Source organism: Gallinula chloropus (genome assembly GCF_964237585.1).
Source record: "Gallinula chloropus genome assembly, chromosome: 3".
Classification (NCBI taxonomy): domain Eukaryota; kingdom Metazoa; phylum Chordata; class Aves; order Gruiformes; family Rallidae; genus Gallinula; species Gallinula chloropus.
The window spans coordinates 59,210,767-59,354,945 of record NC_140087.1 but is presented as its reverse complement, the minus strand read 5'-3'; the positions used below and the strand labels follow the sequence as shown (position 1 = coordinate 59,354,945).

At 40.4% G+C, this 144,179-nt stretch overlaps 1 protein-coding gene and 1 long non-coding RNA gene across 2 annotated transcripts; both read left to right on the top strand.

The window, feature by feature from the left end:
• Nucleotides 1-33,064: 33,064 nt before the first annotated feature.
• Nucleotides 33,065-122,877, top strand: EML4 (EMAP like 4; the record flags this gene model as incomplete). The annotated part of the gene is made up of 24 exons (XM_084262526.1): nt 33,065-33,131; nt 53,584-53,766; nt 64,497-64,626; nt 69,901-70,074; nt 72,119-72,247; nt 75,043-75,068; nt 75,513-75,545; nt 87,897-88,020; nt 93,088-93,237; nt 94,643-94,712; nt 96,053-96,163; nt 97,859-97,954; nt 100,084-100,218; nt 100,454-100,589; nt 102,374-102,525; nt 103,987-104,112; nt 104,230-104,361; nt 104,937-105,004; nt 108,767-108,855; nt 111,909-112,006; nt 115,970-116,057; nt 117,318-117,416; nt 121,777-121,907; nt 122,410-122,877. The coding sequence occupies 24 exons, from the start codon at nt 33,065-33,067 to the stop codon at nt 122,875-122,877; spliced, it is 3,015 nt and encodes a 1,004-aa protein (XP_084118652.1).
• A 4,553-nt stretch (nt 122,878-127,430) lies between these two features.
• LOC311189315 lies at nt 127,431-129,524 on the top strand. The gene is made up of 3 exons (XR_014617163.1): nt 127,431-127,474; nt 128,212-128,334; nt 129,470-129,524. It is a non-coding gene; the product is annotated as an uncharacterized lncRNA (long non-coding RNA).
• Nucleotides 129,525-144,179: the final 14,655 nt, after the last annotated feature.

Sequence of the window (144,179 nt, the reverse complement as noted above, 5' to 3'; positions counted from 1 at the left end):
AAACTTTGACATGCCAGCTGCAATTAAAAAAAAAATCAATTTACATTTTAGAAAGATCTTACTCTTCCATCTTCCACCTCCTCTTATTTAAAGTGAAAGTAAATTAGCTCTGAGTCAAAAATGTTTTGAAAATCTTTGTGATTCACAAAAGAAACTATGTCATGATATTTGCCTTTTTTACATACGAGAGGCTTTTTTTTGTTATTTTTTCCTTAATATAATAGGCAAGAGTACTACTAAGGTTGTAAAGTGGTAATCCTGAACTAGTAACTAATGCCATGCCCATAACAAACGGTTGCATTTGTGGATGAAGGATTTAATTCCTGCCCTCCTACCCCTTCAGACAGAAGTGTGCCATCAATAATTCATAAGCAATGAAACTTGAATGTTTAAATTTAGATCATAAAAGTAATGTCCAGCCTCAGAAAGGACACGTATGCTGGGGTGGGGGTGGGGAAGGAGACAGAAGGGAAGCACCAAGTTTGAGTCAACAGAGGCCCTTTAGAAAAGAGGAATTAAACCCTACTGAAACCAGTACAGAAAGCCATAAAATACGTCAGACAGTGTATGGGAAGGAAATCAGAAGGGTTGTAAGTCTATGAAGCAGATGGTCTACGTTGTAATGCGTCACCTTACAGAAATAGGAAGTTAAATAGTTCCTTCTCTGATAGTTAAAAGAAAAAAACTAGGTGAGACTGGTGGTAAGTACTGTAGTTCTGTGGGGGTTTGGGGGTTTATCTGCTGTGTTAATAAGAATGAATTACTGTTATGCTTTACAATGTTAAATAAAAAGATGCTCAAGCTGGTGCACTGATGCACTGCAAACTCCTGTGATGGGCTGGATGTGCCAAAGTAATCTGGTTGAATTTAAGGACGATGGAGTTGCTCTGTTCCAAACATTTTGCTGTCAGGGTGAGTGAGCATTGCAGTGAAATGACAAAAATTCCCTCAGAATAGCCAGTTACTTAATTTGGTTAAGAGTAGTCAGGTTTATGAGAAAATACAGAGTAAGCTGATGAAGTAGCATGAGTGAGCAGCAAGGAGGCAAGGGCACCATGGTGGACTAAGAGGATTTTCAGAAGCTTAATTACAGTCATAATTTGTGAAGGAAGGGGGCAGGACAAACATGGGTTACAGATAAATGAGGACCTTGGTGTAAATTCTAAATTCAGCATTAGGCAAACAAATTCTAAGTATATGGAAGCAAATAAATAGCTTTATCTTAGTTCTCGTCTCCAAGGGATCAAGAAATAAAAAGGGGTGGGGGAAGCCTATGAGACAATGGAAAGGTAGAGTATCTCCTGCAAACAATGAATGCTCGCTGAAACTAAATCCAAGGAAAAGGAAATACTCCCACCCACCCTTTTTCCCTTATCCTTGTTCTCACAGAATTAGTGTTTACATTGAAAAACTCATCTCCGTTGGAGGCTGCTGAAGCTGAGATCTCTCCCAGGAATTGAAATGATTTAGACATTTGAGTAGCAAGTAGGAGGTGTTATAGTAAATAATACATTTTTAGAAAACTGTAGAATTACACATTTTTTTGGGCATAAGCACATTTCGAAGGTGTGGATTTTTTTCCTCTCCAGAAGAAAGCACCTGTGACTGTGTTATTAACATAAATGGACAAGCAAATGCTGTCCAGGTTTTAGAAGCAGGTGTGGATTAGATTCACCAGTAGTCTCACCAGACTGAAAATACTTGTTTTCTGAAATACAGCCCTACCACACAGGCAACTTGTGACTTCAGTGTGCATCAGGTCCTCCTAAGATGGGAAGAACATTTGTTTACTTCTTTTTTAAAGATAAAAACAAAATTCCAAAAATTATTTGTAGGTTGCTTGACTTTTGCTTGGGAACATCGTCAGGAACAATTTGTTTTAAGAACATGAGATTATCATCTTCTCTCCCACTTTTGAGTTGCTATGACCCTGTAGCATCAATGTAGAAGTCATGGACTTAGCTGTGGGCAAGGACACCCTCCACTAGTCCAGGTTGCTCAAAGACCTATACAATCTGACCTTGAATACTGCCAGGCAGTCCTCCGTCCCTGGGACGAGTGCCAGTGCCTTGCCACCCTCACAGGGAAGAGTGATTCGACTTTTTTCTTCTCTCACTGAAGAGAAATGTAAGATAGTTGAAGTCAGGTTGGGCATGCTGGGTCTTTTTGAGACCTGTTGTGCAATTTTAAAATACAATGTAGAAATTGCAAGCTGACTTTGTAGGACCATGGGTGTTGGCAAATCGCGCTGGAGGCCCATCTAATCCAGTACAGACAGCAGCTGGTGGTCATGCCCCCCTCTTCTGGCTCAAGGAGCTCCACAGTTTGTGATGATGAAATAATCTTTTCTTTTGATGATCAGGTTAAATCCTAATCAATTTCTATCAGTAAGCATCAAATTGAATGAAATACTTTTTCAGAGGGACTTTAAAATGCGCTTAAGTGTTCCCTCGTTCACAGTGTATTACAGAACACATGTGCAAACCCATTTACATGCCTACTGCATTTCTGCTGGATTTTTTGCCCAGGCATGCGTATGTGAGTGCTTCATGCATGAATTGCTTGTGCAGATGTGTTCAAGTAGAAACCTCACACTTCAAAGTCTGTATGGTGTGGATGTGAAGTACTTTCTTGGGCATGAGGAGGCCTCATGTCCGTGTGTTATCTCAACGTGTGTTTCTGAAGGCTTGCGAAAGGAAGGAAGGTACTTAACTTTAACTTTTCTGCTTGGGGGAGAAAAACCAACACCTTTTATTACTGTTTGCATTGAATTATGAGAGTTAATCATTGCTCATGTGTGTATGTACACTGAAGGAGAATGTGTTCGCCGAAGGCAGTAAATCTAACTGTTCAGGTTGTTTTCTTCAGCTCTGTGCGCTCTCTGAGATCTTCAAGTATGCCTTTCCTGAGTCAGGTGCTTTACAAAGCATTTTAAAATCCAATAACCATCAGTGAGCAGTGTCTTACCAAAGCTTCTCCTGTAGCATTGTATATTCTGAAGGACGGTGAAGCTGAAGTGTAGCTGTGCATCCCAGAGTAAAGTTAAATGTACTGAAGCAGTAGATGTGACGACTCATGCGTTTGGCAAAGGCAAAAAAAATACAGCGGTTTCTTCATTATTGCTCACTATTTGGCAACGTTCAGTTCACAGGAACTGAAGGATGAACCAGCAGGTGAATTAAAAGAAACTGCTGTTTTTAACAGTTGTGTAGGAAAGCCCATAGCAATAGTCCCCACATGCTTGATGACCTTCAGTATGAGAACATCCTGTGGTCCGTTGAGTCAGGCAACTTGTATTCAGTGTCAGGCATCATCGGCCAGGTTCAAGAAGGGTGTTAAAACCTCTCTGCCAGACAAATGTGGGATGAGTTTTCCTCCTCATTCTTAAAAGAAGTTGGTTTAAATCCTTAAGAAGGATGCTTTGTATCTCTTCTAAAGCACTTGTGTGTGTTTGGGGGTGGTTTTTATATTCTTTCCTGACATGTCTGTCCTTAAAACTGGATTTTATTTCTGATGGTATTTTTTTTAATGTCTGTTTTTGTCAGTAGTAGTATTTATTGCACTCCTGAAAAGAATAAGTCACTTCTCTGGGAATGGTTGCAGCTTTTGACTTTGCATATGCTAAATGTGAATGTTTTTATTAATATAAATTCAACAATACTTGTAATTAGAGTGGTTTTCTATAATTATATAGGTCCTATTGAGTAACAGTAACAAATATGACAATGCCTCTTTTCCACATACACATTTGCATTAGAGTCCCTAATACATAAAGGAGAACAAAGTCCCTGGTTAACTTTTTTCCCCTTCTCTTCTTAAAATTGTTCAGAGCAGAAAATGCTGCCTTCAGAAAATCATCAAAACGAGACGTTTAACTTTGTTTCACTATGCCAGTTTGTAAAGAATGTTAAGAATGAAGCGGAATGGAGAAGATTATGAACCTCTGAAATATTTATTGCCTTTTTTATGGATCCTTTTGTTCATGATTATTTGTGGTCAGTTGGAAGGAAGTGAGTACTTCGCATCCTGCTAAGCGTGGAAGGCTTTAAATATGTATTGCTTGGTGTTAAGTTTTTTTAAAACGTTACTTATGACTGACACATCCTGGTGTAGTTTACTCTTCCCCGCTAGTGACCTTGAAAGCAGGTCTGTGCAATAATTGCTTATTGCTGGAACAAAAGATAGTTCTGTCTAAGACTTGTTTGAATTCAGGAAGCCGTGTTTGCCGAAGTAAAATCTTGGTGACGCAACTCTGTCAGGTTTCAGCAGCCACACCTCTGCTAAGCAGTTTCAAGTTTTCAGTTTTAACCTTTGTCCATAGCTATATTCCTTTTCCAGCAGAACGTCTGGGGCCGTTCTCTTTCTTCCTTTTATTTTGCAATGGAGGTGTGCTAAAGAAACACAGGGTTTCGGAAATAAAAACACCAGCGAGTCCTGTTGAGGTTGGCAGCAGCTCTGTGCCTGCGGAGGTTGGAGGTGGCTTGGTGTTAAGGTATCTGGGCAGCAGAAGGATAAATGGATTCGCTTCCCAATCATTGTGGTAAGGAGAACGCTCAGTATTCACAAAGTGTTGAATGGGATATAGATGGTGTGGGTTTTGTAGAGTAGGATTTCCCACTGAGCTGCGCTTGGTATCTGAAAAACAGTGCGGAATGTTGTTGCTGGACCCCGATTGTGTTCCGTTGCACGGGGACGCTGGATCAGATTAAGTAGGTACGTCTTCGCCACCGCCGTATGGCTTTCAGCGTGGCTCTGGGGTTTTGTGTTAACATTTGTCTCCAGTACTGGTGCTTAATGCAAGAATACCTTTCTAATGAGCCATGCTGCTGAAAGTGCTCCCTCTAGGACTGCGAGTATATGGTTTTCACTGCTTTATGGCAAGGATTTGCTTTTCTGTAATTACAGACTTGTAAGAATTCCTTCAAAATTAATAGTTTTTGAACAGCAATTAAAGTTCTGAGGCACATTTCACTAATAATGTTCTGAGTTGGTCCCTTTGCCTCTGCTGTGCCTCTGTTCCCATACTGTTACGTGCTCCAGCGAGTGCAGGACTGGGTCTCTGATCAGTGTAACTTCTCACCATTATCGAACTGAAAGCAAGCATGTAATTACCGATTAGCTGCTCTAATTGCTTTGGGGGATAACCAGTTATTTCCTGAGTCCTGAAATTTAGTCCCGAAGGATCGGCATTTCAAAAGCAGATCCATCCATTTCTGCCTGGAGCCATCTATATGTGCGTGTGGCTATTATGCACAGGCGGCTTTTAATGATCAAATACTGAAGCCTTGTACTGTGATTTCTGAAATTTGCCCCTCGTATGCAAATGCTAACTTTTGTCAAACCCCTAAGTGCTTTAAGCATCCTTTTTGAATGTTTGCTGAATGTAGAGGGCTGAAATCAAGAGCCATGGTCTTAGAGAGCATTCAGTGCATTGTTAATACTTCTCTCCCAGCCAGATGCGATGCCAGGGGTCAAATCCTTGTTTATAGCAGAAGTAAATAAAGCAAACAGTCTCCTTACAATTGACTTATGAAGGACTGATAGTAGTAGTGCGTGGAGCCTCTAGTTTGTTTGTCACTGTGTTCAGCTATTCCTCGTCTTCATACTGCCCTGATTTACTGCCAGATATTGGGGCAGCTGTGAAAGACATAAATATGTCACCATGCTGAGTACAGTGTGACATTCGTTAGCTCGGTCCACCATTGATGAGTTAAATTGGGCATGCTGAATTTGCCATTTGCAAAAGTTAGTGCTTTTTTCTCTAATTTGCCAAGAATGTCATGTTTCTTTCTTTTATGTTCCTGCTTTCTGATTTGATTTCTTCTAGACTTCCTCAACGCTCCTCCTTTCCAAGGTCATTTAGATGGTCAAGGATACAAGTATCTTCTGTTCCATGAGAGACTAAACTGTAGTTTCCACTAGGCATGAACTAGGAAAATGAACTTATAAATCTGGGGTTTTCACATATGCAGCACTGTCTGAGCAACCAAATGATCTGAGAAACTTGGTTTTTTTGGGGAGTGATTTTTTGGTTGTGTTTGTTTTTTTGGGTTTTGTAAAGAGTGTAATGTGGTTGACAAAGGATTTAGTGTTGTACCATGAGGAAAAAAACCCCTCAAACCTTCCCTCATTGAAGGCATTCCCAGTTATTGATAAACATTGACTTGTCTGCTGCAATGGAAATTGGGATCTGTTGTGCTCAGAGCTTGCATCTGTCTTGAAGACGGTGAGTCTCCAAAACAAAATAACTTCAGCTTTTCTTGAAGTAAATCTGTTATGCAATAGATACAAGACACCTGCAATGAGATCCAGATGCTCGATGATGGTGCCTCCTAAATGGTAAAGCAAAGAAAATTCTGCATGCCTCAAGTTGTTTGGGGAAAGTACTTCCACCAGGAATCAGGCTAATTGCTCAAGTGTTTGGTATTTATTGAAAGCTTCCTTGTCTATGTAATAGTCAGAAATTGCAGGTGAAATTAAAATTAAATAAAAAATGCTTTCTGGAAAAGGCTCTGAGAAAGAGGAGGTATACAACAGCTGTTAGAGATGAAAAACCTCTTTGAGCTTCCAAGAGATTGAATGTTACCTTCCCCTTGGGCCACAAAGTAGTGCTGAATGCTAAGGTGATGTGAAAAGGGGATAGGAAAAGACTTGGAAAAAAGCACAAAATAATCTAATAAGGAATGTTTTAATTGAGCATTGGTTTTCTGTCTGTGTTTAGCTATAACTGATACCCACTTACCTGGTGTGAGACAGCCTCTGGGAAGGGCTGGGATATGCCATGGGGTTTTTTTTGTTTAGTTAGGAAATATGTAAAATTAAAAGCATTGGTAATTGGGTACTTAAATTTATTCTATGCAGAGATGATCCTTTTACTTGAAGACAGATTTACGTGATATTCACAGCCCGTAAATCATTCTTGCATTGCCTCCCTGCAAGACTATTGGCAGTAGTGTACGTTATTCAAAACATGCCTGTTTTCAATTAGCTCAAGGAAAATTCTCTACTCATGGAAAGAACATCCATCTCTATTATCTGCCCTGAGAATTAAACACCCAAATGTATTTGCATTACCAAAGTTTACTCTGCATAAGTAGTGGTAAGTGCTAATTTTTAAATAGGAAAGGATAGGAAGATTTAACAGAACTGCTTTTGAAATGTGTCTAGCCCCAAGACTTGGAGTTGTGATTGGTTGTGGACTATGGCTCATGAGAAACAAGAGGAGTGCAGCAAAAAGATTTTTCTGCTTGGCAAGGAGGAAAGATTTTAGAGTCGTCTGTGGCAAGTACGGTGTGTGCTGGAGCTGATCGGTCGCTGCTGTGGGATGCCAGGACGTGTCAGGCATAATGGCAAGGCAAAATCCTGCCTCACTCGCCCTCACTCACTCTTCTGTTCTGGACAGAAGAATAATACTGGTATTTGTTGCCTTTCCCCTTTGGCAGCAGCTTTCCTGTACACCTGTATACAGCCTTCCCCCTTAATGTCTTTGGGGTGGGGGAATTGAGAGCTTTTTAATTCTGGGTTTTTTCTTGTCTTCTCTAAAAGCCTTAGACACTCTCGCTTTTTGTTTGTGGCTTTGCCTGTTTCATTGTGCTTTGGTTAGGAAAGAAAAAAAAGCAAACCCAAAAAACTTGTTTGGTGCCTGCAATTACAGGTCACAGCACAGCTCGTCCTGTGCTCTCATGGTGTTCCCTGTCTAGCTAGTTCCCCTCTCCTGCATTGACTTTGTTCTCTTAATTGAAGAAAAGGCGAGGGACACTGCCAACTTTCACAAAAAGCTGCTTTTCTTCCAAGGGGAATTGAAATAGTTTCGTCTGTGACTTTTTCTATTGAAAACCAAGTTTGTATGAATTGGCATACTTAGAAATGAACCCATTACTGTGGTCAATCCTAAATCCCTTTTTGAAAGCAGAATGGGTGATCTTGATTTGGGTGAGATTGCCAAAGTAAATGTCAGTTGAAGTCTGGTGGCTTGCACTTAGCTGGAACAATATACCTGGCCTTTAAATAAAGCTTTTTTTTTTTTTTCTTCACTGCCTCAGCCAGGATGAAAAGTTAGTGTTATTCTGGTTTGCTTTTAGTGAACAGATTTCTAAGAGTACTGAATAAATAAGCACAACTGTTTTCTGATTTTTTTCCAATGAAAGAGGCATTTACTTTAGCACGTACTTTTTAATGTGTCAAACAGGACTTTTTTAGGAGCATCTGTCAGCCTGTTGCAGTGGGGGTGCAGGCTTCTTGAGAGCATATGTAAATTAGAGGCAGCCTGTTTTGTGAATGTACGTCCAGTGCTTGCAGAAAGTGAGAATTTCCATAAATATCATTACATGAATTTAATAATGTAAGTAGTCACCTTTTTATTGTGAACAAAAGAAATGGGTGGTTGTGCAACACGTGTAAAACAGAGAGAAATGTGTTTTATGGCAGGAGACACTGAGGCTTGTTCCTCAGGTGTGCAAAAGCCTTAATGCCAGAGAAATACTTCAGATATGCTCTATAACCGGGAATCATAGACATTGTTGTTCATAGTATATAAGCCTGAATTTATGAGACTTTAAAAATAGGGGTCTTCACATAGTTTATGGCTGTGGAAGAAGCTCTGTGCGTAGCAGCGTCAGTAGAAAACTGGTCTTTTATTAAAAGGCGTAGGAGTTTCTGAAGTGGCTGTAGTTTATCATGGCCTATAGACCCTGACAGATCTCTTGTGGGAGATGACCACTGAGGGACCATTGTCTGCTTGCATTACACTTCTCAAGATGCAAATTATTCTTTACTAATCTTTAAAACCAGGTTGTGGGTGGGATGTAATGTTTGAGGGAACAGAACCTTTTAATCATGTTTTTAGCTGGAAGGTGAGGCTGGGAGAAGAGGAGGAAGGGCCTGAGCATGATAAGATGACCTGTGTCATGAGTCAAAGGGTAGCAAGTGCCATTTTATGTGTCAATTATATATATAATGTGTGTGTGTGTGTGTTTGTGTATGTGTGTGTATATATATATAAAATGAAAAATTGTGTCATGCTTTTGAAGGATCAAGCAGACTATTGCTTGGTTCTTACGATTTCTCATACTAGATTAATAGCTCTCTGTACTGTAGGTCTTCTGGAAGATGTCATTTGTCCTTTACTTACACAATAAAGGGAAAAAAAAGAAAGATCTGGGAACAGAGTATTTATTACTTAACTATAGGTTCAGAGCTTTAACCACAACTGTATGCTTCCCTTTTACAAACACTTATACCCTCTTGACTATTGCATGCTGTGTAAACACGTTCTGCTTGAGGCAGACCTTGAACATCCAAAAAACTGCAAGTTTGTGGCAGGAGTAGGAAGAGAGTATTATAAAGTGAGACCTTGTATTTATATATGCATATATATAAAAAATTAGAAATAAAACATACAAATACAAACCCATATGTATTTATAGATACACATAAAATACGCTTATATTTATCTTTATATCAATTATATATTTATATGTGGTGGGCGCTTTTTTTTTGCCAGCTGGCTTCATTTAGCAGCAGGATGGCTAGTTGCTGGAGTTAACCCGTTTTTGTAGAAAGTGAGGAGAAGGATCATTAGGGTGTCCCTCTGTGCCTTTGAGGAAGCGGCTGTCAGAAGCAGAGGTGCTCTGGGTGAGCCGTGCACAGGGAAGAGGGAAGTTCCACCATCAAACACAAACACACGATGCCGCTTGGCAAGCCAAGCGTTTGCAGTGCCAGTGGTCAGGTCTGCTTCAGTTTGCTGAGAGTGGTGTTAGACAGAGTTAAAGCTAATAACAGAGATGGGCCTTGCTCCTTTTGGAGTTGGTGGGAGCTTTGCCTTTGACTTTGGTGGGGGAGAACAAAGAGAAATGCCTGTAAAGCTAAAATTATGTGCTGGGATGTCTTAATGTTTTGTTGCTGTCAGAATTGTTTACTGGGAGAACTTTTCTGGGGGATTACTGGGTTGTCACTGCAGCCCTCGTAAAACTGCTTGGGATGGGTGCTGTACTTAAGTGTTCCACCGGGCCATGAAAGTTGGGCAAAGCTCCCACAGCGCTTTGGGCTGCTTTTCAGGAACAAACAATGCTCTTTAAAAAGCTCCTTTTTTTTAATGCCTTCCAGAGAGTGATTCTTGAATTTAAACATCCTGTCTCTTCATGTTGCATGGATAGAGCTCGTAGGAGCAAGAGGAGGAGAGAACAGACGCTTTGTGTGTGGAAGCATTCTGTTTGGCATAGTCAAGGGCTGGTATGTGCCGAATACATAAAAGCTAGAAAACTTTTCTTCCTTACTGATATTACTGTATTTGAAAAGGGGGAGTGGGGGACAAAAGGAAAGAAAAAGTATGATGGGTTTCTTCCAGCCCTGAGTGATAGGATCTCTGTTGCTTACATAATTTGTGAAAAGGAAATAGTCCTAATGGTTTTTCATGAATCATTGGTTTATGGGCCTGGCTCCAGAAAACCTTGCAGAAAATAATTTCATTAAAATGGTGACGCTGATCAGGTGAAACTGAGAGGGTAGATGCTCAGCAAGTTCAATAACAGGATGTTGATTCTTTTGTTGATGCTGCCTCCCAAGTCCAGTAACAGTGGGCTTTCTGGTGTTACCCGACTTTACTGGGTGACATGTGAGACCTCCATCTGACTCAGTGTTTGGGGTTTTGTTCTTATTATTTTATTACATAGATTTTTTGGGGTTTTTTTTTTTGTTTGTTTGTTTGTGTGTGTGTATGTGTGCGTGTGTTGATAAGGAGCCTGTATGTGCATCCACCTGGGTCGAGGCTGAAAGGCAGAGGAACCTCAGTGAGGGTTCAGGTGATGCTTTTTGAAACTCATTTTCCTTGACTCCGTGTGTCTGAGCCGCCTTTAGCTCTAGCAGAGACAATGTTTTGTGGAGGACTGAATGTGCTGGTATTGGGTCCTGCTGGCTTCCCCAGAGCTGGGAGAGGCAGCAGTGCCCAGCTTGCTGCTAATCACAGTGTTATGTGGAAAACCCACTGGTGATAACTAGGTGTTTCATATGAGTTTTAAAAGTGTGCTGTGCAAGAGCTTAATGCGAGTGGTTAAATACCAGTGCTAGTGAAACCTCTGAACTGTGTGTTGGCCACTGATTTCTTCCAGCAATGCAAAGGTCACAGCTGCAAGGAAGTTCCTGTGGGATGATGGACACGAGGTGCACCAGCCTGTTACTGATGCATACAGTGCCCACGATTTGCTTCTCTCTACGACCCGTAGGTTGTCCTTCAGCCCCTTTCCAAAAATGAAACCCACATCCGCAGTAGGTGTGGCAGTGAAATTCAAACCTGTGGCCTCTCTGAACAGTAGTTTCCTGTATTATTAAAAGGTGGAGGATATCAGTGGTTCCTTAGGCGTGAGATGTGTCTGCCATTTGTATGGGTGGGTGCCTGATGAGCATCAACTTGGAGGACGCTCCATTATGTCGGTGGAAGAAACAGTGGGAACGCTTGCTTAGAGTGTTTCAGATTATACCAGTATTTAGCTGCTGGTGTTAATAAACCCTATATTTAGCCCCTTGCATTGGAACAAAGTAATTTATATCTCAGTTTTCGGTGAATGTTTTCAGGGTATCAGGTGAGTTTTCCTTCTCTTCCTACTGCTGTGTGATGCCAACAGCTTTGTTTGGGAGGAGGTTTTTGCTTTTTGAGGTGTGTGTGGTTGTCATGCCTTTGCCTGTGTATAATCCTCAAATACAATTACCTCGCTGTAGTATATTTTCAAAATGGATTTATAGTAAAGTGTTAATGTGCTGTCAAAAATACCCGCATATTCCTATGGAGGAGGGAAGGAAAGGACAGTGTTCATATAAGTGAGGCTAACTGGTCTTATAAGGTGGAGGAAGATGGTGAGCCAGAAGGATTAAATATCCTAAACAGTTTTGAATAGATTGTGTACTGTATTGATGCTTTTCTTTAATCAAAACCAGCAAAATAACCACTGCTGCTCTGTGAAAAAAGTTTCAGGTTCTTACATGCATGTTATATCTTTTCTTACATACCAGCCTTGCCAGGGCTTTCAATGAGGTTTGTGCTTCATTGTTTATGCATAGAAAAGAATAGGAAAATTTAAAAATGCTGAAGTAGACTTAATATGTAACTTTGCCCTTTATTCTTCCTTTCAGGGTTTGTTTTTTTTTTTTCTTTTATTGACTGTAAAGTCATCATTGAGCATGGATAAAACCAGAATCAAGTATGCTTTCCTCATTTCACAACTCTTAGTTGCTGCTTTGGACTTGTGAGTAGTCGCCTGCTGCTGCCTCAGACCCTTTGCCACAGCTTACAGTTACATAATTTATTAAGAAACAAAACAAGTACCATTCTCTCACCCCAAACAAACAAATACCCATAACCTAAACCAGCTAAGGATGGAGAGCTGAAGTTCATTTTTAAATAGGGTACAGGCATGCTCGCAAGTTGGAGAAGGAAAATTCTTTCAACGCCAACTCCTCCAAAGTGTTCCAGGGTTTGGTAACATTAACTTGTCTTCAAAAAACAAAACAAACAAAGAAAAAGAGGCAAAACAAAAGGTCAGACTTAGAAGCATAACACATGCAGAGTAATATGTAAATCTGCTGCAAAGCAGTCATTTCTGGGCATGCATATGAGTTCTGTTGAAGTATCGTACAGATACCCTTTTTAGGCCTTATGCCTTACCAAAAATATGAAAACAAGTTGCATGTATGTATATATCTTTACAATTTAATGAGAAAAAATAATTTAAGGTGCTACTGTATTTTGTATGTTATAGGTAACATACAGTGCAGGTAGTCCTGTTTGTGGGGTGCCATGCAAACTCAGGAAGAGAACACTAGTTATTGTGAGTCATTTCTAACCAAATGAATCAGCAAGAAGTACCGGTTGTGTTGGTAAGTCCAGGACAGTCAAACCAAGTGTGTTCCTAGTAAAACGGGATTCAAATTCATTTTGCGACATACAGCGTTTATGTCTATGAGCTGCTAGACTGTGAGTCTGCTTTGCTGTGCAGTAAATAAGGGGAATTCCAATTTAATTTTGAAAACTTATTTTTGTTTGAAAGCAAAACCTAAATAAATACTTCATTTTGCTTTTAGCACTGAGATTTTTAGCAGTGGGGAACTTCTTGTCAAAGTGCTTAGTGCATATCTTGTAATGGAAATTGTGGGAGAATGTGAATAGAACAGAAATAGACCCAGCGTTTATCTGATAGTTCAACAGAAAGTAAATATTGAGATTTGTTTCTCTGCTTGTAATGGACTATTAAAGTACAGCTGACTTTGGAGTGGGGGGGACGACTTCCCCAAACAGTCATGTAAAAAAGAAAAGTTCAAATCTAGATGGGCCTCTTGCTCACTCTCCCCACATGTTCTACCAAATTTAAAGCCTTAATAAAAAGACTGAAGTAGTATTGCCCCAGGGAGGCAGCACAAAAGCTTGGAGACTGAGGTTTTTATACATCCCTGTTATATCAGGGAATGTACTAAAGGTAAATGTCAGCAGAGTGGACCATACCCAAACTACAGAAGTCTGACACAGGAAAGATTCACTCAAACTGAAGTAAAAATATGAATGAGGTGCCGTGCAGACCCTGCTGAAGTTTGGTTTTGTGTTGAAGTACAGCTTGTCCTTCATCTTTCCAGCTGGGCTAATGCCTCTTGCTTCGGGGCAGTAGGAGCCCTTCTGTTCCTGAGCTGGGCTGTGATTTCATAGGGAAATTTTGGGACTTTTTCTTCCTTTCTGATAATCAGCAGAAGCTATCAGTACAGAATTTAAATTAATATAATATACTCTGTGGTGCAGTAAGGAACCTTCTTTGAACTTCGTCCTAGGAGATTGGTCAGATTGAATACCTAAAGCCTCTAACCAGGTGCAATTGGGTCCCCTTTCTTCCTCACATATTTGAGATTTCATCTGGAAGCGTTTTTTGTTCCCACTCTGCCCCATCCAGTTTGACAAGTACTTCCACCCTCTGCTTGTCTACCTTAAAAAACCCCTTGCTTTTCCTGTGAGGTACACCCTGCTCTACACAAGTCAAACCTGCAGAGTTGTGTTGTGTTCAGCATTTAATCACTAGGCTAGAATATCCCAGTTACATTGGTTTTGGGGGAGGGCATGGTTTTTTTGTGTTTTGCTTTGGGCTAAGTAGCAACAAATATATGTACATTCATATATATATGTATATATACACACACACATATATATATTATTATATTTATTATATATATATTTTATTACATTTATATATATATATAATTACCATAGTGGTTTACCAATACTTATTATAGTTGATCAGCCCTTGTTTTCTACTAAAAATCCTTTTCTGGGGTCTGTTGTTGTTGGGGGTGTGTGTGTATAGAACTACTGCAAAGCATCAGTATGAAGCAGAGGGGTTAATAGGGTCCTGTGGTCTTTTGATACTGACAGCTCTTCCTTCTTCCCCTGCTAATGGGTCTCAGATCACACCAGAAGTCCTTATTCATAATTGTCTTTCATTTTGCTTAAATTTTTTTGTGTTTGTGTTGCTCCAGCTAGCCTTAAAGACTGTCTTAATATCTTTGTGATGCTTTCAGGAGCAGTGAATTCTCCAAATGTTGGTGTCCCAGAAGTTGTTAGTGCCTATCTGCTTTTTTGTATGGTCATTACATAACTTATTTAATAGCCCTGATTTCACAAAGCTGAAGGAACATGGTACCCTCTCTTTGTCTGGATATCTTACCTTTCTGTTGTCCGTCTTTCAGCCAGTGCTTTGTTAATCTTTAAAATCTTACAGGTCTGTACCTTAAATATTATTCCATAAGATATGACATCAGTTCTTGCTTTAACTCTGGATTAAGTTCATGATATTATTCTTCTTTGAGCAATAAATTACCCAGGTAAAATCAAATTTGCCTTGTCTTCATTTCACTGTTCAATTACATTTCCTTGATTTCCTTTTTTTGGATCCTGTATAATTAAGGTCATGCTTATGTGCTTGTAGTACCAAGATTGCTTTTCCTTCTCTCCCAAACTACTTCCGTTCCCCCTCCCTCTTGCAATGATTTTTAGCCTATCTGTCATTGTTGGGTGTGCCAATTATTTCAGCATTGTGGGATGGAGATTGTCCAGATCCCCTTATTTCTTTATTGTAAATTGTCTAATTTTGTTTCCACACTGTATGTGGTAATAATCATTGTCCTAGCCTATTTTTCAGTGTATCATTTTATTATCTTTCTTGAAACAGAAGGCAAAGTATTTGCTATTTGCTTCAGTGTTTGTTCCTAGGATTTTTTTCCTAAACATCTTCTTAAACCTTCATGTGTATGTAGCTGCTTTTCTCTCCCTTTTTTGAAGCCATGATGTGTAGCAGCAGTGATGGCCCCATTACTTCCATTGCATGGTTCAGCTCAAGTAAGCTCACAGTTGGTATTACTCTTCTGTTTGTACCCTGTAACCTCTGAAACATGCTTTTCTTTCCTTAGTTTTTTTCCACTTTGTAGAGAAAAACGTTTCTTGATTATTTTTAGCATTACAGGTCAGGTTTTTATTCATCCAGGTAGTCTGGAGATCTTCCTCGACACGTTTTCTTTTTATCTTGGGAAAGAAACCCAATGAGTGGAAACAGTTTTCAGTTGGAGTGGAAATACCCTCTGAAATCTGTCCACCTCAGCAGCCCCATTAACAAATTCCAGTCATTTCTTTAGCTTTGCCCTTCCCAAATTCCAGACTGTTGGAGGTGTTCCTGGGAAGTGATCGGAAATGGTCAGGGCTGGTTCGTGATTGCTTGAGCTACTGGCCATCTCTCCTGTCTGACAGCATGAACTGACTTTGAAACAAACATTCTTGTTGACCAGTGACTGATGATGACTGTTGACCAGAGGAATCCTTCAGCTATCATGTTCAAGCCATTGCTAACGTTTATGGTTTGGTGTTTTCTGCTGGTGGTGGCTTGCTTTTTTTGGGCATTTGTTTTGTTTGTTTGTTTTGAATAAAATGTGTTTGTCTCCCAGGAGTTCCTGGTTTTCATCAACAGTGTATGAAGGATAATGTGTGATCCACTGTCTATGTTCAGGTCTAAATTTCTGTAGAATCCCAGTTGCTTTTCACAGTGATAACTGCTAAGAACTTCTTGGGTTTCACCATTTATTTCTTAAGCATTTAATTGGTATGCAGTGATTCCTTATTCTTTTCTTTTTATCCATCTTGAATATCTTGCAGGCCTCTCCTGTGCTGAGATTGCCATTCGTGTGTAGAGGATATGTGTTGCCCATGGGCTGCACGGCAGCTGGCTCTGCTCTCTGCAGTGAGCCTGTGATCCCCTTTGGTTTTAAAACATAGCAAGTCGAGCTCTTAAGCTCTCTGATACAGTCAATTGCTCAGCCTCTCTACATTTAGTTGATTTTGATGGATGGATGAATCCGGTGATGAAGATTTGTGTGTGTTAGTACTTCTTGTCCTTTATTTTTTTTCTCTTCTCCTATTGACTATCCTACCTGCCAATTTTAGCCTTTGTGTAAATATTGGCTATCTCTCAAAGGTTATGTTTCTCTTAATCTACTACTTGTATTTCATAATGTAGCAAGGGGTCATCTTTTGCAAGAGTAATGCTTTTTCTTCTGAATATCTTAATTGCCTACTGTGGCAGGACACTCCAGTGCTAGCCTCGTCCTCTTAATGTGGAGAACAAGCGATCGTGAGAGAGAAGAGTGTGGCTGAATAATTTTTTTATGCATGTTTAAAAAAAAAAATTCCAAACCAACATACCAAAACCAAACCCCACAACTTTTCTGCAGGAGACTATTACTTTAGGAGTAGAGACTGCGTGGGAGAGCTGAAATTGCTGGAAACATGTTTATAGGGGAAATTCTGGCAGATTCTTAACTGCCATACAAGAAATGGGACTGTCTAAAAGCAAGTTGTATGATTCTTTTTCCAGACGTGATCCCTTTACCATTAATTGCAATTTTAGGATATGAGGTTTAGGAACGGAAAGACTCATAAAATGTCTAATTGCCCCAATGATTGACTCATTTTTTTTCTAATTCCATGTGCACTGTAATGCATCTGCTTGAAGCTGCGCAAACTGTACGTGCAGTTCTTAGTGGCTCCTCTCTCTAAACGCAGAGTAAAAGATGTTAGTTGTGCGGTGAAATTGTGTAAGCTTTGGATTGTTAAAACTTACTCGTGCATCTGGATCTGCTACATGTGCTGGTTTACCATTTCTGAGTGCTCCCTCATTGAGCTGCCCAGACCCTCTTCTGTGCTTGCTGTGTTTTTATGGCTTTGTTTTGTACGGTCCTTTTCTTTCCCCTTTTCTCTTGCTTTTTCCCCCTCTTTTTTGTTTTGGTTTATTTTTTTCTTTGTATATCTTTACTTAAGCTCCAGAAGGTGAAGGCTGTTCGCCTGTACATCTGGGTGTGCAGAATGTGGGATTTTTCTGTTTGTTTTAATTTTCTGAGTTAATGGCAAGGAGAATTGGGCAGAGAGAAAGCGTTAGCAAGTTGTGATGTCTGTTGTGGTTTGATTACATTTGAAGTAATCACTCGTTGTGATTTATGTTGTTTAATTTTTGATGAGAAGGAAGAGGAAATGGGGTACATCCTGCCAACAACTTCTTGTAATGGTTTATGTTTTATCTTTGCATTGCGTGCAGTAATATTGTTGAGATTATTTTCTGTGTGAAAAACGTTCAGTATTGTCAACTGTTGAGACTTCTCCCTAATGTTTTCTGTGCTGGTGGACAATTCCAGACTTCAGTCTTCTCTGTAGACCTTTGTAGCCAAGTAGCCCCAGGCATATTGTTGCTGCTGCTCTCTTAAGAGGTGTGCATGTTTTTAATATTAATGCCATCAGATACAGGGAAGTGCACCAAGCAGTTTGGAAGGGGCAAGGTGAGAGGATCTCTGTTACTCATTGTAGACATCAGTAGAGATGTTAGTGTCATCTTGCCTTGACTCATACCATAAAAAGGGCTGTCAAAACTCTGAACCCAGAAACAACTTGTTTTTAAATGTAATTTGTCTTCTCGCTTGGCACAGTACTGTCTTCCTCTCTTTTGTGGTCATTGAACAGATATGGCACCTGTTAAAACTCAGTTGCATTTTACAGTAAGCACCCGCTACCTTGGTGCGAGGCTTCTCCTTTATGCGCCCAAGTGAGCTGCTCTGAGGGACCACGGAGGTACCTGATTTTGTAGGTCACTGATGCATGTATGTACGCACACATCTATATGCAAATTGGACTTGCAAACTGTTTTAAACTAAGATTGGGGTTAAGTTGCTTCAGAGCTGGCATGGCATGTTGCTCAGTGTCGGAGTCAGTCATTGTGCAGGTGGTGTGCCTGGGTGAGAGCTGACCTCGCCTGCCACAGCGCGAGGCTTGCCACGCAGCTGAGTCCTGCCCAGGGACCATGCACATAGCTGCCCTGGCAGCGACCAGAGGTTCCTCCATAGGCAGCTGCTGCATGTGAGGGTGTCTGTGGCTACAACCCGGGAACATTGGGGTGATAACATCGTAAAGAAGTCTGCTAAATCTTGATGGACACTCTTGTTTTGGTTTTTTTTTTTTGTGTGTGTGTCTTCTATACAGGTGGGATCTTGTTTGCTCTTATTACTAAGAGACCTGTAAGCAGGTTATTTTTAAGGTAACTTCATGTTGGAGGCTAGGAAGTATCCTTGCCAAGTTCTGCTTTGTCAAGAAGAGGGAGGTTTCAGTCTGTATTTGGGAAGTGCAAATTTTACGGCGTGTTGAGTCTGTAATTTGCCACTTGACAAAAGAAAAGGTTATAGCCAGGTCTTTCAACTCACTGCTTTCAGGCTAGGGAGAAGCCGAAGAAATAAGCATTTGAAATAAATCTTTTTAATATTTAATAATCCAGGTGTTGTTTTCATTTTTATCAGGGCCCTTTTGGGGAGTGGAATGAAATGTAAATTTTCAATGTCTTTTCTCTGTCTGCCCTTTCAGTGCTCCAGAGGGGGCTGGAATTGTGTATGTTGGGAGAAATCGTGGATGAAGGGCACATTTTCTGAGCAGAAATACCAAGAGAAATGTATTAGATTGTGAAGTAAAAAACATCCTTTCATCATACATCCAAGCACATCTTTTAGCAAGGCAAGAGTCTCCCATCATCAATTCATGCTTTAAATAGGCAAGAAAAGCAAAAACAGGATATAAGGAAATATTTCAAGGAAATAAAGAGTATTTTGATGGTCCTCTGTTCTCCCCTGTGTTGCCAGTGTCCCCAGTGTATTACTCCCTGCTTGGTGCTTAGTGTAGACCATGCCCGTTTTACATCATCTCTGTTCTCAAAGCTGTGGAGTTACCACCTTTGTGTTTCTTGCCGAAGAGGAGCAGATGGTTTTAGTGTCATTATTTAAAGGTGATTCCAGGAGGAATTTGGGAGGAAACCCTTTGTGCTGGGGCTGCTGGGAGTTAGTGGTGTCTCCTTCCATGTCGGGGGGGCTCCCAGGAGACGGTCCTTGCTTTGGAGAGGTTGGTGCTGCTGTGTGTCACATCTGTCACTGAGCTGGCAGTGGCTCTCTCCTCTTGTATTTGCTAGAAAAGTGTTGCAGGCCAGGGTTCACCTTAGGAAGGGCCTTGTGGGATGCAAGTTTTTTCCAGGGGATTGGAAATTTGACTGCTTTCTAAATGTGAAAGAATGATGAGTTTGTTTTCCCTGGTATGCTTTGTCCGCTGTGTTTTTGTGATCCACAGAGATATTCTAAAATTGTAAAGGGCATAATTTTTTTTTACATTGACAAGAATGACTAGAGGCAAAAAATACACAGTCTTATCTGTGCTAAATGGAAACTGTAGGAATTTTGCACTCGTAATTCAGATGTGGGGCTTTGCTGCTCAGATGCAGCCCCTCCTGACTGCTCTGGGAATAATCCAGCAATGTCAGCAGTGCCCAGAGCAGGGCATGTGGTTATTTTTTAGGAACCTGGACTTGTGTTAATCTGTGGGAAGATTAGAAAGGCAAACTCATAATTCTTCTTTATCGGTTAGTTTGGAAATGTACCTGCCCATATATACAACTGCTGGTTATTTTGCAGAATGGCACACACTTTCGGCCTTACTGATACAGCCACTTGCAGTTCAGACAAATTAAACAGAGAAGAGCTTTTTAAAGGCTTTCTGCCTAATGCTCTAGGGCAATTAAATCTTGACTTTGTTTGTAGAAGATAGAGTCAGTGTGCATTGGTGCAGTTGAACCCCCAAAATAGGACGCTTTGTTGATTTTTGTTGTGAATGTTCAAGTCAGCAAAAGTGAATTGAGCTGTTACCAAGAGCTGTGTGTTCAGGGGCTGAACTCCAACAGTCCTCTTGGTGGAGGATGTCTCACATAGCTCCCGATGAGGGTTTGGGTGGGGGGGGGTTGGAGTGGGGGTGGTTTATAATATCATCAGTTCTATTGGTAACGGGCATGACTTTGTTGTGGATGTTTCAGAAGACTGTTTTTCTTTAAATTTACTTTTAATGAAGCCATGAAGTATGAGGAAGAAGATTTCTGTGTTTAGTAAAACTGGGAAGTTAGCACCTCTCAGAGTTGCAAAAGGAAGAAGCGTGAAAATCAGACATCTTGAGGATGTGATGTTAAAGAAGAAAAAAAAATATCCTGAATTAACAAACACAAGATAACAAAAAAAAACCCCACCATTGTCTCCTTCCCTGTAGGGCTGCCCTTGTATTTAAGACCTTCTTCATAAATTACAAAACCTCTGATGGGACAGATACCTGTCATGTAACACATGGTTTAATCAAACACATTTCATTTAAACTGGAGCTGTCTATAGCTGTTCTGTTCAAGCTGCTCTCTCAGTGAACATATCCTGCTGTCTAGTGGCTATGCCCAGCTGACAACCTCACTCACCTGTGAGGAGCTTTGCTTGCTCCAGATACCCTATTTATCAAAAAATATTTTTGTAATTGCAGAAGAAACTTCCCCCCTTCACCTCCCATGAGAGGAGGCTGATGTTCATCTGCTCTCCATGCTCTGGAAACATTGGATTATTTCAAAAGCAAATCCAGAGTACTCAATACATCAGTGTTTTATGTCAGCTAATACTCAGTTTCTCCTGTACCTGTGAAGCCAGCAGAACACTCTGACTAAGTTAACACTTTGTGTAGGATGGTGAGGTCTTGCCTGCGCTGCTTAGGTTAGATTGTAAAGACACTGAAAGTGATGGAACATTTGAGGGAGAAGCAGTGTTGAAAAATTGAATGCCTTGCTTGGGGACTTGGTTTACATTATTCCATAACATGAGGGGTAGTATCTACAACAGTACTAGGGCAGCAACCTATGGAGGGAAAAGACTGCTTTCTGTTATTAACTACAAAGATACTTATTTTTCGGACTTCAATTATACCATCTTACTTTTTCTGTTCAAGGTAGAGCTGAAACATAAATGACAAATCAGTAACGTTTTCTCTATAAGGGAAGTGTCTCTGGTAGTAACTAGTGTTTCAGATTTTAGTAATAAATTAACTGATACAGAGTAGTTTTCGTGTTTACAGTCTTTTAGGAAGCAAAACTGTCCCTAACATAGTAGTATATAATACAAAATCATTTTAGTATGGAGACTCACCTGTCATTTTAATACACTTTAGTGGAATTAATCTGGTGAAGAAGTAGGTCAGTAGAACCTGGTCCCACTTCAGTTTTTCTGGTGAATTTTATTATGTCAGCATATTTTCGGGTTTGTCATCTTCATGAATTTGTTAAACTTTTTTCTTTTCTAGCAAAAGAAGTATCAGAAATCAAAGTAGTTGAGTAATTTGCAAAAGCACTTATTTTTAACTGATGGAGTAATAATATTAATAGCTATTCTTGTTACAAAAGTAGCTCTGATAATCATGGGGAAGGTGATGCTATAAAAGAAGGAATGGCAGTATAATATAATATTTACTATTTTTCAAATTGTTCAAATGTGATTTATGTGTAGTTTTCTTAAAATGTTGTTTTTCAAGAGAGCTTCAGATCTGCGAGGATGCCTTGTTTAACAACTTGTTGGAATTGCCACATGATGTTAAATTGTATTAAAGGGTATAATAGAGTTGAGGTGAGTCCCTGTTCCCTTTTCAGTCAGATGGGCTTTATAATTGATTTTCAGCCTGTCCAGCACCTCACTTAAGAGATGGTCTGTGTTCAGAGCAGCGTCTGCCTTCTGCCCAGTGCTGCAGCTGCCAGGCAAACTCCTGCAAATTTATGCTGTTGGATCTAAGAATTCCTTACCAAATCAAATCTTCCAACAGTGAATCTAGTTTAAACCCTTAATTTGCTAATGATCTAAACCAAAGTCCTGACTCAAGAGGTTGGTGCCAAGTACAGTTTATTTCCACTCTAATCCTTTTACGGAAGAGTGGTACCTCGAAAGCAGTTACCTGCAAGCGTTTTCTGGCATGTTTTCAGGGATGGCTGGATTCATTCCTGCAGCTGGTACCTGGCTCCATCCTGGCTGTAGGAGAGCATGTCTGTACTGAAAAGCCACCGCATGCTACCCACCCGCATGAAGGCGTTCCGCACTGTGTGTGCGAGTGAGATACGGACAGCCCAAGGGGCTGCTTTGGGCTTAAGAATCAGTAATGTGTTCTTGAAGAGTGGAGGAATTTCATAATTAACATTTTAAAGTTATTACTGCTACAGATTCAAACAGCTTTTGCTTCTAAAGCAAACAAATGTCCAAGCTTCCTGTAGACCAAATGCTCATCACACGTGGACACTGACACATGATGCCCAGGCTCAGTGGTCTTGATGCGCTTTACCTCCCCAGGGTTTTGTATGGCTCTTGAGGTGGGTGATGAAGATCCAATTGCAAATTCAGTTTCCTGTTTTGCTAGCTTGTTCTTTCCAACGTATAACCTGCCTAAGGATACCAATTGATTTTTAAATGAGAAAAGGAAGGAGACAATGCAAATAAGCTGTGTTCTCTCACATCGTTTTTAATGCCGTAGACCTGATTTCATCAGTGGAGACAGAAAACAGCAAGATGCTTCCTCCAAATTGTTGTTTAATATAATTCTTTTCTCTCCACTTGTGCCCACATCCCTCCAGTGCACGTATCCTCTGCGGATTTTGAGGGTGCTGCGGGAACAAACAGCTTGCCTGGTATTGCAGGTTTTAGAGCACACCTGCAATTCACTGTAATGGAAGGTAGCACTGACCACTTGGTAGCAATGAAGCAGACAAAATTGGTTGCCTGATTACCCATCCAGTGAGTTAACCATAAAACCAAATACTCCTCCTTTGAAAGGAAATGAGGATTTGAGTTCTGTCAAGAGACTAGCAAAGCAAAACACTGAAGTATGAACCCTCTGTTAAGAAAGTCTTGCAAGGTATGAGGTGCAGATACCTGCAATCTGTGTCTGCTCTCTCGTGACCTTGTAAAGGGGCTGGGGGAGCTGCCTCCTAGTGAGCCACCTTGCAGGGGGACAGGCATTTTTCAGCAAGGAAGTGTCTAGTGACAGGGAAGAAAATGCCAAACAGCTAATTCGATTATTTCTTTTGAGATGCAAATGTGGATATGTTAAAATGTAAATATCCTAGCTGTATAAGTGTAGGAAAGCTGTACAAGTGACTTGGACCAATTCATTAATTCCTGATTGCTGTATTATAATTTTACATTTTTTTTCCTATGGGGTGTCAGAATATTGAGCAATTTGACAGAAGAATGAAAACCTGTATTTTTGATTGCATCGTGCCTCTAAGGTTGCTTCGAATCTGTTTCCTTGCAAACTGAATGCATCCTCGAACAATGCCTGAAGAAACGCCTAACGCTTAGTGAAAACTTCAGGGAAAGGGACTGGAATTTGCTTTTCCTTAGTACTCTAGCCTGTCTTCTCATTGCTTTCCTAACAGGGCTCCTTTAGTTCTGGCGTCCCACAATATAATTTGTTAGTGTATGTTTTCCTTAGAGGGGTTTTAATTTATGCTGTAAAGAGGGAAAAAACCCCCCATATTCATGCTGTGAACAAGGCCAGTGGAGGAATACAATGACACATCTGGTGTTACAGGTTTGCTCCTTTCAAGCAGATGTTACTGCAGGGTCTGTTAGGTTAGTAAGTCTCTAGCACTTGGTTGAAGGAAATAGCTGAGTCTTCCTGTTTATATACATAGCAGGCAAAACATTTCAACTATATAAAACTTGGGCTGAAAGCGCAATTTTGTCAGTTGTTCAGTGTAAGCTCCTGTGATTAGACATTTTGATAAATAAATCACTTATGGTTTGTCTTCTGAGGCTTTGTTTTGACAAAAGCTGTTTAAAAACAACTGGAATTCTTTTGGGGATAGAAAAAGGAGTAATATGGGAGTGTTGAGGCTTGTATACTGGGCTGACTGTTTCAGTGGTCAGATGTTACCTGTGGTATACATGATTTTTTTAAAAAAAATTCTAGTTTTGTTAACTAATTCAGAGAACTTCACTAAAGTTTGGGCATTTTGTATGTTTCAAGACTGTCTTCAGATCGAGTCTCATTTATTTTAAAATTTTGGAATACAAAAGAAAAACACCGACTGTACAATTAGGCTTTATTATGTTCATAATTTAAAAGCTATGCAGCCATGTGCGGTTTCAATTCTGTGATGCTCTGTTTGGCTTTGTGGAGTGGTTTTAACATCATACAAGCTGATACCAAAAAAAGTGTTTACAGTCCATTTATAGGGAAAATGTAATTCAAATTAAGGTTACATGTTCAGGTGTTCTGTAGGTTAGAACTTCATATTAAAAAGAAACATGGACCAAAAAAAATCCCCATAATTTACATTAGAAAAAGCTGTGTTTAAAGGTCAAATTTCTGTCTAGAAGCCCTGTGGTAGAGTTGTGCACATAACAGTCTTGGTAGCATAACCTTGCACATAAGCAGCTAGTTACATGGAGCCTGCTGACACTGTGGATTGGGGATACCCTCCTTTATTAAAAAAATTACAAATGCTGACATAGTCTGTATTTAAAAAAAAAAAAAGTGATGGTAGTTCAAGTTTTTATTCTCTTTAGTTTGGTTTCTATGCAAGATTATTACTTATCCTGAGCACTCAGGAGTTTAGAGCAGTCAGTACTGTTGTCTCTTCTGCTAATGCAGAAGTTGCTTTTAACTGTAGTCTCATCACCCTTGGTATTTTGTTTCCTTAGATCATGGACTTTTTTCCTTCTCAAAGAACAGATGGGTATGCTCTTCATTTGAGACTTGATGAAATTCCTGTTCAAGTCGTGACTTCAGTATGTTTTGGGTTGCTCTCTGACTTGGTAGGTCTGGAGTGCAGAGGATTCTTGTGGCAAAGGAAGGACCTAGTGAGCTGCCGTAACCATGTCACCTCACAGGGCTGGTGGTTTTGCAGGGTATGAAAATGTCTCTTACGTAATACGATAGCATCGAATTCCTGCCGCTTCTGACCTTTAGTAGGTCTCCCAAGCTTTGGTAAGCAGGATTCTTGGAAAATACAACTGCATTTCTTAAAGCCACCAAGGACCTTCTCTGTTTTTCTTGTGTGGTGTTTTCCTCCCCATACCATGGGGGGGGGGTCCTTGTCTACACTGCACCTGTTTAATCTGTCAGTTCAGGTAGACCTTTACCACTGCACATCAGTTTCTCCTCTGTCTTCCTCCCCTGCTCCAATTAGCCTTTTTGTTCTTTGCTTTGACCTTTTGCTGTGGTAGCAGGATTGATGATCCAGAGGAACAAATTATTTTTTCTGACCTACGGAATGTTGGGGTTTTTTTCTTGGCAATATCGAGTCACAGTTCTGTTGTCAAAAGTCGACCTCTGTCTTGACCTGTGAAAGTGTTAACCAAATGAAATGGTGGATTGCTTGTCACCTCTTTCTGTCCTTCGTTTTTTCTCCAGAGAGTCTGACAAAGGTGTTAGTTGAGTCGTTTTTTTTCTAACACTACTGTTCATAGAGGAATAATTAATTTGAAATCAATAGCTAATTTTGTGTCAATAACGTTATTCAGACTTTCAAGTAAGCATGACTTCTAGTCTGGCAGATTTGTTGACTTAGTAGAAAGGTCTCTTTTGACCTCTGTGTGTGAACCAAGCTGGTTCCTTCTAATGACAATTTTTTTTTATCAAACAATTCATGGAAATAGCATGGCTTTTTCTTCCCACTTTATATTCACAGAGTATTAAAGTGAAGCTGAAATATAATACTGACAACACTACTGAAAAACAAGGCTATTGGACAGAAGTTTCCATATTTGTCCTTTTAAAAAAAACCCAAAACCTTGTATCCTTTGTGTTCTTCCAACAGCATAAGTCATAAGCTCTGCCTGAGGATTTAACAACAGTTCAGTCCTGTATTTGTAAACTAACCATGATGTTTATTATTGTGACCCATTTTACTGAGAGTACAAAATCTGCTGTCAGCTGAATGTGAAGAAATGACATGGATATAAAACTGTCTCTACAGATTCCCTTTAAACCACTTTAGTGGGCAGTGCCATCAGAAGGGTGATTTACTTATGTCCTGTACAGCTGTTATATGTACTATGTCAAAACTGTGTGGCCATAAATGATCTTTTGATAAGGCCAAACTCTGAAGTGTTGTAATAGTTTAAGGTCTGACACCTGCATCACATTAACGTGTGCTAGATAAGAACTAGATAAACCAGAGATGATAGTGATGCCGCAAGTGGAGATGGTCCCCCCACCCCTCGGGTGGAAGATTTGGGTTCTGCTGGCCTATGCAGAACTCTGGAAGCCAAAAGATGTTCCCAGCTGTCTGGATTAAGCCAGACTAGCATCTGTGGTTTTTCTTCCTTATCTACGTGCAGTACCGTGATGCGTGATTATGTCTGAGCCACACCCAGGGATGCATTTCCCATCCTTATCTGCTGCCCATAGAGTATCTTTCTGTTCACACAAGGATTGCACCATCCCAGTATGCTGCTGAGCTGGTCACCTCAGCGAGCCCTTGATGCATCCACAGGTCTCATGCTAGACATCCTTCTTACAAGCAATTTTGTAGGAAGGATAGTGATTTTTGTTGGCAGTGTTTTCATAAAGACTTATCTACTTTCTGAGCATGTCAAAGTGGATAGTAAATGAGAAACTCTCTGTTCTCTAGTGGACTCTTGCAAATCCTGTTGGGTTTTTTACACTTAATTTAGTTTATTATTTTACTACTCTTAAAAGTAGTAAAAATACTTAACATTGCAGCAGTATATTTGTTAAAAACTGCCAACATTTTGAGATGTGATGTGCAGGAGTAACATTAGATCTTTTTTTGAAAGGCTGCGCAACTCAAGCAGTGTAGTATTTCTAGAAGTAGAGACGTTATTTTGAAAGTGCTTTGTAAGAAAACACTCTTGCAGTTGGTGTGTCCTCCCTCCACTGTTTCCCTACTTCTGCATGGCAAAAGCAACATTTTTCTTTGTTGGAAAGAGCTAAATGATCAGTCAGCGGTTACTTAACTACAGCTAGTCCATAACCGTAGCTTTGGTATGACTAAGACTAGCAGTTAGTTGTCTGTATTAAGAATCAAACTTGTGCTGATCACTTCCAGAAAATGGAAGTGCTTGATACTTTACAATCTTGCATGACCCTGTAGCTTTAAAATTTTCCCTTATGCAAAGCTGTGATTGAAGCCACGTAGTTTTTGATCAGAGATGAAACTCTGATTATTTCCACAAAGCTATGGACTGCACCTAAGGATGCTGCTGCTGCTCACACTCTCCATTTGGGGCAGAGATTGTGTGTTTTCACGGGCCAGCACGTAGGATATGTGGTTTGGGCTGTAGTCTGGAGCATATGCCCAAAATAAAATTTGCAGGACAAACCTTTTTGTGGCTGTACTTTAGATTTAATACATTTTCATCTTGTTTGTTGGCTGTTTCTGTACTGCGTTTGATGGGTAGGCAGGAAAGCAGCTGCAGGCAGTCTGCTGTGCAAGTGCTCCAAGCAGGCAGCGGAAGGCATGCTACAGCTGTGGTTTGATGTTCTGCTCGATGAAAATACCAGTCTTACACATTGCTGCCCTTCCTACTCTCCGCATCAGCCTGCTGCCACCTCCATCGTCTTGGTGCAGCTGCCTCCACAGGTCTGTGACAAACTGGAGTAAGCAGCTGATGCATTAGAAAAACCACCAGATGCAAATAGACATTCAGGTGGTTATTCCTAAAATATATGTGTGTGTGGTTGGAGGGCCTTTTATCATTTGTGTGTTTTGTGGGTTTTTTCCAAGTTTAGGTAGTGTGGTTTTGGAATAAAATTCCCTCATTCTGATCCCTTTTGTGGGATGGTTGGCTGCATGGATGTAGGTGTGATTGAGTTCTGGAGGACAGCCTTAGGACAGCTTTTAAGATGTGATGTATGCCTATTGTTTCTCCCGTTTTCTGCATGCTAGCTCTGTTTGAAAAAAAACGCCTGTAGGATGAAGGAGCTCAGTGTAAAGTCTGGGAGGGGGGAATGTGGGAACGGCCTCTAGCCCCGTTGCGTGCTCTCTGCCATGTACTGCCTTGGCACTGCTCACTTGGGGACTTCTCTCTCTTCTGTGGCAGTTCTTGTTTTGCTCGGTTTTCTGGCAATGAAAGGTGATTTACAAGCATAGCTTAAGTTTCACAATCACCTTAAGTCAGCCACCAGCAGAGCTGCTGTTGTCAGGCACGATTCCTGCTACTCTTTCAGAGGGTGCTGCCACCTCCTTGCTGCTGGAACACTGTTGTGCCATAAACTGTACGACTAGCCTGGTGGGTTTTCCTGGTTTAGTTCTGAAAATGGGTTAGTTTTCATCCTGTTCAGCCTCCTGCTGTGCTTCCCTGTGCAGCCCTGCAAGCAGTTGTGCTGCTGGCAGGAGCAGGAGAGGGATGGGAAGGATGCAGGAGAAGGGCAGAAGGATGCTTATTTTAGCACTAGCACTGCCGTATGCCAACTGTAAGTGACCTTAATCATAGCCAAAGGTTGTGCCTTCCGTCACTCTTGGTATTAATGCTTCAGAGAGCGGGATTTTAATAGGGTTTATTACAGTGCCAGCACCTGCAGTGAAGAGGAGTGAGCAGAGGCTGCCACATCCCACAGGTGTTAATGGGAGCACTGGGTCCTGTGGGGCTGTCCTTGTCCTCTGTAACTTGGTAACCTCTATACACCTTGCAAGTCCTGCTGGATTGGGCCTGTTGTCATGAATGTCCTTAACTGAAACTCTACCTAATTATTTTTGTCTCATCTGATGAGATGGTTTTGATCTGTTGTGCTAGTTAGGTGACTGCAGATAAAACATGGCCTTAAAAACAGTCTGCTTGTTTCAGAATTAATTTCTTCCCCCCCAGCCCCTCAAGGAAAAAGGAATAAAGGGCTTCGAGTCTTTAGGAACTGTGTAGTTATTAAAGAAATCATTGTTATTCTCTCTTTTCCATGGGGTAAAGGTAACACTGGAGCAGAGATGAATGCAGCTGCTGAAAGGTGACACTGTTTGGCCATGAGGTTAAATGCCAACTGAAACATTGCTGCAGGTTTTTTTCAGAAAGAAGAAAGAAAAATAATTGAAGGATTGTTTGCCAGTGGAAATAAGATTACTTTCGTATGTATAAAGAAACAGAATTAAGTGGTGCTGCCCTCTTGCAGCTCAAAAGCAAGTTATTCAACTTCTCTCAGTGCAGTTATCCCTTTTTTTCCAGTACTTCTTTGAAGGAAAGATAAGGTGATTGCCTCATATAACTGATCTTGGATCTACAATCTCCTAAACTTGAAGGAGATGAAGAGACCCTTGTTCCATGAAAACAAGCTTAGCCTTTTTCCAAATTCCATGTAACTGCAGGTAGCTTCTTGGTGGCAGGATCCCTTGCCAATGGAACTCAATAAATAATCTTTCTTTTTTGGTTTTTAATTCTTAAAGATGTTTTGGGGGGGAGGTGGTGTATTTCAGCAGTCTTTGCAGCTGGGGATGCGGTGGCTTTGGTTGGGACACCCCCAGTTTCCTTAGATGGGTCTGAGTCACTGAAAGGCGGTCGGGGTATGGCACAGGGGTGACGGACTCACTTCATCCTCCTCTTCACATGGAAGTGCCTTCCTATGGCTCTCTTCAAAAGATGGAGGAACCATTTGCTCCCACCTCTGAAGACAATTTAGGCTGGAAGGCTTTTTGGTGTCTGCAAACCTGAAGCGTCTAAAATGTCTCGTTTTGTAGGTTCATAATCTGGCTGCTGCTGTGGTCTTTCAGACATCCGCTGTTCTCACCACATGGGTGTAATCTGTACGCTGGGGGAAAACACACACACAAAATTCTGTGTTACAACGTACGTGGCTGTATTCCTGATCTTGTTTTATTATTTTAGATTTAAGAGGGTTTTTTGTTTGGTTTGGGTTTTTTTTTGTGATGTGACACTGCACTTGGCACCACTAGTGTTCTGAGAGGTTGGGTTTTTTCTAGGCAAAGGTTACTTTACTATGTCATATGTGTTTTATTTTGGTCTGTGCTGTACATGTTTCACCATTTGTGCCTGCCTAAAATACTTAGGAGCAGCACCTCCTGACCCCTCACCATTAATGTTAAATAACAGCAGGGAAAAGGAGCCTGAGTTGATGCTTAGGCCTGAAAGGGTTAGAGGTAGATAGCTGTTTGAAGATAGCAAGATTGTTTAGAAGGACAAGTATGAGCCAGAGCAGGAATAGGGAACGATCCTAATGAGGAGTTAAGGCTTTGGTGAGAGATTTAAAGATGAATCAAGGAATTTTGATGTAAGTCCTCAGCCCAGCAGGGAACAGGTAATGGGTGGATTGAGACTGCCATTTTCAGGGTGAGCTGTGTACAATGGACCATCTGAAATCTTATTCCAGACATTAATGTTCAGACGTTTGTTCTGAAGGTGCTTTAATATTTGCTTTGGTTCTTTCAGCCTCCAGCCTCGCCTCTGTGCTCTGCGTTGAGCAGGCATTAAGCTCTCTTTGAAATGCTACCCTAATACAACTTTTTTTGTTTTCTCTTTTCTCCACTGCTGAGGAAATCTTTTTAGAGCTGAAAGTTAGGGTCGTAGATACTTGGAAATAGCAGTGTTTCATATCCTTGCAGTGCAGTAGGAGATCCTATTTTTCCTTTTTTTTTTTTTTTAATACAAAGTGGTTTACTTTAGAAATTAGATGTTTGGGGAAAAAAAGGTGTTAGTCTGATACTACATTCGATTCTTCTTACCAGTTATATGTAATCTGTAGTCCTTTGGAGCACTAATGGCCACTTAAAATTGCAAATGAAGCCTCTTTCAGCTCTCTGTGCAGGTCTTTACCAGCACACACAATGTCTGTTTGGCCTCGTGGAGGGTTTTTCCCACACATTCTTTCACAGCTTCCTAGTTGTATTAGGTAGGATGTTGAGTTTGAAGGGATACCAAAATGTATGTCTGTGCACGTTAAATAATTCCCTATGTCCAACCCACCCAAGATAAGATTCCATGTTTCATCTTGCAGTGATGATTGTTTAATCTAATGATGTGATGCAACATCGTGGTTGGGACAAGTTGGAAGCACAGGTTCTTGGCCACAGCTGCATGTTGAGACCCTTGGTTTCAATAGGGCCCTTTCCATAGTTGTGAGTCCTTGCCTTTTGCCTTTCATCGTCTTCCACCATTCAGTTCCTTAGTCCCTTGCTTTTATTAATCACGGTAGTTGCTTGGCTGGCTTCATACTGCGGAGCTGTGCTCAGCTGACTGCCTCACTGCAGAGGTCGATTAGCTCCAGCGTGTCTGGAGCTGCTGGAAAAAGGAAGATACTGTTGAAATTACATGGGCTGAAAAATCTGGGGAAAATAGATAAAACCTGTTGTCCGTATCTAAAGTCCGTGTGCTGTCGTGAGTCTTCTTACCGACTGTTTGCGAGGGTGGAAAAAAGTGCTGCTGCCACCCCGCCACCTTGTTTTTTGAATGCAAACATGGACTTCCCCCTGCCGTTTGGTTTTGTTTGTTTGTTTTCTACTCTCCTGCTGTTACCTGGAATCAAAACTTTAATCTGGAGTTACTTAATATGCTTGCAAAGCTCGAAAATGATAAAGTATTTTAAGTATGATAGAGTGAAGAGGCAAAATACATGCGGTACATATTCACAAATAGTTTTGTTTTGACATTTATCTTGGTGCAGTCATTCTGCCAGTTGGCTTCAGGCACGGCTACCAAAAGAATGAACACATGTTGCATTCATTAGTTCTCATCTGGCTGCGCTTCATCTTGCAAGACAGACAAAATCACGATCAGGCTAAATAGATTGTAATGCGTTTGTAATACGAGTTCCCTTCTGCTGGATACGACGAAAGCTTTGCAGAACTGCTGCTTTTAAGCCACGGTATTTGCTTCATTTTAATAGAATGGATGCAAGTATATTGCCAGTGATGTCATTGCCTTTTCGTCTCAAAATGTGTCATGTGAAAAATATTCAGATATAATACCAAACAAACAACCACCCCCTTCCTCTCCCTCCTGTGTGAACTTCTCGTGTCACGTTGTGCTTTGAACGGCAATAAATCTCTGGCTTTTCTGACAGACAGACAGACACACTGTGGAACAATGATGGGTTATCTGACTAGACTGAGTATAAAAATCCTTTTCATTAGTCATTTTGTGGTGGTTCTGTATGCTGCGACCGAGGGCAAATTGGTTGCTCTTGGCTTTTCATTGCTAATGTCACAAATTTATAACGGGCCATAAGGGTACCATGCGGTGCAGCACGATCGGAAAGAGGGGTGGTGGGTTGCCTGCGCGGAGGTTTCAGATGGGAGGGGTGCAAGACCCCTCTCTGTCTGTAAAGAGCAGCCAGTTTCCTGTGTAGAAGCAGGTCGGCGAGCTCCGCTTCCCTTAAGAAAAGGCACGCAAGCCGTAATGCTGTGGTGTTTGAGGGGTAGCAGCGTTCCTGCGCTGCCTGCGCCTAGCAAGCGCCTGTGTGAGCGCATGGCTGACGTCTGAGGGTTAGCCACTCCCTGCGGCAGCCGCCGAGTTTTGTCCCTATCCCACCCCCTCGAGCCTCTCGCTCTTGCCGGGGCTGCGGGGAGAGGCAGCGGGGACCAGTTGCCTCCAGCAGTGCTTCGTGGCCCGGGAGGGTCTTCTCAGAACCCACGGCATGCCGGCCACACCGGGACGCGGGGGCTCACTCTGAGCCTCATCGGGGCTGGCTTAGCATCGCTTGGCAGTGTCGGGGAGAGGAATGGAAGACAGCTTGCCCTGCCTGGCCGCAGCCTGCGACCCCTCTGCACTCGTCAACTTCTGCACGGGTAAAGTACTGTAGCCTGCCCTGTGCGGGAAGGGCCTGCCATGCACCCCTGCATAGTGCTGTGCTCCTCCAGCATGTGAGGGCTCTCTAGAGATGACCTCTGTCTCTTTTTCCTTCAGCAGTTCTCATCCCCGGAGAGGGAAAAGGGGGCATTTACCGTAAAAAGTAAATGCTGGGGTAGATGTTTATGTGTGTGATTTAAGTTAACTCTGCGCCCTCATTAGCAGCCGGTGAGGTGCACTTACTCACAAGACTGAGGTGGCTGGCTGTGGGGCAGCATCCTAACCTTGAGAAAACTAAAAAGATAAAACTTAAGGAAATTTTTTTTTATTTATGTGGATAGCAGAGAAAATGTCAGGACAGTAATGACAAAGTTAATACTTTCTGGACAGAAGACTCCTGGCGTGGTGGCTCCTGCAGTGTGGGTGCTCCTGCTGCCGCCTCGGCAGCAAGTGTCCCGCCAGGCATCCCAGCGTGGCCCTTAACTGTGAGGGGAAGTACACCCTGTGAGGCTCTTGGGAAGGAGCTGCTTCTGCAAGTCCAGTCTTTCATTTTGACATCTCCGTTTGACTCTTTACAATGGAGACATCCGAGGAAGCCCCTGCGGGAAGCGTGGGCTGCCCGCTGGCCTCTCAGGCAGGAGGCAGCAAAGGCTCGTTCAATGTAGGTAGTTAGTAACTATCTGCCGCAACACATATAGCACTGCTGTACTTCTTGTGAGCACAGAGCAGGTATTTGCCTGTGTTTTGGCTGTGTAAAGCAGATATTTGTCCCTCAGAACTTAATTTCTCCCCCCTGCACTTTATTTTTACGAGTGTTGTAGTAAAATTGAAATACTTCAATGCCGACTTCCTTTCCTTAGACAGCTGCTATCAAGCCAGCCTCTCTGGAGTGTGTATCCAGTGACTAACTGCAGCGTTCTATTCTACCAACCAAAAGTAGGAGAGTTAGGTCATAAAAGGACCGACCAAACAAATAACCCCCACCGGTACAGTAAGTCAGATCGGAGATAACATGCCTAACTCCTCTATATGGTGGAGAAGCACGTTACTGCGAATGAAACCAACGTCACTGAGCAGCTCTTCTTTGTTTGCTGATTCATCGTGTGGGTTTGATATGAATACAGCATCTTGTGGAGAAAAACTGAGCTTCTGGTTTAAAATGTGATGGTCCACAGGGAAGTTTGTTTTTAAAAATAATAAATAAATGCAGGCAGGTATTTAATGCATACATTTCTGTGTGTATTTCATGGGAGAAAGAAATGACCTTGCTAGACTGTAACTTCTTAAAGTGAGCAAGGCACTGTACTTTATCTGCTCCAGAATTCAAAGTATTTGGTTTAGAATTCGAGATGTTGCAATGCTCAGGAAAGACGGAGTTTGAATTAGAAATTTTAAAATTACAAGCGCTTCGTACAGTCGGCTTGCGAGGATTTTTATGGTAGCAAAGCAAGGCTAAGGCTTAACTGTTTGCTGTTCTTTTGAACGTTGTTCTGAAGACAGTTTTAACCGCTTTAACTTGCAACTTTGTTACTGAGGAGTAAGGGCTTATGTTTAGACATTTCCATTGACTTTAATGCCTTTTAGCAAGACTTTCTGTGGTCGTCCATCAAAAATGCAGCAGTGTCTCAGACTCGAGCTTGAGTCATATCTTGAATTTCAGAAGTGTGAGTGATATGATGGACTTACCTTTGAGATTTGTCTAGAAATCCGGTAGAATAATGTGCAAGAAATACATTCCTTTCTCATTGTATGTTCGACTTTATTTTTTTTTCTGCATCTTAGAAAATAATTTTTACTAAAATCTTGATATGAGGGTGAGGATTTTGCTGATTAAGAGTTAAAAACAACATTTCTGCTTAAGAGAAAATGTAGCTTTGGATACTTTAGCAGTGCAATGTATTCCAGTGATTTAAAACTAGATTCCCGCCTGCTTCATTAAACCTAATGTACCTTTATGTGAAGTTTTCTGAGTGTGTGTTGACTGGCAGGTAAATTTACGGTGATAAGAAACTGGTATGATGGAGAATTAACAAGTGCTTTGTTCATGTGAAATTGCCTTGAGGGCTTGTAGCAACTTTGCAGTGGTAACAAGTAGGAAAAAGCCCTTAGAAAGAATTTATGTCAAACATAGAAAGAAGCTGTAGAAAGAACTTTTTTTTTTTTTTTGGCCATACATGCTCATTCTTGCTTTATTTGAAAGAGATTAAGGTTTTGTACTAACAATAGAGTATTTCAGGTAAGGTTTTAGAGGATAACAATTTTTAAAAAAAATATAATCCTATATAGGAACTTCTACCTTTAATTGCAGCTTCTTTTGTGCACAGGCATCATTGTACATATATTCAATTACGAATTTCTTACCAAAGATAAAAATAAATTCTTAAATCAGCAGTGAAGAACTAGCACTCCCATTTAACATATGGAAAGTCATATATATGTTAAGTGCTGATGGGCAACTTAATCGGATTTTTTTTAAAAAAGCTTGTTTTATGTCAGTAGGGACAACTTTTTTTCTACTTGCATTTCATCTGCATTTTATAATTAGAGCGAAGGCAAGGGCTTATGTCGTAACATGTCCCTTCAGGAGGAAGGCTTGGTGCCACTCACCCAAAGGGTGCCAGTGTGTCTTGGGAGGGTACCTTGGCTGGCAGAGGCTTTGCCCACTGCTTTGCTGGCATGAGGTGATGGTGGCCGACCCATGGTGCTGCTCCTGCTGCCTTGATCCCTGCCCAGGAGCTTGGGGAGAGTTAGTACTCACTTTGAATTAGTATCTAACATAGGGAACTTTGCTTTAAATATTTAGATGTTACAAGGGCTTTTTTTTTTTTCTTTTTACTCTGTGTTATGTAGGCAAAAGTAGACAAATTTTACATTGTGTCCCACTTTCAGCTTAATATTTTCCTAAAATGGTTAGGTACCGGATGGGAACCAGTTAAATAAAGCCATTATCATCCTATTTCAGGGGATTACATCTTCCTAACTAATGTTTTTCTTACAGTGTTGGACTGCTACAACTAGAACATTTGTGTTGATGTAGTGAAGCCTTTTAAAACAAGACAAACTTTTGCTGTAATTGCATTGAAAACTTTTCAGCTAGCCTTACTTTAGGCGGTGCCAATAATAATGGTAAATGTAAAACTCTTTGTTATTAATAGTGATACAAGTCTGAAAAAGACTGTATCCTCTTAGTTGATTCACCTAAAATGTTGTGATATTCAGTATTTAATGAAAATGTAACTCGCTATAGGCTTCAGTATATTTGACATACAATTTGACTACAAATGCTGTCATAGCTAGTTTTAAAACTACGTGAAAGTTGCTCAGAACAAATAATTTCAAGTAGTCAATCCACATTCTAATTCCCATATCCGAAAAGTATCAGACTCAGAGCAAGCATTCCTACCGTCCCTTGACACGTTTTTATGAAGGAAGGGAGAATTCCCACCAGCCTGCCTTTCAAACCTTCGCTGGCTCACCTAGCAGGAGGATTACAACTGGCAATGCAGGGGAAGGCTTTTGACGTACCATGAGTGTTTCCAGTGGTCTGAATACAGCACTTGGTGGGCAGGCATTTGTGCTGGGGGATGAGAGTCATGCTTGCTGAATGGCCCAAGACTTATTGAAGCATTTTGGCTACTGGAAGATCTCTTAATGAGGAGGTTTAAAGAATTAAAAGCTGTATGAGCAAAGCATTGTTCCCAGTTCTGGGCTAGAAGAAACTGAATAGTTTCTCTGAACTTGCTTTCCTAATTTCCAGAAATCCTCCCAAAGGTTGTGGTAGTCCAGGTGTTTTAAGCTATATTTTGGGAAATTTCTCTGTTTCATATTGATCTCTCACAAAAGGGCAAACTGGTCCCTCCTGGGAGGAACAGTGGTCACCAAGAAACAAATACAAAGGGTTGCATTTTTGTAGACATGGCCATTCAGGCTTGTAATTGAGGAGCTTAAATGTCTGGAAATGGGACGTGACTCTCCTTTTATATGCTTCTTTGCTAATTATTCCGTACTTTATAGAAGGAGATGATTGCAGCCACCACTCTTTCACTGATTTAATTGTCCACATCAGTTCACCATCTTGAGCTAGGATCCTTGCCTTACACCTAGAGCTGAAATCCCATCTCATTATAGTTTGTGAAAATAACTCTTATGCAGCAGTAAGTCTAGTAAAATTTGAAGAATAATTTATACATGTTTTTAAATTCTATCAGGTGAGTAGTTTTACCTGCCACTTTCTACTACTTTGGCAGAGTTAAATGAAGCCTTTATTGAGTGGTTATATTCAGTAATTATAAGCACAGTTGAACTGAGCGGTATTTACTTGCTTCATGAGTTAGCTGAGCCTGTGCTTAAGGAAATGAGCTGCAAGCTAGATACTCTAGCTGTGTCCAGGCTTCATTACACTGAATTTATTGTCCAAGTCCCATTTCCTCTTCAGATGCTTGGTTACCTTTCCAGGTAACCAAGAGAAGGGACGTGACTGGTCTGACTTGGCTGTGTGCAGGATGGGCTGGTGCGATGGTGTTGTGTGGAGCCGAGGGATTCCCTTTCTCAGAGCTAACGTGGTGTTCGACTGCACACTGCTGACTGTGGATGTGCTGTAAACGTTTGCATGTTAAAAATCTTTCAATGTGTGTCTCCATGGAGAAACAAAGACAAGTATATCTGGTACATGCTTGGGTGAATATCTGTATTATTACACTATAACAGGTGTCTGAATATCTGCAGTATTGCACTGTAGCAGCAGTGCCATGAAGATACAATGTCAAATTAGAAATATCTCAACAGTCCATAAAGGTGTTTCCATCTCAGGCTGTTTAGAAAATGAATCCTCACCCTGACTCAGTGGAAAAATCTCATTTCTTTAACTTGATAGTTAACTTTGAACAATGTGGTTACATTTTTTGGTAATGCTTCTTCTGCATTGCCTGTTTGGTTTTGTATCTTTCACAGTTCTAGGAATATGCGTTAGTCATCAAAAGGGGGTTGAGAAGATCATGATGATTTGTGCAGGGCAACGGCTTAGTGTTTTGTTAGCAGTCACAGAAAGTAGTTGCAAGGTGAAGTAACTGCCAGCCACACTCGAAGTAACCGAAGTATTGAAATCAGTGAAATATATCAAAGGTACGGTTGGCACAGCAAACTTGTCATTAAAGGTCAGATAGAAAGGTTTAGACTGCACGCACTTTGTCAGCACTGAGTCTTTGCTCTCAATTTTTGAGTAATGCCCGGATTAAGAAACCTAAGAAAGTACCTTTATAAACCCTGCATCGCACCCCTGCTGCACACAGAGAAGTAAATTAATCAGGAAAGCAGGAGCGGAAACTTCCCTTCTGCAGCATGCAAAACTGAAGTTGTTCTTCAACCTGCTCATGCTGCAGTGAGACAGAGCGACTCCGAGAGCAGAGCTTACAAAGGAACACAGGAAGACTGCTGGGCATGCAGAACCCACCCGGTGAGCAGGGAAGAAGAAGGAATGACCAGATGTGGCAGTCATTGGTCACAGTTGTTTGACTTATGATGAGAAGATGCTCCCATGTGTTGTAAAAACACATAATTTAGGTGCCATGTCTTCAGCCTTTGGTTTTCTCTCACAGCACCTTTTTTAGTTCTTTATGTGCTCTAAAAATGCATAAATTCGTTGGGTATTGCACTTGCTGGCCTGCGCTGCTCTTCAGAAGCATTTTAAAACCATGAGAATCCCCACAGCCAGATTTCTTGTACCTGTGAAATGCATTGAAGGGAGTGTTCCAACCCACAAAAAGCTGATGTGAGTTGGTCCTTTGAATTTTTGTGTGCTGCTCGTTGGGTTGCAGTCTGGCAGGGGCAGAGCCATGCTCCCGGCCCCTGCTCCCTCCACAGCAGAGCAGCGATGCTGCTGGGGCAGGGTCCTCTCCGCCTGCAGGTTGACGCCGTGAGGTTTCCCTCAGCTCTCAGAGGTGTACAGGCTGCGTTCTGTGTGGCACCCTTGTACAAGGGCTTTTTGCTATGCAGGTTGCAAAGGACAGTCACACCTAGTTAGAGTGTGGGCTTGCACACGAGCTGCAGAGGACTGAGTGAAGGTGGAAATGCACAGCGTGTTGACACAGTAGGTTGGTAAATGTGGATTAGTAGGTTAAACAGCCTGGCATTTACTCTTGAGTAAGAGTGGGCAGTTGAGTAGGTAGTACGCGGAAGCGGAGGTGCTGTTAACTCCTCTTGGGCTCACTCTCTGGTAGTTTATGTGGCCGTACCCCAGGTTGTAATTCTTTCCTGCTAATGCTAAAAATAAAGTAAAATTTGTAAAATAAGGTTGTTGGAAAGTTTAGATGATGCTAAAAGTGTATAAAATAGTTTTGTTCGTATTTGATGTATTCTCTTGTGGTGGAGGGGATCCTTTTCACATATGAAGGATCCTGTTATTTTGACTGGCAGTATTATGTGAAATAGCACACTCCTGCATGGTTGTTTTATGCATATAAACAGCTGAATTGGTATAGGTAATGCTTAATAAGGTGTGCGGAATTAATTGATCTTGAAACATAAGTATTAAAGCAATAAACTGGACAATTCTGTGGTTTAAGATAGCTGCTTTCAAAATAGCTGTTATTTTTTGGCTATAGATTGTTTCCCACACACACTATCAAACAAATAGTAATCCCCAGGATTTTAAACAGGCAAGAGAACTGAATTGCAAACACTGGAGACCTACAATATGTAGCTTTTCCCAGTATTTTTTTTCCAGTTTGTTAGTTTGAAGTTTATCATTATGAAGCTACAGACTTCTTTCCATGGTTTGCTAGGAAGCTTTACCTAGCAGTGCTGTTCCTGATGTGTTACAGGAAGCTGGAAGTGATAGCCTGTGTACGGAAGAGAGGAACTTTGACATGGGACCGACTGCAAGGGAGCTGTGGCAGGCTGAGCAGCAGTGGAGCAGCTACCTGCTGGCATCAGTGCTTGTGTATGCTTGCAGCAAAACATTCCTGCTTTTTAAAAGTATTTCTAAACTTGTTGTCCTGGTTCTGGCCAGGCCAGAGCTAACCTCCCCAAGCAGCCAGCCCAGGTGAGCTGAGTTACCTGGGCTGTTTCCACACCACCTGACATCACTACCCCATAAAAGGGACTGGTTGGGGAGGGGCACTCCTGATGCCTCCAGGACTGTCTGAGTATGGCTAGGGAGTCAGGTTGGTCCTCCCATGCAGCATTCTGTAAGTAGTCGAGTCAGTAAGGTGCTCTGTGATAGTGTGGGTGTAATTGGCCATTATTGTTCTATCTTCACGGTGCTTTTGTCAGTAAACTGTTCTTATCCCAACCCATGGAAGCTGTCTCTTTCTCCTCTGTCAGTGAGCAAACAGCATGTGGTGCTCAGTCACTGTTTGGGGCTAAACCCCCACACTTGTATGCTTTAGTACATAAAGATTTCAATTTCTGAGGAGGCTTCAGTTGGTGTCGGTTCTTGGTTAATTAATTGCTTGATTTTGGGGCAGGAGGAGGAAAATGGGCAAAAATAATGCCACTTATTCCTAAGGAACACTGCCAGATTTAATTAGTTTCTCCTATCAAGTGTTTGTAGAACTTGATCATTTCTAATGGCAGACACATCCACAATCAGGATGTTATCTGGGGGTATGTTTTCCTTACCTAACAACTGTTACTTTGTAGCAAATACTGGGACAAGAAACCTGAAGATTTTTTCCACAGCAGAGGCTCCATCCATGGAAAGAACAGATTAGAAGTGATCTGTTCATTTACAGGATTACAGAATCATTAAAGTTGGAAAAGACCTCCAAGTATGATACAAAATGTGATGTATTTAATCAACTTGGATAAAAATATGGTCCTTTTTATGCTTAGAAAATTGGGCAAAAATTCCATGCAAGAAATGCATGTGTTTTCCTAAAGGTTTCTTTGAGAAGGCAGGAAGAGGTATGCCTGTGACAAGGTGATGTTTTTCCCACGCAGGAAAATTCCATGATAGTTTTGTATGATTTATCGATAGAGATTATGACACTTCCATTTTCTGTAGCGCTCATACATAAAATATGTTCAAGGTGAAATTTTAGAAGGTCTTACCCTGCTTACATTGTCTAAAATCTTCTGTTCAGTGATTACTTTTTCTCTGAGAAATTGTAGCATCACAGTACATGGTTTCCATGGGTTTGTGTTTGCTTGCAGGTAAATCAGTTCTGAAACCTGCTTTGTGCCTTAGCCTAAATAAAGATGAGACCTAATTCCTCCCTTTCTCATGGAGTTTTCCGTTTTAGGCATAATAGTGCCAGGATTAGCAAATGAAACGATCAGTGAAGCTGGCTTCATTTTTATGTATGAATTTCTGTGAAAGCAGCCTAAGTATCGCTTTGTTAAAATGTAGGAGTAGTCACACATATAGCAGTTTGCTGTGCTGTTCAAGAGTTCTTTCTCTTCGTGAATTAAATTAGTTTAATTTCACAGTTACCTCACTGGTTTGTAGAGCATTAATTATAGTTGGTAGTGTGCTTACTACCAACTAGTGAGGAAAAAATGGCAACACTTGATGGTAGATCTGCAGCCTGGAGTGTTTAAAAGAGTGTATTTCTCTAAAATAATAAACGTCAACATTAAATATTTCTACAGCTGTTGAGGTGCAACATGTTGTAGAATGGCAGGATTGATGACCTGGCAGTCAGTCTCCTGTCAGACAGCAGCAGCCACAGCAGCAGGAAAGGTGTGAACGACGCTTTCCACCCACACTTTGTTTATAGGTGTCAACTTCAAAGCTTCGCTGGGGCTGTTTAATTACTAAAGTAATAAAACAAAAGGAGCTTAACTAAAGACTAGTCAGGTTTTTTTGATTGCATTTATACTCAGCTCACCTTTTCTGGGGGTGGCTGTTGACTTACACCAGTAGAGAAATTTCCGCTTGCTGTCTGGTCTGAAATGTTTTCTGTGATACACAATATGCAAATATTCCCTTTATTTCTCAATATGTGTTCCTGTGTGGTATCTGGAATGGAGATTGTGACTAATATGCAATGAGGAGTTGCAGATACTACCTTACAGGTTGGCTGTGTGGGAGTCATTCAGCTTGTGCTTTATCCTTGAAATGAAGCAGATAGCTTAGCAGTGTGTGCACTATGACTACTCTGTACAGAGATGTCTTAGTTCTTTTCTTTGCAGAAAGAAAAGATCTGCACTGAAAACGTTACATTCACTGTTGCAGCAGAGGATATCTTCCTTCAGTCATGAAACTTCTCCTGTATCTTGTAGCCAAGAGCAGACATAAGGTTTGCATTTGATATTTTTTAAAGCCCGTTATTTCTTGGGAATGCAAGACTAAATCTCTCTAATAATAAGGTAGATCCATGATGACACTTCAATGGCAGCAGTTAAAATCCTGCTTTAGTTTATCTCCACCAAGATGCCTCCCCAACTGCTTGCAGCCTTAGTTCTAGAGGAGCACCTCTACAGCAGCTAATGCTTACTACAGGTGGAACCAAATCCACAGCAGTTTTGATTGGTTTGGGGTTTTTTTGCAAAGAAAAGAAAAAAACTTTGCACAAGTTTTCAGTGCAGAGCTGGCATAAGGGATACCTTTTGCAGGAGATGCTGTGTGCTGGGACAGAGTGTCATGGGCATGCAAGCAGAACAGGTCGCCCTGTCCCCACTACGGCAGTACTCAGCTGCAGCGGGTGGTCACAGGAGAAAAGTGGATGTTGGAATTAATACTCCCTCCAGAAGGCTCGTCTGTTAAAAAAGGTTATTTTTTAAAAGGGAGGGAGTATATTGTCATTTCTTGTCCTTTGCATTTTTTTGTCCAAAAGCTAATAGCTTTCCACAACCATGTCAGCTTGTCAGGGAGAAAGTTGGCATTTTACTGGATGGGCTCTGGTATGAGAAGTAATAAAGCAGTGGCCTTCCTTATAGAGCTATGAATAAGTGGAGGGAATTCCTATACCTGAACTACCAGAAAACTAAGCTAAGGCAGTGAGTTGCTAAGTCCCTTTCCGAACAGATTTTACCTTTATCTGAAATCCCTGTGTCCTGTGACTTGGTGAGATAAGAGCTTTCCGACACCCTTCTGCATACACCTGGTGCCTCTCCACTCCTGTGCTGTAATCCTTTTTCTGCTGAGCACATGAACCTGCCACATCCCGTTCTTCCTGGCATGGCCGACAGGGGAGGCCTACCCTGTGGAGGAGAGGGAGCTCCATGTGCCTAGGGGGGTACCAGCACCTCAAAACCAAATCGCATTCGGATGGCTGTGACATCCTACCTTGCTGTCTCTAGACTCTGAATTTGGGGGAGTGCTGATGAACAGGAGTGTCTGCACTTTGGGCCTGAAATGATGCTGCAAAGGACAGGCTTGGGCAGCTTTCCATTAAGCACAAAGGATAGATGAAGATGAATAAGGACAGCATGTACTGGGCTCTGTGTTTGATATCAGTATCAAGACGTGAATCTCCTGAACGTGGCATTACCCTAATACTGATATTTTTATATGCATGTCCATCATTCCAATAGGCAACTATTCTTGTTGGGTAAACATAATACTAAATCTACAAGATAACATCCTGTTGTCTGTGAAACAAGCTATTGCTGGCAGCGGCATGACCTGTACAGCCCAGTTTCATATATGTGCAGTATGGAGAAAACATAGTTCTTTGGGAAAGGAAATTAATAAAGTAAGCCAGGACTCTGTTTTTCCTGACTTGGTGGAGTTTTGCACAGTGGCATTTATGATAGAGTGGCTTTGAGTAGCACAGAATGAGATCAAAGAAACTTAGTTTGTGGTATTTTTGAAGTTACAAATTAGGTAGTTATGAGTCCTGGGGGAATGGAAAAAGAACAGCACGGTGAAGCAGCCAGTACAACACATTTCAGAAATCTTCCAACACTTTTATTTACAGAGATAATATCTAACTTGATTGCTGGATAATAGAAACTGGAGATTATTCATTTGTTTCAGGATTTGAGATGAGTAAAATTTTGCAAGTAAACATTGCTTGGTATGAAATAAATTGTATCCATAAAAGAAAGAGGGTATGTTTCTTTGTCTGATGTTATCTCACTTAATGATACCAGTGCTTTACTGTTCTGCTGCTGAAATTATACCCTAGAATTGATGAGAATATATCAAGCTTAAAGAGTAGAAGAAGTGTTCCTCTGGGGCAAAAATGCACTTCTAAAAGCACACCACAAACAAAAACTCAGATACTTTTGTTGCCTGAATAAACAATAAATAGTGAAGATATTGGATGGTCTCTGCAAGTTTCAGATTAAAAGTATGTTAGTACTACTGCATTCAAATGCTTTGCAGCAGAGATGTGCTGCAGTGATGGGGAATGTCGAAATATCCTTGTGCTGTTGCAATGTAAAGATTGTTTTGAAAACTGGATTTTATTTGCACCTTACTGGAAAAATGTTGGAAATATATTTTGGAAAGATAACACAGAAAAGCAGTGGTAACTTATGTGAATTGGGGGTTAAATTCGGAAAAAGAGAGATACCCATAATGTACAGATACTTCTCTGAGCAGAAATTGACATAATTACTTTGACAAGAGCAGTAAAAAAATAAGTGGCCCTGTGGGGAGGAAGGGGGCTGAAAGAGGTGTAGAATTAGATTACTGAGATGCTCTTTTTTTTTTTTTTCTCCCCTTTTTCTTTCTTTTTTTTTTTTTTTTTCTTCCTTTTCCCCTCTGCCCCCACTTTTCCTTTTAGAAGCCTTCACACCAACTGCCTTGCCTGCCGGATAACGGGAGGGTTACCTGTCTCTGTAAATGAGTTTGGGAAATACTCCAGGAAAACCAGACCACTTGATCCCTTGTTTCTCAGTGATGTTTTGGATCCTGGTCCTTTGGTCTGAGGCTGAACATGGTTATTACTATCACTCATGGTGTTGAGCTGATCAGTGACAGCTAATGCTGCTGTCTTTTGTAGATGTATGCAGTAATGAAATATGGTTAAGTTGTTATGAGTGGAAAGTCAAAGATAAACATAAAAGCCTGAATTGGAGTAGTCCTTCAAGCATGTATTTAATTGCCTGAATCATATAGCTATTAGGATGCTTGATCATTCACCAGCTTAGAAAAGATGATTCTGCCTAAAAAGCAGTTGCTCAGTATTTTGAGTTGCCTCCATTTTCTACGTTGTTTCTGTGATGAGGCTTCCAGGCTTCCTTTCCGAAGAAACACATGAATTTCAGTATCGACTGTGCTCCAGCACTTATGTACTGCCTCAGTAGCAGACCAGCGTTAATTAACCTTTGTGGTGTGAGATCGTGCTTGCATTTAACAGATGAAGAGTGAAGTTAAAAAGAGATTAAGGTCAAAAGCATCTGCTAATTACCCAATTTTGTAATTAAGTGATTGCCCAATTTGAAACTTGGAAGGTTTGACTGTCAGGGTGCATAGGTAGGACAGCCCTGTACAATTCAGAAGCTTGCCTGCTGCTCGTGTGAGGTACTGGTGAGAGCTCAGCAGTTTTTCACACTGCCATCCAGTGTTTCAGGTTAGGCATACCGTTCAGGACCCTTCTCCGTGTGGCCTCCAGGAGTGGGAGAGATACTTTCTTGTTTTTCCTGTCCCGCCTTGGCCACCATGGAGGCCCAGGCAGTGTCTGACTTTGCCTTCAACCTGCAAAGCTGGACCCTATTGAGCTGCTCCATGGGGTGGCTGGGCTGACATCCTCTTGAAGCTGCAGGGTGTGGGATAAGGTTAGTGGTGGCAGAGCCCTTGATGGAGAGGATGACCTCAGAGATTTGGTTCCTCCTAAGCATGAGAAATTGTTTTCTCAGGAAATTGTGTCTGGATCAGTTTGGGCATGGGGGAGGATAGGGACAAGAGACTCCAGGCACTGAAATTTTTAGCCTATGTAGTTCTATGCTTGCCAAAGTTATTAATTTGTAACTTTTAAATTAGCATTTTGAAACGTTATAAACGTTAATAATGCAAACACTTCTGGCACAATATGAAATGCTTCTGACAGAGGAGTACTGGTACTCATGTGCTAGCGTTAATGTAAATGCCCGTGTAATTTAGAGCAGTTTCTTGCAGCTGTCTCTCTGGTTGCTGTGTGAACTTCCAAGTGTAGGTGTTAGATAACAGGAAAAGATACTCTGCCCCTTTCTTTCTCCCGCTGTCACATGAAAATAGGGTGGCATCAGATATTAAAATGAGGCTGGGGTGACTGGGATTGCTGCTGAACGAGTTATGTGAGGTATCCCAGGCTGCTGCTCGTAGCCTCTGTGGATTCGGTCTATGGTGTGTTAAGGTTGCTCATCTCTTTAGCAGTAGTATGATGTCTTGCTGGTTGAAGGCTAAGTTTTTCAGAGTCCTGAGCTTCAGAACAGTATCAGGAGCATCAAGAGCTAAGCAATGCTAGGGGAAGAAAAATACTTAGAAACCAGAAGACTTTTTAAGTAGTGGGTGGTGAAATTCCCATGAATGGTATTAATGTTGAGATGCTTCTTAATGGTGGTGGAGCTGATACAGGGAGTGAGAGTGTGGAGTTGGGAAAGGGTATATATGAGAGTACCAGCATAATTACCTGCCTCTTCCATGTAATAACAATGTCAAATATGGGAAGTGTGTGTAAGTGTTGGCATTGTTTTGTCTTCACTATGTATCAAAACTAGTATCTGCAAGTATAAAGTCTGATTGGTTTCTTTTTGAAACTTGTGTGCCAAATAAATAATAGGGTTACTGGAAACTTAGGCAAGTGGAACACTTGTGTTGGTCACATACAGAATGGGTGGAGTTGTGCCCTGTGAATCTCACGCTGATGTATTTCTAGATTACCTGTGTTAATAATAATATGAGTGTTTACAGCAACAGATGCGCAGGCTTGTTGCAAAAATATTTTCTGTCGTAACTACTAGAACTTGTGGTTATCACAAAGTTATTTTTTCAGGGTGTTTTTGTATTTTAATCTTTCTCCTTCCCTTACTTTTCATTTAAAAAAAAAAAAAGAAAGCCTGTGTGCACAACTTTTTAGCATAAACAAATAGAGCTACTAATTATTAGGGATTAAGGGGTAGAACATTTTATGTGTCAGACCAACCCTTTAAAATGAGATTGCCTGAAAACAAGGGTGATGTTCTTTATAATGTAATGGTGTAGTAGTAGGGTCACAGACATGAACTAACTCGCATCAGATAAACCATAAAGCAGTTCACAAATAGCAGAGATTAGTAGCAACTATAGCATTGCAGAACATTCATGTGCTATCGTAAAATCATCTCATGGATCATCTACAGACAAAGCACCGAGGTTGTATAATGAAAGTATGTTGTGCCTAATTGAAAGCCTTCAGAAAGTTTTGTCCAGTGTAGTTATATATTTTTGTTGCTCTTAATTCTAGCATTGCATTAGATTTTAATTTAAATCTACAGTTTATGTCTGTCCCCCCATTTTGTTTTTTTAAACTGACTTTAAGTATGTATGATTATTTGTACAGGTAAATATAGATCTCTTCCAGAAGGGCCAGTTTACATTCATTGAAGTTATACATGAATTCCTAACAGCATAAATTAAAATTCCTAACAGCATAAATGATATTCCTTTCAGAGTTTTGACTGATGTTTTTAGACACTTTTAGTCTTGCATGAGGATTGATGGGAGGGTTTTTTGGGGGGGTTGGGCATTTTTTGGGGTGGTGGGAGTGTTTGTTATTCGATTGTTTGGGGGGGGGGGGGTTTATGGCCGAGATCTGTATTGATCACTCAATATGGTGGATTCCACTGCTGTATTTTAAAGCAAATAATAAGCAGTTCTTTTACATGGTTTATCAAGAATGTGGATGAGCCACTGAGATGATCACTTTCAATGTTTAAGACACTGTGCACTGGACATTGCACACTCATTTTATGGCCTGATTCAGCAGTAGGAAATGTGCAAAGAGACTTACTGCTTGCTGTGGACCTGTGTTCCAAATGTTTTGTGAAAGGCTGGTGGAGAATAATACTTTTTTGTTGTTATTTTTTTAATTAACTGGCTTAAGGGGACTAAAGTAAAACTGAACTGTGAAATGTTGGACAATCTCATGAGCTGTTCAAGAAAGAGTGTTGTCAACATGATGGTCCTCATGCAGCATCAGCTGTGAGCGAATGAGTAATGTGTGACAGCATGTGTTCTTCCTGAAAACCTGAAGAAATGTCTGTAGAAGGGAAAAATGTACACTTTAGCTCATGTTGGAAGTGCTGATATGCCATATGAGAGGGCTGTGAGTTGAGGACTGCTGACTGCAGTTGATGACTTATCTGCACCCACCTCAAAACATCTGCATTATCGTTCTACAAGCAAGTAAAGAAAGAAAGAGCTTAATACTTTTGTCTCCAGTAATAAGTGTGAGATCAAGCACTGCACTGTTCTTAACTGTGAATGGAAAAAGTGGGACATTATGGAAGGGGAATGAGAAAGTAGCAAAGGAAGTCAAAGGTACATAACTGAGAGCGTTAAAGGCCAGAGGACCCTTGCACTTGCAGGAAAAGAGAACTTGGGTAGAACTTCCCGCTCCATTTCCATGCCACCAGGTCTACCTTCTGGGGGCACATTAGAAAATATCATGGGGGGGGGGAACTTTTTTAATCTTCAACATTGATGTTGTATGTTTTAATTTCCTTAATCATATTCCTTCAATGACTCATGTCCTTTACAAAAGAGATAATTTGTGTGTGTGCTATCATTGGGAGGTGAAGGAGAAGTGTGGAATCATAATTTTACTTTTTTTTTTTTTTTTTTTTAGAGAATTATGTATTAGAGATATGGAACAGAATTCCTCATCTTTGCACCTCTTATTAAAGTGGTCTTAAGACAAGTAAGCTGCAGAAAACTGCGGAGAATTTTATTTCACTTAACTTGGTAGGAAAAACAAATTTGTCAGTTATCTCTCTCTGGAAATATAAACCTGATTCAGAGTTAAATTATTCACTGCTCTTCCAAATAAAAATTACAAGTTGTGCAAATATATAGCTACCTTTCTGCGTGCACAGACACATCATAGTCCTAGTGAAAAAGTGATCTTCTGGACCAGTTATCTCCTGAAGTTGTCATACAGATCTTTATACTGGTCCAAGTAGTTTCTGTAGCTTTTCTGTAATAAAAGACTCATACCACTCTGGGGAAAATGCAGAAAACTGTGTGGGTGCCTTGGCAGACAAGGACTTAAAAATATCTGTGGTTTGTGTGGCTTTATTGGATAAAATGTAGGATTTTCCACCCTGTGGTTTAAATTTCCATGTGCTGGAGTTTGTAGCGTTTGTTTTTCTGAAATGTTGCTTATGTCTGAATTCAAACCCTCATGTTTAGCCGGGGCTGGCAGGAATTGACTCAGAAGTGATAATGGATGCTCTGGAGTTGTTGAGGGGCCCCAGATTAGACAGTTCAGTAGTAAGATTTTTTTTTCTTTTCTTTTTTCAAACACAGTCAGTTCAAATTTCTCCTGGGCAGTGAGTGATGAAAGGTGATACTTTCCAAATGCTGTTATCCTCACGTGCCTGGTTGGTGACATGTGAGGAAAGGAGCGATACGTGGGTTGGGAGGCTTGTTACGTACCATCCATCACTAGGTACTGGATACCCCTTCCAAAGTTCCTGGCCAATGTCTAAGGGGTGGTTGAAGCTACTGGGAGTGGCTTGATGCATGTAACTCTGGGATATCACGTGCAGCATAATGTTTAATACTGTTGATTAGCTGTGAAAAATGAACCTTAAGTTTTAGGATCATCCAGATATCTTATGAGTACTGAGTACAAGCATTCCATGTACATGCCTGCTTCCTCCAGAAGTGCAGAGAAGTGATGCTGCTTTAATGGCTAAAATTAAAATTCAAACTAGTGAACTATGATAACAAGATCTCTTACTTTGAAAGTTACATTGCTCTTACGTTTAGACCTAGCATGTTTTTGCTGTCATTTGAGTCTAATCTTAAACCACTTTTCAAGACTGAAGGACCTTGGATCCGCATCTGTGTGCATGTCTTCTCACTGCTTCTAGTGGGCACTGCAATTGGTGCTTTTTTTTTTTTGCAGTGGATCACAGGTCATGGATAGTTTGAGAAATGTGACCAACACATCCAAAATGGTGCTACTTTTGTTACACTGAAAACAAACCGGGCAACAAAAAAAGATCTTCAAATGAATGAAGTGAATAAGTGAATGAACCAGTAATCAATTGCACTTATAAATTTCTGCTATATTTGGTAATCAAGTGTCTCAATAAATAAATAAATATTGCTCTGGTTAGTAAATTAAGAGTGGCTCGTGGAAGGCCTAGATGGATGTGAATGAGACATTGGAAAGGCCAGATGTTTAGGAGTGGGAGAAAAGGAAGGGAGCAGATGGACTGATCATGACTGACTTTACCCTTGCGTAAGAGCTCTTTCCCTTCTGAAGGAGATGGTCATGGCCTCAAAGGAGGATTTGTTTGTTTGTTTGTTTGGGGTTTTTTTGTTTAAACTTCGTGGTTCTTTAGAATGTATTTTTAACAAAAAAAGAAATCTAGAAGGCATTTTGAAAACTTCTATAAAAAAAAAAGTTTAGTTTTGCATTGTGCAGATTTGTCAAAATGATGTCAAGGTTTGCAGTTGTATGTACTTGCAAGACATCTTCTTTTAAGCTAATCCCTAGTTGACTTACTTTTCAAAACACTGCCAAAAAGGGCATGTTGGAGTTCAGTTGAATATTTGCTGTCATGGGTGAGGTATTTGGTTTGAGAATCAGTCATTTTAATTCATTAACAGTTGCCAGCGTAGTATATGATTGTCACTACTTGAAACAGATGCTGCTTCTGTAGACCAATAAAAAAATAATAAAAAGGCTTCCCAGTGTGCTACTGTGTTCTCTGATCAACTAAACATTCTTGATTTCCTAGTGATCTTCTTGCTGTCCAACTTCTTTCAGTCACTCTCACATGCCCTCTCAGCAATGCAAAGCAACCACTGGTGGTTTGAAACCTCCAACCTCCTTTTCTTCCACACAGCCCCATTGCTTTGCCTATTTTTGAATCGGCTACATAGCTTAATCTTCTTGGTTTCCTACTCATGCTTTGTTTATACAGCTATGACTTCTGAAAAGCTTTTGGTTTGAAGCTGGGTTTGAGGGTCCTCTGGCTTCTCCATAGGTACTAAACCTCAATAGCACAGGTCATAGAGCCAAATGGTGGCCAACATGTCTCCCATCTCATTTGATATGTTGAGGAGGTCAGAGGGTTGCAGCTCACCTTTACAGAGCAGAAAGACTTCTTCTCCTGTTCCCTTTTGAAGTTTTTAATTAGTGACATAACTGTGTCTTTGGGGGTTGCAGGAGCTATCTAATGTGTCCCTTTATTGGGGTGCTGGGAATCGACAGCAGAAGTTTAGGCAATGTTAGTAGTTGGTAGGGAAAAAAGGTGCCTGTGTCAGGCAGCCAGTGCTCTTATAGAGACTTGTATTTCTGCTCATCAGAGGCATCAACCAACAGTGGGGCCTTTCCTGGTTTGGTCATTATTATTTGTGCTCCACACAGGGCAAGATAGTAAAGTCTGGCTGCTAAAATGATTTTACATAGCTGCTTGCTCCTTTTATGAGTGTTTTATAGTAAGATCTGTGTATTTATACAGCCTGGGAATTTATCCATATTCTAGCTATTGTGTGCTTGTAGTAACTTCTGTTAGCACCTTAAAACAGATGGGGGTTTATGTTTTGGAAACTAGGGTGTTAATAAAAGAATCTTGCAGAATCCTTCCCAACCTGGGGTAACTGTCACTGGTATGGATCGGTAAAGTACAAGTGGGATATGCTGGGCTGTAAAGCTGTTAAAATAACTGCTGTGCATATAGGAGATGCAGTTAAAGGCTGGTGATGCTAAAGACATTGTGTTCAGAATTGGTCTGATCTGTTATTAATTCCCCTGCAATTCTTTTTATTTTTTAGCCTAAATAAATACAGTATTAACTGTGAAGTGATACACTCCTGCTTTTGGTGTAACCAAATAGTGAATTAATACGCACAACTGTCATCTTGTAGGAGTTGTATAATCCATGTAATCCTAACTGTTCCTTTCAGTTTAACAGTAATTGTGAATACATTTCACTATTAATACTAGTTTGTTTTACTAATTCCTTGTAGAAATTTTCTTAGCGTTACAAAAGTATTATTGTGAGTCTTAATTTTGGTTGGTTCGGTTCTTGCTCCGTCAGTAGTATCATGTTTTAATTTAATGGAAGTTGATGTTAAACTCCGTAATTTATTTCATATTTAATTCCTTGGAGGAGTTTGGCCCAGTGCTGCTTATATTTATGCATGTATTGCAAAGATGAAGGCTTTTTAAAGTGAAAAATAGAGACTTACAACTGTAGCTTGTATTACTAGTTTTTCCTTGGTATGTCTTCATAAGATTAGTGAACTGAAAGTTCAGATTGTAGGAAAACATCCAACTATTTACCCTTACATGTAAATTTGGTGATAGTATATATCTCGTAGGATATGGATTCATACTCTGTCAGCATATTGTACAGTCAAATTTTGTAAACTTGTATTATAGGTTCCTTCCTGAATTTTTAGTAAACCTAAATTGGGATGGAGAAGTAATTCAGTACCTTGTGATTGAGCAACATACTCTTTTTTACGGGTCTTTTTTACTGGTTGGCCTATGATTTATTGGAACAGCCAAATACAAAAATCTGTTATGTGTTATTTTGGCTTGGCAGAAGTAGCGCAAAGAACTGTCAAAGGCAAGGAGTATGCAGAAGCTGTAATTTCCTTTTTACCACTGAAGAATAGATTTGGCTGGATTATGCCTTCAATGCTAATCTATCTCTGTGTGGCCAAACGGAGTTTTGGAACCTCTTTGTAGCGTGTTTATTTTTTGTTCACTTCAGGCCAAATGTTATAATGTCATGTATTTTTTTGGCACATGCAGGGTGGTGATGTGAGAAAAGTTAAAAAGAAGGAATTAGAGTTAAGAACGCTGTTGTAGACCATTTAAATTGAGATTGCCATTGATGCAATTAGGTCACAGCTAACAATACTTGTATGTTCACCCATGGATTTATTTTTTCTTAAACTTTACATCTTGCTTTAAAATTAAGGATCATATTTAAAATTCTTCAACAATTCCAAAGGAATATGTTGTGAAACTTTATTGGAGTTTATACCCTTTTAGTTAATTCAGTTTGCTGTTTGAATAATCTTAATTTCAGTCTTCCTGTAACGGGTAAGCATGTCTTTCTTTCAATGCTATTTTAACAGAACGCACATTGCAACTTTTGCTTGTAATAAGGCCGTACTTAAGCCTTCTGTCTTAGGTAATGGTTGGTAACATTTCTGTCTTGAAGCATTAATTTGATACATTTAACATAATATCCATGCCTGCGTTGCCTGAACATGTTTGTTTGAACATCTTCAGTATTTCGAAATGGTGGGACAGACATAGTCATGCTGAACATGCTTCTTTCAAGTGGCGTTTAGTTTAGAGCAAACCAGTTAATTACTTCTTTCTACTCTGTTTTCCTCCTGTACAGATGACAGCATCTCAGCTGCGAGCACATCTGATGTCCAGGACCGTCTTTCAGCCCTGGAGCTGAGAGTACAGCAACAAGAAGATGAAATCACTGTGCTAAAAGCAGCGCTGGCTGACGTGCTAAGGCGTCTTGCTATCTCGGAAGACCATGTAGCTTCTGTGAGAAAATCAGCACCAAGTAAAGGTAAGCCCACATTTAGTAAATCCTTTCTCGAGTCGGAACACTATCATTGAGAATGTTCTCCACTGACCAATTTTTTCTTCACTGTTCTGTATCATTTGGAAAGACAGGTACATTTTTTGGCTGGGGTGGGGTGGGGGGGTTATGTACTTAACACCCCTGAAAATTACCTTACTACTTGTTAAAAGGTTCCTGTTCTAATTTAAAGTGTGAAATGTTTTCTAGCTGCAGTCTTTAACCTGCCATTGGGCGGTTCTGAGTCCCAGCTTTGTTTTCACTTAAAAGTTACTCAACTGAAGGGGCGTATTAGAGGCTACATTTCCTCCTGCTTTAAATTAAAAACCCAAGACACATTGCTGCCAAATAAGGATGCTTTTGTTCAACTACAGAGATAACTCACCACCAGTAGGTTTCTTTTAAGAAGTGGACATGTCACTCAGCAATATCTTTTTTGGCTAGTGGCTAGTAACCTCTACATTGCAACTCTGTAATAGCTAGGATTGTTTAAAAGTAAAGAAATTAGATGCTGTCTATACTAATTTTTACATACTTTATTTTTTTCCATAGACGTTTTTCTGGGTTTGGAGAACTATTTGAATAGAGTTGTTCAAATTTACTCCAACTTGCGTATTCAGAGAGAACTGTGGATGTGTGTGTATGTGATACATGTTAAGCTTCTGATTAAGTAAAAGGTTAGGTCGTATTTCAGATGATTCACAGATCTCATTCACCATAAATGCATGTATCCCCATCAGTCCCTGTATTTCAGCCTTGAGGTACAACCACTATCCCAACATCAATATAGTACTGACCCATCGTAGCCTTTTTATTGGGTGGCTGCATTGTACAGGCTGAAAACGCAAAAGCTGAAAATGCTGAAAGTTTGAATTATTTTAGATGTGGCAGAGAGATCAGATTCCTTAATTAAGTGCTTTTGCAGTCTCTCTGCCAGATGGAAGGAAGTGATGAGGCTTTAATTGGCTTGGGCTATGCTGAACCCTGCCATTCTCTCTTGCTTGTTAAATGGTAGATTTTTGTCAGTCCTGATTAAAAATGCAGCTTTTATCTACCTGATACGCATCTCCAGTCTCATCAAGATTGAGACTTCCTTCTCTAATTCTGTGTAAGAGAGCTCTAGCAAGTGGTTTGCCAAAGTCTTTGCTTTCTGCTGACCATTATGACAAAAAGAAAATGTCCAAGTGGAAAACTGTGGGCAAAACGTGTGCAATGTAGGACCTTATTCTAACTATCTAAATGCAGAGGAACTGAGATATGCACAAATGTGGCTATGGACCTTTGGCTTGGAGCTAATGCCCATCAAACTTCATGCACAGGGAGGGCAAACTTGCTGTGTCCTGCACAGTTTTTGGGGGCATCTCCTTACTAGGACTCTGAGTGTCTTGGGGCCATAGAGAGTTCTCCAGCTGAATCTGTTCAATGAAACAGAAATAAGTTATTTCTGGGGAGGGGTCAGAATATTGAGCTGTCTTCCACTTTGTTGTGTTACATCACCACTTAATGACAGCAGCCACTAACTGTGAAGAAAGAGATGGGCACAGTGTAGAGTTGTACTTATATGAGCTAATCCATTGAATGCAAATGAGTTGTGACTAATTGGCACTGTATTTAATTTCTGGTTTATGTGTCCCCATTGTGTTCAGTCACCTAATACCACCAGGCAACACTGTAACTTCAGTTTATCATTAAATCGGCTGTATATGGTATATATACCACAATGGTATAAAGATGTCACAAAAGGAAATGCTTGCATACAATCACTGGAATTTTGTACGAGTCTAAAATTGCTTGAGATTAATATTGATTTAAACAAATATCAATATTTTGACACATATTTAAAAACAAGTTTGTACATAGCTTTTTGCATCACCTTACGTTCTACTTTTGATTTCTGTATTTTAAGTTCATTCAATAAAGAACTCTTGAAATCTTTTAAGAAAGAGAAGTATTGTCTTCATGAATGAGTAGAATTGGCAGAAAATCTGAATTCTCATACAAAAATAATACTCAAGGAAGTCATTGTTAATTTGAAGTGTTTTATAGCTGCGTACAGGCTCTTACTAGCTCAGTCATGGTTGCTGCAAAGGTTGTTGTATTTCTCCATTCTTGTGATTCTGTCAAAGAGTCTGCATTACAGCAACTGCAGTTTCATGGCAAATATTATAGGTAGGCTTTATTTAAAAAAGGTAATAACGAGCAAAGAGAATAGATATGCATGTATTTCTGAACACATTGAGAGGGGTGTGTTTAATTTGAAGTATGGCAACACAGTAAGATACTTCTAAAATAAACTGATCTTAGAAGAATCATAGTACCGGAAAAATCTGTCTTGAAAATCTTTCCATCAAACAACAGAGTTTTAAAGTGAGCAAGAGGCAGTATCTAACCTCTTTTGAAGCACTTTCCTACTCACTGCTGGAACAGGCTTTCTAAAACCTCACCTTTTCCTTTTTTTTTCTGGTTGCCACCTTAGCAAGAGAGTTTTTTCATAGGTTTAAAGTAAGTGTTGTGAATGGACTGAGTCGTGCTAAAAGGGGTGAATCTCCATCACTTTTTCACTGATTTTTCTCATGCTGAAGGTGATAGCCCAGTTTAGAGCAAAAAGACATCTTTTCGTCTTTTTCTGTTAGTTTGTCTCCATTGCATTTCTGATGAGTTTATTCTCTTCTTATTTTTAGATTGACAGATCAAGTCAACCATAGCTGAAGCTAATTTTTTCCCTACATTTCTGTTGCACATTTGTTTTGAACTTAGTTCTCTCTTGAGTGAAAAAAAAATTGCATGGGCAGATTTTTTCTTTCTAACCCATGGGCTTAGCAGTAAGGAGGTTACTATGTGATTTTTGTGTGTCTAGCCCTCTCTCAAAAGTTAAGTGCTCTTCATACAAGGTTAGGTGACTTGCAAACTGTATGAAACAACCTAAAGGGTGAAGTGTTTTTAGCCACTTTAGTGTGTCTCAGGAAAGCATGAAGTGGACATGCTGTATGAGGGAAGTACCTCTATTAGGGACTGCAAAAGATGTGGCACTTAGTCTGTTTCTGCACAGTGAAAAGCAGACTGGGAGTGTTCACATGGGGCTTGTTTTCCTCCTTAGCATTTCTCAATGCAAAATCATTCTAAACAGAGAAAACCTTTTCAAAATAAAAAGGCTACAATAGTACTTCTCTGTCACTGTGCCCAGCTAAGAATAACAACAAAAAGGAGAAACTTCCAGGTCCAAAGATAGTGTTGAGGATTCTCAGAAATCTAAAAGGGCTTGGTTAGGGAACAGGTCCCCAGCAGCTACGGGGTTTGGGGGGATTGTAGCATGTGGGTGCATTTGTGTTTGGTGTTTTTTTTTCCTTTCTGTCTGTCTTCTTTTTTGTTAAGAAGAATTTCTGTGGTGGGAGGTCCTTTGCTTTTGGCAGCTCTGTGCTCTTGTTGCCACATGTCTCTGCTGTTGATGTATGATTGATGCTGTTAACGTTCACAAAAAGTTCCAAAAACAAAGATTACCTGGACACTGAAGAAAAGGAAAGCATAAAGCAGTCTCGTACTTGTGGCTGCCAGCAAGATAGATTGGCTCACAGCTGGTGCCTGGTAAACCTATTAAAGTCTTCCAGGGTGTCAAAATGTGTGTAACAGGAGAATTCATCCCCCAGGCTCAGGGTGTGGAGACCAGTTTGTGGCACACAATGGCACCAGTAAAGCATCTCAGACTAATCATATCACTGGGGCATGTACTCTTGCCAGAAAGAGTGGCTGTCTACCAGAAAGTACATCTGATACCTGCCTGTAAAGAAACAAAAGTGTTCATGTCCTTTTTTTGGACTTGGAAGAGATGAGGAAGCTTGTCACAGGTTTCACCTTTGGAGGAACATTTCCTATTGCTTGGACAAGATTTGATATCAAATAACTCATATGCAAATTCAGCTCACAAGGTGAAACTGAAGCACTGGATGGCAGTTTGCAGAGAGGTTCTGCCATGACAGTGCAGGCTGACAGACTGAGAGACACTTATTTTACTTAAAGCAGTGATCTGTGTGACCTGCAAAAGCAGCTAGGTACTGGAAATGAAGATATGTTTTTTTATTTATTATCTTTTTCCTTTGTGCAGTGCATTTTTATAACAGGAAGTCGGGGAGGTTTTTCCTTGCTTTCCTGGTCCCTTCTCTCATGTGAAATAGTGTCTCTTCCATAGGAAAAATCCAAAGTAGTGTCTTGTATGAAATTCCATCTTGTTGCACTAATGTAAGAATAGCACCTCAGATGTAATTTGTACCTTATCTCAACAATGGTTTAATTTCAGGAACATTAGGTCATTTTGGTTTTTATTAACAAGAGTTGACTTCAGGTGTTCACCAAGCTTCATTAGTGATGGCACAAGGTAAACTTGCATTTGTGCTTTTAGCCTTAACATACTCTAATGTGCAGAACTGTTCCAACAACTGGGTACATGTTTATGTTGTGTAGTCTGTTGTCTACTCAGTAAATGTTGAAGAAGCAGAAAACAGGAGAGTAGATAGGAAAATGCTTGTGGTATAAGTGGGATATAGGCTCTTATCCATGATGCTAAAACTAACCTGGCAAGCTTGTAAGTGTGTCGTTTTACTCATGGGAATAGTCCAATTGAAGTCTGCAGGCTGTATGCTCACATAACAAATAATGATACTCTTGAGGTCTTAATGGATTTTCCAGGTACTGGTTTTGGTGCCATCTGTTCTTTCTGCATTAAAATTACTTTTTTCTGCATTTCTTCCTCATTTTTTCCTTTCTTCTCCTCTGTCTCATTTAATATTTTCTTCTGTTTTACTTACTATTCTAGATGTTCTTTGTACATTTTCCTTTATTCAACAAATTTGTATCTGAAGGGCACTAATGGGGTCACTAACCAGCTAAATGAAGTTGAAGGAAATAGAAGGGAAGAAGAAGAAAGTTCAAGTTTTATTTTTTAACTGCTGTAACCTAATAATCTTGTTCACTGGAGAAGATACTCAGAACATTGCAGAGGAGTGTTTTTCAGTTGTGGTGATAAGTGTCATTCTTTTTTCCATACACTTCTTACAGTTCTGGGTGGTTTGTGTATTTGTGTGCTGGTTTTTAGAACAGCGTGGGCAAATCCTCCTGAGCGGTGCTCTGCTGTTCTCTATGATGCTTCTCAAAGTAAAACTGGCAATGTTGCAAGAGTTAAATGGTGCCACCAGCTTTTTCAATTAAAACCTGCCCGTTGTTTAAAACCCTTGAGCAGCTCTTTCATCATTTATTGTCAGAGTATATCAAATTGTTTCAGATTGCCATAGTTAAACTCTGTTTGGGTATAGATCGTGCGGTAGTTGGTTGAGAGAGTAGATTGTGCCTCTGGGAAAGTATAGCAATGTAGCAAGATGGGAGGGAGGGAGGAAAAGGGCTCTGTAGTTTGAAGAAGAAAGTGGCTGTCCCACGCCAGAGAAATCTTTGGTTTCCCTGAGTACTAAGTTTTAAAATGCCAGCCCAAAGAACAAAAAACATCAGAGCTAAGACATGGCTCCTTGAGACTCTTATAGAGCATCACACCTGACACTAGTTTATGTCTCTAGGAAGATCAGTTACAGTTAGAAATGTATGCATTGACAATTTCAGTCACTAGCAATAAATTTTTTCTAGGAAATCTTTAAATATTTAATTGTTCTTGATGGTGTAGTTAATTGATCTGCCTCTTGGGAGAGGAGGGGTTCGCTTGCATCTCAGGATGTTTATGCATTAGCTATCAATTCTCAGAGTTGCATATTATCACACATCTGTTCGGGTAGTTCTAATATGTTTAATTGCTAGTTAATTTGTGTAATTTGGCTTAAATAAAAGCAGAAAAAGCATCTAATTTTTTTTTTAAGCTAGATGTAAATGTTGTAAGAATAATAAAGCTTGTCAGAACTTCTTTTTTTCTTAAAATTTGGTTGTTAAACCAGATGAAGTATAAACCATAGGTAGCGAACTGAATTATTTTTTCCTCATTAGTGTTGGACGTTTTTTGAGACCTGTTATCTCGTCCTGACCTGTAACATTTATTCATCTATGAGAACAAGAACACTTATTTTTTCTGCTGAAGAAGTTCTAATCAGAACTTGACTCTCATTGTGTAAATGTGGAATTAAAATAAATCAAAGTGCTGAAGAAAATTTTCCTCTACCCTTCAGAATATAGTGCTCTTTTTGAAGGGAGCTTTAATGCTCCCAAGCTATTTCTTTGCCAGCATCTTCCATGATCTGAGGGACTTGACATCCTTTGTGATGCCTTTGATACAACTTCTTGTAACATCTTGAAGTAAACTGAGGATTTGCAATAATTTCAAGTACATTTTTAATGTCTGTATTTCAGGAAGGAAATGGCAGATAAAATCTGAAGTTCTGCTACACTTTAGAACTATTTCTGTCTGTTTTTCTGCGGCTCACCTGTGTGGGTTCTCTGGTGACTAATAGTGTGGTTAAACACACACATTAGTAAGAGTACTAAATTAGATTTCTGTCTTTCAAGCCATTAGTTTTATTTGTATAAAATCCCTAGGCATGTAATATATTTAAAATAGAGAAATATTTGTCAAGTTTTGCTGAGAATGAAGTATTCTAAAGTTCTGGAAAGACTTGGATATACTCTACCATAAAAAAAAAGCAAGCTTAAAGAAAAATAGTATAAGTAAATCCTTTTTTTCTCTTTTAAACTCATGAATTGTTGAGCTTTTTCTTTGAAATCCACTTGGAAGAAAGGCAGCTTGCCTGTCAGGATATCAGCAGATGCAAAGATATTTAGCAAATTGTTGTTCCAGTCAACATAAGTAACAACAACATAAAATATAATTTAACAAAGCTGTAACTTTTGGGTTTGGGATAAAGTGGCTTACTGCCTGATCCTCAGGTCTAGCAGCTTATATGCACGTTTGGAAAGAGAAGCTGTCATGTTATCGCAGGGGACACATTTTCAAAACTTACCACTGTCTCTTACAGCTTGGCTTCAGCTTTTGCTTAGTTTGCTAATCAAGGCTGATAAAGAGAGGGAAATAGATTCTTGGTTTATTGTGGTCTGTTTCTTCTAATCCTACTTATCTTTCATTCACACACTTGTATACTTGACAGATGTTAATGAAATGCTTCTTTTGAACTCCGCAGATACTATTCTATGAAAATTATCAGAACAGAGATGAATCCATTAGCCATAAAAGACATTTTTTACCACTTTGATCTCTGACAATTTGGCTTTAATCCTGGTCACCATACACTGGCTTTCATTTTAACATTCAGTGTATGTCTGGCTTTTGTTCCATGCTAACAGATAAAGCTGAGTGCTGCTCAGTCTGAAAAATTTCAGACTGTTTATGCTAGCAGGTGACATATGACGTGGTATTGGCAGAGATGTGTGGTTCGAGTGCTGGAAGAGCTCAATTGTTTTAGTCTATTGATCTGGAATTTGTGTTCTCCTGTGCCTCTTTGTTATATCCTGGCTCTTTGAAGCGTAGTTGCATGGCCAGTATGTGGGACTGTCTCTGTGGTGAAGAAGGTTATAGCATCATTCATTTTTTTTATGTCCTTTGACTGTTGAGATGCCTTGGTCAAAAGTCCTGAAGAGATCTATGCAGTTTTGAGACAGGTGTGTCAGCTTCCCTGGGTGTCTGACCCAGCTGGGAGGATCTTGATTGCGTGTCTCAGACCCCATGGGCAGCCAGGCTTCAGTGCTCTGCTGCCTGGGGTGTGCACAGGGCTTAAACTTGCCTTTCATGGATTAAAATTTAAATGCATTTCCTTGATATATTAATGCAGATGAATATTACCCTTTAAACATAGGTATTCTAAAGGTCACTTTTGAATATCTAGTTAAAATGACAAAGAGAGAGAGTTCAGGAGGGGCTTGTTTCTTAAGGCTGTTGTGTTTGGGTTTTTGTTTGTTTTGGGTTTTTCCCCTTGTTTTTGTTGTTTGTTACATTTTCTTGCACATCAAGTGTGTCATGCTCACTCTGATTGACTGAGATTTTGTTCTGATATGTAGGAAGGCCTGATATATTTTTGACACATGAAAAAATCTGTCAATGCCATTTTTCCTAGATCTTGATGTTTTTGTCTGTGCTAAATGTTTTAGTAACTTTTTTCAAGGAATGAATGATTCAAGAAATTAGGTGTGGGTTATGTGTAATCGTTGGTCATTTTATAAAACTTCAGAAATCATCACCTTCAAGATAATTTTGCATGCCACTTGTTGAAATTAGGAAGTACTCTGCAGACTTGCCATCAGCATCCACTTTACTTAAAAACAAATAACCCAGTAACTGCTGCATGGCTTCTTTTTTAGGAAATTATTGCATTCATCATCATGTGGAGCAGAGCATGCTTTTGTCATGAGTATGTACTGACCCACAGTTTTGTTTGTCATCAGTTTTGTCCTTGGACGTGACCAGGAGCTTAGGCTTTTGGTACTTAATAGAGGAATTCTTCTAGATACCATCAGCGAACAAAATAGCAATGTGCAGCTTGCTTGAGAAAACTGAGCAGTTTGTTCCCCAGCTTATTAAGTCCCTGTGCCCTGTCTGTAGTAGCTCTGTTCTTTACACTTTCTACTGAATGCATTCCCCACCGTCCTGAGAACTACTGCTATTATGTCTCTCAATGCACGTTTCTGGAAAGCCTTGGTGGTGCTGGTTGGAAAAGCATTGATCTATTACGATGAGCAGATGGAGATGTTAAGGTCATATGCAGTTCAAGAGTGAATCATAGGCCTTGATATTATGCATCTCCACAAAGAAGATGATTTACTTTGTCACTGAAAATAAAAGCAGCCAATTTATAGGCTTCTCATACTTGAAGTGCTTTTTAGGCTTACGCGCTTTTGGTCTTGCCTCTGAGTTACACAGGGGGGGAGGGAATTTCTAGAGATTTAGAGGTTTTGTACAGTATATTAACTTTTAAAATAAAATCTGTATTCCAAATGTGTATGTTGCAAATAACACAGTCAAAGTAGTAGAAGTACAAAGAAATCACAGTAAGTTGATTTAGGCAGAATTTAGGAAGAGCAACAATGATTTTTGTGGTGTTTCTGTATTTAAGTGTGTCTCTGCTTTCTTCAGATTTCCTTTATTCTCATTTCTGCCTGGGACATTTTGCATGCTCTTTTGGCTTCCCTGATCTGAATTTCAGATGTGGTCACATGCTGCTTGGTGCGTTTGAAGCTGTAGATGTTTAGCACAGGTCAGCCCATTTCTGCCTTCATCCAAATAGCTCTGAAACCTAATATTCCCTTGATGGGTATCTCTTGTACGTAAAGTGCTTGTTTAAAATAAGACTCAATTTGTCTCTCAGCCTGCCTAGTAGAGCTGCAATGTGACAAATGTATCTAGTGTTGGTATTGTTCCAATGATGCATCTGTATGTGCGTGCCCTCAGTGCGCAGAGCAGTCTATTCTCCCCAACTCCTTTTTTACTCCTCGCTTTTATCTTCGGTGCGTGGCCTCCTGCCTTATCTGTCTCTCACTATTCCAAGCCTGCTGTGAACACAGACCTGGTATTTTCCTGTCTCTCGTGTCCTTCGTGCTTGTTGCTGTAGTCAGAGTGGCTGGACCGGACAACCCCATGAGGTGGGGTTGCTGTTTGTGATATGGCTTGGAGATGGGGTCAGAAGTAACTGCTGATTTTTGGATTATCAGTGTGAGATAAGCCCAGGGATTTTTGCAGAGCATGTAATGCTTCAGAGGGAGAAGTGTAAGTTTAGCACTTTGAGGGAAAGGAAGGGTAAAGAGTCTTTTCTGAATAAGACCTTAGGAATAAGACAGGCATGCAAAAAAAAGGAGGGACATATGATTAGTGGGAAAGGGTGAAATGTCAGGTTTGAGTATTTCACTGACCGTCTGTGGCAGAAGCAGGTCTGGGAGCCGACTGCCAGGCTAGCTGGTGTTCAGCTCTTTAAATAGAAGAGCCTTTGCTCCCCCCGTCTTCCTTGCAATCCCCTCCCACATTCACTGCATAGTTTCAAACTTCTGCAATGAGTGAAGTGGGCATCTGACAGACAACAGCCTTCTTCACATATACAGTCTTGATTCATCCCCGGGGGGAGTCTGAAATATTCACTGGATATGGCAGATTTATGGAGTAAACACTATCAGAAACTTAATAGCTCTGCCATACTGCATATACTTGAAGATGGAAGGGGCAGCTGAAAACAAGGTGAAAAACTTGATTTTTGAATCCTTAGTTAGAATCACAACCCTTAAATAAATGAATAATTCCTTCAGTATAGAGCGGGTTTCTGTCTACAAGTTTGTTGAACTTCAGTAAAATACCAAACAAATTGAAAGCAACAAACCTCATGTGGTATTACCTGAGCTGTGACAGTTCTGAAAAACAGAATTGAAATAATCTAATCAGCTGTTCCCACAGCTGTTGGAGCTACCATTTTCCCAAGGTGAGCCACAATCTATAACTCTCCCTGTGGAAACAGATGTGGCATGTTGCTCAATTCAAGTATTTGCTGACAGCATGGCAGTAGAGAAGCTAACCCCTATCTGAGTGTATTCTTGCCTGTCCCAGTGTCTCAGGTCTCCTGTCTCCTGCTGCCTACATTAAGGCTTCTGTGAGTCTTTGTCACTGGATATACAGGTTGTCCTGAATTCTGGGTCGTTTGCTGTGTGATACCAAGTCCACATCTGAGAGTTGGGTTTTTTTTTTCATTTATCTTTAGATACAGCTGTAAAATCTTGTGTTCTTCAATTTTTCTATATTCCAGGTCAGCCAAGCCTCCGAGAAGCTATCTCAATGTCCTGCATAACTAATGGGAGCACAGGAAGCAGGAAAACAAGCCACAGTTCCTCTGTTTCTGTTGCCAGAAAAGAAACTCTTTCATCTGCTGCAAAAAGGTACCAATTTATTCTTAAAATTGAAATTATATTTGTTTTGAATTATTTGAAATTATACTTGTTTGAAGCCAAGCTTCCTGAAGTTTAGTAAGGCCCAAACAAACTTTGGAGATGGTACTGTGTTATTGGGCTGCTTACAGAAGGGTTCTATGAAGAATTCATAAATGGAGAGTATTTCTATAGTGTATAGTGTCCAAAGTGCATTCTCACTAAAGGACAGAACAGGCAAATGCATTTCCAGTACAAATGGAAAAAATTTCCTTCTGGTATTCATCTTTATTTTTTTTCAAGGAAATTAAAGGACAAAACCAAGTCAATTGTCTGCAGTATAATAGTAGGCAATAGCAGAATAGCTGTGAAACAATAGTGAATTGTGTAAGATAAAAGTTTACATTTTTATGTAGAAAATCTTAACCCAAAATATGGCTAGTCTTTTCGAAGAATATCTGTATCAGATCTAAAATGTGTAGAAGTAACACTGCACGAGTATTTGTAAGTTAAATGGGATAACCACCAAACAATGGCTTTTTTCCCTCTTGGGTAATGGCTTCAGATGCATACAGTAAACAAATTGTTTGTATGACTGCTTTCTTCTGTGGGTTTGTGAGATGGTGGTTATGGGGCTTCTTGCATAGGTTGGTTTTGCACCTATTCCTATTTGTTGGGGAGAACAGGCTGCACGATACAGCCATAAGACAAAGAATGCTCTAGTGTGTAACTGTGGTAAATTATGTGAACAAATTCTTGGCCTCTGTAGAGTAATCAGCTAACTCCAGTGGCTGGTTTGTCTTCTAGTGTTGTATAGTGGACAGCACTATACAACAAGTCAGGGAAGTGACACACTTCAGGGAATAAAAATGCTGTATGCAAATACAAACCGTATGAGAACAAACCTGAAAAAACCTTCAGTGCCTTATGGAATTTGGAAAGCAAGGGTAATGCCCTGCACTTCTCCATTGTGTAATGTTGCATGTTGTTTCTTTTTATTGAATCCTTATGTTTACTTTTCAACAATAAATCAGAAAGTAAGTAATCACTGTATGTCTCTATCTGCTAGTGTGACAGGCACCGGGACAAAAGGCATTCCTGCAGGAAGGTATTTCTTAGTTAGCACTTTTCCATTAATCTTACCCCTGTGGCTCTTGGCACTTTGATGAGAGCCAGTCCGCTTCCCGTGGTGTTGAGCTTGCGTTTATGCTGAATCACCTTCTTGATTCATTGGCTGCTCAACACTTGACTACAGAAGAAGAGCAGAGTGGTGTGGCCGGCATCTCTTTCATCTGAATTAAGGCCTTTAAAAGGAGACCTGGATGGGCCTTAATATCCAGAGGGCAGCTCTCCCCAGGCACCCAAATAACTGTCTGAGAGAGGTTAGGGTGCTTCTAACACATCTGAAGCTGAGTGACTCCCTTAAGATTTGTTTTAGGAGGGCATAAGTCCCCTCGTTAGTTAGCTTTTCAGCAGTTCATTCACTCTCCTGTCTATACATACACTCTTCCATGAAATTTGTTTGGTATTTGGAAGAAAACAGACGGGCCTTTTCATAAAATTATCAGCTCAAGAAAGGTGAAAGAAGCTGCCTCATCTTGGGTTTTGTGGTTGTGGTTTTTTTTAACAACAGTTAAAGCATTTTTTTTAACAACAGTTCAATACCAAACTGAACCGTTCATATTAGAAGACATAAATGAATGTCAGCAGTCCCGTTTCCTTAAAGTTAGGGTAAACATGTACATTTCTAACATTCTTGTCAGGGTTAAAAAGGAAGGAGGCCAAAGGAGGCTATCAGCTGCTCATGGGATGCTTCACCCCAACTTGTCCAGGTTTTTCTTCAGGCTGAAGATTGAAGTGGTGCAACAGATGGATATGGTCATCTGTTGATGTGAAATTACACTTTAGTTACAAAACAGCACCCGTAACCTGCCTGTACCTTTTCATCTTCTAAGTACGTGTAGCCATACATGTAGTCACAAATAACAGAAAGCCTACTTATGTCCAAAACTTTACAGCTGTTGAAATTTAATGTCTGTATTTTGTGCAGTCTTAATATTGTATAGTTCTGGGGCTCTGACCTCTATAAACCTGCCATCTCCAAGAATTTATTCTGTTTCGTTTCCCGAACTGTTTAATTCTTGTTCTACCAATGTGATCACTGAGATCATGGAGATGATCTGGTGGCTCAGTAGCCGCACAGCGGCAGCATGTTTCATTTCAACAAAGGTATGCTAAAATGTCAGATGTCGCTAAAACCAGAGCCTAGGAATATGTACCATGAACAACAGGTAGGTGTCCCATTGACAGGGATGAAGTCAGGTACATGCTGGGAAAATTTCAGGCCTGTAGTCTGGAACTGACTTGGGATAGAGGTGTCGAAATACTCTAGAACAAAAAAACGTGCTTCGTACCTTGTATTATCCACTAGAGTTGGAAGCAGGTTTGTGCTTGGAATTGCAGCTGTCTGTCTCCAAGACATGTTGGATCATTTTCCCTATGACTGAACATTCTTCTGAAAGCGACTTCTGGTAAGAGTAGTCTTCATGTTTCAGAATCGCCATCCTCTACAGTAGCTGCCAATGTGTTGTGGTCCTAAGGATGAAACATTTTGTTAAGTGAAATTAGAGAATCCACAAAATTAAGACAGATAATAACAGATCACAACTATTCACATTTAGACTGAGGAAATGCCTTATCTAGTTGGGTTTCGAAAGAATTTTTGGATGCATTAAGCAACTCCTTCCCAGAACAACTAGTCTTCAGAAACCCACAAGAAGAGGTGGATGTCTTGATTTGGTTTCAGCTCTTGCATAAGACCTAGTTCAAGAGGTATTAGTGGGACAGCTGCTGTGTAATTGCAGTCATAGTACAATTAAGCTGAAGATTTTAGCAGGAGAGAGCAAACCAAATGAATTCAGCACAAAGATATTCAAAACCAGGACTGCCACATGTCTACATAATTTACTTTGAAATTAAAATGGCAGTGAAAAGTAGAAGCCCACTTGCAACCTGGTGTTACAGTGGTGCAGTGGCTCTTGTGGCCCAACAGAGATGTTAAGGTGTAAAATGGATAGTTCACAGGTGACAAAGTTGGTGAAGCCATTGAAGAGATTCCCACACTGAACTTGTGGTTTCTGAGAGATGGATAAGATGAACTAAATAAGTTTGGATAAAAGCATGGAAAATATGAGACTGAATTGATAAGTTAAGTATTATACTTCTGTGAGCAGGTGGCATTCCCCTGGGTGTGCTAGAGGAGCGCAAAGGTGAATTTCAGGCTTGCTGGTGTGTCATTGTGAACAGGGTACTACAAAAAGTGTATTTTGAGATCCCCCATTTAGAGGAAAAGGGAAAATTTGAAGCATGACTTCCTAAAAGATGATTTCTTCAAAAAAAAAACCACACTGTCATAGTAGATGCATCTCATTGTGAAATACTGCATTTATGGGAGCATGAATGCAGAGGTCTGTTAGTTGTACCTGCTGGAATAGGAACAGACACCCTTGTTTTCTTTAGTGATAAGAGATTCTAAGAAGTTAATTTGTTACACTGCAATTCTTGCCACAGGCTGCAAAAAGATTTCTTCTTGCATCCAGCAGTGCAAGCTAAGTGTTCTGATTAAAAACTATAATAATTTTAATTTTGCAAGTTAATTAAGGACTTCTAGCTGTAAATTATTAACCAGAACCCCACAACAGTTCTTTAAGATTTTTTCTATATTATCACATACATGCCCTCAAGAAAGTGACAAGCCCTTTCTGCTTTGTTTTCATCTCCTTTGCTGAAAAGAAAATGTAACTTTGATGGATTGTACTGAATTTTTTAACTAGGTAATATGGTTTATAGAAGAAATGCTGCGCGAGCACTATAAAAGTATTTTGGGTTTTATATTATTTTTCTTGTTTTGACTTGTTCTTCAGAGCTTCTTTGAAAGCATTTAGGTAAGCTGAACTCCTATAATAGTTGACGATATACTTTAATTTAAAATCAGGGGCCCAATTTTGTTAATTTATTTTGAATATTTTCTTGCTGTTTTTCATTGCTTTGTGGAGAAAGGTAAGTGGAAACACAATTAAGATTATGCAAGGGCTCAGGGAATAAGGAAATAAGGTATTGTGAGGAAACAAGAGGTCTGGATTCTCCCCTTCAGAAAGATACTATTTTTTTTTTTTTCACTTTGCAGGTGACTTTGAACCTAAGAGAAAAAAATCTTTCTTCTTTCCTTTTTAGCTGGTGTCTGTACCTTGTTTTGTTTGTTCATTGAGAAATTTATCTTGGCAGATTTTTTTTTTTTTGAGTTGTGAAAAAAATCTGCTGAGTACCACAGAATACCCTTCTCTTTCAGGTCCTGATAATGTTTGTGTAACTCTGTATATTGCAAAGCGTACTATTTTATATGACAGCCTTTTAATTAATCTTTCTGTTTGCTTTGTGGACATTTGGATAGGGCCTCAATGAATTTAAGGTTGTTAATGACATGTAATTAAAACTCTTTCGAGTGTTAACCTAATAAATACAGCACTACAAAAATGAAGTTGTATTCTTAGCACTTGGTTGCTGGAGGCATTAAAGAAGTGGCAAAGCAACCTGATCTTAGTCAGCTACAGATCAAAACAGCGATGAGTTTTCAGGAGTGATTCCCTTCGAACTCTTCTGCAGCCAGGGAGAGCCCAGGGGACCAGCAAAAGCGTTTCCACTCTTGCCATAACCGCGCAAAGATAAACAACTGTGCACGTCCAGAAATATATATAGAGAGGGAGGTATAGTTTCATGGCAAGCTTCAACAGATTGGAGACAGTGTAAGTCACAGTCCTGCCTGGTGCATGCACTGAGCCTTGGCTGGCAGCGTGGTAAGGTAGTTGGTGAGCTGAACCCAAGGATGGGTGTCTTTTTTCTGAACGAGCACAGACTTCTGGAGCATCAGTTTGTGTCAGCTTTGAATACTGCAGCAGTACCTGCAAATCGAAGGCCATACATCAAAAGTTATACTTGTTTTAAAATGAGAGTAAACTTAATATGACTGTGCAGTAAAAGTAAGTAAATTAACCTCCATGCCTCTCATCCTTTTTTTGGAGTTTATGAGTAAATCTTATTTTAACAAAATGCTAGCTTGAAGAGAATGAGTAAATAATCGAAGTATTCTTTTAGTGATTATATGTAGTAAGTTGTGACATCCTTCTCCCATCTTTTCACAGAGGGCAGTTTTTTCCCACCTTTTTAATTTATTTGCTTGTTCTCTTTTCTTTTTTTTTTTTCCCCTCTATGTCATACTTTATTTTACAGCGGCACAGAAAAAAAGAAGGAAAAACCTCCAGGACAGAAAGAAAAAAAAGAGGAATCTCATTCTAATGATCAAAGTCCACAAACTCAAGCATCACCTTCTCCCCAGCCCTCCTCACAGACTCTCCAAACACACAGGCAAACTCAAGAAAGCAAGAGTTCTGCTCCAGCTAAAAGGTTTTCACAGTATCACAGTACAGAACTAGAAAACTATTGTATTGATACTGAGTTCATATTTGACAACAAGTCATGTGAAATAGTTCCAGTCTCATGATTGAGTTGTTAAACGTTTGACATTTTTTGCTAGAGAAGATGCATTCCGCATGCATTGTAACAGCAAATAATTAAAATGCATTTTTTCTTTTAGTAATTTTTCATGATTACAAAGTAGTTTTTGTTCTCTGTGATTGAAAGCCCAATATGGTAAAGTTACATTACCTGTAGTCACTCATTCTAAAATAATGACTCTGACTTGATCCTCCTCAAAGTACACTTAATAGAATTTTTTTGAGGGACAACACAATTGCATGTGTGTTTTGCACATGGCCATTTATTACATCTCATAACAGAATTTGTTTAATACTAGTATCATTGCAGCTATTCCTTTGGGAGTTTCTCTTATCAAATCACTTTATAAAGTGACTGCACTTTTCTGTGGTTTTTTTTTTGGTTTGTTTTTTTTTTTGTCCCCCATCTTTTATCAATTCCTGCCAGGTTGCAGGACCGCTTGCTTCACTTTTTTTCTGATTCTTTCTTTACATGAACGAAGTTGTGGTTTTATACCCAAATCACAGAACTGCTTTACTTCAGTGAAATACTGTTTACTTAGGATTGCCTCTATGTTCCTGCTCATTTTATTAGGAATTAGGCACAGGAAAAAATGGTACTTTGTTTGGGTTTTTTTTAATGTGGCTTCTTGAAGTCATGTTTTTTTCTTTTGTTTTTTTTTTTTACTATTTGGAATTTAGGAAGCTGAAACATGCTGTTAAATAAATGACACTTAATTCTCTGAAATTTACTGTAGTTCACAAGATTATGTTGTCTTGCATTGCTCGAATTTGCAGCTCTAATAAATATTAAAACTTTCACTTGACTGGTGCATGTTATAACACTCCATAAAGGCTCTGTCTCCATGTCTTGCACAAACTCTGAAGTTATCTGAAGCTGAACTTGTGGCCTGTTGTTCTCCTGCCTGGTATCTCACTGTAAAGACGTTTGTCTGAAGTCTCGCTTACTAATCTTTTGCAGTGTGGGGAAAACCATAAATGCCTTTTTTAATCTCTTAATGGTTTAACTTGAGTTGATTAACTTGTTTGTCGCAGGACCTTTCAGCTTCTTGAGGTGCTGTGGAAGGAGCTTGCCATTTCTAAGGCTGCAGTTCAGGACTTAGTCCTGCAAAAAGCATTTCTGACGGGATGAAGCATAATAACTGTTAGCAGGACACATTCAGGCTCTAAATCACATGGTTGAAGAATATTTTTAACTCAATGACTTTTGGACATGCTTTCCATGAATAAGATAGTGTGAAACTGATGAACTAGTGACTGCAAAGCTTGCAGGCTCCCATTAGTGTAAATTTGCTACAATAAGATTGCTGAAAAATTATATCAGAATTCATGGATTCAGACCTTCTTTAGTATTAGACCAAGTCTAGATTGCCTTGTTCATGCATGGTTTGCCAACATTTGTTTCTAAAAGACTAAAGCCATTGAAGTGGCTTGGATCATGCTATCTGCAAAACAGCCATATGAAACTGTAATCTGATAGAACTGTTCTGCCTCAGAAATCAGTGCGTTAAAGCTGGAGAACAGTTAATCAGGGAAAAAAAATCTACTTTTCTTTGCTCCCTAAGTGATTTTTTTAAAAAAATAATTTATTCATTAAGGCTAATATACTGTAGCCTAACTTTTTTCCACTTTCGTAATTCATTAGAAGGGTAATAGTGAAGTATAGAGTTATTTTGTTCAAGTCTTTATGTAGGATCATTTGCAACGATGGAAGAGAATGGATAAAACATTTGACAGCCCTCTTGCTTGATTGTTTTCATTCATCCAGTTAGAACTTTTTGACTAATCTTTTTTCCTGTTTCATGCTTCAGCTTGAAGGAAGACCTAGCTCTGCTTTTGTCTCCTGCTGCTTCACCTGTCAGTTGCATACCAGTTCCAGTTGTTATTATTTTATAATCTTGTCATTTTAAAAATGTATTTTTTGTTTCTTTTAGCATAAAGAAATCCTTGACTGCTGAAAAACCTCATGGTGCTTGGGAGAGTTCAGATGACAGTCGTAACAAGCTGCTGAGAGTAGCATCAACATCTAAATTAATATCAAAAGTGGCAAAGAATGCAGACAAGTATGTATCAGTTTGGTGCTTAAAAGCAATTCAAAATATGGTGAAATTGCATAATTTTGGTGAAGTTTTTGTGTATGCTCTCTCAGTTGTTTGTCTCCAGTGGAGGCCTCACTGGGGATGAATAGCAGAGAAGTAGCTACTTCTTACTCCTGACAGCACAGGTACAAGAGCTTGCATTTTGTGCTAGTTCCACATTGCTGACCTGTATTGTGACCCACTTCTTGTCCTTGTTGCTTTGCCAATTGGGCTTCCCACTGCATATTCACACAATTTCTTTTTTTAACTTTGAAATTTTGCTGGATTTGTGGAAGTTACTGTGATGATTTTTTGATTGACCTCTCTCCTATTTGCTAAGATGTAATCATAGAATGGTTAGGGTTGGAAGGGACCTTAAAGATCATTGACTTCCAACCCCCCTGTCATGGGCAGGGACACTTCTAACTAGCTCAGGTTGCCCAAAGCCCCATCCAACCTGGCCTTGAACACTGCCAGGAAGGAGACAGCCACCACTTCCCTCAGCAGCCTGTGACTGGGTCTCACCACCATCACAGGGAAGAATTTCTTCCTAATATCTAATCTAAATCTACCCCCTTCCAATTTAAAACCATTCCCTCTTGTCCTATCACTACATGCCCTTAGATCCCCCCAGCATGCTGGCTGCTTCTCCCAGTTTTATCTCATCTGCAGATTTCATACATCTGCTCATTAATCTTCATTCAAATAGCCATTAATGGTTCCAAGGCAGAACATGAACACACACAAGCCTCCCCACCCCCCAACACTATGACGAATAAAACTCTTCAGACCTTTCAGAGTAATTTCCAGTCTTTTAATAATCTTGTTGGTAACGCTGTCCTTAGCTTGTGTATAAGGCTGTCAGATAGATACTTAGAGTCAAGAGCACTGCAAGCACATTCCTTCTATTCTGGGAATAACAAGAACAAAAAGATCTTAAATTAATCTTGGGTGTGGGTATCGGCACATTGACTAAAAGCTTTATGCTTAGCCTGAAGAGTTCTGCAGAGCAGTGAAGTGCTGCATGTGAGGGATTATGGGTTACATATTTTGCAAGTATTTCTTTTTCCTTTTATAATTGGTTTTCACTGATGGAATTTAAAAGCCCTTTGGCAATTTAGATTATAAAAGAGTACTGCTAGATAAAGTATTTTTGAATGAAAAAACCTCCTGTCTTGGTTTCTACTTACAGAGTTTCTTGGGTTTTGTTATGCTACTTAAATGTTTTTCAAAATGTGGTATACACTTCAAATTTGCTAATAATAGAAAATAAATTTTACTTTTATTGCAGTTTCTTACATTGGTTCAGGCGTGGTCAAAATAGATGTATCTTCTTTCATTTTCCCACAATTCTGCTTATTTTCTAATAGAATTTAAGTGCTGCCTTTCTACAGTCTCTAATGTAGAAAAAAAAAAATATGTGTATCTTAATGAAATAGCAGACAAGGAATGTTTAGGATTAATTAATGTTAGAGAAAGTTGTCTGTCCATAGCTTGAGGCTGTTGTATCTATTTGGCAAAAAATAAAGCTTCAGACATATTGTCTGCATATCTTGTTCTTATATTCAAATTTATCATAAAAGCAGTATAAGCAATTAATACTAATTTCTTACATCCCCTGTGCCCATTTTCTTGGAAAAATTGGTCGGTATTGTGCAAAGTAATATTGTTATATTGTGTTTATCATTCCCAATGAAGAAACATTGGTCTGATCTGGCTGAAGTTGGTCCCGAGTCTTGTCCAGGGGAAGAGAATTCAGCCCCTAGTGTGGGCCTCAGGACAGAAATGTTTTACATATGCTTTGCGCTACCGGCCCAGGATATGAATTTTGTTTAGTAAGCTCATTCTGTAAGCCAGTAGTGAACTGTAAATCGGTCTGATAAAGCCATAAGAAGCAAGAGGGCTCCCACGGCAGCCCATCATTCACTGTTTTCCGGGCAAGACTGGGAATCCGCTTTTAATTTTTCATTTGGCAGCGTGGTGAAGGGCGATTCCACCAATAGCCAGAGAATACTTTCCTCATGCATATGCTTGACCCTTTGTCACTGTTAAAAATTTGACCTCCATCCAGCTAAAAATATTGGATGCCACTCATACCTGCCTGCTGAATTTCAAATGAAGTCAAGAGGGGGTTTTTTATGCAATACATTCTCCCTTCAAGGAGTGTTTTTCTGGCAAGAAGCAGCTCTGATGCTGGAAACTAATAGTACTTCTCTCTTCACAAAAAAGAATTGAGGGTTTTTTTGCAAATAGTAGATTCCTGGTTCTGGTGAGGAAAGATGTCTCAACTGCATGCCTTTGAAGATGCATGGATCTAGTTTAAATGAAACTGCAACTTGCTTACATTTAATCCATGTGTCCAACAGGGTTAATTCCTAGAAAATTAGGTGGTGTTGTGTGCTGACAGCTTATTTTGACAGGTGTTAAATGCTTTGCATGCGGGCCTGAGGGTGTTTGGCAGCTTAAAACATTTGGTTATTACAAGTTTGCTCTCGCAAAATGGAATTTTCCATGCACAAGGAATTACCCTCAATAATTTATTTCTTAAAAGCTTTTTGTATTTTGTTGCTATCAGAGTAATTCTTAGGAACCTGTGCATATGGCCAGAGATTTTGAGTTACTTGAAAGGTATAGTGAGCTGCATAAAATATGGGTAAAAAGATGAGTTATTTAGCATCCTGTACTACAGTTACACTGTCCACAGTGGCTTATAAGGTGGCTAAATGCAATAATATGTATTTCACATATTATTAACAATATTATTTTGAATTTTTCCCTAGGCACAAAGATGTCATCGTCAGCCAAGGTAAATAAAACCATTTATTTTTAAATACTGGATGAAGTTGAAGAGATTTGCTTTTGATTGAATAGTATTTCCTGTAAATAAATACATTGGGACATATGCTTATGTGAAACAGTGATATAAAACTAAAATAACATTCATAGTTACTTGAAGAATTCATCTCCATTTTGTTCAAGACCTTTATAAGGATGTTTGAAATTAGAGAGAAATGCATCATCAATTTGGATCTTTAGGAAGGACAGATATTTTTGGTGGGTGGTGGGAGAATTTGTTTTAGTTTTGTGAAACAACCCCCTTTTTTGATCATTGTGTATGTACATAGATAGAAGTTATGAAAAAAAATGTCAAAAGTGACAGATATCAAATATCCATGTGACAGTCTTCATCCAAGTTGGTGTGACACATTAGAAATAGTTTTAAGATATTTTATTTCTGTTCCAAAACCAGCAAAAATGTCAACTCGTGAAAAAAACAGCCAAGGTAAGAACTAAGCTCTGCCCTTTGGTCGCTTTCTAATTTAGCACTCTCACAAATCTTTTATTTGGCTTTTCACTCTCAAAGAGCATCAGTGCACGATCTCTTAAAAACTGTAAGCATTTAAATTATTATTTCAACTTTCTTATATATATGGAAATATACATGCAATGCACATTGCAATCTATGAGGGGATGTTTTTAGGGGTAATCTGAAAGAAATCACTGCATACATAATTTCCTCAGAGAGGAATGTGTATTCAAATAAGGTTCTAGAAGTCTTGCATTGTTGCCCAAGATACCAGGATATTAAGAACTGCCAACTAAAAGATTTGCTTTATCTCAGCTTTCTGTCTTGCCAATATTACGACACATACACGCTGAGTAGACAAGAACAGAGACTGAAGGTTTTAATATAGCCTCCTAAATTGAAAAATGAGTCTCTTTTAAAGTGTGTGTTTTGCACCGATGAATCTTGCATTCTGTGGCTACCTGCTGCTGCTGGCTTGTTCAGACAGGAAAAGGAGTCGTCTATCTGACAGTGGTGGGATGTGACAATAAAAGCAGTCCATTTCTTCTGTCATGAAACTACTCTGCTTTAGTGTCCTGCAAATTGTACTGAAGCATGCAGTTACAAAACTAAAGCATGTAACCCAAGTGCATGCTGTACACAACATATATCTATGTACAAAGATTTTGTCTCATGCTTTTTTGCTCCTAATTAACAAATCTGCAGTCTCCAAATTCTGTGCTGTAAGCAAGACCACATTATACACAGACTGATTGCTTTTGATCTCCTCTGGATTTTCTTTCAAAAATAAAAAAGGCTCACATTTTTTGGAAGTTAATACATGAATTGTAATGAAAACGAAATCAACTCAAATCCCATTACTTTATATTTTTCAATTCATAGAGAAATAACGGATTTAAAAATAGTCTAAATTGAGTATTATCAGAAGCATCCTTCAAAGGCATTAGGGGTGAAAGAGGATGCATAAGCAGCAGGAACAAAGAAGAAATGTTTCTTTATGCCAGGTTGCTTAACACCTGCTGTGGAACGGTGCATATGTGCAGCAATGTTTGCTGTAAAAGAAAGCTAATGGGTAGTGGCCAGACCAGCTGCCATTTAACTTTGCAAGAATTAAATAAAACATTTAAAATGCCTGTTCCCCCAAACACAACTTTTCACAAAACCAAGTTGCATACAGCTAAAATACCTTCAATACTAATTCTTTCCTTGCAATGTGCTTCTGCAATTCTGCGTGTTCGGCGAAGAACGGGCCGTCCTTCGGTTCTCCCATACTGGTAGCTATAACTTGCGTGGCCTCCATGTGTACCCTGCTGTCTGTTGTGCTGCTCTGCAGATGGTGTGAGCTTTCAATAAATGGGGAATGGGTACTGTCCTTGTGTGTCATACCACAGTCTGTTCTGAGCCCAGCTGGAAGGAAAGAAAAGCATATGATGCAGGTGACAATGACCCAAAGTGTATGGAAGATGGAAAGTCTTGTCAGAAAATGCATTTACTACCAATTTAAACATGTATAGTGGCAAACCATCATTCTGCTGTTAAGATGGATGAAGCTGTGGTTAGCAGGATTTAGACTCCAAAAGTATTTTTGTTCATATGGACCAATGAGTGTATGTTGTGGCAGCTTGTAGAGTGTGTGTATGTGTGAATGTTTTCTGTTGTTTGCTGTTAGTTACTGTAGTTGCAGGGGGTCCCCCTATCCTTTCCAGTACAACCTTTGCAATACTCAGCCAGTTTTCTGTAGAGCAACATGCTGTTCAGGTGACTTCAGCCTGTTTTGTCCTTAATAGTTGCCATGTTAATGAATCAGTTTCCAGTTGGCGCCTTGACCCAACCAATCAGAAAGTTGAAGAGGTGCATGGACAGTCAACATGGTTTCTGTCCCGTGCAGGTAGATAAAGCTGTCTTGGGCAGGGTGGCATGAAACCTTTGCTCATGCTGTGTGTGCAGGGTCTTCCTGTTCTGCAACACAAAGGCACGTAAAGTTATTGCTGCTTTAACACTCCTTTGTGGCTTGCCAGCCTTTACCTCGAGAGGCTTGCAGTCAGTAGCACAGTGTTAATTAAGTTACAGCAGCTCCCCCGAGCTGCTCTTTGGCAAGGCTGTGTGTGAAGCACTGCGTAAGCCCCCGGCACACACCTCCCACGCTAACAACTGTGTCAGCGAACTTCCTAGAAATTGTGTGAGGGGGGCTCTTGGGAAGACTGCTGGTGTGCCAACTGTCAAGCTTCAAAGCAAATCTACACTAAAATACTTCAGCATCTTTATACACGCATAAAATAAGTTTGGAAGTGCGGTGAATTTTCAGGTTATCATAGCTGAAGGTGTTTACATGGGATAATAGGCTGGAAGAGGACAATTTTGTGTAGCTTTGAACATCCTGGAATCACTTTGCTTCCTTTATTTCATTCTGCTACCAAAGAACCTGCTTTGAAACATGTCGCTGTAGTACAGTACCATGAACTGCAGAGAAACACAGGTTTGCACATCTAGTTCTTGGAATCCCGTTTTTCTATCAGCAGAAGTTACTGCAGTATTACCCATGTTGTGACCGTCTGCACGCGTGTGTTGGGATTTCTGCTGGTGGAATGTATTAGCTATAAAAGTGAAAGACTCGAGGAGCAACAAAAATCTTAGATGAACTTCAGTAGTGAGAGGCATTAGCGTAGATGACTGAACCAGCTCTGGTATGGAGCCCCCCCAGACACAGTGCTACAGGTCTTGGTAAATGTCAGTGAGACGTGGGCAGTGCTCTCCTCCTGCCAGCAGCAGCAGCATGGGGAACTGCAGCTGGATGCTGCCTTGTGTGCAGTCACTTGAGTTTCTTCTGTTCGACACCGTGCTGAGGACATAACCTGTTACCAGCGTTGGTCACGTATTCCATTGCAGTCCCCTTTGTCTGTCCCACTTGGGTTGAGTTGCAACTACTCCAGGTTAAGGTTTGGCCTGAGCTTTATATATCTAGGTGTATGCTGAGGCAGAGGTAATGCAGACAGAGATGCTGTGGTGGTTACAACCCAGTGAGGGAAGTATCAGGCACACTTCCATAGGTTTCCTGAAGACATTTTTAGTTTATGTTTTTCAGCTTATTTTTTTGAATATTTGTTTGTTTATCCTTGCAAACCAGGACAATTTCTGCAATAAAATCTGGTACTGAGGAGGTATTAAAATTGTGTGAAAACCCAATAAAGCCATGGGTGCAATGAGCCGGTGCTTACTACAGCCTTAAAAGGACACTACGTAAAGTTGTTCTTTTAAATTCATTACCAGCTGGTGTTTATAATTGCCTATAAAAGCCATCTTTCTTTTCACTTTAGCAGAGACATTTTAAAATTATTAATCATAAAGCATTCATGTTTTTATACCCAGAAGCTGAAGAGCTGGGGTATTTTAAGATAAAAGGCAATTTTTTTTTCCACTGAGATTCTACATTTGAGTTTTGTTTCAGTGATAGCAGCTCTGTATATGAATCACTTGTTCACTTACTATAAAGTAATGAGAGACACTTAGGTTTTTGGATAGCAATAAAAACCATATGTGAAAGAATTAATGAAAAACATTCACTGCATTCCTAAGTTTGTTTCTTTTTAGATCGTGCTTTATTAGTTTCCAGTACTCTTTCTTCTGTTAGTTCTAGCTTCATGGAACAGGGCAATCATGAAGCTCATGATGGAAATATTTACCCTGCTGACAGCGTGTCCCGTCCACTGAGAGTGAAAACTTCAGTAACGACATCAGATCAGTTTTTTCACCAGGCACAGATTTTCTGTCAGATGCTCATTGAAGGTGCTCATGCACCTAAGGGCAAATGGAGACCCAGTCTATCTCATTCTTCTTGGTCTGCTTGCTCTCAGTCGGGTACAGTGGATAGTATTAAAAAGCACAGATACTGTCAGGTAAATAAATTGGTATTTGGGAGTTTTTGTCATTGATTCTCAGTGAAGTCAGGATTTTATTGTTTAAGTAGGAAGCCTTTAGATACTATCTTATTGAACTTGTTGGTGTCTGGTACTCCTTTCTGAGTCTTTTTTTTTCTTAATAAAAAGGTAGAGTTTAATATTAAGCTTTAATTATTTCAATGCAAACTATAACTGCTGGTAATATTTCATAGTACATGTAAAACCAGGGTTTTAGCTAGGATTTACTTACCCAGCTATATGAAACTAATAGCCAACGATCTAATAAGAGATCACAAGACAAGGCTGTAAAATCATTCCAAACCAAGGAAAATCTCTTGTCTTCATTTGGATTTTTTGGACTGTTTGGTTTGTATTGCACCAGTGCTCAGTAGCAACAGTGCATGTCCGCTTGTCACGTTCAACAAGCATTGACATGCAGCTCAGGGTGAGAGGTGGCAGACCTGTAGCAGCATTTTAATTCTACTGTAACTTAAAATGTAATGGTCTGGGCATGGGGGCTGAACTTGGTTGCATTCATCTCTGTGCTGTTAGCACTAGTTTAAATTAGAAACAGGCTTCTAAGCCTTTGTCCCTCAGGTTAGTGGTCCTACAGAGTTCTTGGACACAAGCCTGAAAACAGAAAGCCTGTGGGAAAGAAGTTATTTGTAGTATTAAAAATCATAACTTCACTGGTCAAGCAACTGGAAGGTGAAGACAGATTAATAAATGTACTCTTGATGTGGTCTTTTATTATATATTATTAGAGAGTTCTGCTTGGCTGAGCTAGTTGGAGTCTTTCGGGGTTTTTAATTTGCTTGTAGTTCACTTTAAGGGTAAGATTCACATGCTCGGCGCAAGTAGAACTGAGCACAGGAGTTTGATGCATCAGTCTATGTTGTTCTTTCAAACTAGATGGGGTAGGACCTGTTGAAAAACAGTCACTAATAATTTGCAAGATAAGATACTGTAATCATGCCTTTAAAATTAAACTTACAACCATGTAGGCAAACATAAGTTTGTTATTCACTATTATCTGTTCAGTGGGTATATATACACATATATGGAATCTACTGTATGCTCATTAGATTTCCCATTATGTATGCACTCGTTAGCTGAAGGGCAGTTAATTGCAGCACAGACTTGTGGGGCTACCTCAGGGTTTGTCTAAATAGGAAGGAACTGTATGATATAAAACACATTCTTCTAGTATTTTGTCCAGTTTTGTTGAAGGCATCAGTAACTGAGGATGAGGATTTCTCACATGTGTCTAGGGTACTACTGTGTATATCTTGACAATTTCATTTTGAGGAATGATTTTTGGAAACCAGGAGGATTTTGGTTTTGTTATGTCACTTCAAATTTCTGAAGGATCTAAAGGGCAGCTTTCATGTCTCCTGAATTGCTCTTCTCTCTAGATGTTTCTTAGGTAATCTGCAAAGAGTTTTTTGATCTTTTTTTTCTCCTCCTTTCACTTCCTATTATTTTTATTATTTTCCTCTGTAAACCTTCTGTATTTCCCTAAGAATATGATCCACAGAAAGTAATAAATTGCATAAGTGCAATGAGCCTTTCGCTGTGACTTCATAGAGGCATTAATTTCAGCTTTTTGGATGGTTTGCATTGCTGTGTCTTTGCTGTCAGTTATCATCTGCAGTGTTTTTCATTGGCCTTACCTTCCGGCTTCCTTTCCCTGGGTTTTAATCTTCCTTCCACGAACAAATTAATAGGTATTGTTTGAAGTTTAATTTTACTGTTACCTTTGAGGTGTAATTTTTTTTGTTGGTTTACTTTTCTTCCTGTATAAAGCCTGATAAACAAGCTTGTTTATCTTGATAAGAATCTCCTTTTGATACATGGAGGCTTTGCAGAAAATTTCCTGCCAGTGTCTCCTGTTTGTCTACAATTTTGTATTTGTCCCTAGTTTTGGCCCTGGATTTTTGGTGTTGCATGCTTTACCGACAGTTGCCTTGCACACAAGGAAAATAACACTGGTTTACAGTGATTCTCAGTGCAGAAGATGCACTTTTCTCCTTGCACATTAGGCAGGCTTCTAGGGTTCCCTCTCAGCAGCAGCACCTTGTTTTTGCAGCATATTTATTCCTCTGTTCTCTAGAAGGCTATAAAGTTTCAAAGAACCTGTGGTAGATTCTCTGGTTGCTAACATCTGCCTGTTTTGCGACCTGTTTGGCTTAGTGTTTACACTGATGAACTTAACGCAGGGAAGTAGGAGGATGGATGAAATGTCACTGATGACATGAAGTTGGGAGACCAGACTGATACAGTGGAAGCTAAGACTTCAGTACGGTAAGACCAGGGTGTTCCTGAGGCTTGGAGTAGTATAAGGCAGAATGAAATTATTCAGAGTGTGCGTTCACACATGCAGGAGTTGCTAGCAGTGTTTTAGCCATGAGCAGGTTGTCTGACAATTAAATGGTGAGGAAGTGGCTCTAATATATTAGCTTACTGTGAAAACACAGATGCAATCCTGGGATGCATCGGAAGTAATTCTAATGGGAGTACAGCTTTCTAGAAAATATTAATGCATCAAAACACTGGTGGGTTCTCCTCTGTAACACTATGTGCAGTTATAGCCACCCACAGTCACGAAAGGCAAAATTTATGGTGGAGTGGAGCCACACTGAAGCCTTATCATGAAAAAAGAAAGTTAAATATCTGGATGCTTTTATTTTTGCAAAATGAAGGCTGGGAGGAGGGAAGAGATGATTGCTGTTTTCATGCTCCCCTGATGCACTTTCTAAACAGATAGACCCATGTTGAAGTTAACAGCCATGCTGTCACACCCACTAAGTAAACAACCCAGACACACTTTATTGCCTCCTGGAAGTTGAGAGGTTCCCAAGTATTAGGAGAAGGAAATTTTTTGATGGTATTCTGAAATCAGTAGTGTGCTTGTGTATTCCAGTGACAACCAACTCTGTTGTCCAAAGCAAGTGCTGTAGTACCCTGTTCAGAGTAGAAAACAGAGTGATGCAGGCAGAGAGAGGGCATGTGTCATGCAACAGGCTGGGCTAGGCTGGACTCAGCTGTGATGATTGTCCAGCTCATGGCATAGGTTGGCAGAGTCTCGTGGCTGGTAGATGCTCAAATTGACCTTTAGGTGGGTCATCAACAAGGTGCAGTGGTCTCTTTATGTCACTGTCTCCGAGCACTGTTATGTGTCCCTTCAGCTGCCTGGGGCCATGGTGTAGGCAGATCAAGTGTTTCTACATCTTCGGGGCTGAGTTAATAGTTTTCTCAGACTTTTGGAGGTCCCACAGAAAGCAGAGATCTGCATGGTGTTTGCTTGGATCTGGTGCACCCAGGGTCGCCTCCCACATAAGGCTAGTAAGACTGATCCAGTCCTGGGAGCAAAAATTGGGAGTGCTGGTCCTGTGTCCCCTGGCACTTGTACAAAGAGATTGTTGTGGCTCCAGAGAGATGAATTATTGTGGAGCCAAGCAAAGTCTGGCAAGGCCTGTGAATTTGAGGTCAAAGCTCCACAAAATCAGCTACAGCTGATACCAGTGGAGACCTAGAGCACTGCATCCACGTAGGGCTGCCTTTGGTAGCAGCCCTGGGCTTGAGCTGCTCCTTTTCATGCAGCACGGATAATCAGCGACACCTCAGTGTGCTATCTACAGAGCTTCAGCTGTACTTTTAGGTTGGTTTGATCCATATTTGAAAGGATTTATAGCATGTCTGCTGTTTGCAGATTAGTTAATTTAGCAAGTGCCAAGGCCCTTTCAGGTACAGCCTTTGCACCTCCCACCCCCAAAATGTTTCTGCACAGTGGATTGTGGGTTCTGAACGTGCAGGGTAGCGATCTTGTGCTGTCATACCTACTGTTTTCAGGCTGGGAGATAACAAAATTGTTGAGGATTTTTTGTTTGCTGGAGTTCTTTTCCCAGTCTCTTTAAAACTTCTGATTTTATGTTCCCTATAACCCCTTGCCTACGTATCTGATATGAGATGACCAAGGCTCTTTTCTTCCAAAGTGAAAAGGGAAAAAAAAGTCTTGACTTACTGCTTTGCAACTGGAAATAGTGAGAATGCAGGAAAGAAGCAGCCAAGTGTTGTTGAGCATTCACTTGAGCCAGTATGCTATGAAGGAGTTAAATCACTGGTTTTCTTAACTTGCAAGTACAAGAGTTTGGCCTTAGGCAATTAGTTGCTGTTTGAGAATGGTTTTGTTGATATGCTGCCATCCTCTCTAGTATTTCAAAAGATTTTTACATTAATATTATATCTGCCCTACAGGTTATTCAATGAAATTTACAGTCTTAGGCAAAAATCTTTCAGTGGGTTGTCTCTTTTTATCCTTCCTCGTCTGTAGGAGAAGCTTAATCAAGTTATACCTAGCTGATGTCTCTTTAACAAGTGTGTTAAATATGCATGTTCAAAGGTAATCTTGAATAACACACAGCTAGCTAATACAAGCAAAATATGTTCTTTCTTTAATAGGGAAGTTCAGAGAGCTAATTTGTACTGCATGCCCTGCAGATAATATCCTCCCCAAGCTCCAGGAGAGCCTGTTCTCTTCAGGCTAAAGATCTGACTGAATTCCTCTTGGGCTCTTGATCTCTCTCATCTGCAGGGTCCAACAGGTGCAACTGCCTCTATCCATATGAATTTCAATTTCATCTTGTCTCCACTGATGTAAGCAGTATTGAGAAATTTGATCCTAAATTTGTGGTGTCATTTTGCACTGATCTCATGGAAGCAGAAGCGCCGAGCTCGATGTTAAATCGAGAATTTGACTTGCACAAATGAATGGTCTTTTCTAAACACCCTCAGGCTACACTCCATTTTGAGTTGTGCCCGAGCACCAGATTTTAAAAGAAAGGTCATTATTAATATGTTAATTGTGGTTTTAGCCAGTATTGCTTAATCTCTGTAAAACACATACTATAAAAAAATATTGTAGTGGAAAAATGAGACATGTTCCTAGTTTGGAAGAATTACCGAAGCATTTGTGTCAAGCTGGTGACAACACTGATCTTTAGCTTTTCTCAGCAATGCAATTAAGCAATGCGCCTTTGGTAAAACAACTATTATTTCCAATTTACCTACTGGGAAATGCTTTTCTTTGTTCTTTGTTACTTGATCTGAGGCAAATCTTCTGCTCTTGTAAGTGGATGAGCTCACAGGGTGCTCATTCAAAGGAGCTGTGTGTGTACTTAGGAATAAGTGGGACAACTGTTTTTGATCATCTCTGTTCCTTTGAAACTGGACTTAAACGGCTCTGTTTTTATCATATTAATATCCTAAATAAGGAAGAACCTTGATGTGTGTGTTAGTTTTACATTGCTCAATTATTATGATTTCCATTCAGGAATTATTTTTTGAGCCTGTGGGTTTTTTCCACTACCAGTTGTATTTGGGCTGTCATAGGAAAATTCTATTTTCATGCCACCAGTGCAGAGTAAACCTACAATCGGGGTCACAAGTGGCACAGAATTCAAATAAAATGACTTGAGTGCGCTAAAAGCAGGAAAGGAGTCTCCCTAATAATATTTTTTAAGTCTGGGAACTTGGTAAATTTGATAAACTCTGATCTGTTTCATCAAATGATTGGAAAAAAAAGTGAAAAATTGTAAGCATCAAGAAATCAAACTACAGCATGTTAAGAAGAAAATCCAAAGTTTTTGACAAATTAAACCATCTGTGTTGTGAAATCTTCAAAGTGGATATCACACACATAGTAGAATAGTTTTTTGACTAGCTTAGGTTCATGTATGTAGATTCATTGACTCAGTTAAGTTTTAGCAATGCTGTGACAAGTGATGTTAAAACCACTCAAGCTCATGAGTAGTTCTTTCTCTGTCTAGGAGTTGTTGAATATATTATAAGATTTAGTCTCTGTAGATTTTTTTTTTCCTGTATGTCAATGCTAAAAGTCACTGGGGTCTGCTAGAATCATCACTTCTGTATTTCTGCTTTCTGGTGTTTTCAGAGCTGGGGTGGTACCCTATAGAATTTCACACAACCCTGTGAAAATCCTCTACGATAGTAATACTACTTTTATAAAACTTAGAATGCTCACAACAATTTTTCATTAGACTGATAATTGTCAGTTTTCTGTCATGTCTAGCTGTAGAAGAAAGACCTTTGAGTATCAAGAAATCACTGCCAAGCTCTGGAAGGCTACATTATATCTTTAGATGAAAACAGTTACAGGTTTTCCCTCTCATTCTCTCCTGACTACAGTAAGACAGAGTATCTTTCTGCAGTTGCTATAGTAGGGGATTTCAAATTCAAAGGGTATAGACCCAAGTTTAAGGTTGGTCTTGCTCAAACTTTGATTATTTCTCAATCTTTGCATCTTCTAAAATGTTTCTGTAAGCAAGAGACAATTTCTGAGTGTACAGTGCTTCTGCTGTCACTGAAATTACCTGCTTTCTTGTGCCTTTTTAAATCTCCAAGTTTGACTTGAGCTGTTAAACTATAATTCTGTGGGAATAAGTCTTGAGTTTCTTGTAATTTCAGTTTTAGGGATTGCAAAACATAGATTGCACATTCATACAGTCTGAATAATAATCCTATGCTTAATTAGAGAGAGATTTACAAGCATTGCCTGAGCATTTAGGGGAAGTCTGTCTCGTGAAAGAAATATAAAATTAATTTTTTAGTTATCTTAACTTTAGGCCCCAATATTGGTTGTATCAAATGCAGTTAGAGGTTTCATAATGCAGTATTGCTGATTCACAGCTATTAATTTATTTCAGTCCTACTCAGCTACTTGTGTTTTGATGTGAACCTCTGAGTTCCTTCTGTCTGCTGTGATTTTCAAATCCCTACTCATAAAAATATCAGAGTTCCAGATCCGCAGCGGAATATTATATTACTTTGGGGTTGTGGTATGAGTTGTATTAACAATGGATATTAAGTACTGAAGATGTTCAAGAGTGGTAAGAAGTTACCATTTCATCAATGCAAAATCAGTGAAATCTTTGTCTTTAGTGCATTTCAAAATGAAACTCCTGTGTCAGCAGCGTTGGAGGCTGGCACTAATTCTTGTGGGTTTGAGACCTGACTTAGCAAAACCAGCACTGTTGTGCTGTTTAGCTACAGTTATGTGGGTAGGGTGTAGAGGCTTTTGGAAACCTCCAAAGGTCTTCTGAAGTCAGAAAGGGAGTATTGTCATAGTGTGGAGGGAAGACTCCTGTAGGGCACCTAATATACGAGTTGCAATTGTGTATTCTATAAATTCAGATGACTTACCTTCCAATGACTGACTGATATGTTCAACAAAGCCGCTCGGCTCCTCTATAATTAGTTTTCTCTGGTGCAAAATAATCTCATGTTCCTTGAAAAGGAGCTGCTGAATGCTAGTAAATGCTCAGATGCCCCAACAGAGCTACACATGTATTTTGTCTGGCTATGGATGGTGTTACAGCTGGAGTCATTAAGAGCTGTTGATTATTTCCATTCTCCAGGATATGACTGAATATGCAGTAGAATGCAATTCCTATAAATTAATGATTCAGGTTAGGGCATCAGTTTGTGATGATACACACACTGTGATGTTTCTCAGCAGAGCTTTTGATACTTTTCCCTTTAGTACCTCTGTGTCTTAGCAGGCCTCAGAGTGGTTGTGGTTAACGGGTCATAGTCTATACCTGGTGGCCAATAGGTAAGAACTGGAGCCTGCAGGGGTCTGTCCTGGACCTGTCCTGTGTCACATCTTTAGCAATCACAGTACACTCTGAGGTGTGCAGGTGGCCACAGACTAGGGACCCAGTTGGAGGACAGAGGTGCTGACCAGGGGGATCTGATCAGGGTGGAGGGATATGCCTGCAGGAACCTCACAAAACTAAGTGAGAACTAATGCCAAATCCTGCACCTATGGGAAAGAAGAGGCTCAGGCAGGAATACAGGCTGGGGATGGGAGGCTACAGGGAGTAACTCTGCGGGAAAGGCCCTGGGGGTCCATTCAGCCAGCCAGGTGCCAAGAAGTTGTGTTGCCTCCAGCCTAGGTGTTTTTTGAGACTGGTCTAAACAAAATCCTGGTCTGTCTCATCTGACTTTATGATTGAGCCTGCATTAAGCCAGAAGTTGGACTTCCTGAGGTCCCCTTTAACCTGAAACACTTTGTCCTGTGGTTCTATGACTACGTATTTACTCAGTTTAATATTTTACTTTGAAATTTGCCTTTGTTATTTGATTTGCATTTCTAAAATGTTACATGCTCAGTCTGTTCTACCACAGATTCAACTAATGCTTGATTTGTGTGTGTGTGTGTCTATTTTAGTGTTCTGTTAAAAAAAAAAAAAACAAAATCTGTGCCTTTACCAAGCTCTCATTTCAAAAATAATTGTTCTATCACAACTGTTATTTGCATCCCTGTGCTTATTGTTCCTTTCTTTTCTCCTTCTTGTGTAAAATTTTGTAAACTTTCCACATGATTAATACGCTTTTTTTGTTTCAACAGAGGGAGAATATATCAAGATGTTCATGCGGGGTCGACCAATCACAATGTTCATTCCTTCTGATGTAGAAAACTATGATGATATAAGGACAGAGCTGCCTCCTGAAAAGTTAAAACTGGAGTGGGTGTATCCTGATATCAGTAACTACTTAGGGTTCCCCTTTTTCTTTTCTTGCCTTTTTTTTTTACCTTTAGAATCTGGTCTTGTGTCTTCTCTGTTCAGAAATAAAAATTTCTAAGAACTGGGGGAGGGGGGGAGAAGTTAAATTTTGTTTAACAATTGAATTGGTTTGTAGCTAATTTAGAGTACAGCTTTAAGCTGCAAAATATGTGGGCACAGAAAAGCCATGCTTTTAAATTTTTTTTGCTGTTGAAACTAATAGCAGTTTATTTTTAATGTGAATGTCAGTGTCTTCAGAGTTTGAAAAATCTGCCTCTCCACATCCCACCCCACCACCCCCATATTAATGTAGGCTCAGAAACATTGTTAGTTTTCAGCTTGGGTTCGTTTTAGGGGGTTTTAGAGCTATGCAAGTTCTTAAATAAGATCCAGAATTTCTCATTGTCCTTACCGACATACCAAGGATTGCAGAAGCAGGCATCCACAAGTTTCTTTGCACTGAGGCTCTGAAGTGAAGGGTTTCACTACTTATACTATGCATTAAATACATTTATCATGTGAAGAATGGAGTTCATTCAGGTGTGACTGACAGTTCTCCAGGCTTAGCAGATCAGATGTTAAGTTCATTATTAGAGAGGTGCACACATTTGGATGTTCCTGTTACCACACACACCCGTCCCTACATCTCTGCAGATTTTTTCAGTAAGCTGAGAAGATTGTTTAAATATGTTTCTTCGTACTTCACTAGACTTACTTCAGTAATTTTCTTAGTCCTTCAATAAAATAACATGTCTAGGCAGCACCTGAGTTGCTGTAAACATCTCAAGTTTGATCCTTTTGATGCTGCTGAAAGCAAGAAGATTTTTAGGAAAGTTGATGGTACGCTGTCATATGTCAGGATATGTACTGACAGAGGCTGCCCATACCTCTCAGCATATCTGTTAGTGACTAAGGCATAGGTATATTTTAAGCACCCTTCATTACTTGCTTTAGAGTTCTCTATTATTTTTTCTGCCTTCATTAGCTAATAAATGTTTGAAACCAGTGATGTTGCATACTTGGTTATGAAGAGCAGCTGTGGAGCTCATGCCCTCTGAACTTTGCAGTGAGTCTGTGGAAGCTTAGACCATAAAGGAAGAAACTTTTGGACTAAAAGTCTCACTGTTGGGAAAACAGAGCTCTTAGTCGTGCCTTGCAAAGCTGTGGTGTCCAGCATTCCTGCTGTCACAGCTCTTGGGTGCTGATGCTGGCACTCATGTGACTGCAGAGTGAATTGGGTCAGTCGCTGATCTGGTTGAATATAATCCTTTTTTTTTTCAGAGTTAATTTTCAGCAAGATTAAGTCATTAATTTGATTTTCCCCACAAATATGTGCGGGCTGGACCTGGCATACTGGAGGAAGATTAGATCTGCTTTTTCAGCAGCAGTGAGGAGTTTGGACCATGAAAACTGATCATGAAATCACACCCTCAGTTAAGTAGGTGCAAATCCCAATGTGGACACACTTACTTAATGTCCAAGGATTTTAAGTTCAGGGTAAACCACTTTCCTGCTGAGGGCTAATTAAAGTGAAATAAAGCTAGTCTAAATGTCATTCTAAATCAGACCAGTATATTTGTGAGTTTAGGGCATCTTTTGGATATGATGATGAGGAAAATGAGGAAAATGTAGTAAAATTTGAGGGCTTAATATTGGTCACTATGAAAGTGCAGAAAATTGCTCTTCAGTTTCATAGACAGGAAGATACAGCAGTAGAAGATCTTGTATTTCATGCACAGGTTTAGCAAGTGGAAGAAATCAGCAAGCCAGCTATAACTTCTAAATATGATGGCAGAACTGAAGCCTGTACACCTTATTAAAAAGGCACGGGGACAGTGGTTCACATAATATTTTAGTAATGTCGGTGTTCTGCAACTGAAAGGTCAATTGAGTGTTGAATTGCTTGATCTATAAGTTTTGGGTTTCTCCTGCCTTCTGGATGATTGTTTATAATTGGGTTCCCTTCAATATTACTGTTCTTAAAGATGCTGATCAACTATGAGTAACTCCAAGGCAAGAACAGAAGGGTTCCTGGCTTGGAGGTTTGGTTTCTTAGGGAGAGGGTTTGTTGGTTGGTTGGTTTGGGAAGGAAGTGTCCTTTTTACATGAACTGTCACTTGCAGGTATATTCAGCTACTGATACCCAGTACTGTAGATTCAACAGAACACACTTGGCTTTTGTCTGCCTTGCAGATTACTGTCAATTGAAGAAATACCTAAGCTGCCTGGCACGATAAAGTAGCCTGTGGGTCTGTCTGAGCTCTTGACTGTGTCTGGTTCCTGAGTGATTTAATTTGAAATGAATTATTTTGCTTGTGCATCCCTGCTTTATAGTGCAATCTTTCCTACTGCACTTCAGAATTACTTAAACCGTATCTGGCATTCCTGGTTATAGTGAAGTGGCTTATTTAGCAGCTGGAGAGGTCACTGTCAGTGCTGCTGTTGACAGGCGGTGACTTCATAGGCTCTTTCTCCCAATGTATAGTAAGTAGCTCAGGTTCTGGAGGGTGTTTCTGACTCCATTTTATAAGATTATTTTTAGTACTGATGCTCTTCTTCCTAAGAATAATTGAAGCCAGCAGTGAATATACCATTGAATTCTGGTGTACAGTGGATCACTTGTCATGAGGGCCATAGTTATTAGCCAGTTAACAACAATAATAAAATACCCCACTAAACTAAAAGCTCTTAAGCATATCAAATGTTGTTACAAAATAGGTCCTTGTAATTGGTGAGGCATTTAGTGGAAATTAAGCATCAAAGTTGTCACCCCTTTTCCTGCAGAGAGAGGGACTATAAATTATTGTATTCATGTATCTGTTGTTTTGTTCTGAGTGTGTGGAGAAGGAAAGAAGTGCTGTGGAGCAGCAACTCTTCTTGTTTTCTGTTAATGTAGTCTGGGATGGAGAATGAATAAAGCAAAAAATTTGTCTCACAAAAGAAGGGTGTTCCATTACATGGTCCTAGAAAATGCAGCCGCTCTTTGTTACTGTGTAGGCATGCTAAATGAAAGTAATGGGATGAAAAAATGTGACTGTTTTTTGCAGCCTCCTGAATGCCAGAGCTCAGTGGCAGATGCCAAAATATTTAGCCTTAGCTTTGTTTGCATGGTAGACTTCTGCCATGGAAAGGCGTGTTTGCATAAATCATTAATACTTGCCTAGGATGAATGTTCAAAGATGTCAATCTCACCAAATCCTTATCAATACATTCCCTATTGTATACAGCAGGTAAACAAGATCGGCATTTCCCCTCTGAGAAGGTACTCAGAATAACATTTGTCATGCTTCATGATGGGGAAAAAAACCCCTCATTTGTTTGTAGTCCATGGTTTTGAAAGTTCAGTGGTTGTGTTGGTTTGGTTTGGTGTGGCTTTTTGTTTGTGAGTTGGATTTTTTTACCCCTCTTTTTTAAAAAAAAAACCTGTTCTGAAGTTTCTTTTTGTTCCATCAGTGTTTAAAAGAGGAAGAAAATTTAGTGGAAAAGTGAACTGAGATGGAGGAGAAACAGGCATCCCTTTTTTCCTGCCCTCAGCATTGTGTTGCATCAGCATTTCTCGCAATATCATTTGCTAAGCAAGCCCGTGAATAATCTCTGCTTCAGAGGAGCCATTGTGTTCTTCTGTAATAAACGGAAGACAGCAAGATAGAAATCTGTTTTGTTCTCTGTACTCTGAAGAGATCTAATTGACAGCTGAATGCAGTGTCCTTCTTTGAACCATTGTTCAGTTACAGCATGTGTTTAATTTTGCAAAAGTTCCTGGGGTGTAGTAGTCCTGTAGCTTGATGGGATTGCAGAGAAGGAAAGGTAGTATGGTGTGGTGGATTTTTAGGGCAAGGGGTGACATCGGAAGGGGTGTGGTGGTATTTTTCATAGGAAGGTAGCCTTTTTCCAAGCAGAATAGAGGCCAGGCTGTCAGCTTAGATGTCAGCTTAAATCCTTTCAAACTTGGACTCCTGCACCAGTTTTCATTTAAGAGTGAGGGCCAGTTTCCATTCACCTTTCTCCATGTGGGTCTTTGACTTCCTTTTATTTACCTGATTAACTAGAACCTAAGGCTGGAATACCTTTGCTCAAGTCCCTTAATGTATTTCCCATATTTTTCTCCCTGTTGCAGGTGTATGTATTCATTGGCACTGAAGTGGGGAACTCTCTGAAATGCAGGACATAACAGGAAAGTGATATTTTTTGAGGCTACAGAGCTGCTGTTAAAGTCTGAATTTTTATGTTAATTGTATGTAGTGACCCTGGGAACTGAAATGCAGCCAGCCAGCTACAGTAATAGTCTTGATGAAGAAAACGGCAACTGAAATAATGAGTTGTAGTAAAGTTTGATCAGTGCTAACAGAGGTTGGTTCTCAGCATGTACAGTGTCTGAATGTCATGAGGAGTCTTGCAGGTTTCCCACAAAGATCATCTCTTTTATATAGTTTGGGTAGATTTGGATATATTTTTCACTTGGTCAGGTGTTTTTTGAGTTTTGTTTAAAAAATATTTCTTTAGACTGTTCCTAGAATATTTCCTAAGCCTGGCAGCTGCTGTGCAGAAGCCTGCCTTTTTCTGAAGGGCATTAGGAGTTTTCACACGCTTGTTTTCAAAGGATAAATGGAAGTAATGCTCTGGTGCTCAGGGTGCAGATTCATGGCTCTCTTGCTATAAAAAATTTTAAGCTAGTACAGTGAGTCCTGCAGCTACCTAATGAAAATTTCCATGAAGGTTTTGTAAATTTGCATCACTGTATGTGTTTTACTTCAGTGTGCCTTATATATTTTATTTTTATCATCAATGAGCATCACTTATTAAGGGATTTGATTTCCCGAAGTCCAGTTGTCTGAGGTTTGCTCTGTTTTTTTAAACTGTGTTACTGAAATTGTCCTGTAGTTCTACAAGAAAATCATAAAGGGCGTTTGCTGACATGAGAGCACCCCGGGAACCCTTTCAAGGAGAAAAGAAAAAAAAAGAAAAGTTAATTGTTTGGGGTTTTTTCTGGTATGCAATGATTATGAAAACCTTGACTTAAAAATACGTGTATAGATATGGGTATCGTGGAAGAGACTGTCGAGCCAATGTTTACCTCCTTCCTACCGGAGAAATCGTATATTTTATAGCATCAGTGGTGGTACTATTTAACTATGAGGAGAGAACTCAGCGACACTACTTGGGGCATACAGACTGCGTTAAATGGTTAGTATATAATATTTGCATGTAAGTATGTGTGTAATAATGCAGAAACGTGTTATTTTTGCTCTCTCCTACTGTATGTATGAGCTCGTTAATGTCATCGTAATTGTGGTTATTTTCTGTTTCATCAGCCCCAGTAGATTTCACCGTAGCACAAATGAATGTTGGTAGAGCAGTCCATGCTAGCTTAAGATTTCTAGCTTAAATGTCAAACACCAATCTATGAGTACCAGATTAGATAGCGACAGCATCTTTGCATAAATTATTCTAGATAGCCTAATTCTAAATCAGTGCTTTACAGGCAGTACGGCGAAGGTGTAGTCTTAAAGGAGAACTAGAAAACCAAATGGAAAACTCAGCAATAATTTTCTCATTTTTTTAATAGAAGTCCCATCCCAGTATTAGGACCGTCTGGGAAATCAGTAAGATGTTTGCAAAACAAAACAGAGGAGGGAAATTGAGACCATTGTCACCATGGGTGAAAAGGGAGTTGCTGACTTTTTGATACTAGTGTGAAGGGCAGTGCACAGAATGCCACTGTGAACACGGGGTCCCTACTGGGCCTGAATGGAGGAGAGTTGCCATCTAAACCTCTTTTCTCCTGGCTCAGCTTTGATAGCCGTAATTGCTTCCTGTGGGATGAATGCTGTCAGTCTTGTGTTCTTCACTTTCATTAAAAAAAATAGACTGAATTGTAAATAGTTTTGGTGTCCATCATTCTGCCCTTTTCAGGCCCCCCCACTTCCTCTTTCCAGAGAAAGCAAATAGTAAGAATGTGTCCAAAAATTGCTAGGACTAAGAAGAGTGTAGTCTGAAATCCATTTGCTCACATCAGCTCCAGAGCAAGATGTGATAAAAGCAGATTTTTAGTTACACTTGTAGTGCACCATACTGGAAGACTTAATTAACACAGTTAGTTCAGTAACTCATGTGGCAGTGATCCTTGACTCCTGGGTCATGAGCCCTCAGCCAGCCTCTTAGTGTTTGGGGTTTTTTTATGCCAGGTTTGTGCTACCTGTAGGTTTAGGCATAAAATATGCTCTTGTGTTTATGAATATGGCACATAACTACAAGTAGGAAGTTCATCATAAGACAATGTGTATTTTGTAACAGTGGACTTCTGATACAGTGCAAGTCTTCGACTGGTCAGAGCAAGTGTGGAGATGGCTCTTCTAGTGCTCCTGGTTTTGTGCCAGCAGCCATCGCACGAGCCTGATAAACCCATCAGTACAGCGTGTAATAAAATATTCTGATGAAAATCATTCAAGCTATCTCATTAGAAGTGGGAACTTGGATCCTAAGTGTCTTCATGGGCTTCTGTTGAAAAAGGAAAAAAAAAATACAAAAAAACCTCTCAGTTTTGAAGACCTATGACAGCAAAAGCAAGTCATATTTCTGTCTGTCTTAGTCTTGCAGTTCATCCAGACAAAATTAGAATTGCAACAGGACAGTTAGCTGGAGTGGATAAAGATGGAAGGGTAAGTAATAGAGCTGTTGAGCAGTAGTATCTTGTTTTGAAAATCAGGAAAAAGTGTTTTGATTTTCTTTTTAATCTCATCATCACCTTCTGTTTGCAGTTTATTTCATGCACTGCATTTACTGAGGTATTTTGCCGTTTCTAAGGTAACGGCCTATATCTCTACCAAAGGATGCTAACACCTAAGCACTCAGCCATACATGGAAAAGAGCAGAAGCTCGTAAGGTCCTTTATCTGTGACATAGGAAACACCATTTGAATTCTGCAAGCAAATGTGAAGCTTATAATTGATTTATAAAGCCACGTCATTTCTGTCATGTTTCTTTCAATGAGTCTTCTCCCAGAGGGGAAAAGTCCCCAGTCAGTGTACTCTTAAGGCTTCATGGAAGAGGAAACCAGCTGTTGAGAATTCATGGAAAGTGTGTCAAGCTTTCCTACAATCTTCCTCATTTGAGAGCAAGTGTGTTTAAATGCTCTTGTCCCTGGCTGCTGGCAAACTCTGTCAGAATTTGAATAATTGGGTTATCCTCATGAAGTTAGAGGACAGAATAAAAGGGGGGACAAGACAGATACTATATAGAAGCACATTAAATATAGCCCTTATTCGGATGTTCAATTTAATTTCTTAGATTTGGTAGGAAATTGATGTGGGGTTTTCCATATAGATACTGTTGTGATTTCCAATGAGCATTTGTTGAATCTCTTTTTAGGGCCTGCTGGTTTGTTTTTCTGCCAGTGGAAAGATTTATTGCTACTTTGTATTGTGAATCCTGTCCTTAAGCAAATTTAACTCCCACTTTATTTGTGACTGGTTCACATTTACGAAGCTAAACTGGTTTGGGATGGTACTCATATGAAATGTAGCCACGGAGATTTTCATTGAGTGGTTGGTGATGGTTAAAGGAGTTGGTGCACCAGGGTTTTGGTTATTTGGTGGGGTTTTTTCCTATTGTTTTTTATTATAAAAAACCAAGGTTTGATCATTATCGCTAGGTCTGGGGTCTGAAGTGCAAGATGACTGTTCCATTCAAGATGACTCTTTCATTCATGATTTAAATTGGGCAAAGATTATTTTCACAACTACCAAATGCCACCATGCTTAGTTTCTTGCCTTGGCATCACTGCTGCTATGTTTGTAGCCCAGACATAAGGAGCAAGATTGTCTTGACTCTCACCTTTTGATCTTTGAGATGCTCTCCGGTGGCATTGTTAACACAGGTCATCCTGCATTTTGGTCTGCAGTTTGTAATTCAGGTAGCATCTGCTTAAAAAATATTTAACAGCTGCATATGATGCTTTCACCATTGATGACACTGTTTGTCCCGTTGCTTTTTCACACAGCCTCTGCAGCCCCATGTTAGAGTATGGGACTCTGTGAGCCTGGTGACTCTGCAGGTTATCGGCCTTGGGACTTTTGAGCGTGGAGTGGGGTGTTTGGATTTTTCAAAAGCGGTAAGATGGGTGCGATTAATTGGTGTGTTTAAATAATTTATCTGAAGCAATGTAAATGGAAGGGAAATCTCTGGAGATTTTTGTATGTGGCTGTCTAGCTGATCTGTTTTGGTATTAAAAGTGTGTCAGTGAATATGTACACTTTATAAAACCATCTGACAGTGAGCTAGCTGGAAAAACAGGAAATTGCACATGTAAAATTGTGGTAACAAACCAGCATAGTGAATAAATAGCAGGCAAAAAAAGCCTTACGGAGAAACTGAAGTCTGGTGGTTTAGTTTGTTTGAGAGGGCCTTGGGGTTTTTTTGTTTGGGATTTAAAAGCAAGTTTGTTAGTGACATTCAGGAAGACAAATTTTAGTGAGTTCTGATAGAAAGGGTAACTTTTCTGCTTGTGTACCTGGAGTAGGTTTTTATCCACCACAGGAAATTAATCTCAACATTATCTTTTGTATTTTTTACTAAGTAATATTTTTTTCAATCTGTGCCAAGTCTTGTTACTGGACCCACAAAATTTATCAGAAAAATCAGCAGCAAATGGGGATGCGCTACTTGGCGCTTGGTACTTTTTTTTTAAGCTAAATAAATGCATGTTGTATTGATTTCAGAACAAAACAAGCCCTAAGGATTTTTTTATTAGTTCTGTTTTGCAGTTGAAACTGATTTTGATATCTTATTACTGTCTCATGATTTCTCACGAGACTGAAACAGTAAATCTGCAGGGTGTAGAGCTGTGTTTTTACAGTATACACAGCTCTTGCGTGGGCTAACAAAATTATGTCGCTAAAGCTGTCTTCAAGGTTTCTTTCCAGGTAATAATTGACATGTGTATTTGCATATTACTGCTCATAAAATAGTAACTGGGAATATAAATTTCAGCCACCTCTATTTTCATAATTTGTTAGAGAATGCGGTTGAACTGCAAGAATCATCTTTAAAATAAATCAGGCCTCCTCCAAATCTTTCTACACGTGTCCTTGAGCAACTGGTTTGTGCAAGTATGTGTTGCTGTGAAGAAGTATGGGGTTTTGGTCTAAAATTTTGTCTGCTCTTTTAATTCAGTATAACTGTGTTTACCATTTTGTTGTAAAATTGTTCAAAATTATGCCAGTCTTTCTGCTCTGTGAGCATAATTGTGTTCAGAAGGTGTTATCTTTGATGCAGTTTTAGCAACAACATGACAGAACTGAGATAAAAGTGGGATGTGTTTAGAAAATTTTATAATGTAAAGCTCTGTGTGTGTGATGGTGACATTTAAGGAAAAAAGCCCAAGTGGAACTGTGAGTCTGTCCTCTGAGACCTGAGGAAAAATAAAATATTTGCAGAATAGAAGAAGGGAGAAACCTCTTCACTACTGGCATGATACTGCAAACAGGAAAGCAAAAAAAACCCAACCCAACAAAACCAAACTAAAAGGGAGGGACCTCGTAAGCCACCTTTAAAGCTTTCCTAGAATATTACTTGAAACATGGTCATTGTTTGTGAGATTAAGCAAAAATCTGTGTTTTCCCTCACGAGAAAAGGAAAATACCAGATACATTCTATATTAATATATTGAGTTTATAATTACTTTAAAAAGACTTAATTTTCATTTGTATCTTTGTGCTTTTTAAAAAAATGCTACTGCCCTGCCCTGTTGCTAAATGGGGTATGATAATACTTTGTCAGCACTTTTTTTTTTTCCCTTTTCCTTTAGGATTCTGGTACTCATTTGTGTGTAATTGATGACTCCAATGAGCATATGCTCACTGTGTGGGATTGGCAGAGGAAATCAAAAATAGCAGAAATAAAGGTAATCATTGTGCAAGTTAATATTCTGAAACACAAGTGGTTTTATTCCGATAAATACAAGTTCATGAGATAAACTTGATCATACTTGGAAACTGCAGCTGTGTAATATTGCTGGGTTGTGCAAGGGCACAAAAGGAATCTATTCTTTACTTGTATGTTGGAAAGGTTTTTAATATTGGAGTGCTTATAATTACATTTTATTCATCCCTTAGGAGCCAATCCAAATAAAGCAAGTCTCTAATATCCTAATTAAAATTAAATAGAATAAAATAAATCCTGGAAACTTTAAGAAACTGAAGCCATGATTCAGTCTGTAGTTGTTTATTTAAAACTAAAATACCTTCAGACATTTCTTATTTTCATTTTTGTCTGAATTGAGTTCCAGACATTTATTCTCAGTACACATACCTCTTCTCATTTGAAGTCTATTAGTACTTTTGTAGATTGCAGCCTTGTCTGCTTTTCTGTTTCTTTCGTTAGCTTCTAATTGTGGAGAAGTGTTTGGTGGTGGTGTGCTCAATGTTCGTGTAAAGTTAATTCCATTGGAAACACCTGGTCCAGTAATAATTCCAGAATATCATGGAATCATACAATATAGTGAGTTGGATGGGACCCATAAGGATTGAGTCCAACTCCAAATACAAGACATCTTTCTCTGCATTATACAATATCAAGCAAGGAAATATTACATGGATGGAACTGAATATATATTAAATTTTTGTAATGAGTTAGTAAGTGGAGTACTGTACAAGCATGTATGCCTGTAGGATCACAAACTTGTCATTTCAAATAACAAAATCAGGTTGGTTTGATCTCTTTATCTTTAAATTATATTGACCAGTACTATTTAGATGCTTTTCTGCAAGTTTTAATGTAATTCTATATAAATGTTTCTTTGCTGATCTTTGATGTGAAACTATTTAGCATATGCCCATTTTTATTGACATTGTTTTTTGCACTCCAGGGAGTTCCGTGGTGTTTCAGAATTGACTAAAACAAAATTTTCAGGGACAGCTTACCCTTCAGTAGAAGTTTAGCACTTGATCTTATAAGTATGGTAAGCACCTTCCACAATAGGTGGGATGGGCAGAGTTTCATCCCTTGAGCTAGGGTGCAGAGGAGAAGCCTTTTCTCAGCTGAACTCAACAAAACTTTTCAGTCCTTAGTTTCCTTACGATTTGTGGATATAGCAGAACCACTCAGTGGAGGAAACAAGTGTGAGAAGCGTTAACTCAGTAAATATGGCCATCAACAAAAAATTAAACTTCAGAAGGTTGTGTTTCTATAGTGAGCTAAAAAGGGTGGAGTGGGAAAGAGTGCTTCCCACAAGTGCTGATTCAGCAGCACTTTTGTGTGTACTCTGTAAAGCATGAGCTTAAATGCCGTGGAAGTAAATGCATTGATGCGTTACTTGAGTGTTTTGTACAGTCATTGCCTCCAGGAGATTGTCTTCAAAGGCGGTTTGGTTGAATCTACATTAGAAGTTGAATAAACAGCTGGTCAGTTTGTTGTGCTTGTAAAATCTATTGGTAAACGATGAAATACTGATTCAATATGCAGCCAGTAAATACACAAAGGTGGGATCCTATGTTTCAGAGTTTAGAGTTACGCAGGCTTATTTTTCTTTTTTATGAGTAGGAAAGGAGAGGAAGAAAGCACCCAAAGTTATTTTTACAGAATTTAAGGAATAGAGTGATGTATATAATCCTACTTTTAACTATTCTCACTTGCTTCTGTCGCAGCTTTGTTATCCATAAGAGAAAACTAGTCTGTGTAAAAACTAAGCAGGGTTTTCAACCCAAAAAAGTGTCCTTTATACATCATCTACTTTCTGTGGCAGAAGTCTTAGTGATTCCAGAGGGCAGAAGCTTTTGTGATTTAAAAAGTGAATGTAAAATCCTGAATTTTCTCTTAAAGTTTTATAAAGATCTCTTATGGCTGTAAAAATAAATAAATAAAATAAAACGACATGTGCATTCATTCAGACAGCTGATTTAGTATGGAACACTTACCAGATTCTTTTGAGCATAAGATAAGCTGTCTAATTCCTCATATCTCTGTTCTGAAACCTGGGAGTTTACATGTGTTATTGTCCCAATTGAATAAATATTATTTCTGTTATTATTTCAGACTACAAATGAAGTAGTTCTTGCTGTAGAATTCCATCCAACTGATGCAAATACCATAATAACATGTGGCAAATCTCATATATTTTTCTGGACCTGGAGTGGCAATTCACTATCAAGGAAGCAAGGGATATTTGGGGTAAGAATGTCTTGATCTCAGGTCAGTTTTAAGTCATTGGTGTGATTTGCTCACACTTTATGTATATTTGCTGCATTGTTACCATGTACTGTTTGAGCAGAGAGGTAAGCAAGAAAAAAACCCCAATGTTAAATTCTGCTTCTGGGTATGCAAGGGTGTATAGGTGTGGATACATGGTACTAATTATCTAAAAAGTACGAGTAATTACCACTTTCTTTTGCTTGTTACTTTTCAGAAATATGAAAAACCCAAATTTGTTCAGTGTTTGGCATTTTTGGGAAATGGTGATGTCCTCACTGGAGACTCTGGTGGGATAATACTTATATGGAGCAAAACTACTGTAGAAGCTACTCCAGGAAAAGGATCTAAAGGTGAGTTACATTCAGAATTAATTGCAGGTTTTAGGTAGTCTGTTAGAGGGCGAACAGAAAGGATAGCACTAGAAAAGGAATAGGGAAAGCAGACTGACTAAGGGTGTACACTTCCTGTTATTAACAGGTGGCACTAAATTCCTCCAAGTCTCATGAATTTGCTGACTTAATAGCAATCTAGAGTTTCTCAGTAGTTAATGAGGCTGCCCAAAGTGAAAGAAAACTACTTTGTTTAAATAGTTTGCATTTTAAAAATGTGCAGTTAATCAGCTTTCCCTTCATGCTGTGATTTTCAAAAAGGCTGTAGGATCACTTGGGGGATTCTCAGTCTACCTTTCCCTCCTGAGGCTTATGTTGTACCATGCTTAATACCTTTAAGTGTCGAAGCTGATGGTAATAGGACTTGTATATGAAGGAAAAATACAATGCGTAGTGTACCAGTTACCCAAATAACAGTATCTGGTTTAGCAGACACTCAAGTCATGGCTGTAAAATATACTTTAAAAGCCACCTTATTTGAAGTTTGGGTTAAACTTACACTTTAGGGCAAAGTTTTTGTAAAAATGAAAGGAAAACGATTTGTTACCTAATACATGCAGACCTGGCACAGTTGAGCCCTAAGGCAACTTATAAATTCAAGGATAATTTATTTTACTTGGCAGCTATTTCAAACACTCTGGTTTAAATCAGTATGCCAGGAAAACATTCGTGTAAAAAGTAAATTTTTTATGGTAATTCTGTTTTTCTAGGTAAATCTTTTTCTTGTCTTTCAAGATAACTGCAGTGGAAAAGTAATTTAACAAAAATATTCTGATGTTTAATTTTGAAGTTCCTGTTCAAAAATAACTTTTTCCCTGAATAGTCTTAAAAGATATGTATTTATACTTACTTAATTAAATATGGGATCTTTTAGTAGGTTTATCACATTACATTGGTCACAGGACTTGATCTCAGACTCCTTTTCATGCTGGTTTGAACTGACGTGAGCCATAGGCAGTCAGCAAAGTTAAGCTGGTATTTATTTGTGTGGTGTTTTAGACTTTTCCTGTGGTGGTTGTTTTAAAGTATGCAAGCCTCAAAGCACTAGAATCTTGGTATATATCATTTTCTACAGCTGTTCTTATAACATGAAGACCCCATTAGAATGCAAAAGGCTTCTGTTGCTACCTTTGTTGTTTAATTTTCTCTTCTCCCTCTCATTCTTCCTAGTGTTTTCCTTTTGGTACACTGCTACATTGATATATACCAAATGCTGGTTATACTATTTTTAAGTGAGGCAACATCCAGCATTAGACATTAGGTTCATGCATCCTGGAAACTTTGCTATAAATAATTTTCTTTTTATTCCCATAAGACTATGGACAACAAGTCTTTGAGTTGCTTTTAATAAAATGTCTAATTCTTTTCTAATAATGACTTGCTAAATATTTATTGACTCTAAGTGATAGTTTCTTTTGCTTCTGGAAAAAGTCTGTTCCCTTGGATAGCAGAGAAATGAAAGTATTTTGCAAAAAGCTGTTCATAGCTTCACAAGTTGTAGGACAATCAATCTCCATAAAGCTTGTATTGAGAAAAAAAAGGCAGGCCCTTTGTTTTATCTTTTTATCCTGTAAGAAAACACTACCACCTTGTGTTTGCAGTACTGATGCAGTACTAATAGCCTGACAGTCCAGTTATTTATTATATGCTGTCGCTTTATTCTTCTGCCAAAAGACACAGCTTCTTGTAAACCCCAAGTGAAAAAATGAGCAGTGTTCTTTATTATTTTCTTTTTGTGCATGTAGGAGTATATCAGATAAGCAGGCAAATCAAAGCTCATGATGGCAGTGTCTTCACACTCTGTCAGATGAGGAATGGGATGCTGCTAACTGGAGGTGGGAAAGACCGAAAGATCATCCTGTGGGATCATGATTTGAATCCTGAAAGGGAAATTGAGGTAAGAAAGCAAGAGTGACAAGGAAAATTGCCTTGATCAAAGTATTGACTAGCAAGACAGAGCAACTTGGAGAATCAGTAGTTAGGATGGCAGAGTATTTTCTGGTTGCTTTCTTTTTAAGTGGATGATGGTGTTTTATTACAGAAGTGTATTAATGTTCAGCCTATAAATGAGCCTATCCGAGACTTCCGTTTTCTTATGTTTAAGTGAACAGAAATTGTAAAGTTTTGCTCTTCCTTAGTTTCTTTTATTCGTCTATTTTTTGAGGTTATTCTTTAGTTTTACCTGTTTTTTTGTTACATTTGCCTTCTCAGAGAAAGGCTGTTACCAGGATTTGAGAGTTTTCAATAGAATTTTTCTCATAAGACAAAAAGTAGGATGCATAGAGATACTCTGTAAGAATGTAAGAGCTATATTGAGGAACTTCTTTTAACCTAAAGCAGGTGGTTAGTGAACATGTAGGTCCTTGTGATTTGGCTGTATGGTAATGCTGGGTAGATGGGGATGAACTGGAAATTTTTCCACTGACAATGACATGATGTCTTGAAGTACTGTGATCTTCTTAAGACACTTGTTCTAGTAATGGTTTATTCCACTTACTTGATATCCGTTTATAGCACCATTTTTTTTCCTTAACATGTAAGTTTAGTTCCATCTAGAGTTTGTTGTTACCATGAATCTGACACTGACCTTTACAAAGCGTGGCTGACAGTAAGCATGAACTATCACATACAATGTTAGACTTGAGTTACACACTCTATTCTTATCAGTTTATCTGTTTTCCTTTTGTTAATAATGTTGTGCTAAAGCTACTTTTATATTGAGAAATATTCCAAGAACCACCCCCCACAACTTAGGAATGAATATCTGGCTTTTCTGCCTTCTGTGGTGAACATTAAAGTTTGGTTTATCTTTAGAAAATACATTTTCAGAAGACCAAACACATTCACAGTGTAAAATGAAGCAGTGTATTAGAATTCAAGCATGCAATAAACTCAATAAAATTTGGAGTCATACGAATATTTACCTAAGGGTAATCAGGAAGAATAAAGTAATTCAGGAAGCATTTACTGTGTGCTATAAGATTTTTTTTTCTTATTTTTCATTATCTGTTTTGAAAAGTAAACAGCAACTGTGTATTATTCCTATACCTACATGATGAGATGTGAGGATGTGGAGTGAATTTTTTTAGTGTGTTTGACACTTAAATATCCCTGAAAATTAATTATATTTTTTCTTTCTGCTGAGACTTGTTAAAATGGCATAATCATGATTTAACTTTTTTTTTTAAATGAAGTTCTCTTTTATATGCCTGTACTGAATAAAAAAAAAACATATGCATGATTATTTGTACTGGGAGGACTGCAGTTCTGGTGCTGTCTTTGTGTAGTATTTGTGGCCTTCAAAAATAAGTCCATATTAAGATGCCTGATGTGGCTTTACAGATGTTTCTTTTCCTAGGTTCCTGATCAGTATGGAACAATCAGAGCAGTAGCAGAGGGAAAAGCAGAGCAATTTTTAGTTGGAACTTCACGAAACTTTGTTCTGCGGGGAACATTTAATGATGGTTTCCTAGTAGAGGTGCAGGTGAGTGCAACTTTTATTTTTTTATACTAATCCCCAAAATGTAAAGGGTTTCCCTGCTGGTGTGTTATTTTAAGAGACTCTTCATTCATTGTTAATTCTTGTGTGTTTTCTTTCCAGGGACATACAGATGAACTCTGGGGACTGGCATCCCATCCTTTCAAAGACTTATTTCTAACATGTGCTCAAGACAGACAAGTCTGTATGTGGAACTCTGTGGACCACACACTGGAATGGACCAGGCTGCTAGATGTATGTCAACACTTTAATAGTAAATACAAGATTGGAAAAGAGGCAAAAGCATTAATTTTCTCTTTCATGTTATTGCACAAGAAGTGAAAATCCTGTAGTTACAGAATTAAAAACAGCTATGTGGAAGCTTTAATAAACAACTGGGCTCATCAAATATTGTATAGACTGTAATCTGCTTACCATTATCTGATGCCATTGAAAGAAAACTCAGCATCCTTTGTTCTTAGAGTTTAACTTTTTTCCCCAAGAGGCTATCGTGTGAATGTGCAAGGTTTGACTTTAGAAGGCTTTCCTTACTGTCATTTTTCATTTCATATTTTGGTTAATTCTGTCCTAATAGTCAACCAAGAGCATCCTTTTACAGAGAAGTTTAGACTTTTTACTTGCAAGAAGGCTGTGTCATCCTTATCACAGATACATTAAAAGAAAATCCATTTGAGGAAAGTAACCATGCTGCAAGCTAATTGGTTTCTTACTGTGTCAGTTCACCTCAGGCTTTTAGAGTAGTTTTGGTACAAGAAGTGTGACCAAAGGAAGCGTGCAGGCGAATGACATGTCTGTACCTCTCCGTGCAGGAACCGGGACACTGTGCTGACTTCCATCCCAGTGGAGCGGTGGTTGCCATAGGAACACACTCGGGCAGGTAAACACCTTTAGTTGGAATTGTGAAAGTTTAAAAGGGATTATGTGATACTTGGTGTGATATATTATCATATTAATCATTTGGGGTTTTTTTTCTTTTTGCTTGAGGTTAAGTAGCCTAACAAGGTTGGGGAGGGGACAGATTTTCGTATGTGGGTTTGGTGAAGACAGAAGGATTATCTCACATTAGCCTGTTTTGGGTTTTTAACAACTCTTCCATGAAAGCCCAAATATTGATTTTTTTTTTTTTTTTCTTCTTCCTATTTTTTGGGGGGGTGGGGTTCCATAAGCATTCCTAATTGGCTTTACCAAATACCATATTGTCCGTTTGTGTGACATTGGCTTGTAAGACAAGTACAGTACTGATCTTTCTCTTTCCCAAGTGAAATACACTTGCGCCATTCTAAATTGCTACAGAACAGGCTAGTATCTTGATTTTTTTGTATAAGGCACAGTTCAACATGGCACATTGCTTCAATGATGTGCTGTGTTGAGCTGGGCACATTCATTCTTAAAATGGTTGCTTGTTGAAAGCTTTCAAAATACAAGCAAAATCCTTTCAATGGACTTTAACATTTCTGGAAAAACTAAATGTTAGATATTTTTATGGAGTTTATTTCTCTGAGATGAAGATGAAGTCTTTGCTAAATTCATTAGGTATAACATTAGGCTAAAAATCCTAGTTTACCTACCTAAGAAAAATCTTGCTAAGCTCTTATATATTTGGCTTCGACATTCTACCTTTGCATTTTTTCATCTAATTATACCATTAAATGACACAAGGGTTTCTGCCTTCATTAAACAGAGCAGAAGATACTGGCCTAATAGTACTTGAGCAGAGAAAAGGGAAAAGAAGGTCAGGCTACATTTCTTGAGAGTTATTAGATAGTTTTGACATTACATCAAAGCACAGTGAAGGTATATTGAGCAGCTGAAGCACTGAGCCTTGTGTTTTCCTTTTGACTTTTTTTTTTCCCGACCACGGCACTCTAAGAATACTTTCTGGGTCAGCACTTTGAAGTTTAAATTCATATTTTTTAATTACTTGAGATAACGATTTTCTACTGTGTTCGATAAATTTATGATCGTAGCCTTGGTGGTTTTTAAATTTTTTTTACGCTGTTCTTGGAACTGAACAGTTCCCCATTATATTTTATTGCATTCTGAAATCTCATGATTCAGTGATAGGTTTGAGATGTACAAATGAAACTGAACTGAAATGAGGCCTGGTAAGTGTACAAGTGTGTGGGAAATAAATGGAGCTGTGAATTAAGATAAATAGAACGATTGTATATTTATTTCCTAACCAGCAGCATCACGCGGTGCTTTCTGCACCAGACAATCCAGTCCAATGGAGTTATGTCCCAAGGAATATGGTCTGCATGAAGTATCTCTATTAACATATAGATATTAACTATTAAATAGTCTTGAGCCCTTGAGAAGGTATTTTTGATTCATAAATCAAAAAGTATAAAGCCAATATTAAATTAGTCTCATTTATTTAGAGTTCTATAAATCTTGTACATGTCTATCTCTTGTCATTCTCTTGCTATCCTGGTGCTAGTAGGGAGGTTGGTAAGACAGGGTAGGGAGTAGAGCATTAAGAAAACTGGATTTGATGGTTAAAATTGTGACACCTGAAGAAAACTGAATTTTCTACCTCTCTTCGCATTCTTGTCTGTTTTTTAATGACAGTGTGTTTTTATCAAGCTGACACATCATGGTTTTGGTGTGCTTTTCATGTACCACTTTCATTGATGAGTATTTCAGTATCATTTCCCTTTTTGGGGCTGTTTGCAAATGGTCTGCCCCAGGCTTTGTTAACCACTTCTTTAAATACCTTCTGTGTGCCTGATCGTCAGTTGTCTGGGAAGAAGTATAGTTTGGAGAGAAGTAATGCTTTTTTTGGATGCTGCTGGGAATGCACAGCTGAAAAACTAAAAAGGGCTGGCAATCAGAAATCCTACCAGAAGAGTGGATTTTATTTTTTTTCCCTTTTGTCATGCTGCCAGGGATGTTACTTGCAGGGAATTAGACCATTCTATGACTAATCACATGGAATATCTTGTGCCACACAACGCTGAAAAAAACCTAGTGAGTTTCTTAGAAAATTACTAAAATGAGGAAGAAAACTGAAGACTGGAAGGCAAGACCAGAATAAGCCAGAACTACAAGGAGGTGAAATCGTCAGTGGGGAGCTATTGAGATTTATATCCGTTCAGCATCTGTTGTGGTATTAAGATAAAGAAGCCTGAATATCCCAGGGAACTAATCTTGTAAGATGGGTTGCTTTGTTCACCCTGATTAATGCCTTGCAGGTTCAACAATCAATATTATCTAAACGTGGGAATCGCAAGTGGGAGTGCAAAAATATTTTGCCACTTCAGAATACTGTTTCTCTGGTGATTTCATCAGAAGAATTCTGCATTCACAGATGTGAATTGTCAGGAATAAATGTCTGTCATGGATCAGAATTCGTTTTCCAAAGGAAAGCAGTTTAAGGGGTTTTGTTTCTAAAAACATTTTTTTTTAGATTTTTTTTTTAAAGTAAAGGAATGGGAAGATAAGAAATGAATGAAGATGGCAAAAGTTCTGTCTTGGTTATGTGACGTCACAGACAAGTTGCGTGTCTTTGGTAACAGTTGGGAGAAAAATCAATAAAAATAAAAAAAGAAACAGAGCTACTGTCTTACAGCTGGGATACCATTCATCCATCCACTTATCCCATCCAGTCTGCAGATCAGAAGTTCACTTGGCGGCCAAGCTTTACATTTCACAGCCCTGGAGGACTTAGGGTCAGCTGCCGTTTGCATGCTGCATCCCTTTATGTTGGAAGGAAGTTCCTCTCCCAAAGCAGTGTCTCAAGGTGGACCCCAGCTGCTTGCAAGGAGGGACTGTGTGGGCTATGCCAATGAACTGCTGTCACTGCTAGATTGGAGGCACATTTCATACAGACAGGCTTTCTTGCTGGCAGTTGCAGTGATTGCTGCAGCATTGGGAGAGTTTGGAAGATGGAAGAGAGCATGTCTCATTACACCTTGTGGAAGCAGGAAGAAACAGCTGAAGTGTGTGTGACTGACACTTCCTTTCTTAAATCAATATCTAAATTGTCACAATGCTCTGACTGTTTCCTTGGTCACCTCAGGTTGCTGGTAATAATTTTCGTTTAGAAGAAATTTTGGAGAAGGACTGAGGTCACAAAGTGCTGTCTCCTAGTATCAAAAAGAAGGTCGATGTGCACTCTTAGGAGCAACAGGAGTTTTGTATTGTGTTGTATACCAAACAATACCACCTCTCTTCTATCATTAAAATGGGAGGAGTGGGAGGTTTGAATGATTTTCCTGTTGCTTTTTAGGCATTTGTTATTTTTTTCATTTTACATAATATTACCTGGTGGATTTCCTGGTTCAGGGAACAGCCTCAAAGGACCAAGCTGAAGAGCCAGTCTTGGGACCAGCATCAAGAGGCATGTCCCTACCACTATCGGGTGGCATGTTTATCATCCATTAGACACTTTGGTAATTACTGTAGCGTTCAAGGGAGGGGGAAAGAAATTCGGCTCCACTTAGAATCTTTTCTGTATTCTCCACTGGAACTTGTATTGTGTTGTGAACCAGAAAAGCATTCCATTAACAACAGATGTTTGCTGGGCTGCCCTTGAGAGGGGCTAGCATGAGAAGATGAAGGCACGCAGTGATTATTGCTCTTCTGCTTGTTTTTTATTTAGTGGAAGTGATACTCATGGGAATTCTCCTTTCTCTAGGTGGTTTGTTTTGGATGCAGAAACGCGGGATCTGGTTTCAATACACACTGATGGTAACGAACAGCTCTCGGTGATGCGTTACTCAATAGGTAGGTATAACTTGTAAGTTTGGAATAATTGCTGATGAATGAGATACCTTTTCTGTTAAATTATCTCCCAGTTACTTAAAGGTAAAGCTTTGGAAAAAAAAAATTAAGATGCTTCTTATATAACTGAATACTTCATTACAGACTTGCTTGTGTATGCTAAATCTTCTGTAACTGCAAACATTATATTCACCTTTCCCAGCCTTTCCTTCGCATCAAACTGTGTTGTTATAGTAAATATTAGCTTTCTCACAGAAAAATTAAGTTCTCAACTAGATAGTTGGCAGGTTAACAGAAAAGTATGTAAAAAACTTTGATATTTTACTATATAATCATAGAATGGTTTGGAAGGGATGTTTAAGTTCACCTAGTTCCAACCCCCTGACACGGGCAGGGACACCCTTCACTAGCCCACGCTGCCCAAAGCCCCATCCAACCTACCCTTGAATGCTGCCAGGGAGGGGGCAGCCACAGCTGCTCTGGGCAGCCCGTGCCAGGGCCTCACCATCATCACAGGGAAGAATTTCTTCCTAATGTCTAATCTAAATGTATCTGCCTTCAGCTTAAGGAGGGACCTTGTCCTATCGCTACACTCCCTGATAAACAGCCCCTCTCCAGCTTTCCTGTACACCCCTTTAGGTACCAGAAGGCTTTAATAAGGTCTCTCCTGAGTCTTCTCCAGGCTGAACAATCCCAACTCTCACAACCTGTCTCAATAGGAGAGGTGCTCCTGCCATCGGGTCAACATTGTGTCCCTCCTCTGGATTTACTCCAACAGGTCCATGTCTTTTCTGTGCTAAGGACCCCAGAACTGGCTGCAGTACTCCAGATGGAGTCTCAGGAGAGCAGAAAGGGGCAGAATCACCTCCCTCAGTCTGCTGGTCACACTTTCAGCCTGGCAGCCAGGTTGGCTTTCTAGGCTGCAAGTACACACTGCTGAGGCATGCTGAGCTTCTTGTCCTCCTCAGGGGTTCTCTCACTCCATTCTATGAGGACCCTGTAGTTGTGCTTGGACTTGCCCCAACCTATGTGCAGAAACTTGCACTTGGCCTTGTTGAACTTCATGAGGTTCACAGGAACCCACCTCTCAAGCATGTCAAGGACCCCTCTGCATGGCATCATATCGGCTGCACCACTTCTTAAGTTATTTACAAGTTTGTTAATACAAACCCATAAATCTAACCACAAGTCTGTCTGAAACTCAGACCTGTTCGTTATTTGCTTTGGGGTTGCACAGAGTCCAAGGCGGTATTGAGTCTTCTCTTTAGATGTGTAGTGAGTTCATCAGAGGCCAAATCCCCTCTGTTTAAAAGTGGATGGAAGAACACTTGTAAATCTGTTTCTTGTTTGCTTTTGGGCAACATGCAGCGTCAGTGGGCAAAATGTTCCTTTGCTGCTGCCACATCTGCCAAGCACAGCAATTTATTTTAAAGCACTGATGTTCATTGACACTAGAGACGTTTGATCATGATTCAAGGCAACTCTTGTTCATGTATTTTTTTTTTAATGGAGACATCACAAATTAGAAAATTGCTTGTAATGTTTGAATGCTCCACTTCTTAAGTTGTTATTTAGTGCTGACATTCCCCTCTGGATCTAAGCTAACTATAAGGTAAATACTTGCAGTGAACTGGCCCTGGCTGAAGGCCAGGTGCCCCCCAAAGCCTCTTTATCACTTCCCCCACTTAGCGAGACAGGGAGAGAGAATATAACAGGCTTGTGGGACTTTAAAAGGGCAGGGACAGATCATTCGCCAATTACCATCATGGGCAAACCAGACTCAACTTTGGGAAAAATGAATTTAATTAATTACAAATCAAGTCAGTGTAGAGCAATGAGAAATAAAATGAAATCTTAAAACACCTCCCCCCACCCCTCTCTTCTTCTCGGGATCGACATCACTCCTGAATTCTCTCTTTCCTCTCCCTGAGAAGTCCAGGGACACAGGGAAGGGGGCTTGGGGTCAGTCCATCACACATTGCCTCTGCTGCTCCTTCCTCCTCAGTGGGAGGACTCTTCACACTTTTCCCTGCTCTGGTGGGGGTCCCTCTCGTAAGAGACAGTCCTCCATGAACATCTTCAATGTGAGTCCTTCCTGCAGGCTGCAGCTCTTCACAAACTGCCCCAGTGTGGATCACTTCCACAGGGTGCAGACCTTCAGGACCAGACTGCTCCAACGTGGGTGCCTTATGGGGTCACAAGTCCTGCCAGTAAACCTGCCCCAGACTGGGCTTCTCTCTCCATGGGGCCACGGGTCCTGGCAGTAGCCCTCCTTGGGGCTCAAGTGTCTTGAGCATTCCATGGGGTCACAGGTGTCTCTACCTGCTCTGACATGGGTCCGCCCCAGGCCGCAGGTGGAATCTCTGTCACCCATCAACCTCCATGGCCTGCAGAGGGACAGCCTGCCAGTCTTCTCCACGGGCTGTAGGGGAATCTCTGCTCCAGCACCTGGTGCACCTCCTCCCCCTCTTTCTTCACTGACCTTGGTGTCTGCAGAGTTGTTCCTCTCACATCTTCTCACTCCTCTTGCTGGCTATAAAACCTGCTACTGTTCAGGGTTTTTTCCTTCTAAAATCTGTTTATCCCAGAGGTGCTACCAGTGTCACTGATGGGCTTGACCTTGGGCAGCAGTGGGTCTGTCTTGCAGCTGGTTGGCACTGGCTCTGCCACACATGGGGGAAGCTTCTCACAGGGAAGCACCCCTATATCCACTACCAAACCTGTGACACAGCAAACCCAAATCAATACTGTTCTGCAATTTTTTGTGATACAAAAAACTCAAGCCTGGCTGCTGTCAAAAATTTCCTGAAATCCAGTGGAATCTGAGGATTTATACCCTGCCCACTGGACACTTTTTTAAGAAAAGCAGAAGTGAGAGAACTTGCCTAAAAAACATTACACACAAAGTAAGCACTACTTAATGTAAATTGCTATGTGTCCTTAAATAGAATTCCTAAGTAGTAGCTTGAGACTACTGTCTTAGTGATAAATCTAAAATAATTAAAATTCAGAAAACAACGAGTCTGTTAATTTCTATCAAATGTTTTGTGTTGTAGATGGCACCTTGCTTGCAGTTGGATCCCATGACAACTTTATTTACCTCTACGTAGTAACAGAAAATGGAAGAAAGTATAGCAGATATGGAAAATGCACTGTAAGTTCTGAAGCAAATGCAATCAGCAATTCTTGCACTTTGAAGTTATACTTACACTAAGATGTTAAGCAGTGGAACTCTCTGGGTTAGTGTTTTTCCTTTTTAGATAGGTTTTCAGGGAAGGGGGGTTTTATCCTTTGACATTATTTTAAACTTCATGGTACTCTCGTGGGTACTGCAGCCATTAGCATTAGCTGAATGGTTTTGCCTTAAGTACAACTGACTTCTGAGACTGTTGATTTATAATGAGCAATCAGCAGATGGAGAAATGCCCTGTACTTCTGTGCTGAAACTGTGCACTGTTTTGGGCTGTAATTGTTACTACAAAATTTGGAATTGGGAAGTATGTAAACAATAGATTTTAGTCGCGAGGTAAATAAATGTTAAGTGTAGCAAGTAGTGGAGTTGTTATTAGTCGTTACACTTACAAGAGGTTGTCCTAGTGCTAAAGATTCAGGCTTTTTTTCCTTGTTTAGTTGCTAACACCCTGGCCTTAAGTTTAGCTTTCTCTTCAGGTTAGTGTCTTTGAGAGATGCCCCATGCTTCTAGAGCATGGCGGTCCAGAACAGCCTGAGTCCAGCTGCTGCCGGGGCATGGGTCTGCCAGGGCAGTCAGTGGTGGGTTTGCTCTCCATCCCTGTGGTGTGCAGACTGGCAGCGAGGGCTCAGGGGCTGGCATAGGATGCAGCTGGAAGGGAAGGGTGCTATGTGTGCTGGAGACTCTTCCTGGGCAGGGTTGTGATGCAGGGTGAGCCAGGGCATCCTGCGGCATCCACGCATGATGGTGACAGGGTTAACCAACAGCACAAGAGTTGTGAGAGAAGAAATTGCGTCTACAGCCTTCCTGAGGAGCTCAAGCACTGGGGAACAGACTGAGGCACAGTGGGGCTGGTGGAGACAAAGGCAGTGGGCAGCTACAACTCAGTACAACATTTCACCTCCGTACAGCATTTCACCCCATCGCTTACTTTTTAAACATCAAGATAAAGTCATTTAGAGAGGGCTAGTCTTAACGTACACAATATTTAGCTTCTGATGTGCTTCAGGGTCTCTGTGAGCTTTTTGAATATGTAAGAGATCATTTATTTCTATGTCTCATATATAAGTAAAACCAGCACCTGTATATCTGTCTGTCCCTTGGCATTGGCAAGAAAGGTTTGTTAAAGCTGGGATTGGAGAAATGAGCACTGTTATACTTGGGCAGAAGCATTAACACTTCAAAGCAGATTTCTGTTAGCCTTTTTTCTTTCAGTCAGAGTGACTGCGTGTAGAAGCCAAAATTAGCAACCTGGTTTCTGTTGGGGCTGAGCTCCCCTGACCCTTCCAGCTTGTGCAGAAGGCAGCAGCGCCGCGTTTAGCTGACCAGAGCTAGCGCAGACGGTCGGGTTTCACAAGCCCTGTGCCTCCCCTCCGGCTAACTGCCAGCACGCTGTCTGGTGGATACCAGCTTGATGCTAAGCAGGGAGACACCCAGGCGTGCTCAGGACCCCAGAGCTCTCCTGGACGGTTCCTGGGTGCTGGCACTGCGTCTCTCTGCTGTTCTTCTGTCATTCAGTAGCCTCGCGGGTGTTCTCCAAGTAGTATGACTCAGTCCTCCTGGTAGTCAACTTGTGGTTGTTTCTTCCAACTTGAATACATTATTTGAATACTTTCAGAAGTATTTTATCTACTGAACCAGCACCAGTGTTAGCATAAGGGCTGTATGCCCACTGTTAGATTTAAATTCCCTTTCAGTCACAACCAGACTCTCCTCTGCTGCCAGAGGGGCAAGCCTCTGATCTCTGAACATGTTTCCACAGTGAGGGGTGGTGTTGGTTGTGATCAGAAAGAATTTCAGATGAGTGGAACCAACCGTTTCTGCTTGTGCAGCTGTTTGTTGAGGGCTCCAGCTATGCAGACAGCAATGTGAAGGTACGGGCTGGGGTATGGACTTCCAGCATGTCAGCAGCTCCAAGGGTAGCTGGCACTGTCTCTGTTTGCCTTGCATCAGACATAGCCATTAGCAAAGGAGAAGTGAGTCCTAGGCATTTAGGGAGAGGGCTGTAAGTTTAAAGCCCCATGGGCAGCCACACTGAAGTATTTGGTACACAGGGCCTTAACATGAAATAACTGGTGTGCTTGTCCTACGGGCTGAGGGTGTCTTGACCCTTGCACCACTTTTAAGCCTGACACAGATAAACATTGCAGACAAAGGAGTCAGTTCCATTAGTCAGACAGCTTTATTAGCCAGTGATGATATAATTAGGTTGATTATATACAAAGTTATAGAAAAGGAGAGAGTAAACTGTTGCCTTATCAGTGGGCAGCTAGCAAAGATTTTAATAGAAAATGGGATCATCCTATTGAAAATACTATGATTTTATGTTCCCATTTTCCGTTCAGTGATCGGTTGCCTGAAGGGATTTTGCAGCATGGAACCCCCTGGCCAATTGCTTTGTTCCCTCCCCCACCGCCCCCAGGAATTTTAACAGCTGCCAAATGTCTGGCAGGATTTAGTGAATGACTGACCAATTCTTTTCCATGTTGGAGTTCACTTGCAAATTTGAAGACTTGGAAAATGAAGGGTGGGGGGAAATCCTAGCCAATTATGTATTTTTTTTATTTCAAAATACCAAGTTTGCATATCGATATGATATATGCCACCCATGACTGCAAAGCAGTTATGTCAATACAGCTCCTCAGCTTGAGGGGAGACTTGTTCATAAGAAAATAAATTTAAAGGCTAGCTTTTCTCCTGAATGTTTTTGCAGTCTCTCACAGAGGACCTGGGGACAGGGAGACAGGCATGTATGTGTTTCCGCGTGTAATTCTGGAAGCAATCAGCATCTCTTAGAGTCCTCTACAGAGGAAACCAGACTGGTGGGTGGCATGGCAGCCAGTGTAGTGCTTCAGCGTGGCCCTGGCATGGTGGGTGCAGGCTGCAGCTGGCCTTGCAAGGGCCAGGGAAACCATCCTCATAATGCCCACTGAGAGGGTGAGATGAATTGAGGTTTTGTTGCCTGGCAGAATGACTAGGAAGTGGAGGAAATGGATGGTCTTCCAAGAGGAAGAGGAGCAATAATTAGAAATGGAAGGGTGGAGGAAGAAAAGAGTGAGATGGAAGTCACTTTTATTAATTTTCTACTCCTTCCTCTACAGAAAAATAACTTATTCCTGCCTTATACAAATTAGTGGCTTTTCTGGAATCTCTCAGAGCTTTATTATTACTGCTGTCAAAAAAGTTTGTCCACAGGAAAAATTTTCTGACCAGGTGCATTTAGCTTCTCTCTTAAAACCAAAGATGGATGTTTAGCACTCAGTGTGCCATTGATGGTGATAACTAAACAATAAAGCCAAAGTGGTTTGATTCTTATAGATGACCTGTGCCCATCGGGAAGACTCCTTTCCAAGCTGGCACTAACACCTATGCAGTATAATAAGCACAGCAGAAACTTGCCAGTCCTTGATCTCATAGTTTTATGTGGTGGTTGTTTGCCAAGGCATCCTAAGTTTTTTAGGATGAGCAAAGGTTATTTGAATGTGCCTGCATTTAATGGGAATTATTTTGAATGGCTAGAGAAATAGGAGAGAGGCCTGTCTGTCATGTTTCTGTTGGGATCTAAAAACGACCCTGCGCAAGTTACTTGCCTTTCTCAATTAGCAGCAACATATACTTTCTTAATTCGAGTAGAAATTTGAGTTAATCCTTATTTTAGCAAGGTACCTTCTAGGAGTAAATCTTTCCAGGGTTGAGAGAAACAACACACTTTACAAGGCAGGAATCCATGGTGAGGTGGGAAAGGCATGACACCCGGCCTGCTTTTGTTTAGCTGTTGACAAGTGTGGCATGGGGCAGTAAGGAGCCTTTAAAGAAGCTCAAGGGAATTGTGGCAGACCTGGGGTGGGTGGGGAGGTCTGTCCCATCTGTGGGTGCACCTTCTGCTTCTGTTTGAGTTAAAATCCGTGTTTCTGCATTCTCCTGCAGGGACATTCCAGCTATATTACACATCTTGACTGGTCCCCGGACAACAAGTATATAATGTCAAACTCAGGAGACTATGAAATACTATACTGTAAGTATGAAATGAAATACACTGGAAACAGAAGTATGTATTAGCTGCCTGAAATATTTAGAAGAGTGTGTTTGATCAGGACTGTACAAAATTCGTACTGACAAAGGAACCCATTTGAACTTGTGTAACTTGATACCTTGATGTTATTCAGAGCTGTGCATTACCTAATGACGATGCCAAATATAGCTTACTTCTTTACAAGGTCATAAATCAGTTTAACAGCGTAGAATTTACAGAACAAGTGACACTGCGTCTTGATGTTGGCCCGAAGTTCCATAGATTGAAAATAATATATACAGTTATCTAATTACTGTCGACAGCACCAAGTTCTTTGGGGGAATAAAATCAGTGGGTCTGTGCCACTGTTCTGTTTTGGGGTTTCTTTTTTTAAAATTTGTCTTGGCTGGGGGTGTTGAAAACTAAGCAAAGCAGTAATACTACTTTAATGAGTTAGTGGTAATAATGCTTTTGTGTTTGCCTAGTTTTAATATGTGAAAATGGGAACTTAATAGACTATGTGAAAAGTTCAGCTCTCAGTGCGTCATCAGTCTGGTTTTAAATTGGTTTTTGTATTCTTGCCTTCTTGGATCTTTACCTAGATCCAAGAGGATTGTAGTTCTGTTCCTGGACAGACAAGAAGAGCCGTCAGTTCAAATACCTGTCACCTTAATATGTTCTTTCTGTCTGTCTCAGCTTAGGTTGCAAATCTGGATAGTGCAGCATCTCAGTCTACCAAGATGAAGTGTTGGTGTTTGTATAGGATAGCAGAGAGCTGTCACCCATTACTACTGGGCTGGTGTATTGAAAGAGGGACGTTCATTTGGGAAACCATCTTTCCATTTCTAGTTAGAAGTTAAATAGTCTGAGGTGCCTCTGGCAGTAGATTCTCGCTGTTTTAAAAGCAGTTTCCTGAATGATTGATTGAATTTTAGCACATCAGCTGGTAGGAAGGAGAAATTATTCTATTTCAGAGTCTATTAAAATATTTTGTAGAGTAGGTAGCAGGGGAACCAAGCTGCGAGTAAGTGTTTTTGAGGGAGGCTGATCTGGAAAGGGAAACAAGAAGTAAATGTGACTCTCAAGTACCAAGCAAAACTTAAAGCATCTAGAATTTGGTAAAGGTACTGGTCTGTCTTTGCCTCTTCAGTGTGATTCCAGGTTGGTTTTAAGATGCATTTATTTGCTGTCTTAGCACCTTCAAAGAGCACGTATGTAAATATAAAATTATATGGCATAAGTCATCACTCACTCTTTTCACAGGGGACATTCCAAGTGGCTGTAAGCTAATCAGGAATCGTTCTGACTGTAAGGATATAGATTGGACGACATACACTTGTGTGCTGGGCTTCCAGGTATTTGGTAAGCACCATTTAACTTGCTTTTAAGCTATTGACACTGCCTTTTGTGGTTTCTTTTGCTTCTATTTGTCATTAGGAGTGTGCTGACAATGACTATTGAGGATGATGCTGAGATGACAGACCAAAGAGATTGACCACAATACTTGTTGGTGATAGAGGGCCCTGGATGCTCTATAGACAATGTATAATTGATTTCTATTTAGTCTCGAAGTTTGGGATTCAATTTTTCTGCTGTCACTTTAGGCTACCAATTTTGGAGGCACTGAAGCAAAAAGCTGGTGGTTTAAAATGCTCATATGGCATATGTGTGTTCTCCTTGGCTTACCTTGTTTTGGGATAGGAACAAAACTATGTGGGTATAGGTTACAGTTCATGACCTAAAAACATGACAGCACTTTGATACCTATAGTCAAAGGTGAGTACTATACACTGCTTCTAAAGAGTAAAAATGCTTTAAATACTACCTACTAGTTTCTTTTTAAGATGTGCACAAAAAATTATGAAGCTGACAGATTTGATTTCAACAGTGGGGTTTGAGACTGTGGCCAGGCAGTTCAGTCTGCTTTTGCTGAAGGTAGTTCTGTTGGCCATAAATGGGGAGCCCCTCTGTGAGGGCTTGAAAAGTATGGTACCCTGCCTGTCAGTGTTGTAAAACCAAGTACTGTGAGCAGGTTGCTGAATGTTTTGCTTCCACCACTCAGATCAGACAGCTGCCTCTGTTCTTCAGGTAGGAAACATCAAAAGCAGGTAAATAGCAAGTTCTTCAGAGGCGAGGGATAGGTGTACAAATCTTTTCTTCACGCCTACTAGGAGTTCAACTTTGACTGTCAGTTTATATGCACAGTAGAAGAAAATCAGGAAGGTCTGAGTGCTTTCTGAAAAGCTTCTGACACCTATCAAGCGCGTTTTCAGACTGTCATCTGCTTAATGAGCAAGTAGTCTTATAGGGTGACAGTTAATTTGTGGGCTAACACTGACACTTTTGTGCAGCATCTTGGTTGGGTGGAGGGCATGTGGTACTTTATACCCAGACTTGATTTCCTTTCTGGGTAATAAAGATCTGAGGCAGAGTAGGGAAAACAAAGGGGCCAGAGAAGGAAGCTGACTGATAAACTGCATAAATATATTTGAGTTGTTTGGAGCTTGAGGTAGGTAGCAGAAATAAACAGGAAAGTGTTGTTTATGGAGCTGAATACTGTTGCTCCTTGCTAGTTTGATGAAAATATTAGCTTCTGTTAGCCTGAGACTTGTAAACCAGGTTGTGTGCATGTTGCTTTTTATGCAGCCTGTCGGGGTGAAGTAGAGAGTGGATGGCTGTTTCCTCGTGATGCTCTGCACATGTAACCCTAGGTGGAAAAGGAACTGATCCACAGCAGTGGTTTCCTCACTGACTTCGATACTGCAACTGAAGTAACGGTGCAACACAAATGGCTTTTTCTAAAATTGGGAGTATCAGAAAATTGAGGAGATGCTGGAGAAAGCAGAAAGCAAAATTCTGTCCAAAACAAATACTGTGTCTTTCTCCAGGAGCAATGAAAAAACTTTGTAAGGACTTAATATTCCTTCTGGAATAGCCATGGAGCTGAAGCCATTTTATATTTTCTGCAAGGTACATAAATCTGCTACAACCATGGACACAGCAGATGGTGGCTCTGTTGCCACTGAACTCTCACCACCATTTTTGATGGTAGAGCAGGCAGAATATGGGGAGCAGCTCTCTGAATACCAGCACTTTCCCAGAAGTGTCCTTTACTCCTGACCTGAGGAGATGAGGTGTGGAAATGGAGAAAGAGTTTGGTTTCACATATGGACCATTTACTTTGTCTCTTTAATGGCTGTTGGGTAGAAGCTACTCTACTGGTGACTGGGGCCAGGCTAGACATGAGCAGCTCCCATAACCACTGTTTTGAGAACTCTTCTTATATTTTTAAAAATGGATAAATCTGCTGATTCTGTCTGCTTTCCCTTTTGGATTAATGCAATCTTTAACCACTCTAGATTAAGTTTAATTAGTCTCAACTCCTCTCAAAATGTTTAGTGTGCCAAGGGACCTGAGAATGAAGAAGATAAAGCAGATAATGTGGTGATGTTCTGGGACAGAACAGAATATATTTAAACTTTCTAGCCAAGATTCATCGTGCTTTAATTTTATGTCGTCTGGCAGTCTGACACTCATTGCAGAATCTTAAAATTATGGCTTGATCTCAGACAAAGGCAAGTATTTTCCCATTAAATCAGACAATGCAGCGAAGCCAACCTAGCAGATACTTGCTGCCCGAAAGAGAAGTCTGGCTTTGACCTGAGGGTCAGCTGTCTCAGTGATCCAAACAAGCCGGGGGCTGCTTGCTTTGATGTTCAGGAGAGAGGGTTAAGTTTATGGGATTTGGGCTTTTGGGGTATGTGTTTTACTAATTTAGCTCTGTGGGTAGTGTGCTCGTAAGCTCAGGCATTGCACTGCTGTCAGGAGAAGAAAGGAGGATGGAAATGCGTGGTTGGGATGAGAATAGCATCGCTCCTTCTTGGCAGCTGATATTACTGTATTGGCTCAGTGGTATCATCAGGCTGCACTCCGAGCACTTGAAGCCACTCGCTCATTTGCTGCACGTTTCCCACACTTTGGTCTGAGCAGATTCTTTTGAGAGGCCTACTGCTGGCTAGCAGAGTTTTATTAAAACTGAAGTGCTGCTGTTGTACCTAATAACAAAGTCCTGCTGTTTTGTGAGGGGTTTTTTTTTTGGTTATTTTTAGTTATTGAGAACGAAGAACTTGGTCTTGTTTTTTCCTTGTTTGCCTGATGCATTGAAAGCAAATCCTGATATCTTAGGAGAAAGGGTTCTCTTGCCTTTAGAGCTGCTAAAGGAATTAAACAGAAGATGTTTAATAAGAGAGGGAATCACAAATATTTGTCTTTTGAATCTTAAAAAGAAGAGTAGATGGCACAGTCTGCCTGTGGTGGTACCTGAAGCTTCAGGAAACTGGTTTGAATTTCATTTATTACTTGCACCTGGAAACAGTATTTTATATATAGATTGCAGGAGAAGATGCATTCATTTTGAGCTTCTTGAAAAATCTTAAACAGTACATATTTTTCAGATGGATTTCATTGATGTGAGAGGACTAAAATGTTTCAGAATACTTTCCTTACCATTTCATGTCTTTATTTAGTAAATTACCTACAGTGTAGCTTATTGGCATTGTAACAAGCTTAACAAGCTGCTGTCATTAGTCTTCAGAGAAAATAAAGTTCTTACTCCACCCTGTGAAAAATGGGAAAAAAACCCCAACTTTAAGGTTAAACTCTATTTGCCATTTTGCTTAAAAACCAGAATAGATGATGTGGGAGTTTGAAGAAGATAAGGCGATTCTAAGTCAGTGTTTTTTGCTGTATATATATTTAGTAGGCAGCATGTGTGTTTTTATTTTACCAAAGTCAGTGACCATAAGGGAGGAAGGAGGTATTTTCAGATCTGCTAATGAACATCATCCTTCTTGATCAGTTGGACACACCTTTTTTTTTTGTCAGGGTGAGAGGTGAAATTTGAAGGAGGGGAAATTCTCTCTAGCTCCTGAGCACCCATGTCCATATAGCTCATAAAACTATGGTACCTTTGGCGTAAATGAGTATCTTATAACCCCTTCTGTTCAGCTTTTGTTGCAGATGTGTTCAGATCAGTTTTGTTATGGGAAACTCGAGGGTATCTCTTTTTTGTTAGAACTAGAGCCGCCCCCTCCCCAATTGTTCAGCACTTTTTGCTGAGGCAATGTTGTTGTTCTTTTGTCTAGACGTATCCATGTCATTCTTTTCACTTAAAAGCATATTGAATTGTACTTAAGCACTTGACAGTGCTTTCATCTATGAAAGTCATACAGGCTGGATTTCTTTGCAAAATAATCAATCAAATGTCTCCCTTGAATCATGCAAATATTGAGATTTAAAATAAAACCAGCAGAATCTCTGCATAATGTACAGTACCAGGTTCACCATTAGTCTTGCTTTTAAAACATTGTGTGTGAAAGTGTTAAATTAGGAGTTGCCAGACTTAACAGCAAACCTAATCTCAAAATAAGCTTTAAACAAGACTGAGGTTTTGAACAGGAAATGTATATTATGCCCGAGAGGTTATCCTGGCTGAGACTGAGGGCTTGGGAGGAGCAGGGGGTGGGGGAGCAGCATTAGCCTAGCAAAATATTAATGACATTTAATGCAACGCATATTCAGTTTTCCAGTTGAATGTCTTTATCTACCTTTTGTTAGGCTTGGCTTTTTTTTACAGCTGTATAGATTTTATTTCTGTTTACAGATTGTCTTTTAAATAGTTTCTAAACCACCATCACTAAATACTTGCTTTATTGTCTCCTAGGAGTTTGGCCTGAAGGGTCAGATGGGACAGACATAAATGCCCTTGTCAGGTCCCATAACCGAAAGGTGATAGCAGTTGCTGATGACTTCTGTAAGGTCCACCTCTTTCAGTATCCCTGTTCCAAGCCAAAGGTAGGTCTAGACCGGTCTATTCTGCATGCTTGCTTGCATTGCATGAAGCTTTCCTTGCCAGACACCTGCTTCCAGCTTGGTGGTTTTCAAACTTGGCAGCCAAAGAGCTCGTTTATATCTGAGAACAGTGCTAGAGACAAAAGTATGGGTTTTCCTGTTAAGTTTATATATAAAACAGAAAATATAAAAGTAAAATACTACACCTAATAGTGAAGTGGCAATATGTATCCTTAAGTTCTGGAGCAGAGGCTTGGTGCTTTTTTTTTTTGCTGGCTTTGGTGTCAAGTCCATCAGTTTTTCATAAAGATCTAAATCTGTCCCAAGTTACGAGCATTGGAAGGGAGGATGTATTGTGGGGGGGGAAACCCAGTATTAATACAGATCTGTACTCTTGGACTAATAAAGAGCTCTCTTGAAGGGCAAAGCAATAGCAGTAGTTCTAGATTTCAGCATCACGCGCTCGTCTGATCATGTGATTTGTCTTTCTGCTTGTTTTCAATAGGCTCCAAGTCACAAATACAGCGCCCACAGTAGTCACGTGACAAATGTCAGCTTCACCCATAGCGATGGTCACTTGATTTCAACTGGAGGGAAAGACATGAGTATTATTCAATGGAAACTTGTGGAGAAGGTAACTCTCCCACAAAATGACATTGTCGTAGACATCAGTGCAACCAAAGTGCCCACCATCCCTGCCAATGAAAATGCTGTACAGTCTCCTGCACCTCTCCCACAGCCTTTTAATGAAATGAACCAAAATGAAAGTGTAACTGGCAGCTCTCCGGCTTCTTTGGAGAGCAACTTGGAGCAATCCGCGGAGGCCAGCGAAGAGCAAAGCGAGGAGCAAAGTGAGGGGAGCAGCCTGGATCCCGCTGAGCCAGGCTATGAGGAGCCCTCCAATGAGACGAGTGAGGATCACAGTGAATCCACGGTCACCGAGGAGCAGCAAGATAACTCACCCGTGTCTTAACGCTCCCAGCTCAGGCGGTTGTTATTTTCCCTTGGTGTGCGTGCTTTCATTACAGGGTATGGGTTCAAATAGGGAAAAGTAGCTGAGTTTCATGACCACTCCAGCTTTTGAGTTTCAGTGAGATTTTTAGTCTGAGCTTCAGTTCAATGTGTGGAACCATCCCAAGGGCCTGGCTTGATGGTTTCTGTCAAGATCCGGTCACAGTTAGTAGTGGACATTTCCGTAGATCCATTTCAGTTCTGAAATTGCTGTCAGGAAGTGGCATGAAATTTATACTGGAAAAAAGGTTAGCTCTGAGAACTAGCTGAAGTAGACCACCTTAACCATGTGGAAGTGCTTTCTGAAAGAACTAAGCTGATGGGAAGTGCTGAGCTGTTCCAGCTGGGGAGTACTGTGCTGCTTTTTCCAGGTGCGAAGACAAGAAAAACAGAAAACCAACCAAAAAGCTCTATGTAGGGCTGTTTTCCTTTGTTTTTTCTTAATGAGAAAAATAGAGGAAAAACAATGTAACGATGCCACGTGTATGGCGATGCCTTCTTGATCTAACACATATGCAATTTTCTAACACTACTAATTCCTAGTGGAGTCTGGATGCGTTCGTGGTTGGTCTGCCCTGGGTGCTGCTAGTTCTAAGGCAAATCCTGCCGGCGATCGGTGTTGGCTGTTCCATCTTCACAGACTATTTAATAACAGACTAACCAAATACTGGCGTGTTTCACTTTTTGTGACCTGAAAGTTTGATTTCAACTGTAGGGCATAATTGTCTCTTCAAAGAATTGCTTGCCTCAGGAGTTTGAAACTTAAGAGGGTCTTTACAGTGACTTTGATGTGAACAGCAGAGGAAGCTTGGCAAGAACGCAGAAGTCAGATGGGCTCCAGAGTTAAACTTTTAGCCTTCAAGCAGAAGTTGCTTCATCCCTAGTAAGAGAAATATACATACAGTTAACTTAAATTATTAAATTGGTGCTTAGGATTAGTATATTAAGTTGCTAATTTTTTCTTTTGAATTTTTAGAGGTAACTCTAAGAATCATTAAACTTCAATCTCTCTACTTCCCCCCCCTCCCACCCCGGCTCCTTTAGCAGTTGTGATATAAGCATACAGTAACTTAGATGATGATGATGTGATTTTAATTTTTTTTTTGTTTGTTTTCCCTTGACTTGCTGATCTATTGTTTTTGTGGTTATTTTTTTTGTTGTTGTTTCCACCCCACCCCTCCCCGGGTTGCTCTAAGCCATGCAGCTCTCATGTGGCTATACCTGGCCAGTTACGGGATATCTTGGCATTTGTTATGCATTTGGAAAGTACCTTTTTTTTTTTTTATGAAGTTTGTCAGATAGCTACATTTTTTTCTTAAGTGCATACGTTTCCTACTTTAAAAAGATATAGATTTACTGACAGATATCCATTTCCTATGTACTTGTTTATATTTTGATTAAATAGAATTCTCTTTTTTTTAACTTGCTGCATCGTGCTGGTATTTTAGTTCTTAGTTAGAATATCATGTTTAGAAACTTTGGATGAGTTCATAAGTCTTAATTGTGCAAGCGTTTACGTGATTGTGCCATTCCAAAGTGCATCAAAACTGTCATTCCCTTACTAGTATCTTCTCAGGAGAAATGCTACAGATCAGGTATTTAGTCATCATTTGGAAAGATAAAAACAAATGGACTCCCAAAGGACATTTAGAACATTTATATATAAAATATATGAATATATCTATACACACATATATATATAAAAAAATATCCTCTTGTTTACAACAGTTCCGGAAAACCTCAAAGTAGTTCCCTTCAGATGGAGGGAGATACGGATTCCAAGCAACCCATCTGTTTAAACTGTGCTCTGTACGTAAGAGTTCTACTGGAGAGCTCTCGTATGCCTGACTTGCAGATTTGCCAAATAGCAGCAGCAGAAGATAAACTCGTCACAGTTCTTGGTTACGAGCGAGGAATATGCTGTAGGTTTAGAGAATAATCTTTAGGAAAGGAGAAAGGATTTTAGAGGTAACATGGGGCGCAGAGCTCTCTCTCTGTCATTTTTATGAACTCCACATAAGCAACACATTTCTCTTTGGAACATCTGTCACCTGGGGTTGCCATGTAAAGTGAGAGTTATAGTTGTGATATTCTTGTGTTTGTAGTTCAGAAGACTCTACTAATATGCAAAAAGCCTTACAGCTTTCAATTGCTGGCAACTACTGTTTAACGAATAATTAAATCTGTGATAATGGATGGAAATGGGTGGGATTATGTAACTGTAGATGTTTTAGAAAAATAATTGTGAATGAATTATGATTAAGAGTGTTTCATGTGAAGATGTTTGAGCCATTTCTATCTATCATGCATTCCTGTCTCAAGGCAGAAAATTTTGAAGATTAAAAAAAATAAAATAATCAAAATAATATCTTGCAGTGTCTTTCTCCGTATCTGTTCTGGTTCCTTCTGTATGGAAAGTGGCTGCTGGGATGGCAGTTGCAATGTCTGGGTCTGTGGTTTTGAAAGGAGCTTTTTAACTTGCAATTTTTTTATAACCTTCCAGTTTGCCTAAAAATAAGTTAATTCAGCATCACGAATAATGCCAGCACTCCTAAATATTGATCTTGATTACTTTTCAAGGGCATCATGACATTTCCTCTTTCCGGTTTTGATTAGTAGCCTGCTAGCATTATCCTCCTGTAGCTAATTGATGGGTAGCAGGGGATTACAAATAGGTATTTGTCCTGATGCCAAGTGCAGTCTGACTTCCAGGGTTCTGCCAGAAGCTTTCTTCCGGATGGAAAGCACAAGCTTGTTTTGGATATAACATGTTAAATACCATGATGCTCCCACATTCCTGAAAGTCCCCGTCCAGTCACAGATGCAGAAGGTCACAAGATGGTTAATGTATTCCATGTGAAAGATTCTGGTCTTTTAAAAGGCTTTGAATCGTCTCCATTTCTTGCAGCTGGTTTCTGTTCTTCACAAAAGGGGAGGGTGCGGTAGAGAAGAAAGAAACCTGCAAGATAGACAAATATCTCATGTTTATCCTGCTCAAAGAAAAACAAAAAAAACCAAACAGAAAAACCATCATTGCCACCCCCTAAGGTTGACTGGAAATATTAAGGACTCTTCCACCGAGTTGTCAGGGGAATGCTACTGCTCTAGCTTGAGTAATAAGCGGATGTCCTAAGGTCATGCTGTGCTGCTTCCAGCAACATGTGTACCACTTTGCCCCAGGAGCAGCCGTGTGCTTTCCTAGGCTTGGTGCTCTGTCTTTCCCAATTCAGCTCAAGGCTTTTGCTACCTCTTCTCCTGGGATGCTCTGTAAGGTAGGAATCTTCTTGAAGAGTAAGCAGACTGGTCTTCTGTGAACCTCCTTCGTGGTGGAGGCAGGATAGGACTCCAAGTGCCTCTCTCTTTATTTGGAACTGCAGCACCTGCTGTCAGTTTAGGGAGCTGCAGTGATGGTATTTTGTCACATGGAGCTGGAGTTTGGGGTGAAAGTGCCACTGAAAGCTGTCCCATTTTACACGATTGAGAGATGTAAATTTAAAATCTGCATTAAAACATTTGTTTAGGTTGCATAGTAAAATACCTGAATGTTACAAAGTGCCAAGATTATGGATTCTTTCGGTATGTGTCCGTATTGGGCGCGTGTTGTGCCAAGTGACATCCACTGGGTTTTACATATAAAAAGCACTTTTAAAGATATGACCACATACCCTGTTTTGGGGCCTTTTTTCCCCGTAGAAGTTCCTGGATAGCTGAGGAAAAGGCTGGGGATGTGGATGGTTAATAACAAACCAAGCATTTCTTAAGTTTGATCTTACTGAAATTCTCATTATAAGTAGAAAGTACTGGGTTTTGCATATGATGCATACTGAGTTCCAGTCTCTTAACCTTCGTTTAATCATTCCCAGAATGCACAGGTTCTGGCTTCATCTCTGTAAATAAGACAAAAGTTAATTTTTGATTGTCACATTGATTACATTCACAACTGAGCAGTATGTTGTAGTTTCGACTTTGTGCTCCACCCCATAAGACGTGTTGCACCCCCTTACATTTCCTTAAGTTCACTGCAGTATTTTGGTTGAATCTGGATAAAAGTAAGTAGAAATGTCTTTGTGAATTTTAAGCTTGGCTGAGCCAAACAACTAACAAATTCTCCTCTCTGCTGCCTCATGTCAATAAAACCTTGGTTCCTGGCAGTGAAAGGATTAATACTATGTGAGGTGGATTTTACTTGCACGGTATTTGCACTGCTTGTTTGCTTTTCTCCTGAACAAGTCTGAGCCCATTGCCTAATCTTTATTTCTGACAGATGTTTTCTGTACTAATACTTTAATCAACCGAGAATGAAAAACTGCTTACAGGAGGATTATACCATTTAGAAGACCGTGCAGTGTACACATTTTAATGTATTTAATGTGCATGGTGTGTCTTTATGTGCATACACATTTGTGAGCATCAAACGGATATGACTGCTCAAGGCCTTTTTTTGTTGTTTGAAAGAGGAAATGTGGATGACTTCACACCACAGTGCATTAAGGAGGTTAAGAAGCACAAGGAACAAAGGTGTTCCCAGCAGGACAGTAAGGCAGGAGGACTGAGTTCAGGTAAGAAGGCTGGGACAGGAGGCACAGTGGTGAGAAGGTGGTAGTGCCAGAGCTGTGTATGTATTGTGATTTAAGTGGTGGGTTTTACAGCCCAGTGCGCCCTTCAGATGAGGACTTCTGGGCATTTCCCAGCTCTGGCCAGCCACCTTATCTCCTGCAGGCCTGTGCCTTGTTAGCAGCCTCAGTTGTGTACCTCTGTGTGTGACACATCATTGTGCCCTCCGATAACAACCACGCTTTTTTTGGTTTTGCTGGACTGCTGTAAAAAAACACTTCTCTCTAAATTCTTAAAGACCATCTGAATTACAGTCAGTGACATTGTCCCAGCTTTATTTTTTGATAAAGTGCCTTTAAGTTGCTATTTCTAGAACATGCTTTTGTATGGTGAGCCAAGTAAGTGCCCCAGATAGCTCTTGAGACACTGTGTTCCCTATTGTGGGGATGTTTCAGCAATTCCATGTTTTCTGTCATGCATCATTACTTGACCTTGCTCTGAATCCTCCCTGTCACAGAGCCTGCTTTTGGTCCTGTGTACATCGCTGCCCTCCCAGGCTAAAAGCAAGAGATGATGTCTGCTTTTAATGCTGCTTCAGAATTTATTTCAGCTTCCTTTAAATAGGCTGACTTGTCATTGCAGTTAGTGTCTCTGTGTGTGTCTGTCCCTCTTCCTCAACCCACCTGTCCTCCAGTGCTCAAAGAAGATCAGTTCTTGCAATGACAATAATCTTTCCTATTAGTCTTTCTCAGTCCATTCACGCTTTCCTATGCACCTGTAAGTGCACGGAGGAAAATCAAAGGGAAGGAAAATCATGAGCTGTCCGCATCAAACAAGAGATACAGCTTCAAAAGCTATCTAGTCTGTAAGTATAAACATCCCTAGTGTCTTGTGTAATATAAATGCGTGCCTCAAGCGGTGTGTGAACATGGACAGCAGAATTGGGAACTTAAAAAAACTATTTGTGTCCAAAGGAACTAGGAACAAACTTGGAAGCTCACCTCATAGCTAAGGAAAACAAAACAAAACCAACCCACCAAAAAAATCCCACAGCTAAAGCCTTGGGCTTTAGCAAGGCAGAGAAAAGTTTCAAACTTGATAGCAAAAAGAGCAGGGAGCAAGCAGAGGTACATGGTGCTGCGTGTGCAGAGGAGGTAACTCTGCCAAAAGTGCTCTTACTGTGTTTCTTCTGGTCAAACAGTGGATATGAGTGGCACCCCTGTGGTGGGTGGGCACTCACTTTTCTAGCGTCGCTGCAGATTCTACTGTAGCCACCATTTCAGTGGAAAACCTTGTTTTGAGCATGGCCTTGGTTAGAATTGTTCCTCGAGGAATGGGACAGTGCAGAGCTAACACTGGAGACATCCATCGGCAGTTTGTCTGTACACAGGTGCCCAACGTTGCTAACGTTAACTAGGGGTTTGTCGTGAACGTTTCATGTGAAACGGCTGCCGTCTATGCAGGGTGCATGGAAGGATCCTATTTGCCCCAAGATTTGGCAAGTGGGAAATTAAACATCAATTGAGCCTGGCAAGCAGGGCTGCTTGTGTCAAAAGTCACAATGCAATTTTTAGATCCTTTCACAGATCAGGAAATAATGCAGTCCTGTGGATTTTCTGGTAGCTGGGAGGGAAACAGATGTGAAGCATTCTAACCTTTCAAAAAAGCATACCTCGAAGGGACTTTTCAGGGCAGATGTCTGTTCCAGCCTTTGCCAGGACCATACAGATCTGCTTACATTCTATTTTGTGTGTGTATGTACACATTAAGATCTGGTTATACTAGAGTACTTCAAGTTTAGACTCAATAGTTCTCAAAATAACCAAGCAAACAACTCCACAAATATAATTATGTTCCAGATTATCAGAGGCCTTCCTAGACCTGAGCCTCTGAAACATCTTTGCCTGAGCAGGCCTCTTGCTCTGATAGATTTTTTAAAATTTTTTATTTCCAATTATACATAATGCTTAAAAATATTTTTTTTTTTTCTCTCTCTTAAGAACAGGGTGACCTTCCAGGTTATTCCCAGCAATTAAGTCTAAGCCTGTCTCCCTACCCAACAGAGGGAAACGACTGCAACTCACACAGGCCTTCTGTCCTCTGAAAAATTTTGGCTAAGGCTTCAGCTGTCAAGACGAAGTTATCCTGTGCCTACATCACAGCTAGAGACTAAATAGTGCCAGTTGGATATGTACGTCAGTGCGTATACTTGAGGGGCCGGGCGGGAGGCGGTTGCGTAGGGCTCTCTGGCCCGCAGCAGCTTACAAGGTCACCCTGTTTTGGTGAGGACTGCGCTATGGCGTGGCGATGTCATCGGCCTGTGCGACGTTCCAGGAGCAGTTTTGCTTCCTCGCATTGCTGTCTCCTGGAGTGTGTTCGGTTTAGCGGCAGCAGCCCAGGCTGTCGCAATCCACGGATTTCTCAGAGAGGAGGGGAAGAGTTTTCTATATGTGGTGTTCTCATTTACTGCCTTGATTTTTTTTATTTACCCACCCACCCTTCATTCTACCCCAGGTTTAAATCTGTGTGCCTGGAAATGGGCAAAGGAACACATTGTCGCACAGCTTGCCACAGGTTTGGTTAGAGGGGTTATTCCTGTGTGCCCCCAATCTCCTTGGAGCCTGACCCGGTGCCACAGATAGCATGAAAGACGTTCTGGTTTAGCTCTGCTGTAAGGAGAGAACTCAGGAAACCACGGGCTGGATCCCATTTTTGGGTCCTGAATTTCTGCCAACTGCAATACCTCCCCTCGACATGTGCTATCTCCCCAGAATCACCCCGTGGGAATAAATCATAACTCTGCAGCAAAGAGAGAAAGGATCTGTGTGTGCAGGGGGAGGGCTGCAGATGGGGAGAGCTGCCATAAATGGCTTACTTGACAGTCCAGCTTTTTTGCTGAATTGAAAACATTTCTAGAGACTTGTCTTGCTGAAGATCATGGGAATCGGCTCCCGAGCTTCAGGCTAGATACATCTGCATGAAGTTATGTGTGCAGAGAGCTTGGCCTGGGGGTACTGTGCTCTGTGCACAAGTTATGCTGCACATCTGTTACGCCACGTCCCTGTAATGTATTTAATGAAATGTACATGGAATGGTGGGAATGAATGTCATGTGTGCAAAGTAATGGGCGTGTTTTTAATCAGCCCGACATGGGACTCTCTTAGAATCCTTAACCTGACTTGTCTGTTTTCCCATGTTCTTTCAAATGTTCAAAGGCCCTCCATGAGGTTTACTCCCGATAGCTCTCAAGGAGTTCCAGTTAAGAGTAATTTTCAGAGTGGAGCTGCTTGTAAACAGCAATGAAATGCACTGTTGTTTTCCCCGTGATCCAAAATTGATTCATTACTGCTGATGGCTTAACAAAACATTACACAGTGAGGCTCCATGGGTGCTGACTGTAGTAGTGAGAAAAAGCCAGTTCTAGATAGCAATGGCAAATACAAGTCAAATGCAGCAAAGGCATACTGGTTTAGTACAAGTATGTAGACATGATAATTAGACTTGCTTACTTTTAGTAATTGCTTTGCCTGAGCAGGGCTGCTACTTGTTTTTCCCCAACCCTCATGCACCATCCAGTCACCATTAATGACAATAACAGCAATACCTCCTGACTTGTCACGCTGTGTAGGACAATTTTTTGTTGAAATTTCACACCAGACAATCTTTAAGCTAATGTTAACAAATATCATAGAATCATCGAATGGTCTGGGTTGGAGGGGACCCCGAGGATCATAGAGTTCCAACTCCCAATTTCCAAGAAATTTCTCGGGTACAATTTAAGCTTTAAAGGGGAAAGGTGACTCTGAGTTGATGATGGGAAGCACTATGTGGTTTCATATTACTGACATAAGAAAAGACGGGGATTGCACCACTGAAAGGTGGTCTCCAAACACTAATGGGCTAGTTCAGCAGTGAATGTGTTCTAGGAAATGATTATATATTTCTTGAGTAACTTGAAAATTGAAAGGAGGGAGAAAGCTGCAAGAATGGGTTTGCATGGGTGGGTCCTCCTACTTTTAGTAACAGAGTGTGTTCACCACTACGGCACATTGCAGGCTAGACGGTGGTTTTGTGATTCACGCTCTCTAAAAGGCAAAAATTTAACCTTTTAAAAGGGTCTTTTATATGTTAGTAGAGAAAGGGCAAAGGGAAGTAGGTTGTGCAATGCTTTGTCAAAACTTGTTACAAAGCAGACTTTCCTAAAGGATTTTCCTCACAGATTATTTTTAACTGATTTTTTTTTCCAGGCCAGTAGAATTAGGCATACGCTCCGTAGTGCTTCTGGAGTTTGTTTGTAATTTGTTTTCCAAACCTGTCTTTACCCAGGGGCATTATTCCTTTATAAAAGTGCTCACGGAGTCAGCGTTCTGATACAAGCTCCCTGTTCCTCGGGAATATTGCCCTCTCTCTCCACTGCACCCTCCAGAAGACCTGGACTTCATTATTTTGCTTTTCTATTCAAGCAGAGATCTCCCCTCCCTCAGGTATTCTGTGGCTCCGCATTAGCGCTCTCCGTAAGATACAGGAATTGGTAATGGCTGATTTGGCCGCTGCCCCTAAAGAAAACAGATTACCTTTGAGTAATTGCATATTCAGCCTTAAGCTTTTGAACTTTGTCCTCCAATTTTCCCCTGAATAGCCCATCTGTTGTACAGGCTGTGTAGGCTACCGCTACCTATGAGATCCTGGGACATTCTGTTTCGGAGCAATGGCCAGCCCTGTTCTTCCAGATGTACTATAGTACCTCTTGTTCATCTCTCTCTTACCACCACTTCAGCACAAATCAGAGCAGATCTGTTGCTGCCTTTCTTACCAGCAAGTGAAAAATCTGCCTGGGTGAAAAGATGCTCTCAACTTAGACCTGTAAAACTCCTATACCCAATAAAAACAGGAAGAGATTGTTTTCTTTCTCATATGGGAACTAGTGTATAGTTTGGAAAACTCTACAGCTTTGCTGAGATTTCTACAAAGTCATTTTGGTATTTTTTGGTAGGTATATTCCCTTTTTGATGAAGTATTCTGATTAATTTAAATTACCTTTGTTATAGCTGTGATTATCTAAGTTGGCTCTGCATAAGCTTGTGCTAACACTGAAACTAAACAGTGCTGCAGCGTTGCTTTTTTACTTTGGAAATGTTTTCCAAAAATATATCCCGTTCTCTAGATATATTTTTCATGCTGTTTATTTTTACTTTCTCAGTCACTTGCAGAACATCTGGTGTTTCTCTTTGCTACAGGTAGAAACTAATTGTTTATTCTCTACACCAAAACTCTGCCCCCATAGCGAATGATCCCAGTGATCAGAATCTGTTGTTTGAGGAGCAGCCCAAAAGGCGGTTCTCTTTTTCTCACCAGAGTAGACTGTGAGCACGTAGAAATAGGCTTTTACCTCTCAAGAACATTTAGAGGTGAGGTTTTGTTGCTATTTTTGATTTGTGGTGTTGTGGGTTTTTTTTTAATTAGCAAGTTTTATTTTGATGCCACTGATCTTATAAGGCTCCTTCTTTTCTGGGAAGGATTTCTACAGGTATTCTGCTAGCACTGACAATGTCTTGTTGCTATATTTCTGGCTTGTGAGCAAACACTTTTCTCCAGCTCAACCTCTGCATTGCAAACAGATTCTCCAAGGAGCTGTTAAAGGCTAGTGAAATCACACAGAGTCACAGAATGATAAGGGTTGGAAGGTACAGCTGGAGATCATCTAGTCCAACCCCCTTGCCCGAGCAGGATCACCTGGAGCAGGTTGCACAGGACAGCATCCAGCCAGATTTTGAATGTCTCCAGAGAAAGAGACTCCACAACCTCTCTGGGCAGCCTGTTCCAGTGCTCTGCCCCCCTCACCATAAAGAAGTTCCTCCTCATGTTTATGTGTAACTTCCTATATTCAAGTTGGTGCCCATTGCATCTTGTCCTGTCACTGGGCACCACTGAAAAAGGACTGACCCCATCCTCCAGACACCCACCCCTCAAGTATCTGTAAGCATATTCCACAGAACAACTTCAGTGATGTCTTAAACCAAAGGTATTGATCTCTTCTCTGCAGACAATGAAAACCCAGTAACAGCAGTGTCCTCTCACCAAGCTTTTTGCTGCTGAAGTGTGCTTCTATGTGTGCGGTGTGGGAGCAGCTACACCCACACGCTGTCAGGGAGGCTGAGCACTGCATTGTAACTGATTCAGCTGCTTGATCTGCTCATCCACAGTATGGAAACAAATGTTTGCCCCAGTTCGAAATTTTCTTTATATATTATCCTTCTCATCCACAAGTCGCTTGATTTCTGCTTTTATCTGAAGGGGGAAGTAGCACTTCTAAATCAAGTGAGATGTCCTTATGTCCGTGTGTCTCCACAAAGCTGTGATGGTTGGCACCAGCTCGGGATGTGGCCGGAGCACAACAGTGCACTGGCTGTGCACAGGAGCCCTAGGCAGGAGGACAGCATTTGAGCAAGGCTGCACGGCACAGGAAAGGATACCTACAGGCTCTGCTTTGGTCATTGATGCCTCATTCCCTATCAAATCCAAAATCCAGACCTTCCAAAGGCATGCTTGCCATGATAGGCTGTAGGTAGCTTATGGTATTATTTTTGTTTTCTTCTTGGTATGCTACGTCAGCCAAGGACCTTGGAAGGAGATGGAGAGGGTTGTAGTGAGTTGTGTGCCGAACTCTCTTGATGGGGAAAAAAGCCATTTCAGTGGGCAATTCTCACCCTGCCTCTGCAAAGCTGGGAAGACAGACTCAGCAGTGAATTATTTGGTTTATTTTTCTGAAGGGACTGTGAATATATGAGGTAGTGATGACTGAGTACTAATAAGCTTCTTGTCAGAAAGAATCGTAGAATCAGAATATATCCTGAGTTGGAAGAGACCTGTAAGGATCATTAAGTCCAACCCCTGGCTCCACACAGAGCTGGCCAAGTCAGAGCATGTATCTGAGAACATCATCCTGAGCTCAGTCAAGCTCAGTGCTGTGACCACATTCTCTGGGGAGCCTGTTCCAGTGCCCAACCACCCTCTCAGTAAAGAACCTCTTCCTAATATCTAGCCTAAACCTCCCCTGTCTCATCTTCATACTGTTCTCTCGGGTTCTATCACTGGTCGCCAAAGAGAGATCGGTGCCTGCCCCTTCGCTCCCCCTCATCAGGAAGCCATAGACCACAATGAAGTCTCCCCTCAGCCTCCTCTTCTCCAGGCTGAACAAACCAAGGGACCTCAGCCTCTCTTCGTAAGTCTTCTACAGACCTTTCACCATCCTTGTTGCCCTCCTCTGGACACTCTCCAATAGTTTTGTGTCCCTCTTGTACTGCGGTGCCCAAAACTGCACACACAGTACTTGAGGTGAGGCCACACCAGTACAGTGTAGAGTGGGACAATGACCTCCTCAGACAGCACTGAAAATGTCAGGTTTGATGGAGACATCTGTCTATGTACACACGTGAAGTCCTAAACTGCTGTGCACAGGATGAAGAGTCCTATGCAAAGCAGGGTCAGGGACTGTCCCACCCCTGCTCTGAAACCCATCAGCTCAAGTTGCCACCAGGGCTTTTCCTTCCCCTGCTCTCAGAGGTGGCCCTCCTGCAGTGCCCAACCACTTTTTTTTGTGTTTTGCAGTGTTAGCTCCACGGGCTTACCCTGAGCTCCACGATATTGCAATGAATGTTGAAACATTTAGACACTGGGGATATGACTCAGAGATCTGTGCCAGATACGTGAAAAGAAAATAAGAACACAAAGTAAACCCTCCAGAAGAAGGAAAAGGCCCGAGTGCATGTTTAATTGAACAAGGATCAGTCATTTTAAAGTCCTTCTGAGGAAAACAAGCCTAAACCTTAAGCTAAAATGCTCTATGGCCATTTTGAAAGCCATTCCCTCCCCTCCAGCTGATATAACAACTGGAACCGGTTTCCACCCCCATCCCTCTTTTATCTGTTTCCCTTCAGTAAAGTCTGAAGAAAGTTATTTCCGCTCCCTCACCCTCCTTAAAATGGGAGACTCCCTGACCTCCCCTCAGTCCAGGGGAGACAGAATGAGAACAGCAACTGAGTGACTCACTGCATTACAGATGCACACAGCTCTGGGGATACCCAGGACGCAGGGTGCCGGAAGGTGACAGTACTGTACATGCCTGCGATTGCCTCAAAACCCCGATCCCAAACACATACATGCTGTGGGAGAGGAGCGTGAGGCTTTTAAGAACACATCTTTGAAAATATGAGAGCTTAAGAAGAATTGGGTCACATCTGACTGCTACCATCTGGCCCATTTCACTCCAAGATTACCCAGGAATGTGTTTCACATGTGCCTTTGGAACAAGATTGTGAGCTGCCAAGAAGAAAATATTTTACAGCTGAGCATTGCGTTTCGCTCTGAGCAGTTCAAATGCAATAACCCGAGGAGGAGGATTCCACCGGAGGGTATCACGCAGGCTCGCCCCTTTGTTTTGTCTGCACAGTTTTGTAAGCAGGGACTCCTCAGTGATTGCTGGATTGCATTTAAAGGTTCTTGGTTAAGACAGCGGCTTCCCAACAAAGAGTGCTCTTTTAAACCAGAGACCTGTGTACGTGGCTGAATTTGTGTTAGACTGGAGTCTAACCAATGGGGAGGGCTGTGGCTTGGAAGAGATGGAGGCTGAGCTCAGATGCAGGCTGGAGACATCAAAGCGCTGCTCCCAACTTGGTGACAAAGCTTTCACAAATGGGCTACACTCTTGTTTCTCAGCTTTCCTGTGCATAGAATCACAGAATTAGACTGGTTTGGGTTGGAAGGGACCTCAAAGACCACCTAGTTCCACCGCCTTGCCATGGACAGGGACACCCTCCACTAGCCCAGGTTGCCCAAAGCCCCATCCAACCTGCCAGGACGGGAACAGCCACAGCTTCTCTGGGCAACCTGTGACAGGACCTCACCATCCTCACAGGGAAGAGTTTCTTCCTAATGCCTAATCTAAATGTACCTGCCTTGTCCTGTCACTACAGGTGCTTGTAAATAGCCCCTCTTTAGCTTTCCTGTAGTTCCCCTCCATGTACCAGAAGGCCGCTGTAAGGCCTTCTCTTCTCCAGGCTGAACGAGCCCAACTCTCTCAGCCTGTATCCACAAGAGAGGTCCTCCAGCCCTCTGATCCTCTTTGTGTCCTTCCTCTGGACTCACTCCAACATCTCAATATCTTTCTCTGATCCTGCAAACAGGATCAGGATGAGAGCATTTCACTTCTGTAAAGCTGAGGTGCACTGCTCTACCAGAATATATATTTATATAGAGATAAATATAATGTAATAATATGCTTTAAAGCTATAAAAATAGGTATTGTGGGATGATGATCTACTTGCAAAGATGCACAAGTTTCCCTATGGCAAACTGGCATGTGGGCCAGGGATTTCCATGATGGAGCATGTTGTACCTAGTTTACTTGGGCTGAAGTAGGTTCATTCCACGCTGCATGAGAAACTCTTCACAGTAAAATGGGAGATATAAGGGACAGCAGCGCTTCCCTTTGCCTCCATCTGGCCACCCTGTGAGAGAACAGGGAGCTTTTTGCGAATTGCTCTAACCAGGATGGAGTTAATCGTCTCTCTGCTACAAGCAAGAATGTTTGCAGGATCAGAGAGCTGAGCCAGCTGTGGAGGCTTCATTTCTTGCAGAATGGTGGAGATGGTGGGATGCTGATGTTAATGAAAGATGTAGGCTCTCTGGGGGGTGCTGGGATAATGTGGAAAAGCGGGTGGGAGTGCATCCTTCTTTTTTAAAAAAAAAATAATAATTGAACACAGTTCAAGTTTAGTTTTGTCTTGTTATTATATTAGATATTGAGTAAGGGAAGTTCTGCTTAAGACTTAAAAAATGGGGCACTTTCATTTACCTGTATGATATGAGCTCTGCCACAGAGTGCAGTATGAAACTGTATCCAATGCTTCTGCTAGCTAGAGCCACCCATCCTGAGCTTTGCAGGGATGGGAAGATGTGTAGTGGGACCAGCAAATTCTACCACGGTAATAACAGCTACAGACACAGTCTCAGTGGGGTTGGCATCTCTCTCATCTTTCAGGGTAAGACTTTTGGGACAGAGTAGTTGACTTTTGGTGGCAACATGAGGAAAGTGGTTCAGATTGCTTTTGTTCATACAGTATTTGCAAGCAGAAAAAGGGTTCGAATTGCTACACTTTTGTGATTAATCCCTCCCAAACTCGGCTGGTTTTAGCCAAAAAAAGAAAAGACTGGGCAGCTCATGAATCATACTAATTTGTTCCTCTGCAAAGGTGTATTTGCCATAGTTCAAAACGTTTCCTAAGCAGCTATGCAATCTTGTTTTTCTTCTAAAACATAAGAATTTGATAACTTTTATGGTACAGTCCGTACTTGTAAATTATAACCGGCTCCAAATGCTTGCAGGGAAAGTAGCATTTCATGGCTTTGCTGCAGTCTGAAAGCACTGAACAGGATGAGACAAGAATCAGAATAATAATTCAGATTAATTCATTGAATTATTTCTTTATCCACTCTGCCAGTTTTTACTAGCCTAAAGATAGGCCGTGTTTTTTTTAATAAACATCAATTAAATCTCAGCTTTCTCTCAAGCACACCCAAGGAAGAAGACAGCGCTGAGCAGCAAAGAGACTTTACCTCAGACTGTGTCTTCCTGGGAATATTTGTGCTCCACCCTGACAGTCTGCGCAAGCCAGTTGTTCATAGCCACGTGTTGTGCTCACCAAGAGAAGAGGCTGTGATTTCTGTTGCCTGAGTATCATTTTCTGGGAAATCTTGTTTTACAAAACACCTGTTGTTGGGTGTGTGGAAGGTTTAAGAAATTTAAAAAAAAAAAATAAATCCTTGCTTCTCAGTTTTTCCTTTGTTGGTCTCAGAGAAGCAACTCTACAGCATGGGAACATCATCCATGCCAGGGAAAAGCTTTCCTCAGTCTAATACTAGGAAATGCTTAATCTCTGTTTGAGCTATCAGGGAACTTCTTCCTGCCACACCCTCTCCCAGCCTAAAAATCTCCTTTGGAACATCAGTGAAGGCATTTGAGAAGGGAAAACTTTTGCATCTCTCATCTGTACATGTCTAAGGCCATTTTCAGAGCCAACAAGCAGAGTTTTCACCTCATATCTCTTCAGGGAGCCGTAGGGCATATAAAGACTTCATTTGATGTTTGACAGGATCAGTAGGTGCCTTTCATCTGAGATACAGGAGATGTTCCCAGTCCTGTGTGACGTGTTCACCTCAGCAGGGAATTTAGATTCTCTCTTTCGGGGAAAAAAAAAATTAAATCTTATAAAGCAAAGTTTGCAATAAACTTCCCCCTCCATTCTTAAGCATTTCTTAGAGTGGCTTATGTATGGTTTTGTCACATTTCCTTCTTCATCATGTTATGTGCAAAACTCTAGAGCACGTATATCAGTCTAAACACACTCTCACCTAGAAGCGCAGGGCTTCCTTAAGGGCAGAGCCTTGTCGGCTTTACAAAGAACATAATTAGTTCAGGCTTGTTTATAATTTTTCCCTCTGGTTTCATATGCTTTCCTTGCACCCTCCCAGATTGGGTGGTGGTATACTGCTGGTCCAACTGAAGAACGAGTTTTTGGTCAATAACTCCATAGAAAGAGGGAGAGAGGAGCACACCTTTTGAATTCAAACCTGCTTAGCACTAGGTGGCACTCTGCTATAATCTAAATTAGTTTGCCTCAGCTTTGAAGTTTGGTAAACATTCTAGCAGTGGGAACAACAGGAAGAGATTAGATTTGTCAGTAAATTACCAGGATAGGCACCCATCTTGTGACATGAGGGGAATTTTAAATAGATCGTAAAGCTGTCTGAGCCTCCCTAATGTCTGCTGGATGAGAAAGCAGGGAGGAAATTAGATCCATGTACTTATTCTAATAGGGCTGTTCATTGCACTGACTGCTGAGAAATCGGGACGGTGTTTTGTGGGGTAAATAACTTGATGCCCACTGGGAAGTGTTATACTCTGATATAATTCAAGGCCACATCAGAAGAGGATGGGATGGGGATTGTGGGACTCCTACTGAAAGAGTGGCTGTTCTGCCCCATTTGGTTTCAGTACATTTTGCATCATGGAGAGAGGGGAGACTGCACTATTTATAATTTTCACGTTGTTGCATTGCCTTTTTTAATTATTATTTTAATGAACTGAATGTCTGGTGCATGTGAAGATTTTATAGAGAGGTGGATTTCTGGGACAAATACTGCCCGGGTGGATGCAAGACCAGCTCTCAGTCCGAGGGAAAGAAAGGGTCCTAATAGTAATGTTATGGACGTGCTAGCAGTGTGAATCATTAGAGGAGGAAATTAAATTGATGGATGTAGGTCTTGAGTGCTGAAACTGTTTCTAGTGATAAATAATAATCCGGAAACTCTGGAGTGGGGCATTGTGGTCCATCCAAGCTCTAATGCCAGGAAGAGATGTCTGTCAATGTTGCTCAAGTTCTCCTCTAATGACATCAATAACCTGACAAATGGAATAGGAGTGTCTCAGGTGCCACACACCTGAGAAGGAACTCTGAAATGCTGTCTTGTGGGGCTAACTATGGGCAATAAGACAATTTCCTGTAATATGATTTAGTTAAATTCCTCTGTAACCAAATATTTCAGGGATAGAACATTGTGCATCCTAATTTCAATTGAGAGAAGTTGGATCTATGTAACAAGATCCAGAGTGCCAGCACAGCAGGAGCAAACCTGTTGATCTAAGCTGAATTCCTAGAATCTATGCTTTATAGATTTTAAGCACATATATTTTGTGCTAGCTCTAGCTTAGCCCCACTGCGAACCTCCTACCAGCTGGGGGATGTTAGGTGCCCACTTGAGGCCTATCTTCAGGTTTCACAGTGAAAGGAACTTGTTTTGCAACATGTGAAGCTCCTTGGGGTTGTGAACTGAACAACATGATGATAATGAGGAACTTTGCTTTAGAAGTCCTCTCCTGATCCGGTTAAAGACCCCCCTGCACCCTAGGGCAGCCAACATCTGGCACTGGACCCCTCCTGCCTCCCTTGGAGGCAATCAAAGCCTTATAAGGTGTTAACATTCACAGTAGCTCCTACTCCAACCCTTCTCACACAGCTGAGTCGCATGTCCTGGACCATCAGCTAGTATCAGAGAGCAGAGTAGCACAAATGTAATGTGTGCTCCCCACATACCATCAAACCCTTTCTGTTCATGGGTGGGACAGAATTTGTGTATTTGCTGCTCATTGGGAAGAAATAGATAGTGGTGGAAAAACTCAGCTCCCGAACGCCGTTAAGAAAAACATATGACTTGGAAAATGACTGTCAGCCGTTTATCTTACATCAATGTTATTTCTGGACAGCTTCAGAGGAAGGGTGACCTATTGCTCAGGACAGAAACACAGCCCTGGGATTACTGCTTTGCTGTTTGAAGTCTGATGATATGACTTCCTATGTGACCATGAGCACTGAAGGCTGGGTACGGTCAAAAGCTCATCGTTTCGCCTCTCTGAGTTTAGGACATGAGATGATACATGATCAGAGTTAGGATGTGAGATGGTAAACAAAGCGTCTCTGCTGCTGACCAGAGAAGAGAGGGTTCTTGGTTAAGCTGAGGCATGGGGGAAATTTTTGTGTTTGGCAGAGCTTAAGAGCATGTCTGAGGCTGCTTGGAGGTACCTGTCTCGTAGAACCCAGAGACCAAGGCCCTCCCAGCACAGAGGCAAATGAAAATATTTTCTGAGAAAGCTGAGCAGAACTCACTGTTCATCCTTGAAACCAGGACTGGCAGAGGAAAAGGGCACCAGGTTTGACAGCTAGGTATCTTACCCAAATACCTTGGAGAGGACCCTGAGCTCAGTTTCCTCCTTGGTATGTGGAGGTGTTTGTTCAGATGTACTGCTCTTCAGGAGAGGGCTCCAGAGCACCTACAGCACCTGGCTGGAGGAGCTGCAGGGCTTCCACCTCCTGCTGAAGCAATGCCGGTGAGTGAGGATAGAGGGACAGGGGAGAGAGCCTGGTCCAGCATAGTGCTTAGGATATTTTCTCGGTGGGGAGGACTGCACTTCAGGCACCTCAAAACACCACACTTTGCCCAAATAGAGCAAATGTGTTTTGTATAAGGTGTTGTTGATGAACGTTGACTTTTTAATGCTAGCCTATGACCTTTGTGTTTTTGGTCCTGTCCCTAACATTAAAAGGCTCCCTCCTGAAATACCTTTTCTTATCCTCTGTGTGGACCAGTTCTTATTGCTCCAAGTGACTGGTGCCATTTTCCCAGTCATATCATTTGTTTAGCAGTTTTCTTCCAATAGTTACTTTACTGGGTTTTCTGAATTTTAGGCCCGGGCTTGTTTTGTGCTGTAAAACAACTCTAATGTTTTGAATTGCCTCTGTCTTTTGCTCCCCTTCTAATACTTGCAAACAACTAACTTCAATTTCAATTCCATAGCAGATTTGCAGTTGTTCTTTCTTTTTTACGGCGAAAAGAGGCCTATTTTATATATTTCTTCTTTTCTATGGGAGGAGAAAGGTTGAAATGTCTGTGTTTCTATCTGGATGCTTGCATGCAAACAGAGATAAAGGCAAGTGAGAGTAAATGGCTATCTGTACACACTTAAGTAAAGACTTTTTTTTTCTTTAATCTTTCAGTGAGCTGTGGCTTCCCTCCCTGCAAAGAGCACATTATAAAAATTTCCATATAAATTCAGTTCCTTCTGAGGTGGTTCATGGTGAAATGCGCTCGACTTAACTGTTCTTTGTGGTGGAATACAACTGCAATTGGTGGTTTCAAATCAGTCCAATATGTGGTGGAGTACTGGTAAAACACACCGAGGCAGCCTGTCTTCCAGCGAGTATTTCTGCTGGCAGAGACCCTGGGTCTCCTTGGCCAAGCATTCAGTGCTGGGATATAATCTAGATTCCCAGCAAATTCTCAGTTAAACGCAAGATGTTTTTTGAGCACGGAGCCAGAGATCAAACTGAAATAAGGCTCGCTCTCAGAAATATCTTGAAAACTGTTTGAATAACCTAGTGTATACAAACATTTTAGGTCAACTATCATATTCTCTCAAGACTTGTAGGCGTTTCTGTATGGGTGCCAGGAGCACTGCATCTCTAAAGAATGGAACCAATGCTGATTTCGTACTTCCACTACTGTGTCAGTGAATCCACCCACGGCTTGATAATGTTAGTGCAATGTGATGGAAAGTTTTAATTATCGTTTGGCTCTTGTGTTGTTTTAGTGATTTTTTTTTTTGTTTTTTCTTTTTGCATAAGTATTGCGAGAAAAAGGAGAGGGTAGAATCCAGGGATATGAATCAAAAAGTAAATCATCTGAGTGCTTGAAGACAAACTCACCTGGTCTCAGTTTGCAAAGCAGTGCAACTGACTGGCTGGGATCCAGACTTTACTTTTTTCACCTTCAAAAGCCTTGCCTTGAATTAGAGGATAAACAACCCTCAGTAATTTCTTCCGCTGCATTCCTGAAGGTCTATAGCATCACATCTGTGAACAGCACACACCCACTCACATGCCTTCCTAGAGCCACAAACACGTTCGGATACTGTGTTGACGGGAGCAGATATGACTGAGGATGTATTATACTGAGAGAAGAGCCTAGATCAACAGGCTGTACCTCTCACCAGCTACCAGCTTGGTTAAATTTGTGGTGCAGACAGAGCTTAAGCTGGTGTCTCACTTCATCACAGTAACCACTCTGCAGTCTGCTGACCGGCTACATTTAAGTATTTTGGCAGAATCCTGTTTGAAACGGGAAGGAATGCTTTTAATAGTCTGTGCGTTTCTCTTGGAGGCCTGGATTAAGGATATAGTTGCATCCCACGCATACATAAGTCTGATTGGAAAGCAGACTATGGCATGGATGTGCGTTGTGGCTGCGGGACGTCAGCAAGACAGATTTAAAGTACTTGTGGCTGAACAACAGGAGAAAAATTCAGACGTTTTAAGGTTAGAGGCCAGATCCCGATCTTTCATATATGAAAGCAGCAGCAACTCTGTTACGTTGCTGTATCACACTTGGAAATACTCTGCATACTTAATTATTTGAACCAAAGCACATCCGTGCTTTTATGTCACTTTGAGATTTCATCTGTGGAGCTGTGAACCTCCTAAGAAGCCACTACACTTGCCAGCTGCTACTGCTTTTCACACAGGAGAATTTAGCTCACTCAGAATTCATACAGTAGTTGAGGAGAAATCTGCTGCTCCTCTGCAGGCTGTGGTATCTGAAAAGGGATGATGTTTCCATATGCTTCCAGTCAGGTTTGGGAGGAGGGGGGTTTTTGAAAAGATACCTGGTCAGCTTCTGAGTTTTGTGCCATTGCAAAGAGCTCTGTGGTTTGCACGTAAAATGTGCAGGTCTCACTTTGCATAGGGTGTTTGCAAATACTGTAATCAGCACATGGGTTGGATGAAAGGGTTGTCAACCACAAGAATTCACAGCTTAAACATTAGTCCTTCCTCTCCCCACCTCCCCTTCCCAAATAAATTACAATAAAGAGAATTTATTTCCATATTATATATTTTGGTGATTTTTAAATTTTTCTTCTATGGCTCACAAAATGAAAAGCTCTTGGATCGCACTATAAAGCTTTCCTTTACAGCTACCAGGGCTAGAAACTCATTTTAAAACACAAGTTAAAATATAATGATGAGAGGTAGGGGAGGATCTTTCCAATAATTTTTGATTCTTGAAAGGGGCTTGAGAGAAAACACCAAAGAACACTAATCT